At 44.5% G+C, this 142,962-nt stretch overlaps 8 protein-coding genes and 2 long non-coding RNA genes across 36 annotated transcripts; 5 read left to right on the forward strand and 5 right to left on the reverse strand.

The window, feature by feature from the left end:
- Positions 1-10,912: 10,912 nt before the first annotated feature.
- Positions 10,913-14,396, reverse strand: LOC123103864 (uncharacterized). Its single transcript, XR_006449998.1, has 5 exons — positions 14,026-14,396; positions 13,884-13,958; positions 13,608-13,717; positions 11,761-11,890; positions 10,913-11,286 (listed from the first exon to the last, which is right to left on the reverse strand). It is a non-coding gene; the product is annotated as an uncharacterized lncRNA (long non-coding RNA).
- A 1,028-nt stretch (positions 14,397-15,424) lies between these two features.
- On the reverse strand, positions 15,425-16,888 carry LOC123107097 (E3 ubiquitin-protein ligase RNF144A-like). Its single transcript, XM_044529096.1, has 2 exons — positions 15,837-16,888; positions 15,425-15,733 (listed from the first exon to the last, which is right to left on the reverse strand). The coding sequence occupies exons 1-2, from the start codon at positions 16,868-16,870 to the stop codon at positions 15,649-15,651; spliced, it is 1,119 nt and encodes a 372-aa protein (XP_044385031.1). The 5' UTR covers positions 16,871-16,888; the 3' UTR covers positions 15,425-15,648.
- Positions 16,889-17,167: 279 nt separating this feature from the next.
- Positions 17,168-19,555, forward strand: LOC123101366 (uncharacterized). The gene is made up of 7 exons (XM_044522852.1): positions 17,168-17,203; positions 17,334-17,765; positions 17,859-17,969; positions 18,242-18,365; positions 18,459-18,494; positions 18,857-18,924; positions 19,049-19,555. The coding sequence occupies exons 1-6, from the start codon at positions 17,168-17,170 to the stop codon at positions 18,898-18,900; spliced, it is 783 nt and encodes a 260-aa protein (XP_044378787.1). The 3' UTR covers positions 18,901-18,924; positions 19,049-19,555.
- Positions 19,556-49,836: 30,281 nt separating this feature from the next.
- LOC123103865 (uncharacterized) lies at positions 49,837-53,969 on the forward strand. The gene is made up of 4 exons (XM_044525547.1): positions 49,837-50,016; positions 50,082-50,205; positions 52,554-52,904; positions 53,099-53,969. Exons 3-4 carry the CDS (start codon positions 52,557-52,559, stop codon positions 53,729-53,731), a joined length of 981 nt encoding a protein of 326 aa, XP_044381482.1. The 5' UTR covers positions 49,837-50,016; positions 50,082-50,205; positions 52,554-52,556; the 3' UTR covers positions 53,732-53,969.
- Positions 50,216-52,525, forward strand: LOC123103866 (uncharacterized). The gene is made up of 3 exons (XM_044525548.1): positions 50,216-51,268; positions 51,357-51,582; positions 51,667-52,525. Exons 1-3 carry the CDS (start codon positions 50,744-50,746, stop codon positions 51,747-51,749), a joined length of 834 nt encoding a protein of 277 aa, XP_044381483.1. The 5' UTR covers positions 50,216-50,743; the 3' UTR covers positions 51,750-52,525.
- A 13,239-nt stretch (positions 53,970-67,208) lies between the features above and the next one.
- LOC123107098 (probable E3 ubiquitin-protein ligase RNF144A-B) lies at positions 67,209-69,489 on the reverse strand. The gene is made up of 2 exons (XM_044529097.1): positions 68,289-69,489; positions 67,209-68,179 (listed from the first exon to the last, which is right to left on the reverse strand). Exons 1-2 carry the CDS (start codon positions 69,371-69,373, stop codon positions 68,101-68,103), a joined length of 1,164 nt encoding a protein of 387 aa, XP_044385032.1. The 5' UTR covers positions 69,374-69,489; the 3' UTR covers positions 67,209-68,100.
- Positions 69,490-71,632: 2,143 nt separating this feature from the next.
- LOC123103869 (uncharacterized) lies at positions 71,633-78,352 on the reverse strand. 22 transcript variants are annotated; one of them, XR_006450002.1, is made up of 9 exons: positions 77,845-78,352; positions 77,363-77,621; positions 76,416-76,667; positions 74,688-75,170; positions 74,540-74,598; positions 74,348-74,464; positions 73,116-73,857; positions 72,362-72,708; positions 71,633-72,104 (listed from the first exon to the last, which is right to left on the reverse strand). XR_006450002.1 is itself a non-coding variant. In XM_044525552.1 (6 exons), the coding sequence occupies exons 1-4, from the start codon at positions 77,949-77,951 to the stop codon at positions 75,051-75,053; spliced, it is 609 nt and encodes a 202-aa protein (XP_044381487.1). In that variant the 5' UTR covers positions 77,952-78,352; the 3' UTR covers positions 73,803-74,464; positions 74,540-74,598; positions 74,688-75,050. The 22 variants fall into 22 exon arrangements, 8 of the variants coding, with proteins under 8 accessions (XP_044381487.1, XP_044381490.1, XP_044381489.1 ...); XR_006450007.1 differs by having other exon boundaries at positions 72,362-73,857; positions 77,363-77,461; XR_006450009.1 differs by having other exon boundaries at positions 72,362-73,857; positions 77,357-77,461.
- Positions 78,353-96,224: 17,872 nt separating this feature from the next.
- LOC123103872 (E3 ubiquitin-protein ligase RNF14) lies at positions 96,225-101,076 on the reverse strand. Of its 2 annotated transcripts, none has more exons than XM_044525563.1 (3): positions 100,811-101,076; positions 96,859-98,112; positions 96,225-96,761 (listed from the first exon to the last, which is right to left on the reverse strand). In XM_044525563.1, the coding sequence occupies exons 1-3, from the start codon at positions 100,894-100,896 to the stop codon at positions 96,677-96,679; spliced, it is 1,425 nt and encodes a 474-aa protein (XP_044381498.1). In that variant the 5' UTR covers positions 100,897-101,076; the 3' UTR covers positions 96,225-96,676. The 2 variants fall into 2 exon arrangements, with proteins under 2 accessions (XP_044381498.1, XP_044381499.1); XM_044525564.1 differs by lacking the exon at positions 100,811-101,076 and adding an exon at positions 99,406-99,841.
- Positions 101,077-101,152: 76 nt separating this feature from the next.
- LOC123103871 (transcription factor IIIB 90 kDa subunit) lies at positions 101,153-114,646 on the forward strand. 4 transcript variants are annotated; one of them, XM_044525561.1, is made up of 20 exons: positions 101,153-101,403; positions 102,551-102,661; positions 103,026-103,107; positions 104,023-104,098; positions 104,175-104,260; positions 104,353-104,425; positions 105,610-105,614; positions 105,768-105,852; positions 106,822-106,901; positions 106,977-107,063; positions 107,724-107,804; positions 111,643-111,774; positions 111,851-112,024; positions 113,137-113,218; positions 113,336-113,394; positions 113,490-113,570; positions 113,641-113,715; positions 113,815-113,895; positions 114,022-114,069; positions 114,225-114,646. In XM_044525561.1, the coding sequence occupies exons 2-20, from the start codon at positions 102,597-102,599 to the stop codon at positions 114,402-114,404; spliced, it is 1,632 nt and encodes a 543-aa protein (XP_044381496.1). In that variant the 5' UTR covers positions 101,153-101,403; positions 102,551-102,596; the 3' UTR covers positions 114,405-114,646. The 4 variants fall into 4 exon arrangements, with proteins under 4 accessions (XP_044381496.1, XP_044381493.1, XP_044381494.1 ...); XM_044525558.1 differs by having other exon boundaries at positions 101,155-101,403; positions 104,349-104,425; positions 105,610-105,666; positions 105,740-105,852; XM_044525559.1 differs by having other exon boundaries at positions 101,155-101,332; positions 104,349-104,425; positions 105,610-105,666; positions 105,740-105,852.
- Positions 114,647-118,623: 3,977 nt separating this feature from the next.
- LOC123103873 (uncharacterized) lies at positions 118,624-121,094 on the forward strand. Of its 2 annotated transcripts, none has more exons than XR_006450013.1 (3): positions 118,624-118,949; positions 120,127-120,371; positions 120,813-121,094. It is a non-coding gene; the product is annotated as an uncharacterized lncRNA (long non-coding RNA). The 2 variants fall into 2 exon arrangements; XR_006450014.1 differs by having other exon boundaries at positions 120,154-120,371.
- The last annotated feature ends 21,868 nt before the right edge of the window (positions 121,095-142,962 follow it).

A 142,962-nucleotide genomic window follows, 5' to 3' on the forward strand; every position in this document is an offset into this window, starting at 1 on the left:
CGAGGATAACAAGATGGGGTTTTCTTCATATTGCATGAGTCTATCCCTCTACATCATGTCATCTTGCTTAAGGCGTTACTCTGTTTTTAACTTAATACTCTAGATGCATGATGGATAGCGGTCGATGAGTGCAATAATAGTAGTAGATGCAGGCAGGAGTCGGTCTACTTGTCTCGGACGTGATGCCCATATACATGATCATACCTAGATATTGTCATAACTATGCTCAATTCTGTCAATTGCTCAACAGTAATTTGTTCACCCACCGTAGAATACTTATGCTCTCAAGGGAAGCCACTAGTGAAACCTATGGCCCACGGGTCTATCTTCATCATATTAATCTCCTACTACTTAGTTATTTCCTTTGATATTTACTTTGCCTTTATTTTACTTTGCATCTTTATCATAAAAATACCAAAAATATTATCTTATCATATCTATCAGATCTCACTCTCGTAAGTGGCCTTATAGGGATTGACAACCCCTATTTGCATTGGTTGCGAGGATTTATTTGTTTTGTACAGGTACAAGGGACTCACGCGTAGCCTCCTACTGGATTGATACCTTGGTTCTCAAAAACTGAGGGAAATACTTACGCTACTTTGCTGCATCATCCCTTCCTCTTCGGGGAAAACCAACGCAGTGCTCAAGAGGTAGCAAGAAGGATTTCTGGCGCCGTTGCCAGGGAGGTCTACGCAAAAGTCAACATACCAAGTACCCATCACATACCCTTATCTCCCACATTACATTATTTGCCATTTGCCTCTCATTTTCCTCTCCCCCACTTCACCCTTGCCGTTTTATTCGCCCTCTCTCTCTCTATCCTCCCTCTCTTTCTCTATTTGCCTCTTTTTGCCCGCTTGCTTTTTGTTTGCGTGTGTGTTAGTTTGCTTGCTTGTCACGATGGATCAAGATAATACTAAATTGTGTGACTTCACCAATACCAACAACAATGATTTTATTAGCACTCCGATCGCTCCTCTTACCAATGCTGAATCTTGTGAAATTAATACTGCTTTGCTGAATCTTGTCATGAAAAATCCGTTTTCTGGCCTTCCTAGTGAAGATGCCGCTACCCATCTAAATAGCTTCGTTGATTTGTGTGACATGCAAAAGAAGAAAGATGTGGATAATGATATTGTTAAATTGAAGCTATTTCCTTTTCCTCTTAGCGATCGTGCTAAAGCTTGGTTTTCGCCTTTGCCTAAAAATAGTATTGATTCATGGAATAAGTGCAAAGATGCTTTTATCTCTAAGTATTTTCCTCCCGCTAAGATCATCTCTCTTAGAAACGATATTATGAATTTTAAGCAACTTGATCATGAACATGTTGCACAAGCTTGGGAGAGAATGAAATTAATGATACATAATTGCCCTACTCATGGTTTAAATTTGTGGATGATTGTTCAAAAAATTTATGCCGGATTGATTTTGCTTCTAGAAATCTTTTAGATTCGGCCACGGGAGGCACTTTTATGGAAATCACTTTAGGAGAAGCTACTAAACTCCTAGATAATATTATGGTTAATTATTCTCAATGGCATACTGAAAGATCTACTAATAAAAAGGTGCATGCGATAGAAGAAATTAATGTTTTGAATGGAAAGATGGATGAACTTATGAAATTATTTGCTAATAAGAGTGTTCCTTCTGATCCTAATGATATGCCCTTGTCTACTTTGATTGAGAATAATAATGAATCTATGGATGTGAATTTTGTTGGTAGGAACAATTTTGGTAACAACGCGTATAGATGAAATTTGAACCCTAGGCCTTATCCTAGTAACTCCTCTAATAATTATGGTAATTCCTACAACAATTCTTATGGAAATTATAATAAGATGCCCTCTGATTTTGAATCTAATATTAAAGAATTTATTACTTTGCAAAAGAATTTTAATGCTATGATTGAAGAAAAATTGCTTAAGATTGATGATTTGGCTAGGAACGTTGATAGAATTTCTCTTGATGTTGATTCTTTGAAACTTAGATCTATTCCACCTAAGCATGATATCAATGAGTCTCTCAAAGCCATGAGAATTTCCATTGATGAGTGCAAAGAAAGAACCGCTAGGATGCGTGCTAAGAAAGATGCCTTTATAAGAGCGTGTTCTTCTAGTTCCTATGAAAATAAAGTGAAGATATAAAAGTTATTGATGTGTCCCCTATTAAATCTTTGTTTTTGCAATATGAATCTTGATAATGATGGGACTGAATATGATCCACCTTTACCTAGAAGGCGTTCCAAGAATTCAGAATTTGTTGATCTTGATGCTAAATTTGATAAAGGTGGGATTGAAGAAATTAAAACCCTAGATGTTGCTAAACCCACTATTATGGATTTCAAGGAATTTAACTACAAAAATTGCTCTTTGATTGATTGTATTTCCTTGTTGCAATCCGTGCTACATTCTCCTCACGCTTATAGTCAAAATAAAGCGTTTACTAAACATATCGTTGATGCCTTGATGCAATCTTATGAAGAAAAACTTGAATTGGAAGTTACTATCCCTAGAAAACTTTATGATGAGTGGGAACCAACTATTAAAATTAAAATTAAAAATCATGAATTCTATGCTTTATGTGATTTCGGTGCTAGTGTTTCCATGATTCCAAAGACTTTGTGTGATTTGTTAGGTTTCCGTGATTTTGATGATCGCTCTCTAAACTTGCACCTTGCGGATTCCACTATTAAGAAACCTATGGGAAGAATTAATGATGTTCTTATTGTTGCAAATAGGAATTATGTACCCGTAGATTTTATTGTTCTTGACATAGATTGCAATCCTTCATGTCCTATTATTCTTGGTAGACCTTTCCTTAGAACGATTGGTGCAATTATTGATATGAAGGAAGGAAATATTAGATTCCAATTTCCATTAAGGAAAGGCATGAAACACTTTCCTAGAAATAAAATTAAATTACATTATGAATCTATTATGAGATCCACTTATGGATTGCCTACCAAAGATGGCAATACCTAGATCTATTCTTGCTTGTTATGCATAGCTAGGGGCGTTAAACGATAGAGCTTGTTGGGAGGCAACCCAATTTTATTTTTATTCCTTGATTTTTGCTCCTATTTAGTAATAAATAATTTATCTAGCCTATATTTTGGTTGTGTTTTTTGTGTTTAATTAGTGTTTGTGCCAAGTAGAACCGTTGGGAAGACTTGGGGAAAGTCTTGTTGAACTTGTTGTAAAAAACAGAAACTTTAGCGCTCACGAGAACTGCTGCATTTTTATTTGTGCTATTTAGTTAATTATTTTTGAAGATGATTAATAGATAAATTCCTCACGTCCAGCAATTTATTTTAGAATTTTTGGGGTTCCAGATCTTGCGATAGATACAGATTACTACAGACTGTTCTGTTTTTGACAGATTCTGTTTTTCGTGTGTTGTTTGCTTATTTTGATGAATCTATGGCTAGTAAAATAGTTTATAAACCATAGAAAAGTTGTAATACAGTAGTTATAACACCAATATAAATAAATAATGAGTTCATTACAGTACCTTGAAGTGGTCTTTTATTTTCTTTCGCTAACGGAGCTCACGAGATTGTCTACTTTAAGTTTTGTGTTGTGAAGTTTTCAAGTTTTGGGTAAAAATTTGATGGATTATGGAACAAGGAGTGGCAAGAGCCTAAGCTTGGGGATTCCCATGGCATCCCCAAGATAATATAAGGACACCTAAAATCCAAAGCTTGGGTATGCCCCGGAAGGCATCCCCTCTTTCGTCTACTTCTATCGGTAACTTTACTTGGAGCTATATTTTTATTCGCCACATGATATGTGTTTTGCTTGGAGCGTCTTGTATTATTTGAGTCTTTGCTTTTTAGTTTACCACAATCATCCTTGTTGTACACACCTTTTGAGAGAGCCATACATGATTTGGAATTTGTTAGAATACTCTATGTGCTTCACTTATATCTTTTGAGTTATATAGTTTTGCTCTAATACTTCACTTATATCTTTTAGAGCACGGTCGTGGATTTGTTTTATAGAAACTATTGATCTCTCATGCTTCACTTAGATTATTTTGAGAGTCTTAAATAGCATGGTAATTTTCTTAAAGTCTTAATATGCTTGGTATACAAGATTAATAATAAAACTTTCTTATGAGTGTGTTGAATACTATGAGAAGTTTGATGCTTGATAATTGTTTTGAGATATGAAGATGGTGATATTAAAGTTATGCTAGTTGAGTAGTTGTGAATTTGAGAAATACTTGTGTTAAAGTTTGTGATTCCCGTAGCATGCACGTATGGTGAACCGTTATGTGATGAAGTCGGAGCATGATTTATTTTTTGATTGTCTTCCTTATGAGTGGTGGTCGGGGACGAGCGATGGTCTTTTCCTACCAATCTATCCCCCTAGGAGCATGCGCATAATACTTTGCTTTGATAACTTGTAAATTTTTGCAATAAGTGTATGAGTTCTTTATGACTAATGTTGAGTCCATGGATTATACGCACTCTCACCCTTTCACCTTTGCTAGCCTCTCTAATACCGCGCACCTTTCACCGGTATCATACACCCACCATATACCTTCCTCAAAACAGCCACCATACCTACCTATTATGGCATTCCCATAGCCATTCCGAGATATATTGTCATGCAACTTTCCACCGTTTCATTTTTCATGACACACTCCATCATTGTCATATTGATTAGCATGATCATGTAGTTGACATCGTATTTGTGTCAAAGCCACCATTCATAATTCTTTCATACGTGTCACTCATGCATCATTGCATATCCCGGTACACCACCGGAGGCATTCATATAGAGTCATCCTTTGTTCTAGTATCGAGTTGTAATTGTTGACTTGTAAGAAAAATAAAAGTGTGATGATCATCATTATTAGAGCATTGTCCCAGTGAGGAAAGGATGATGGAGACTATGATTCCCCCACATGTTGGGATGAGACTCCGGACGAAGAATAAAAAAAAGAGGCCATAAAAAAGAGAAAAGGCTCAAATAAAAAAAATGATAGAAAAAGAGAGAAGGGGCAATGCTACTATCCTTTTACCACACTTGTGCTTCAAAGTAGCACCATGATATTCATAGTAGAGAGTCTCTCATTTCGTCACTTCCATATACTAGTGGGAATTTTTCATTATAGAAATTGGCTTGTATATTCCAATGATGGGCTTCCTCAAAATGCCCTAGGGCTTCATGAGCAAGCAAGTTGGGTGCACACCCACTTAGTTTCTTTTTGAGCTTTCATATACTTATAGCTCTAGTGCATCTGTTGCATGGCAATCCCTACTCACTCACATTGATATCTATTGATGGGCATCTCCATAGCCCGTTGATACGCCTAGTTGATGTGAGACTATCTTCTCCCTTTTTTGTCTTCTCCACAACCACCATTCTATTCCACCTATAGTGCTATGTCCATGGCTCACGCTCATGTATTGTGTGAAAATTGAAAAAGTTTTGAGAATGTCAAAAGTATGAAACAATTGCTTGGTTTGTCATCGGGGTTGTGCATGATTTAAATATTTTGTGTGGTGAAGATGGAGTATAGCCAGACTATATGATTTTGTAGGGATAACTTTCTTTGGCCATGTTATTTTGAGAAGACATAATTTCTTTGTTAGTATGCTTGAAGTACTATTATTTTTATATCAATATTAAACTTTTGTCTTGAATCTTTCAGATCTGAATATTCATACCACAATTAAGAATAATTACATTAAAATTATGCCAAGTAGCACTCCACATCAAAAATTCTGTTTTTATCATTTACCTACTCGAGGACGAGCAAGAATTAAGCTTGGGGATGCTTGATACGTCTCCAACGTATCTATAATTTTTGATTGCTTCATGCTATATTATCTACTGTTTTGGACATTATTAGGCTTTATTATCCACTTTTATATTATTTTTGGGACTAACCTATTAACCGGAGGCCCAACCCAGAATTGCTGTTTTTTTGCTATTTTAGGGTTTCGAAGAAAAGGAATATCAAACGGAGTCCAAACAGAATGAAACCTTCGGGAACGTGATTTTCTCAACGAACAAGACCCGGGAGACTTGGACCCTACGTCAAGAAAGAAAAGAGGAGGCCACGAGGTAGGGGGCGCGCCTACCCCCCCCCCCAAGGCACGCCCTCCACCCTCGTAGGCCCCCTGTTGCTCCATCGACGTACTCCTTCCTCCTATATATACCTACGTACCCCCAAACGATCATATATGGAGCCAAAACCCTAATTCCACCGCCGTAACTTTTTGTATCCACGAGATCCCATCTTGGGGCCTGTTCCGGAGCTCCGCCGGAGGGGGCATCGATCACGAAGGGCTTCTACATCAACACCATAGCCTCTCGGATGAAGTGTGAGTAGTTTACCTCAGACCTACGGGTCCATAGTTATTAGCTAGATGGCTTCTTCTCTCTTTTTGGATCTCAATACAATGTTCTCCCCCTCTCTTGTGGAGAACTATTCGATGTAATCTTCTTTTTACGGTGTGTTTGTTGAGACCCATGAATTGTGGGTTTATGATCAAGTCTATCTATGAATAATATTTGAATCTTCTCTGAATTCTTTTATGTATGATTGTTTATCTTTGCAAGCCTCTTCGAATTATCAGTTTGGTTTGGCCTACTAGATTGATCTTTCTTGCAATGGGAGAAGTGCTTAGCTTTGGGTTCAATCTTGCGGTGTCCTTTCCCAGTGACAGTAGGGGCAGCAAGGTACGTATTGTATTGTTGCCATCGAGGATAACAAGATGGGGTTTTCTTCATATTGCATGAGTCTATCTTGCTTAAGGCGTTACTCTGTTTTTAACTTAATACTCTAGATGCATGCTGGATAGCGGTCGATGAGTGGAGTAATAGTAGTAGATGCAGGTAGGAGTCGGTCTACTTGTCTCGAACGTGATGCCTATATACATGATCATACCTAGATATTCTCATAACTATGCTCAATTCTGTCAATTGCTCAACAGTAATTTGTTCACCCACCGTAGAATACTTATGCTCTCGAGAGAAGCCACTAGTGAAACCTATGGCCCCGGGTCTATATTCATCATATTAATCTCCTACTACTTAGTTATTTCCTTCGCTATTTACTTTGCCTTTATTTTACTTTGCATATTTATCATAAAAATACCAAAAATATTATCTTATCATATCTATCAGATCTCAGTCTCGTAAGTGGCCTTATAGGGATTGACAACCCCTATTTGCGTTGGTTGTGAGGATTTATTTATTTTGTGCAGGTACGAGGGACTCGCGCGTAGCCTCCTGCTGGATTGATACCTTGGTTCTCAAAAACTAAGGGAAATACTTACGCTACTTTGCTGCATCATCCCTTCCTCTTCGGGGAAAACCAACGCAGTGCTCAAGAGGTAGCGCATGGCACACTGAACTATCAAGTAGTCCTCAGATTTAGCTTGCGAGACGTTCATAATGTCCGGTGTTGCTCCTGCAGCAGGCCTTGCACCCAGCGATGCTTCAAGGACGTAATTCTTCTGTGCAGCAATGAGGATAATCCTCAAGTTACGGGCCCAGTCCGTGTAGTTGCTACCATCATCTTTCAACTTAGCTTTCTCTAGGAACGCATTAAAATTCAAGGGAACGGTAGCACGGGCCATTGATCTACAACAACATAGATATGCAAAAACTATCAGGACTAAGTTCATGATAAATTAAAGTTCAATTAATCATATTACTAAAGAAATCCCACTTAGATAGACATCCCTCTAGTCATATAAATGATCATGTGATCCATATCAACTAAACCATGTCCGAGCATCACGTGAGATGGAGTAGTTTTCAATGGTGAACATCTCTATGTTGATAATATCTACTACTCCCTCCATTCCAAATTACTCGTCGTGGTTTTAGTTAAAATTTGAACTAAAACCACGACAAGTAATTTGGAACAGAGGGAGTATATGATTCATGTTCGACCTTTCGGTCTCAGTGTTCCGAGGCCATGTCTGTACATGCTAGACTCGTCAAGTTTAACCTGAGTATTCTGCACGTGCAAAACTGTCTTACACCCGTTGTATGTAATGTAGAGCTTATCACACCCGATCATCACGTGGTGTCTCAGCACGACGAACTGTAGCAACGGTGCATACTCAGGGAGAACACTTATACCTTGAAATTTAGTGAGGGATCATCTTATAATGCAACCGCCATACTAAGCAAAATAAGATGGATAAAAGATAAACATCACATGCAATCAAAATATGTGATATGATATGGCCATCATCATCTTGTGCCTTTGATCTCCATCTCCAAAGCACCGTCATGATCTCCATCATCACCGGCTTGACACCTTGATCTCCATCGTAGAGTCATTGTCGTCTCGCCAACTATTGCTTCTACGACTATCGCTAACGAGTAGTGATAAAGTAAAGAAATTACATGGCGAATGCATTTCATACAATAAAGCGACAACCATAAGGCTCCTGCCAGTTGCCGATAACTTTTACAAAACATGATCATCTCATCCAATAACTTATATCACATCATGTCTTGACAATATCACATCACAACAAGCCCTGCAAAAACAAGTTAGACGTCCTCTACTTTGTTGTTGCAAGTTTTACGTGGATGCTACGGGCTTCTAACAAGAACCGTTCTTACCTATGCATCTAAACCAGAACGATTTTTTGTCAAGTGTGCTCTTTTAACCTTCAACAAGGACCGGGCCTAGTCAAACTCGATTCAACTAAATTGGAGAAACAGACACCCGCCAGCCACCTTTATGCAAAACAAGTTGCATGTCTGTCGGTGGAACCGGTCTCATGAACGTGGTCATGTAAGGTTGGTCCGGGCCACTTCATCCAACAATGCCGCCGAATCAAAGTAAGACGTTGGTGGTAAGCAGTATGACTATGATCGCCCACAACTCTTTGTGTTCTACTCGTGCATATCATCTATGCATAGACCTGGCTCGGATGCCACTGTTGGGGAACGTAGCATGCAAATTTCAAAAAACTCCTATGATCATGCAAGATCTACCTAGGAGATGCATAGCAACGAGAGGGGGAGAGTGTGTCCATGTATCATCGTAGACCGAAAGCGGAAGTGTTAGGTTAACGCGGTTGATGTAGTCGAACGTCTTAACGATCCAACCGATCTAGTGCCGAACGTATGGCACCTCTGAGTTCAGCACACGTTCAGCTCGATGACGTCCCTCGAACTCTTGATCCGTCTGAGGGTCGAGGGAGAGTTTCGTCAGCACGACGGCGTGATGACGGTGATGGTGATGTGATCCGCGCAGGGCTTCACCTAAGCACTACGTGAATATGATCAGATCAGTAAACCGTGGAGGGAGACGCCGCACATGGCTTGGAACAATTGGTGTGAGTCCAAGGGGTGCCCTGCCCACGTATATAAAGAAGGAGGGGAGGAGGTCGGCCACCAGGGGCGCGCCAAGGAGAGAGGAGTCCTACTAGGACTCCAAGTCCTAGTAGGATTTGCCCCCCTCTTTTCCTTCTCATGGAGGGGGAAAGGGGGAAGGGAGATGGAAGAGGAGAAGGAAAGGGGAGCGCACCCCCTCCCCTAGTCCAATTCGGACTCCCTATTGGAGGGGGGCGCGGCTACCCCTTGTGGGCTGCCTCCCCTCTCCCCTATGACCCATGTAGGCCCAATACTTTCCCTGGGGGGTTTCGGTAATCCCTCGGTACTCCGAAAAATACTCGAACCACTCCGAAACCATTCCAATGTCCGAATATCATTGTCCAATATATCAATCTTTGCCTCTCGACTATTTCGAGACTCTTCGTCATGTTCGTGATCTCATCCAGGACTCCGAACAATCTTCGGTCACCAAAACACATAACTCATAATACAAATCGTCATCGAACATTAAGCGTGCGGACCCTACGGGTTCGAGAACTATGTAGACATGACCGAGACACATCTCTGGTCAATAACCAATAGCGGAACCTGGATGCTCATATTGGTTCCTACATATTCTACGAAGATCTTTATCGGTCAAACCGCAATGATAACATACGTAATTCCCTTTGTCATCGGTATGTTACTTGCCCGAGATTCGATCGTCGGTATCCTCATACCTAGTTCAATCTCATTACCCGCAAGTCTCTTTACTCGTTCCGTATTACATCATCCCACAACTAACTCATTAGTCACATTGCTTGCAAGGCTTATCATGATGTGCATTACCAAGAGGGCCCAGAGATACCTCTCCGATACTCGGAGTGACAAATCCTAATCTCGATCTATGCCAACCCAACAAACACCTTTGAAGACACCTGTAGAGCATCTTTATAATCACCTAGTTACGTTGTGATGTTTGATAGCACACAAGGTGTCCCTCCGGTACTCGAGAGTTACATAATTTCATAGTCAAAGGAATATGTATAAGTCATGAAGAAAGCAATAGCAATATAACTTAACGATCATCATGCTAAGCTAACGGATGAGTCTTGTCCATCACATCATTATCCTAATGATGTGACCCCATTCATCAAATGACAACACATGTCTATGGTCAGGAAACTTAACCATCTTTGATTAACGAGCTAGTCAAGTAGAGGCATACTAAAGACACTTTGTTTTGTCTATGTATTCACACATGCATCAAGTTTCCGGTTAATACAATTCTAGCATGAATAATAAACATTTATCATAATATAAGGAAATATAAACGCTACTAGGAAAAAGGCTAGTAGTAGAGCTAGAAAACTGCCTACTAGTAGCATTGGGCGTTGGTACCCACGCTACTACTATCACACTACAACTAAATGGTTAGTAGTAGCACAGGTGCACCCGCGCTACTACTAAAAAGTTAGTAGTAGCGCTGGTGCACCCGCGCTAACTACTAACCTAACTACTAGTAGCGCTCACTTATTTTCCACGCTACTACTAACCTAACTACTAGTAGCGCTCACTTATTTCCCACGCTACTACTAACAATTTAGGAATTAAAAAAATTTAGATGTCGTATTCATGGATGGCAATACGTCCAGTGAAAACCAAACCAACGTCACAAAACATTCTCAAGATTCTATTTAACATCAGACACACACAACCATCATCGAAACGTGGGTGCCTTCCCTAGTGTTCACCACCAACCTAAACAAACCACTTCTCTAGATGTATCTACCAAGGCTCGGAGTTCAGGCGCCAGTGGACCCGAATCCTCCCTCCCCCCGGACGGTGGCGTCGAGGTCCTCCACCTCGGCGACCTTCGGCGTCACGATCAACTGGACGATCGTCTGTGCGACGTGGCCGCCAAGCTTCACCGGGTTGAAGAGCACATCGCCCACCGGGCTGCGCTAGGTAGCGTCGATCACCCCTACGTCCACGCCGGGAAAATGAAAACTTGTTAGTATGCAAATATAATCAGTTCAACCAAATAGTATATTACAATTCACATGACCCACTAAGTTAAGTTTCCTTCTCATCTAGCAATTTAAAAGAGCTCATGCCAGAAATATATGCTTAATTCCTCATTGGCTATTCAAACTAAATGGTCCAAGAAAGCACATGGTTGCCATGGATACCAATCTAGATAAGTACTATCTATAAAGTTGCAATTCCTAAAGTTAGTCGTCTCTTAGTTTTGTGAGGAAAATATGTTCCTTTTTAGAAAGCATACAACTACAAATATCTTCTTACGATCTTAGCTAAGCGATGTAGTTAAAAGATAAACACACACCATCTTTTTTTTGAGAATATAAATACGCATAATAAATATGTGAAAACACCAACTCTTTACATAAAAACGAAGATGAAGAATTAGGATATTCAATCATTATGTGGCACTCACCCTCTTGAGAATGTTGACTCGATCTTGGAATCCATCCATAGCTCACTCATTCTCATGTGAAGAATAAGCTGGTACTCGTATTCCACCTTCTTTAATGCCATCAAAGAGAGCAGTTCTGGCGTTTCGGTAGCTGCGAAAAGTGCAGAGAATAGTTATATAAGAATGCATATAGATTTTACAAGTGCATAGAAAAACATGAAGTCCAAAAGAAACACATAAATGCATATGCGAACTAAATTACTTTGCATATGAAAAAGAATATTTTTTTCTTCTGTAAATCACAAGTCAATAAATTCTCAAAACATCATCACTGGCATTGCCATAAGTTTTTTGTGTTAGCAGATTTCTTGTTAGGGTATTCGCGATATATAGTACCACATCAGGCAGGGTACTGTGTTTACTTGGCGCCGCAATGTTTGGCACCAAGTTAAGTCTTCGCAGACAAATAGAATACATTACTGGGCGGGACAAGGCAAAGAAAAACACAAAAAATTGTAGTTACTAAATCATCAGCATTAATCAGTGTCTTCTGCTCTTGTTTGTTACAATATCAAGTTAGCCAATGTAAACAAAAGAAAGCAAGACCAAACTACTACAACTTCACCTTTAGATTATTTTTTATCCATTGCAAAAGTATGATATGAACATACCTACACGAGTACAATTGATTGAAACTCAAGGCAAAGAAACTGTGAATGAATCCAATTGGATACGGGCCTACAATCAATCAAATTGGATATGTTCTTGCAAGCTACAAAGATGCTCAGAATTACTTGCAATCTGGTTTTTGCAAGCTACAAAGATGTTCAGAATTACTAATTATCCAATTACCCTCTCTTGGTCGAGAGAGATGTCTCAATATAACGCCACATTTCTCGAACTCTCGGAGAACAAGCTTGGTATCTCTAAGCGAGAATCTGTAAGCGGGGAACATTAAACATCAATAAACCAATTCATCCTAGATAAGGAACCCAACAAAAATCTAAGTGACGGCTATTGCTTTCTCGGGCAGGGTGTACAAACTTAACAAAAATGAAAGTGCACTAGCACTATGGAGTCCAGTATATCCAGTTTCTAGGACAAGCACTAAGGTCTAAGAATGATATGCTACTAAACGATTGATTTTGCTGTTGCTCATGGACATAGACAGGAGCAAGCACATAGCAGGGCCATGAACCTACGCAAAGCAGCAATTTTTTCAGCTCCGTGGCTACATGTCCAGCGGAAATCAAGATACTACCTACTTGCAGAACTAATCTACCATGCACGTGCGGCAGGCTATAGCTTCCTCAAAAAACAAGTAAAAGAAGAGCAACATAGTTTCCTCTGTGTGATAGTACTCACCAGCGGCAAGTGGGTTGGGAGAGGAGAGCACGATGTTATGATGAAACTAAATTGGTGTTGTAGATGTTGAAATAGTTTTTATATACTTGGTCAAACTTGAAGAAGTTTGACTTAGCACAGCGTTAGAACTTCAATTGATTTTTTTGTACTGAACTTCAATTAGTTTGTAACGAAGGGATTTTACTGGATTGCTAGTCGCGGGATCAAATTAAAATTGACTAAGGTCAGCAATGACATCAGCTCATGAACATCTACAACTCTGAATTTCTATTTGGTGTACGTCACCTCCCCCCAAATCAAATCGATGTCTTCCCTGTTGAAAAACCGAAAGTAAAGCGTTGGAATGAATCATCAAGACAAGACAAAATTGGCATGGACTTGTGTGAACATCAGAGAATCAATCGTCGCTACAAGAGCTCATCTTGTGTTGTCAAATCTCACTCATAGTAGACGCACACGCACACGCGCACACAAATTGTTGCACTAGTGAAAAGAAGAAACACCTCAGGGTAATTGGTTTGATGGCCAGGACACGCAGGACACGAGACAGAGCAGAGTCTCCATGGGGCGTTGGCAGCGGAGTCGGAGCAGCGGCGGCGGCTTCCATGGATGCCTGAGGACAGGAACATTATCGAGTTAATTAGTATCAACAAGCTGGAGATGAATGTGCAGTTTCCCGAAGAAGGAACAAAAGCTTGAATTTGTGTCTGGTCTGAAGATGTAAGTTGCAGCAAGGCTTGGAATGTGGCATGGATGGCGTGGACAAGCATGGGTGATACCTTCCATGGTGGGAGAAGACCGGAGGGAGCTGCTGTTGGTGGCCCTTCATTCCCTTCCATGGCGTCGGACTAGTCCTGGTCATGGAGACGGTGGTGGGTCAGAGAGGGAGGCAGGGAGAAGTGAGAGAGGAGGGATTCGTACCCATGGATCCATCCATTCCATGGCTGCGAGCGCCTACGTATCCTGAGGGCTTGAGGTCGTGGAGGAGGACGGCGCCGTGGATATGGCCAACTCGAGCCGGCCGGCGAGGAAGAAGGCCCCGCCCGCAACCCAACCCTAGCCACGAGGCTGGGGTTGCGATCGAGCTAGCGAATCTGCCGGATGGGAGGAAGCGCCGGAGCGAGGGGGTCTCGGCGGTGTGCTGCGTGCCGCCGGAACTCGCCGGAATCGCGGCCGGAGCCGGAGACGGCGGCGGCGAGGGGAGTCGCGGGGGAGAGAAAGAGAGGGTGGAAGGGAGGCCGGGGGTGGAGGGCTCTGGATCTGGATCTTGGGTGGATATTTTTGTAGCGTGGTGATAGTAGCGCGTTTTGCAAACCAGGCGCTACAGCTACGTCTTTAGGTAGCGCTGGATTGATCACCCACGCTGTTATTATATCTTAATCTAGAAGTGTGGTGTGGCACACTTACTAATAGCGCTGCCAAAAAAAACCACGCTACTGCTAAGTAATAGCAGCAGCGCATTTTGTACCAAGCGCTACTGATATTTACCAGTAGCGTGGGTTCCCAAACAGATGCTACTGATAAAGTCTTGTGTATAAGCATTTTCTTAATAATGAAATAACGATTTTATTATTGCCTCTAGATATATTTCTTTCAGCACGACACAACCCGACGGTTGGTGTGTTGGACCAACACGACCCGAGATACCGTGCCATGTTGGGCCAGGGATTTTGGCAAATGGGCGGCACGGCCCGACACCGTGTAGCATGCCAACACGGGCACGTCACAACACCAAATAGGCCCGAACATAGAAAGAGTGCACAGTATGTATTGCAATGATTTTTTGCACTTTTTGAAGTGACACATATGTATTGTACACATGTTGTCCCATTGCTAGAATAGTGTACATTTAGTGTTAAGCTTAGAGACGTTTCGTTGTCTTTTCAATTTTATCATGTTTGTTACATATACATGAGTAGCAAACCTCCACTTCACATGGTTCTATGGATGCGTGACACGCATACATCTGTTTTTTAAAAGCTCTCCTTGCAAAGAATACAACTACTCAAACCACTGCGATTTGAACACTTGCTTAAAAGGAAGCTAGTTTTGCAATTTGGAATTCAAAAAGGTATTCACGTTTTGCACCTAGTCCATTGGGTTTATGCTACGCAGTTGAGCCGTTGGGTGGCACTAGGTAAATCAATTAGAAATTTATCACATGATTTTGAAGTCGACACAATATAGTGCACATTGAGAGCTCATAGATTTACACACACAAAACTAAATTGAGAGAAAACACATCTGCCAGAAGGTTGCGTGGAATTTCATTGACCCAAATGCAAGTGTTTCCCACGATATAGGACCACATGAGCTGCCTTCTAGTAGCTCCTTCGCACAAGTAACCATAACAAATTTACAGAAAATGACAAGCCCAAGCTAGTCTCAATCATGCCACGATAGAGGTGATCATGCGTACTTCTCAAAATGGCATCAGAGATGCAGGGGCATTGCTCACTAGGTCACCACTGATAGTAGTAATTTCCTTCCCCTCAAGTACCCGTTCGACTTGAGCATCGATCTTCAGATCATTCACCATGCAGATCAGTAAGCAGTACGCCTGCCTTTGCAACGATGTCCACCGCTCCTCGTGGAGCCGCCGCAAAGGTAGCAGAAGGAGTGCCCGCACCTGCAGATCACAAACAAGAAACTGGCCTAGTTTGTACTCCGTTGCACATGAACGTAATTTTCGTGTTCGCTGCAGATTCAGGCAGAGTTAGTTGGTAGTTTACCTGCAGCTCATGTGCTGGCAGCCGGCCACCCTTTCCACGTACATCTTGCACCGGGGGCACCTCTGCCACCTCCTCTCCTGCGCGACCTTCCTCAGCAGCAGGTCCTCCCGCCCGCGCTCGTCCTTCCCGAGCCGCTGGAACTCGGCGCAGTCCACGCCGTCGTGCCACGGCACCTTGCACTGCGCGCAGAACATGCGGTTGCAGTGTGGGCACTCCACGTTCGTGAGCGCCTCCGCGCCGCCGTCGCCGGGCCCGGGGTCGTCGTCGATCAGCAGCGCCGAGCAGTCCTTGAAGGGGCAGTAGAACTTGAGTTCCCCGAGCGCCAGCTCGCAGAGCGCGGCGCCCCAGCGCTGGAACAGCTGAGGCGGGACGATGTCCCGGCATTCCTCCGGGTGCAGCACGCCGCCATTGCAGCCCGGATCGGGGCAGCCCATGGACAGCAGGTTTTCCTCGACCCTCGCCGCGATGTACTGCCTCACGCAGCCCGCGCAGAAGGCGTGCGCGCACCCGGCGACGGGGAAGCGCTCGACGCCGGGGAGCGTCTCCATGCAGATTGTGCAGTAGAACTCTTTCATGATCGTGGCGCTGTGGGAACCTTCGCCGACCTCCAACAGGCCGCCGTTACGTGGTTTTCTCGACTTCCCGCTGCCCGTCTCTTTGATGAAGATCAGGCTGTCATCGTCGTCTACATCGATGACTTCTTGCCTATCATTATCATCTATATCTATGACTTCATGTGGCGACTCCGATCGTAGTTTACGCTTGCCTTTGCGCATGGCGACGTCGGTTCCGGAGAGGGAGGCCGAGGAGGAGGGGATGCCGGTCGTGTCAAGCGAGAGGCCGATGGAGAGGAGGATGGCCTGCTGGATCTGGATCTCCTCGGGGCTGCTGGAGGAGCCAAGGACTGCTACGTCCTCGTCCTCGTCGGATGAGATGTAGATGGGGAAGGGTGGACCGTCGGTGGTGGCGGAGGCCGCCATGACAGGCGACGAGTGGTGTTCAGCCAGCGGCGGCGGCGCTGCCTTGCTTCCCATCCGTATAGGGTCGTGGACTGCGGCCGTTCAGTTAGGCGGAGAATGTGGACGGACGGGTGCGGTCACTTTCTTTTTTGAGGGAACAGAATCGTCAGAAAATCCTAATTTTGCGGTCTCCTAGCGATGAATTAACTTGTTATTATCCTTTACTTTCTGGAACGAAAAGTATTGCTATCTTTTGATAGTTGTGAGATTTTATCTATATCTTTTTCTACAAGGATGCACACTTGTACATATGCACATACACTCATCCTATATACTTAAGAAGTTCACCCCCACTACTTGATTTATCTTGACATGCAGCCTATCCACCTCAGCAGCCTTGCCACATCAGCAACTCTATTTTTTTTTCTAGCTAATGCCATGTGTTGCATTTAGTTACACAAGTGGGATTTAATTTTCATTAGTACGCAACCAGCCTTGGTCACTGAAGCGACCTGCCGTTTCCTCTTCGTAACAAAAGCCCACTGGAACAGAACAGCCCACATCCATCCTATCCCACCTCCACGCAGATCTCATCCTCTCCCACAACCAACGTTGTTTCCCCTTTATCTTCTTCTCCTTTGTACGGCTCCACTCAGGAAACAAATCACCATATTCATCTCCGCATCAGCCGTTGCACAGCTACGGGAAGATCCTCGCCTTCAGAAGCGCCAGGGGTGCTGATGGCGTCGTACCACTGCCGGACAAGCCTTCGTTGGTCGTCGCCGGCAGAGCCGCACGCGGTTGCCGATCGGTCCACGTGATCACCGCCCTTAAATTGATTCTTGTTGCAGATGAATCGAGCCCCGCAAGCTACGCTGGACCAAGCCCCGTGCCCCGATGTCCACCAAAGCTCCCGATGAGTCACATGCGCCACCATCGGCGTCCTCCTCCAACATCGCCTGCACCAAAGGTGGATGGATCTCCTTCCTCTTATATGTCCTCCGATCTGAGCAATTATTTTGATTTATAGCTTTGTTTGGGTGCTCTAATTTGGGTGTTGTAGGAAAGCCTTTTTCTGAAGAACATCCCTCCTACTCCTTCCTTGGCCATGGTCTCATGGTTGTCACCGGAGAGACAGACGCTGCTGCCGGTGCGGTGGATTCCTGACTTCCAGGTGGGTACCATCGCCTCCATTGACTCCCCGCTCTCCTTGTAGTATATTTATGGTGATTTAACTATTGATTTTCATAGAATAATTTTGGTGTTTTTCAGTACTATGCATTCTCTTTTGATGTGCTAAAATGTTATGCAGCTACTAGATTTGACTGATTCTGATAATATTGTGAATATATTCATTTCATTGAATTTTTGTACTTCGATGTGCTCTCATATGGCACCCGTTGTAAGTATTTCAATCTATTTTTCCTCGAGATCTTATGCGTGCAGACAAAAAGGGGAACTGAAGTCACTGAAACCACTAGCAAGAAAAAAGAAGTTGCTGAAATTTTGCAACTATTTCCGTTTCTTCATGCTTCCGGTGGACAGATTATAAAACATCATGTGCTACCTGGTAAACGAAGTAAATCAATCAATTTTGAAGTGACATAATACTTAGTGGTGTCTAACTCTGAACCATTTTCTAATTTTCCTTTTCTTCCTGAAGATTACATCCCACACGTGCAACGGTTTGAAAGTATATGTAAGTTTATGTTTCTAAGGCAAGTCATATACATGTTTTACCAGTAATCATCATGGCTCGCTTCCTTTCTTCGCTGGAATTCCACAATAATTAGTTCTTCTATACAAGTGTTCCAGGTAGATTTAAGTAAAGAGAATATACCATGGATGCATAAAATTGATTATTCTGGAGTTTCATCATTTGCATGGCCGAGGGCAGATATCTGAAACTGAGAACGTTGTTCCAGAAATCATGTACTTATTTTGTGAGAACTGAAAATATGATAATTATGGCCTCTTAAGACAAAGATTCAAGTTTCTTGACACTCATGTGCTACTTTTGCTCATTTTATTTGCTTAGTCACACTCAAGAGTTCCCTGCAGGTGTCACAAGCTCACTTAAAGTTCACAAAATTTCGGTTGTCTGATTCACAAGATGACAAATAAAAAAGGTATGGGGTTATGATTCTTCTGCAAAGTATATTTCTCCCTATTGGTATTTCATTTGTTTAATTTGTATTTTGATTATGATTCTCATGGAGTACTCTCACCATCCGATGAACGCGTGTCTAGCAGTAGTAACAGCCGGTTGAAGCATCGGCTTGGTAAGGAGAAGGAGCACTATTATGGCAACGGGATTCACACATCTACAATGCAGTCAGCTATGGCAGAAAAGATACCGGTGTAATGACTATTTAGGTAACACCAGAGATCCCAAAACAATTAAGGCCTGCAAACATTCTATTGATGCTCTAATTTTCCCTGGTGCATTGTGTTTGCACAGAACATAAAATTTTATTAACCATGTTACCAGACCATTCATGAAGACAATGCTATCATCCTGTTGATGCAACTTCTATTCTTTCATTCCTTTTTTGGGTTCACATTTGCACATATCTTACTATCATGCATTGCTGAAGATGTCCGTTGAATTTACTTTGTAAACGTGCAGAAGTGTTCTTTGATGAATGATGTTGTATGTAAATAGTTACACATACTAAGAAATTTGACTTTTTAGAGAAAAATATCCACCGTTACTAAGTTACTATGCAATATTTTAATCATGTTCTCTCTTTTTCACTCTGGCTCAAGTGTCGACTACAAATTCTGCTGTTGAAAAGTTGTTGGGAAGTGCACTTCACTACGCATTTGATGTGGTATGTTTAGAAGGATAAACCTTACGATTCTGTCATGACTAGTAACATTTGTTTACCCCCTGTTGTTGGATGGATCAAAGTAAATGTACATGGAAGTTTTGATGGAGAGTTTGCACAATCAAGACTCGAGTTATAGCTAGATGGTGATGTTTTAGTTGAAGCTTGAAGGTTCGGTATGCGGGTAAATGACCATATACATCTAATTTGATTGTTCGTCTATTCTTCAAACTTTGAATGATAAATGGTACGAGGGTCGATCTTGCCTAAGTGCATATGGACCACTACAGGCATATCATTCTGAAGTATGGTTGTCAACAGAGAATCATTCATTCATTATCGTGATGGTCCTTTTAGCATAGTTGTTTTTGCGGAGTAAACTATCTATTTAGGCAATAGTTCCCGCAGCAACGCGCGGGGAATCATCTAGTTCATGTAAACGCACGCACGCACACCCTACCCTTATGAGCACTTCCGATAGACTGAGCCAACACAACATCTGAAGATTGATGAAGTCACCACAGGTTTTCATATAGTCGACGGGAATGTATCCCCTACTGAATGAACATTGTCAAAAAGACTAAAATAATAATCCGGGAAAATGTGAGCACCAGCGTCAAGTGTCGAAACCCTGATGGGCTGGTTCCACAAAGAACCTAATCATCTGATTTAGACTCAGTTCGCTATATTTTACCTTTATCTATATATTTATATCTATACATATACAAATATAAAAAGGCCCAAATGGATAAATCCGACTAATTTCAGCCATAAAACTAGGACGATCCAATGACCTATATTAATCAAATGGCGAGCGATCAACATGTTTAGCATGCAATTAATATTATATTAAATATCAAAGTCGATGATAATCATACAATTAACATGCGAAGAATATCCTACTACATAATATATGTTTGCAATTAATATATTTCCTAATATTAACGATTGCACGTTCGCATTACTAGTTACAGATGGGAAACCACACAGATATTAGGCGATTCCCTCGTCATTTAAGCAATCATGTTATCATTTTTTTAAACTACCTCGAGTTCATTACAAATTGAGCATGAGCCAACTACCACTTTTTGCCATTCATGGTAGAATCTTACAAATCAAATCATTCAAAATAGAGTATCATATATTCAAATTGCATCTTCTCTTGCACATAAATAATACGAAGCTAATAGTCCCCCCCCCCAAGGGGGACACAGGCGACAACCTCACCGCCCCGCCTAGCAATCCGCCAACACCTCCTCCCTCTCGATTTCATTGGTAGCCTCTGGCAGACATTACCCGCGTGGACCAGGCAGCAACCAGGTATGTTCTTTACTTCGTTGTGTGCTTGCTTTCCTCCACGGCGTGGTGTGGTTGTTTATCCTTCTACACCCGTCGACATGTTTCCCATTGATGAATATGAGCGAAGACGTGGCTTGGTTTCGCAAGTTTGCAGTGGTTAGGCTCCCTTCCAAGGGACTATGAAGGTGGTAACACTGGTAAGGCATTAGTCTCTGGGCAAAAAAATCGGTTTCGATGGGGATTGTTGACAATGATGCGGCCGCTCATGGGCACCCCTCTCCTCCTGGGAGGCATTACCGAAGAGTGTGTCTTTCATCATCGGGCCATGTCCGATCGAAGTGAGGACAATGGTAGTGGTCGTTGGTAGGGCTGGATTTTTTTGGAGGTTAGGTGGGGCAGTCATGTGCGGGTCTAAATGGAAGCTTTGTGGTCGACAGGGGTCGATTGCGGCGAAGACGACACCAATTCCCTTCTTGGTGGTGTTTCCGGAGATCTCACTCTCTTTCTCTCCCGATGGAGGTCAAGTTAAGTGGCAGTTGAATGCTTGGAATCCACGCCGGGGTTGTGTTGTGTTGTTTTGTAATCTTTTTTTTTCTTGTTTCAGTTGGTTTTCGACTGAGTTTCCCTTATAAATTGGGTCATTGTTTTTTTCCTTTTCCTATCTCAAAGAAATTGGCAAAGCACCTCCCTCACATCGTAAAAAAGAAAACAATCTCCATATGTGTTGATATTAAAAGCGTGAGTTGGGTTTCATCCATATAACATCGGTATGGTAGCATGCATCTCATGGTCCAAGGTTGTCTAGTGATGTACTTCTTTTGCATTTTTCATTTGGATATTAGGTTTGCCTTAAGTCAAACTATGTATAGTTTGACCAAATTTATATTGAAAAAGGTGAACACCTGTAATACCAAATAAATACAATATATAAGTATATCTCATGATGACTCCAATGATATTGTTTTTGTATTGTAGATGTTGATTTTTTTATATACTTGGTCAAACTTCAAAAGGTCTCACTTAATATGAACCTAATATACGAAGTAAAAAAGAAACTGAGAGAGTATTATCTTCAGTAATCTCACATAAATTAGGACACTTAATCCTATTATAATGAACAAAATCCCGTCAATAACGTAAAATCACCCAAAAAGTACATGACAACCCTTTTTTTAATTGTTTTCACAAATATTTCAAACATATATACACCAATTTCACATGTGATTAGATAAAAATGTATTTGAGAGTAGTTACAAGTACATTCCAGATCAATGACAATTGTGTTTCAATAGTTCATATGTTCAAAATTTCAACTTCCAGAGACATTTCGATTGAAACTTCAAACATAATTTCCATATACATTTTAGAACAACAGTAGACATATTTTATAATATTACAAAAATATTTTACTTAACTTTCTCACAAACACACAACCATTTCAGTTAAAATTCAAGACATTTCACACAATTTCCAGTTGCATAGGTTTCAGTAAGTTTTTAGCATAAATTTTCAATTGGTTTTTTAGAGGTTTTCCCATCGGTTTTAGGAAGTAGTCATGCTGCAATGCAGTTTAGTCAGAAAAATTCTACATGCATTTCACACAAATTAAGTCAAGTCCATCTGCTTAGGAAATGTTTCACGAAGTGAACCATACCTCTCATATGAAATCTGGATATAAACTGAGGTTAGGAAAATGCAACATAATACCAACTTCACGTATACTAATCTTCATAAGAAGTCTACGAAGGTTCTCTCTGCGGAGGCTACAACCCTGGCTGAAGGCCTAAAGCTTGCTAATACTGTGGGAAGTAATTCTATTTTTGTACAGTCTGGTAGCCTAATCTTGGTAGAGGCTCTCCAAAACAATTTTGGACACTCAACTATGGCAGCTCCAATTCTTGAAGAGTGTCGGTTACTGTTAATTAACTTCGGGAAGGTCGTGATAGAGCATTGTCATCGTGATTGTAATAAAGTAGCTCATGTCCTGGCGCAGAATGGTCGTGTTGTTCCACCGAATTTGTGGTTGCACGCACCTTCGGCTTTTATTTCTGAACTATTAGCGGAGAATGTAAGTGTTGTTTAAATTTAATAAAGCTAGCCATGATGGTCTTCTCCTAAAAAAGGTGTCGATAATATTTGTCTCTTGCGAGGTTAGGAACAAGTGAAATATACACAAGTTTATAAGAATATCATCACAATTTAAGGGTGAGGTCCAAACGTGTGTGATGTAGCTAGGTGCAAAATATTTGAGAGTATCCATTCTCCGAAAAAGTAGCCTTTTTCGCTTGGGTCAGAACGTCAAACAATTTCTTTCAACTTGTGACTTGAAGCTTGAATTTAATATGTGGTGTCCATAACGATATAACATGCAAGTCAACTAGATGTAGAATAAGAGTTCCTAATTTGAAATGGATGGCTGGATCGGAATTTCAATGCTATGTCGATAACTAAGGCATGCACATTTGATTCAATGGAGAGAAAACACATCTACCACTTACACAAATCATTTATTCCTAAATAATTACCACCATCTCCTTTTCAGTTTATTAGGCATACGTGTATCCCTAGATTAACAATTTAACTAATATAATAACGCAATATATCCAAAATTTATACCAGTAGAAAATATACCATTTTAAGTTTCTAATTTTTTTTTGCAATATATAAAATGTACTACGTTGTTCAAATTGTTAATCTAGGGATACATGTAGGTCTAATAAAATAGGAAGGAGGTAGTAATTTTTTCTATCCATGCAACCCTTCCACAAGTCATGCATGCTTAACGCCCATGCTAAACGCATAGTTTCTCATTGTTGTCATCTCCATAGGCCACATCAAAAAGCATCATGCACATGCTTAACGCCTAGTTTCTCATTGTTTGTCACTCAAACTGGAATGGTTAACCGTTGCTTGTGTTCTCTTTGGTAATTACTCTATTAGGGAACGGGAATATGTGCCAGCTTTAATGCCTACGGGGAAGCTGATGGGTTAAATACCTTACCCAACGCGCAAGACGGGGATGGGGATGGGATACCATTACTCGTGCCCATTTCCCACCTTACTCGTGAAGGCCTGACACGTGGGCTCTAAAATTAGTAGACCACATGTAATTTCCACTTGCCCACTCAAATTTCCACCCATCTGATAACCCACAAGTATAGGGGATCAATTGTAGTCTCTTTCAATAAGTAAGAGTGTCGAACCCAACGAGGAGCTAAAGGTAGAACAAATATTCCCTCAAGTTCTATCGACCATCGATACAACTCTACGCACGCTTAACATTCGCTTTATCTAGAACAAGTATGAAACTATAAGCACTTTGTAGGTGTTTTGGATAGGTTTGCAAGATAATAAAGAGCGCGTAAACAAAAAATAGGGGCTGTTTAGATAAAGACACAACTAAGTTAGTTTTAGTAGAGAGCTTGTTGTCACACAAGAAAGTTATTTGTCCCTAGGCAATCAATAACTAGACTAGTAATCATTGTTGCAATTTTATTTGAGGGAGAGGCATAAGCTAACATACTTTCTCTTCTTGGATCATATGCACTTATGATTGGAACTCTAGCAAGCATCCACAACTACTCAAGATCATTAAGGTAAAACCCAACCATAGCATTATAAGGCATCAAGTCCTCTTTATTCCCATACGCAAATAACCTACTTACTCGGGTCTGTGTTTCTATCACTCACGCCACCCACCATAAGCAAATCATGAACATATTGCAAAGCCTACAGCGGGGATCCCTCACGCTTGCGCGACACGGAGAGCACCATAGGAAAGCACCAATAATAAAATATGCAACTCAAACCAATCACGATCATCAATTAACCCATAGGACAAAACAGATCTACTCAAACATCATAGGATAGCCATACATCATTGGGAAACAATATATAGTGTTGAGCACCATGTTTAAGTAGAGATTACAGCGGGTAAAAGGGAGGTTACACCACTGCATGGAGGGGGGAGAGTTGGTGATGATGGCAGTGAAGTTGTTGGTGTAGATTGCGGTGATGATGATGGCCCCGGCGGTGTTTCGACGCCACCGGGAGAGAGGGGGAGAGAGCACCCCTTCTTCTTCTTGCTTGACCTTCTCCCTAGATGGGAGAAGGGTTTCCCCTCTGGCCATTGGTCTCCATGGCATGGGAGGGGCGAGAGCCCCTTCGAGATTGGATCTGTCTCTCTGTCTCTCTCTGTTTCTGCGTTCCTGATTCTGCCCTTTCACCGTTTCTTAAATTCCCGGAGATCCGTAACTCCGATTGGGCTGAATTTTGGACATGATTTTTGTCCGGATATTAGCTTTCTTGCGGTGAAAGAAGGGCACCAACCGCCTTACGGGGTGTCCATGAGGGCCCAGGGCGCGCCTAACCCACTAGGGCGCGCCCCCTGCCTCATGGGACCCTCGAGCACTGAGGGAGTCATGTATTAGGGGGTGTCCGGATAGCCGGACTATACCTTCGGCCGGACTCCTGGACTATGAAGATACAAGATTGAAGACTTCGCCCCGTGTCCGGAAGGGACTTTCCTTGGCGTGGAAGGCAAGCTTGGCGATACGGATATGTAGATCTCCTACCATTGTAACCGACTCTGTGTAAGCCTAGCCCTCTTCGGTGTCTATATAAACCGGAGGGTTTAGTCTGTAGGATGAAGAACAATCATACCATAGGCTAGCTTCTAGGGTTTAGCCTCTCTGATCTCGTGGTAGATCTACTCTTGTACTACCCATATCATCAATATTAATCAAGCAGGATGTAGGGTTTTACCTCCATCAAGAGGGCCCGAACCTGGGTAAAACATCGTGTCCCCTGCCTCCTGTTACCATCCGCCTAGACGCACAGTTCGGGACCCCCTACCCGAGATCCGCCGGTTTTGACACCGACATTGGTGCTTTCATTGAGAGTTCCTCTGTGTCGTCACTTTTAGGCCCGATGGCTTCTCCGATCATCAACGACGATGCGATCCAGGGTGAGACTTTTCTCCCCGGACAGATCTTCGTATTTGGCAGCTTTGCACTACGGGCCAATTCGCTTGGCCATCTGAAGCAGATCGAAAGCTACGCCCCTGGCCGTCAGGTCAGATTTGGAAGTTTAAACTACACAGCGGACCTCCGCGGAGACTTGATCTTCGACGGATTTGAGCCGCAGCCGAGCGCGCCGCACTGTCACGATGGGCATGATCTAGCTCTGTCGCCGAACAGTGCCTTGGAGGCCGCACCCGCATCAACTCCGACCCTTAATTCGGAGCCAACTGTGCCAATCGAGGATGGGTGGTTAGACACCGCCTCGGGGACTGCAATCTCTAGGGCGATCGAGCCGAACACCAGCCCTATTCTCTACGAAGCCCGTGACTCCAAGGAGCCGGACTCCTCTCCAGACTTCGAGCCCTCCGCGCCCCTACCGATCGAACCCGATTGGGCGCCGATCATGGAGTTTACCGCCGCGGACATCTTTCAGCACTCGCCCTTCGGCGATATTCTGAATTCATTAAAGTCTCTCTCTTTATTAGGAGAGCCCTGGCCGGACTATGGTCAACAAGGTTGGGATGCGGGTGATGAAGAAATTCAAAGCCCACCCACCACCCACTTCGTAGCCACTGTCGATAATTTAAACAACGTGCTTGACTTCGACTCTGAAGACATCGACGGTATGGACGACGATGTAGGAGATGAACATGAACCAACGCCTATAAGGCACTGGGCAGCCACCTCATCTCATGATGTATACATGGTGGACACACCCAAAGGAAGCGACGACGAGGAACACAGGGATGCAACAAGGGATCGTTCACTTGAAAAGCAATCAAAGCAGCGACGTAAGCGCCGCTCCAAGCCCCGCCTCGACAGAGACAACAGCCATACAGACCCAGCCATAGAGAAGGACGAGCCAGCGGACGACGAACATCCCTTCGAGCAACCGTCCGAACAGGGCAACTTGGATAAACAAAACGAACACCCCGTCCCCGGCGAAAACAACAGTCCGGACGACCTTACGCCGGATAGGCTCATGGAGCAGAAGAACCTCTACGAAGGGCTCATCGCTACTGCGCGTAGCCTGAAAAAGCAGAAGCGGAAGCTCAAAACTGCGGAAGATGCACTCAGAATCAGATGGAGCAAAGTACGCAACACCACAGACAAATATGGCGGCAGTCGCCGCACAAAAAGCTATTCAAAGCGAAAGCTACTGTCTGAATTTGACGAGGAGGCCTTAGAGCCCCTGCAGTCAAAAAATAGGAAAGCCACCCGGTCGGATAGACGACCGCATGGCCAGCATGGAGCGGCAAGCGGTGACTCACACAAGCCGGCATGCGATCCACCAAAGGATCCACATCAAAAAGATGGCCCAGCCAGATCTATCTACGGGCCAAGAAAGAAAGCTCTAGTAAGCAATGCAACACAACAAATATCTGAACATCACGACACACTCAAATACAGGGGTGCCGCGCACCCCCTATGTTTCACCGATGAGGTGCTGGACCATGAATTTCCAGCGGGATTCAAGCCCGTAAACATAGAGGCGTACGACGGAAAAACAAACCATGGGGTCTGGATCGAGGATTATATCCTCCACATACACATGGCCAGAGGAGATGACCTCCACGCCATAAAATACTTACCCCTCAAAGTTAAAGGGCCAGCCCGGCATTGGCTCAAAAGCCTTACCGAAAACACCATTGGAAGTTGGGAAGAGCTTGAGGATGCTTTCCGGGCAAATTTTCAAGGGACCTATGTCCGTCCTCCGGATGCAGACGATCTCAGTCACATAACTCAACAGCCCGGAGAGTCAGCCCGGAAATTCTGGAATATATTTCTTACTAAAAAGAATCAGATAGTCGACTATCCGGACGCCGAAGCCCTAGCAGCTTTTAAGCATAACGTTCGAGACGAATGGCTCTCCAGACACCTCGGCCAAGAAAAGCCAAGAACAATGGCGGCATTAACAAGCCTCATGACCCGCTTTTGCACAAGAGAGGACAGTTGGTTGGCAAGATGTAGCACCAGCGACCCAAGTACATCCGAAGTTAGGGATGGAAACGGAAAACCCCGACGCAACAAGGACCAGCGCCGGAATAAGATAAACAGCCCAAAGAGCACGGCGGTCAATGCCGGATTCAAAAGCTCGCGGCAGAATCAGAGAAATCCGCCCCTCAAGGATAACAGGGACGAGCTATCCAACTTAAACAAAATATTGGACAAGATATGTCAAATACACAGTACTCCCGGGAAGCCTGCGAACCATACCCACAGAGATTGTTGGGTTTTCAAGCAATCCGGCAAACTCAACACCGAACACAAGGGGCTCGACACACCAAGTGAGGACGACGACGAACCCCACAAGCAGAGCACCAGGAAACAAAAGGATTTCCCACAAGAAGTCAAAACAGTAAACTTACTTCACGTGACGAACAGAATGGCGCCAACAGAGATACGCGCCATACGGCCTATCCCAAAGGAGTCTCGCCCATGGTTGTTAAAACCGATCACCTTCGACCATTAGGATTACTCTAGAAGTATACGGAACGCAGGCTGGACTACCTTGGTATTAGATCCAATAATCGACGGACTCCACTTTACAAATGTCCTGATGGACGGCGGCAGTGGTCTAAACCTGTTATACCAGGACACAATCCGCAACATGGGGATACACCCAACAAAAATTCGCCATAGCAAAACCTCCTTTGAAGGGGTAACGCCAGGCCCGGATGCCCGTTGCATGGGTTCTCTCCGGCTAGAAGTTATGTTTGGCTCCCCCGATAACTTCCTCGCGAACAGCTAACTTTCCACATCGCACCATTCTCAAGTAGCTATCAAGCACTGCTGGGACGTAAAGCTTTCGCCCGCCTTAACGCAATACCGCATTATGCATCTCTCATGCTTAAGATGCACGGTCCACGAGGCATCATCTCATTAAAGGGAAAACATTGAGTGTCCCCCCCGCGCGAAAGACAGTGCGGCTGCCTTGACAGCCCCACAATAAAGCGGCTTCACCAGCCAAAGCACCTAAACAGGTCGTCAAAACCACGGACACGACTAGACGAGTCCGGCATAAACATACAATTGATAAAGGCTTAACAGCCGTATACCCCTGTACTAGGGGCTCCGCGCATATAAAACAAGAGACAATAAAGCTCAATTTTACCCATTTCGATTTATACTTCGTTTATTTAGTATAACTCATGTTCGGCACGATCTTTCCTAAACTAAGTTCCTCTCTTTTATAGATGAACACCGTGCTACGCCCGTCCAGGATATGGCACAATGGAGACACAGGCGCAGACGTGCAACAGGGACCCGTTCCAAGGATTCTTTTCAGATTAAGACCCTGCGTAAATCTTTTTTACTGTCTCTTATTGATACACATCCCCTAGTTTCTTCGTATAACCAAGGAGGAGGCTGGCGTTTTGGCATGTGGCCACGTCAGAGTTTTGTGCGTACCTGGACACTAGGGGCTTATTACTAAGGGCGTTATCCTGCCCGCCCTCATAAAGACCGAATACCTTAGGGAGTGTTCGGCGTCGCGAGTTTGGCCTTATATGCATCAGCTCCGAATCATGTCTTTGGTCAAATGTTGGGTTTGCCCGGTTCCTGTGTTTTGCTACCTTACGTTCCGCTCTATCGGCTAAGGCGGCACCAGGAGAACTACTGTGATTGTGCCCCGGTTCGGCCAGGCGAGCAACTCGGTAGAGAAAGCCGAAAACTGACTGTCATGATATAGCGTGAGACTGGTCAACCACTCGATGACTTACTGGAATCTTTAGGATTCCTCCGCATTAATGAAGGGTCGCTTCCCGGCCAGGCACATACGCGCCCCGAGTTCGGGCGAGCGCAGGCGCCACCAGGGGCTATATAAATAGCCTCACTGTCAAACTCCTATGGCTAAGTGAAAGTGATAAAGCATCATAGTCCGATTGCCTAGTTCGCTGCGCTATCACCTCCTTTGTAGGACCAAGACGTTGGATCAAGTGTGAAAATGTGCCTTCTGCGAGCACCCCCGCATTATGTGCGTGGGGGCTGAAGCCGACGACTGCCATCTTTCAGATTATATATACATATATGTTAAACGGCCGCACAGGAGGTATTATAATACTTGCAGGCACTGTTGGAAATATGCCCTAGAGGCAATAATAAATTGATTATTATTATATTTCCTTATTCATGATAATCGTTTATTATCCATGCTATAATTGTATTGATAGGAAACTCAGATACATGTGTGGATACATAGACAACACCATGTCCCTAGTAAGCCTCTAGTTGACTAGCTCGTTGATCAATAGATGGTTACGGTTTCCTGACCGTGGACATTGGATGTCGTTGATAACGGTATCACATCATTAGGAGAATGTTGTGATGGACAAGACCCAATCCAAGCTTAGCACAAAGATCGTGTAGTTCGTATGCTAAAGCTTTTCTAATGTCAAGTATCTTTTCCTTAGACCATGAGATTGTGCAACTCCCGGATACCGTAGGAGTGCTTTGGGTGTGCCAAACGTCACAACGTAACTGGGTGGCTATAAAGGTACACTACGGGTATCTCCCAAAGTGTCTGTTGGGTTGGCACGAATCGAGACTGGGATTTGTCACTCCGTGTAAGCGGAGAGGTATCTTTGGGCCCACTCGGTAGGACATCATCATAATGTGCACAATGTGATCAAGGAGTTGATCATGGGATGATGTGTTACGGAACGAGTAAAGAGACTTGCCGGTAACGAGATTGAACAAGGTATCGGTATACCGACGATCGAATCTCGGGCAAGTACAATACCGCTAGACAAAGGGAATTGTATACGGGATTGATTAAGTCCTTGACATCGTGGTTCATCCGATGAGATCATCGTGGAACATGTGGGAGCCAACATGGGTATCCAGATCCCGCTGTTGGTTATTGGCCGGAGAGTCATCTCGGTCATGTCTGCGTGTCTCCCGAACCCGTAGGGTCTACACACTTAAGGTTCGATGACGCTAGGGTTGTAAAGGAAGTTTGTATGTGGTTACCGAATGTTGTTCGGAGTCCCGGATGAGATCCTGGACGTCACGAGGAGTTCCGAAATGGTCCAGAGGTAAAGATTTATATATGGGAAGTCCTGTTTTGGTCACCGGAAGAGTTTCGGGGTTTATCGGTAATGTACCGGGACCACCGGGAGGGTCCCGGGGGTCCATCAAGTGGGGCCACCAACCCCGGAGGCTTGCATGGACCAAGAGTGGTGAGGGACCAGCCCCTGAGTGGGCTGGTGCGCCTCCCACAAGGCCCAAGGGGCAGCTAGGAGGAAAAAAGGAGGAAACCCTAGGCTTAGATGGGCCTAAGGCCCACCCTAGGGGGCGCCTCCCTCTCTCCCCTCTTGGCCGCCCCTTGTTTCCCATCTAGGGATGCCGCCCCCCAGGGGTGGGAACCCTAGAGGGGGCGCACCCTCCTCCCTCTCCCCTATATATAGTGAGGCCTAGGGCTGCCCATAAAGCGCGATTCGATCTCTCGTTGGTGCAGCCCTGCATCTCTTCTTCCTCCTCTTCTATGGTGCTTGGCGAAGCCCTGCAGGATAGCCACGCTCCTCCACCACCACCACGCCCTTGTGCTGCTGCTGGATGGAGTCTTCCACAACCTCTCCCTCTCTCCTTGCTGGATCAAGGCATGGGAGACGTCACCGGGCTGTACGTGTGTTGAACGCGGAGGTGCCGTCCGTTCGGCACTTGGTCATCGGTGATTTGGATCACGACGAGTACGACTCCATCAACCCCGTTCTCTTGAACGCTTCCGCTTAGCGATCTACAAGGGTATGTAGATGCACTCTCCTTCCCCTCGTCGCTGGTCTCTCCATAGATAGATCTTGGTGACACGTAGGTAAATTTTGAATTTCTGCTACGTTCCCCAACAGTGGCATCATGAGCTAGGTCTATGCGTAGATTCTATGCACGAGTAGAACACAAAGTAGTTGTGGGCGTTGATTTTGTTCAATATGCTTGCCGTTACTAGTCCAATCTTGTTTCGACGGTATTGTGGGATGAAGCGGCCCGGACCGACCTTACACGTACTCTTACGTGAGACTGGTTCCACCGACTGACATGCACTAGTTGCATAAGGTGGCTAGCGGGTGTCTGTCTCTCCCACTTTAGTCGGAACGGATTCGATGAAAAGGGTCCTTATGAAGGGTAAATAGCAATTGGCATATCACGTTGTGGTCTTTGCGTAGGTAAGAAACGTTCTTGCTAGAAACCCATAACATCCACGTAAAACATGCAAACAACAATTAGAGGACGTCTAACTTGTTTTTGCAGGGTATGCCATGTGATGTGATATGCCAAAAGGATGTGATGAATGATATATGTGATGTATGAGATTGATCATGTTCTTGTAATAGAAATCACGACTTGCATGTCGATGAGTATGACAACCGGCAGGAGCCATAGGAGTTGTCTTTATTTATTTATGACCTGCGTGTCAACATAAACATCATGTAATTACTTTACTTTATTGCTAACCGTTAGCCATAGTAGTAGAAGTAATAGTTTGCGAGACAACTTCATGAAGACACGATGATGGAGATCATGATGATGGAGATCATGATGATGGAGATCATGGTGTCATGCCGGTGACGATGATGATCATGGAGCCCCGAAGATGGAGATCAAAAGGAGCTATATGATATTGGCCATATCATGTCACTATTTGATTGCATGTGATGTTTATCATGTTTATACATCTTATTTGCTTAGAACGACGGTAGTAAATAAGATGATCCCTCATTAAAATTTCAAGAAGTGTTCTCCCCTAACTGTGCACCGTTGCTAAACTTCGTCGTTTCGAAGCACCACGTGATGATCGGGTGTGATAGATCCTTACGTTCACATACAACGGGTGTAAGACAGTTTTACACATGTAAAACACTTAGGGTTAACTTGACGAGCCTAGCATGTGTATAGACATGGCCTCGGAACACAGAAGACCGAAAGGTCGAGCATGAGTCGTATGGTAGATACGATCAACATGAAGATGTTCACCGACGTTTACTAGTCCGTCTCACGTGATGATCGGACACGGCCTAGTTGACTCGGATCATGTAATCACTTAGATGACTAGAGGGATGTCTATCTGAGTGGGAGTTCATAAGATGAACTTAATTATCCTGAACATAGTCAAAAGGTCTTCGCAAATTATGTCGTAGCTCGCGCTTCAGTTCTACTGTTTAGATATGTTCCTAGAGAAAAATTAGTTGAAAGTTGATAGTAGCAATTATGCGGACTAGGTCCGTAAACTGAGGATTGTCCTCATTGCTTCTTAGAAGGCTTATGTCCTTAATGCACCGCTCAGTGTGCTGAACCTCGAACGTCGTCTGTGGATGTTGCGAACATCTGACATACACGTTTGGATGACTACATGATAGTTCAGTGCGTAATGCTAAATGGTTTAGAATTGAGGCACCAAAGATGTTTTTGAAACATCACGAAACATATGAGATGTTTCGAGGGCTGAAATTGGGATTTCAGGCTCGTGCCCACGTCAAGAGGTATAAGACCTCCGACGATTTTCTTAGCCTACAAACTAAGGAGAAAAGTTCAATTGTTGAGCTTGTGCTCAGATTGTCTGAGTACAACAATCATTTGAATCAAGTGGGAGTTGATCTTCCAGATGGGATAGTGATGTTTCTCCGAAGTCATTACCACCAAGCTGCTAGAGCTTCATGATGAACTATAATATATCAGGGACATATATGATGATCCTTGAGATATTCGCGATGTTTGACACCACAAAAGTAGAAATCAAGAAGGAGCATCAATTGTTGATGGTTGAAAAAACCACCAGTTTCAAGAAGGGCAAGGGCAAGAAGGGATACTTCATGAAACGGCAATTCAGCTGCTGCTCTAGTGAAGAAACCCAAGGTTGAACCCAAACCCGAGACTAAGTGCTTCTATGATAAGGGGAACAGCCACTGGAGCAGAATTACCCTAAATACTTGGTAGATGAGAAGGCTGGCAAGGTCGATAGAAGTATATTGGATATACATTGTGTTGATGTGTACTTTACTAGTACTCCTAGTAGCACCAGGGTATTAGATACCGGTTCGGTTGCTAAGTGTTAGTAACATGAAATAAAAGCTACGGAATAAACGGAGACTAGCTAAAGGTGAGCTGACGATATGTGTTGGAAGTGTTTCCAATGTTGATATAATCAAGCATCGCACGCTCCCTCTACCAACGAGATTGGTGTTTGCGTTGAGCATAGACATGATTGGATTATGTCTATCGCAATACGATTATTCATTTAAGGAGAATAATGGTTACTCTGTTTATTTGAATAATACCTTCCAATGGTCTTGCACCTAAAATGAATGGTTCATTGAAATCTCGATCGTAGTGATACACATATTCATGATAGCACCACCTACTTATGGCACTGCCACGTAAGTCATATCGGTATAAAACGCATGAAGAAGCTCCATGTTGATGGATCTTTGGACTCACTCGTTTTTGAAAAGTTTGAGGCATGCGAACCATGTCCATTGGTGTATATGAATGAAGAAACTCCATGCAAATGGACCGTTTGAACTCACTTGATTTTGAATCACTTGAGACATGCAAATCATACCACATGGGCAAGATGACTGAAAGCCTCGGTTTCAGTAAAATGGAACTAGAAAGCAACTTGTTGGAAGTAATACATTTTGATGTGTGCAGTCCAATGAGTGCTGAGGCATGTAGTGGATATCATTATGTTCTTACTTCACAGATGATTTGAGTAGATGTTGAGTATATTCACTTGATGAATCACGAGTCTGAATTATTGAAAGGTTCAAGTAATTTCAGGGTGAAGTTGAAAGACCGTCGTGACAAGAGGATAAAAGATCTATGATATGATCATAGAGATGAATATCTGAATTACGAGTTTGGCACAGAATTAAGACATTGTGGAAATTGTTTCACAACTAATACAGCCTGGAACACCATAGTGTGATGGTGTGTCCGAACATCATAACTGCACCCTATTGGATATGATGCATACCATGATGTCTCTTATCGAATTACCACAATAGTTTATGGGTTAGGCATTAGAGACAACCACATTCACTTTAAATAGGGCACCACGTAATTCCGATGAGATGACACCGTATGAACTATGGTTTAGAGAAACCTAAGCTGTCATTTCTTAAAAGTTTGGGGCTGCGACGCTTATGTGAAAAAGTTTCAGGCTGATAAGCTCGAACCCAAAGCGGATAAATGCATCTTCATAGGACACCCAAAACAGTTGGGTATACCTCCTGTCTCAGATTCGAAAGCAATAAGGGATTGTTTCTAGAATCGGGTCCTTTCTCGAGGAAAAGTTTCTCTCGAAAGAATTGAGTGGGAGGATGGTGGAGACTTGATGAGGTTATTGAACCGTCTCTTCAACTAGTGTGTGGCAGGGCACAGGAAGTTGTTCCTGTGGCACCTACACCAATTGAAGTGGAAGCTTATGATAGTGATCATGAAACTTCAGATCAAGTCACTACCAAACCTCGTGGGATGACAAGGATGCGTACTACTTCAGAGTGGTACGTAATCCTGTCTTGGAAGTCATGTTGCTAGACAACAATGAACCTACGAGCTATGGAGAAGCGATGGTGGGCCCGGATTCCGATAAATGGCTCGAGGCCATAAAATCCGAGAGAGGATCCATGTATGAAAACAAAGTGTAGACTTTGGAAGAACTACTTGATGGTCGTAAGGCTGTTGAGTACAGATGGATTTTAAAAGGAAGACGGACAATGATGGTAAGTGTCACCATTAAGAAAGCTCGACTTGTCGTTAAGATGTTTTCCGACAAGTTCAAGGAGTTGACTACGATGAGACTTTCTCACTCGTAGCGATGCTAAGAGTCTGTTGGAATTATATTAGCGATTACTGCATTATTTATGAAATCTTGCAGATAGGATGTCAAAACATTGTTTCCTCGACGATTTTCTTGAGGAAAGGTTGTATGTGATACAACCGGAAGGTTTTGTCAATCCTGAAAGATGCTAATAAGTATGCAAAGCTCCAGCAATCCTTCTAAGGACTGGAGTAAGCATCTCGGAGTTGGAATGTATGCTTTGATGAGATGATCAAAGATTTTGGGTGTATACAAAGTTTATGAGAAACTTGTATTTCCAAAGAAGTGAGTGGGAGCACTATAGAATTTCTGATGAGTATATGTGTTGACATATTGTTGATCAGAAATGACGTAGAATTTCTGGAAAGCATATAGGGTTATTTGGAAAGTGTTTTTCAATGGAAAGCCTGGATTAAGCTACTTGAGCATTGAGCATCAAGATCTATAAGGATAGATCAAAACGCTTGATGGTACTTTCAAATGAGCACATACCTTGACATGATCTTGAAGGTGTTCAAGATGGATCAGTCAAAGAAGGAGTTCTTGCCTGAGTTGTAAGGTATGAAGTTAAGACTTAAAGCTCGACCACGGCAGAATAGAGAGAAAGGACGAAGGTCGTCCCCTATGCTTAAGACATAGGCTCTACAGTATGCTATGCTGTGTACCGCACCTGAAGTGTGCCTTGCCATGAGTCAGTCAAGGGGTACAAGAGTGATCCAAGAATGGATCACAGGACAGCGGTCAAAGTTATCCTTAGTAACTAGTGGACTAAGGAATTTTCTCGATTATGGAGGTGGTAAAAGAGTTCATCGTAAAGGGTTACGTCGATGCAAGCTTAACACCTATCCGGATAGCTCTGAGTAGAGATACCGGATACGTATAATGGAGCAACAATTTAGAATAGCTCCAAGTAGAACAGTTATTTGGAATAGCTCCAAATAGAACGTGGTAGCTGCATCTAGGAGATGACATAGAGATTTGTAAAGCACACACGGATCTGAAAGGTTCAGACCCGTTGACTATAACCTCTCTCACAAGCAAACATGATCAAACCCAGAACTCATTGAGTGTTAATCACATGGTAATGTGAACTAGATTATTGACTCTAGTAAACTCTTTGGGTGTTAGTCACATGGGGATGTGACCTTGAGTGTTAATCACATAGCGATGTGAACTAGATTATTGACTCTAGTGCAAGTGGGAGACTGTTGGAAATATGCCCTAGAGGCAATAATAAATTGATTATTATTATATTTCCTTGTTCATGATAATCGTTTATTATCCATGCTAGAATTGTATTGATAGGAAACTCAGATACATGTGTGGATACATAGACAACACCATGTCCCTAGTAAGCCTCTAGTTGACTAGCTCGTTGATCAATAGATGGTTACGGTTTCCTGACCATGGACATTGGATGTCGTTGATAACGGGATCACATCATTAGGAGAATGATGTGATGGACAAGACCCAATCCTAAGCCTAGCACAAGATCGTGTAGTTCGTATGCTAAAGCTTTTCTAATGTCAAGTATCATTTCCTTAGACCATGAGATTGTGCAACTCCCGGATACCGTAGGAGTGCTTTGGGTGTGCCAAACGTCACAACGTAACTGGGTGGCTATAAAGGTACACTACAGGTATCTCCGAAAGTGTCTGTTGGGTTGGCACGAATCGAGACTGGGATTTGTCACTCCGTGTAACGGAGAGGTATCTCTGGGCCCACTCGGTAGGACATCATCATAATGTGCACAATGTGATCAAGGAGTTGATCACGGGATGATGTGTTACGGAACGAGTAAAGAGACTTGCCGGTAACGAGATTGAACAAGGTATCGGGATACCGACGATCGAATCTCGGGCAAGTACAATACCGCTAGACAAAGGGAATTGTATACGGGATTGATTAAGTCCTTGACATCGTGGTTCATCCGATGAGATCATCGTGGAACATGTGGGAGCCAACATGGGTATCCAGATCCCGCTGTTGGTTATTGACCGGAGAACATCTCGGTCATGTCTGCATGTCTCCCGAACCCGTAGGGTCTACACACTTAAGGTTCGATGACGCTAGGGTTGTAAAGGAAGTTTGTATGTGGTTACCGAATGTTGTTCGGAGTCCCGGATGAGATCCCGGACGTCACGAGGAGTTCCGGAATGGTCCGGAGGTAAAGATTTATATATGGGAAGTCCTGTTTTGGTCACCGGAAGAGTTTCGGGATTTATCGGTAATGTACCGGGACCACCGGGAGGGTCCCGGGGGTCCACCAAGTGGGGCCACCAACCCCGGAGGCTTGCATGGACCAAGAGTGGTGAGGGACCAGCCCCTGAGTGGGCTGGTGCGCCTCCCACAAGGCCCAAGGGGCAGCTAGGAGGAAAAAAGGAGGAAACCCTAGGCTTAGATGGGCCTAAGGCCCACCCTAGGGGGCGCCTCCCTCTCTCCCCTCTTGGCCGCCCCTTGTTTCCCATCTAGGGCTGCCGCCCCCCCTAGGGGTGGGAACCCTAGAGGGGGCGCACCCTCCTCCCTCTCCCCTATATATAGTGAGGCCTAGGGCTGCCCATAAAGCGCGATTCGATCTCTCGTTGGTGCAGCCCTGCATCTCTTCTTCCTCCTCTTCTGTGGTGCTTGGCGAAGCCCTGCAGGATAGCCACGCTCCTCCTCCACCACCACGCCGTTGTGCTGCTGCTAGATGGAGTCTTCCACAACCTCTCCCTCTCTCCTTGCCGGATCAAGGCATGGGAGACGTCACCGGGCTGTACGTGTGTTGAACACGGAGGTGTCGTCCGTTCGGCACTTGGTCATCGGTGATTTGGATCACGACGAGTACGACTCCATCAACCCCGTTCTCTTGAACGCTTCCGCTTAGCGATCTACAAGGGTATGTAGATGCACTCTCCTTCCCCTCGTCGCTGGTCTCTCCATAGATAGATCTTGGTGACACGTAGGTAAATTTTGAATTTCTGCTACGTTCCCCAACAGTGGCATCATGAGCTAGGTCTATGCGTAGATTCTATGCACGAGTAGAACACAAAGTAGTTGTGGGCGTTGATTTTGTTCAATATGCTTGCCGTTACTAGTCTAATCTTGATTCGGCGGCATTGTGGGATGAAGCGGCCCGGACCGACCTTACACGTACTCTTACGTGAGACTGGTTCCACCGACTGACATGCACTAGTTGCATAAGGTGGCTAGCGGGTGTCTGTCTCTCCCACTTTAGTCGGATCGGATTCGATGAAAAGGGTCCTTATGAAGGGTAAATAGCAATTGGCATATCACGTTGTGGTCTTTGCGTAGGTAAGAAACGTTCTTGCTAGAAACCCATAGCAGCCACGTAAAACATGCAAACAACAATTAGAGGACGTCTAACTTGTTTTTGCAGGGTATGCTATGTGATGTGATATGGCCAAAAGGATGTGATGAATGATATATGTGATGTATGAGATTGATCATGTTCTTGTAATAGGAATCACGACTTGCATGTCGATGAGTATGACAACCGGCAGGAGCCATAGGAGTTGTCTTAATTTATTTATGACCTGCGTGTCAACATAAACGTCATGTAATTACTTTACTTTATTGCTAACCGTTAGCCATAGTAGTAGAAGTAATAGTTGGCGAGACAACTTCATGAAGACACGATGATGGAGATCATGATGATGATGGAGATCATGGTGTCATGCCGGTGACGATGATGATCATGGAGCCCCGAAGATGGAGATCAAAAGGAGCTATATGATATTGGCCATATCATGTCACTATTTTGATTGCATGTGATGTTTATCATGTTTATACATCTTATTTGCTTAGAACGACGGTAGTAAATAAGATGATCCCTCATTAAAATTTCAAGAAGTGTTCTCCCCTAACTGTGCACCGTTGCTAAAGTTCGTCGTTTCGAAGCACCACGTGATGATCGGGTGTGATAGATCCTTACGTTCACATACAACGGGTGTAAGACAGTTTTACACATGCAAAACACTTAGGGTTAACTTGACGAGCCTAGCATGTGTATAGACATGGCCTCGGAACACAGAAGACCGAAAGGTCGAGCATGAGTCGTATGGTAGATACGATCAACATGAAGATGTTCACCGACGTTGACTAGTCCGTCTCACGTGATGATCGGACACGGCCTAGTTGACTCGGATCATGTAATCACTTAGATGACTAGAGGAATGTCTGTCTGAGTGGGAGTTCATAAGATGAACTTAATTATCCTGAACATAGTCAAAAGGTCTTCGCAAATTATGTCGTAGCTCGCGCTTCAGTTCTACTGTTTAGATATGTTCCTAGAGAAAATTTAGTTGAAAGTTGATAGTAGCAATTATGCGGACTAGGTCCGTAAACTGAGGATTGTCCTCATTGCTTCATAGAAGGCTTATGTCCTTAATGCACCGCTCAGTGTGCTGAACCTCGAACGTCGTCTGTGGATGTTGCGAACATCTGACATACACATTTTGATGACTACATGATAGTTCAGTTAAATGGTTTAGAATTGAGGCACCGAAGACGTTTTGAAACGTCGCGAAACATATGAGATGTTTCGAGGGCTGAAATTGGGATTTCAGGCTCGTGCCCACGTCAAGAGGTATAAGACCTCCGACGATTTTCTTAGCCTACAAACTAAGGAGAAAAGCTCAATTGTTGAGCTTGTGCTCAGATTGTCTGAGTACAACAATCATTTGAATCAAGTGGGAGTTGATCTTCCAGATGAGATAGTGATGTTTCTCCGAAGTCATTACCACCAAGCTGCTAGAGCTTCGTGATGAACTATAATATATCAGGGACATATATGATGATCCTTGAGATATTCGCGATGTTTGACACCACAAAAGTAGAAATCAAGAAGGAGCATCAATTGTTGATGGTTGGTGAAACCACTAGTTTCAAGAAGGGCAAGGGCAAGAAGGGATACTTCATGAAACGGCAATTCAGCTGCTGCTCTAGTGAAGAAACCCAAGGTTGAACCCAAACCCGAGACTAAGTGCTTCTGTAATAAGGGGAACAGCCACTGGAGCAGAATTACCCTAGATACTTGGTAGATGAGAAGGCTGGCAAGGTCGATAGAAGTATATTGGATATACATTGTGTTGATGTGTACTTTACTAGTACTCCTAGTAGCACCAGGGTATTAGATACCGGTTCGGTTGCTAAGTGTTAGTAACTCGAAATAAAAGCTACGGAATAAACGGAGACTAGCTAAAGGTGAGCTGACGATATGTGTTGGAAGTGTTTCCAATGTTGATATGATCAAGCATCGCACGCTCCCTCTACCATCGAGATTGGTGTTTGCGTTGAGCATAGACATGATTGGATTATGTCTATCGCAATACGGTTATTCATTTAAGGAGAATAATGGTTACTCTGTTTATTTGAATAATACCTTCAATGGTCTTGCACCTAAAATGAATGGTTTATTGAATCTCGATCGTAGTGATACACATGTTCATGCCAAAAGATAGTAATGATAGTACCACCTACTTGTGGCACTGCCACGTAAGTCATATCGGTATAAAACGCATGAAGAAGCTCCATGTTGATGGATCTTTGGGCTCACTCGTTTTTGAAAAGTTTGAGACATGCGAACCATGTCTATTGGTGTATATGCATGAAGAAACTCCATGCAAATGGACCGTTTGGACTCACTTGATTTTGAATCACTTGAGACATGCAAATCATACCACATGGGCAAGATGACTGAAAGCCTCGTTTTCAGTAAAATGGAACTAGAAAGCAACTTGTTGGAAGTAATACATTTTGATGTGTGCAGTCCAATGAGTGCTGAGGCATGTAGTGGATATCATTATGTTCTTACTTCACAGATGATTTGAGTAGATGTTGAGTATATTTACTTGATGAATCACGAGTCTGAATTATTGAAAGGTTCAAGTAATTTCAGGGTGAAGTTGAAAGATCGTCGTGACAAGAGGATAAAAGATCTATGATATGATCATAGAGATGAATATCTGAATTACGAGTTTGGCACAGAATTAAGACATTGTGGAAATTGTTTCACAACTAATACAGCCTGGAACACCATAGTGTGATGGTGTGTCCGAACATCATAACTGCACCCTATTGGATATGATGCATACCATGATGTCTCTTATCGAATTACCACGATAGTTTATGGGTTAGGCATTAGAGACAACCACATTCACTTTAAATAGGGCACCACGTAATTCCGATGAGATGACACCGTATGAACTATGGTTTAGAGAAACCTAAGCTGTCATTTCTTAAAAGTTTGGGGCTGCGACGCTTATGTGAAAAAGTTTCAGGCTGATAAGCTCGAACCCAAAGCGGATAAATGCATCTTCATAGGACACCCAAAACAGTTGGGTATACCTCCTGTCTCAGATTCGAAAGCAATAAGGGATTGTTTCTAGAATCGGGTCCTTTCTCGAGGAAAAGTTTCTCTCGAAAGAATTGAGTGGGAGGATGGTGGAGACTTGATGAGGTTATTGAACCGTCTCTTCAACTAGTGTGTGGCAGGGCACAGGAAGTTGTTCCTGTGGCACCTACACCAATTGAAGTGGAAGCTTATGATAGTGATCATGAAACTTCAGATCAAGTCACTACCAAACCTCGTGGGATGACAAGGATGCGTACTACTTCAGAGTGGTACGTAATCCTGTCTTGGAAGTCATGTTGCTAGACAACAATGAACCTACGAGCTATGGAGAAGCGATGGTGGGCCCGGATTCCGATAAATGGCTCGAGGCCATAAAATCCGAGAGAGGATCCATGTATGAAAACAAAGTGTAGACTTTGGAAGAACTACTTGATGGTCGTAAGGCTGTTGAGTACAGATGGATTTTAAAAGGAAGACGGACAATGATGGTAAATGTCACCATTAAGAAAGCTCGACTTGTCGTTAAGATGTTTTCCGACAAGTTCAAGGAGTTGACTACGATGAGACTTTCTCACTCGTAGCGATGCTAAGAGTCTGTTGGAATTATATTAGCGATTACTGCATTATTTATGAAATCTTGCAGATAGGATGTCAAAACATTGTTTCCTCGACGATTTTCTTGAGGAAAGGTTGTATGTGATACAACCGGAAGGTTTTGTCAATCCTGAAAGATGCTAATAAGTATGCAAAGCTCCAGCAATCCTTCTAAGGACTGGAGTAAGCATCTCGGAGTTGGAATGTATGCTTTGATGAGATGATCAAAGATTTTGGGTGTATACAAAGTTTATGAGAAACTTGTATTTCCAAAGAAGTGAGTGGGAGCACTATAGAATTTCTGATGAGTATATGTTGTTGACATATTGTTGATCAGAAATGATGTAGAATTTCTGGAAAGCATATAGGGTTATTTGGAAAGTGTTTTTCAATGGAAAGCCTGGATTAAGCTACTTGAACATTGAGCATCAAGATCTATAAGGATAGATCAAAACGCTTAATGGTACTTTCAAATGAGCACATACCTTGACATGATCTTGAAGGTGTTCAAGATGGATCAGTCAAAGAAGGAGTTCTTGCCTGAGTTGTAAGGTATGAAGTTAAGACTTAAAGCTCGACCACGGCAGAATAGAGAGAAAGGACGAAGGTCGTCCCCTATGCTTAAGACATAGGCTCTACAGTATGCTATGCTGTGTACCGCACCTGAAGTGTGCCTTGCCATGAGTCAGTCAAGGGGTACAAGAGTGATCCAAGAATGGATCACAGGACAGCGGTCAAAGTTATCCTTAGTAACTAGTGGACTAAGGAATTTTCTCGATTATGGAGGTGGTAAAGAGTTCGATCGTAAAGGGTTACGTCGATGCAAGCTTAACACCTATCCGGATAGCTCTGAGTAGAGATACCGGATACGTATAATGGAGCAACAATTTAGAATAGCTCCAAGTAGAACAGTTATTTGGAATAGCTCCAAATAGAACGTGGTAGCTGCATCTAGGAGATGACATAGAGATTTGTAAAGCACACACGGATCTGAAAGGTTCAGACCCGTTGACTAAAACCTCTCTCACAAGCAACATGATCAAACCCAGAACTCATTGAGTGTTAATCACATAGTGATGTGAACTAGATTATTGACTCTAGTAAACTCTTTGGGTGTTAGTCACATGGGGATGTGACCTTGAGTGTTAATCACATAGCGATGTGAACTAGATTATTGACTCTAGTGCAAGTGGGAGACTGTTGGAAATATGCCCTAGAGGCAATAATAAATTGATTATTATTATATTTCCTTGTTCATGATAATCGTTTATTATCCATGCTAGAATTGTATTGATAGGAAACTCAGATACATGTGTGGATACATACACAACACCATGTCCCTAGTAAGCCTCTAGTTGACTAGCCCGTTGATCAATAGATGGTTACGGTTTCCTGACCATGGACATTGGATGTCGTTGATAACGGGATCACATCATTAGGAGAATGATGTGATGGACAAGACCCAATCCTAAGCCTAGCACAAAGATCGTGTAGTTCGTATGCTAAAGCTTTTCTAATGTCAAGTATCATTTCCTTAGACCATGAGATTGTGCAACTCCCGGATACCGTAGGAGTGCTTTGGGTGTGCCAAACGTCACAACGTAACTGGGTGGCTATAAAGGTACACTACAGGTATCTCCGAAAGTGTCTGTTGGGTTGGCACGAATCGAGACTGGGATTTGTCACTCCGTGTAACGGAGAGGTATCTCTGGGCCCACTCGGTAGGACATCATCATAATGTGCACAATGTGATCAAGGAGTTGATCACGGGATGATGTGTTACGGAACGAGTAAAGAGACTTGCCGGTAACGAGATTGAACAAGGTATCGGGATACCGACGATCGAATCTCGGGCAAGTACAATACCGCTAGACAAAGGGAATTGTATACGGGATTGATTAAGTCCTTGACATCGTGGTTCATCCGATGAGATCATCGTGGAACATGTGGGAGCCAACATGGGTATCCAGATCCCGCTGTTGGTTATTGACCGGAGAGTCATCTCGGTCATGTCTGCATGTCTCCCGAACCCGTAGGGTCTACACACTTAAGGTTCGATGACGCTAGGGTTGTAAAGGAAGTTTGTATGTGGTTACCGAATGTTGTTCGGAGTCCCGGATGAGATCCCGGACGTCACGAGGAGTTCCGGAATGGTCCGGAGGTAAAGATTTATATATGGGAAGTCCTGTTTTGGTCACCGGAAGAGTTTCGGGGTTTATCGGTAATGTACCGGGACCACCGGGAGGGTCCCGTGGGTCCACCAAGTGGGGCCACCAACCCCGGAGGCTTGGATGGACCAAGAGTGGTGAGGGACCAGCCCCTGAGTGGGCTGGTGCGCCTCCCACAAGGCCCAAGGGGCAGCTAGGAGGAAAAAAGGAGGAAACCCTAGGCTTAGATGGGCCTAAGGCCCACCCTAGGGGGCGCCTCCCTCTCTCCCCTCTTGGCCGCCCCCTTGTTCCCATCTAGGGCTGCCGCCCCCCTAGGGGTGGGAACCCTAGAGGGGGCGCACCCTCCTCCCTCTCCCCTATATATAGTGAGGCCTAGGGCTGCCCATAAAGCGCGATTCGATCTCTCGTTGGTGCAGCCCTGCATCTCTTCTTCCTCCTCTTCTGTGGTGCTTGGCGAAGCCCTGCAGGATAGCCACGCTCCTCCTCCACCACCACGCCGTTGTGCTGCTGCTAGATGGAGTCTTCCACAACCTCTCCCTCTCTCCTTGCCGGATCAAGGCATGGGAGACGTCACCGGGCTGTACGTGTGTTGAACGCGGAGGTGTCGTCCGTTCGGCACTTGGTCATCGGTGATTTGGATCACGACGAGTACGACTCCATCAACCCCGTTCTCTTGAACGCTTCCGCTTAGCGATCTACAAGGGTATGTAGATGCACTCTCCTTCCCCTCGTTGCTGGTCTCTCCATAGATAGATCTTGGTGACACATAGGTAAATTTTGAATTTCTGCTACGTTCCCCAACAGGCACAAGTATAAAAAGCTTCTACAATTTATCAAAATATTGTTTTACAATAATATATGCTATTCGAATATAGTATCCTTCGAGCACTGCGTCTCTATTAAACAAGCACCTTGCAGAACTTCCTGATAATAGTGCTCGGCAGATACTCGGCTTCCATCCGAGTCTGGGGATGCAACAGCGGTGGCCTCCATTTTCGCCCAGTATGTCTTCACACGGGCAAGAGCCATCCGCGCACCCTCTATGCACGCTGACCTCTTCATCGCATCGATACGCGGCGCCGCACCAAGGAACTGCTGCACTAAGTTGAAATAACTTTTCGGCTCTGGCCTCTCTGGCCACAGATGACTCATGACATACTTCATGGCGAGTCCAGACAACCTATTTAGCTCGGCCCATTCGGCCAAACGATCGGCTAATGACAGTGGATGCTCCGGATTGTGGAACTGCGACCAAAAGAGCTTTTCCACTTCACAATCTTCTTGATCTCGGAAGTGTTTGGCCGCATCTGCGGCACTCGCTGCCAAATCCAGATAGGTGTCCGCTGTACTCCACATCCGGTCTAACGGAGCATGTTTAGGATCACAGAACTTCCTCCACAGCATAAAGGGCTTTCCAGCCGCGATCTCTCCGGCCTGACGCAGCTCCTCCTTCATAGCTCTCATTGCAGAGCGAGCATCCTTGGCATCGGAAACAGCCTTCTCCAGGTCCGTCCGTTCCGCCCGATCTTCTTTTTCAAGAAGCTTGCAACGACCAGCAGCGTTCTTCAGCTTCACGGCCATCTCGGCCATTTCCTTCTTGCTTTGGCAGTGAGCAGCATGTTCGGCTTTCAGCTCTTCAATTGCCTTTCCAGTAGCCGCCATCACTTTTCCTGGCTTGCTCCTTGGCTCGGGCAAGTTCCGCCCGAAGATTCTCCATGGCAGCAGCACCATCTGCATCAAGCGCACACATTGTAAGATACTGGCATAAAGCTCCTCTTACCAGGTGCCGCCGGAGGAATTACATACCTTGGGCCTCGTCAAGCCGCTTGTTGACAAGTGCGATGTCGGCACCTGCCACGTCAAGTTGCCGCTTTAGCTCGGCAAATTCATCAGTCCGGCTTGACACCGGACACTTTGCCACCTACGTATGAAGGCAGCATATTAGACCTGAGATTATGATCCTCTGCGCGTCGTCACTTTTGACAACGCATAGAGTCTCAGGGGCTACTATCTACACAGGGTGCATCTTATTTATGCGCAACTGTCCAAAAAGGGTACATTATTTCGCGTACCTCAAAACCTGCCAGCAAACTCTTGACGACCTCATGCAATCCGCTCTCTGCGGATGAAATCCTCTCAATCACCGTACCCATCAATGCACGGTGCTCCTCTGAGATAGATGCTCTCCCTAGCAGATCCTTCAGCCCCTCCGACCGCGCACCAGATGGCGTCGGACTCGTCCGATGGCCCCTTTCGAAGGCCGGACGCGGAAGGCTTTGGGGGGCCATATGACTACCTTCCGGCCCTGCCGGATTCGAAGAAACCCTCCACGACGATACCTCAGGGTCGCCCGCCTCGCAAGGCGGTACGGCAGGGGGAGGCGTTCCGCTCTCCATCATCTCCAGAAGAAGATCCCCCGAAGACGAGCTCTGCTGAGAAGGGCTAAGGTCCGAGCTACAAGGTAAATTTTCAATTACTTTTCTCAGATATAAAGCAAGGATTCCTCTCGTTTCTTAAAAAGAAAACTCCTCTCTGCTTACGGCTCGGTGGAGGGCTGATCCCCTTGAGGGCATAATTCGGCCGAAGTATCCTCCAACACAGGACCCTCTGGCAAAGATTTCTTCCCTCACTTTGAGGCCATGGTCTCTGGGTCTTCAGAGGCGATCCTCTTCTTCCCCTGAGGAGAGGAATTTTCGATTCCTCCCTTCCGGACAACCTCCTTCGAGGAGGCTGTAGCTTCCTTGTCCCCTCCCTCGCTTTCCTTTGAAGGCACAACCTCCAACATCCTGACTAGCACGGGACCCGCGCATGGTCTCGGGGAGGGGGGCCGGACACCTGATTAGCTTTGCTTTCGCTATCCACTCCTGTTTAAAGGACAACTCTTTTAGGGGCAATTTTATGATAAATATACGGATAGCGAGTCCGGGCACAAAGCTACTTACTTGAGTATCCGGATAATTGCAGCTCAGACATGCGTCCTCCGTAGAATCCGGACACACTACTTGTGGTCCAAAGAACAATTTGTACAGCTCCACGGGCGTCATGCCAAGAAAATGTTGGAGAACTCGTGGTCCCTCCGGGTTGAACTCCCACAGGCGGAGGGGGCGACATTTGCAGGGCAGAACTCGGCGAATTAACATAACCTGCGTCACCACGACCAGACTGATGTCTCTTTCTAGGAGATCTCGGGTGCGGCCCTGCAACAGGGGCGCGTCCTTTGCCGGCCCCCAGTCCAACCCCTTATTGACCCATGACGCCAGTCGTGGCGGGGGACCCGAGCGGAAAGCAGGCAGCGCCACCCCACTTGGCGCTCCTGGGAGCTGTGATATAAAACCACTCTCGTTGCCATAAGCTGGACTCCCCTTGAAAAGAGCCCTCGGGCCATGGAGCACCCGCATTCTTGCTTATAAAAGCACCTCCGCACTCTGCGTGCCGTCCCTCGATCATCTTCGGCTCTACTTTGAAGGTCTTGAGCCATAGTCCGAAGTGAGGAGTAATACAGAGGAAGGCTTCACACACGATGATGAATGAGGAAATATGGAGGATGGACTCCGGAGCTAAGTCGTGAAATTCCAGCCCATAATAAAACATGAGCCCCCTCACGAAGGGATCCGTCGGGAAGCCTAGCCCCCGAAGGAAGTGAGACATGAACACCACACTCTCACCAGGCTTGGGAGTGGGAATGACCTACCCTTGAGCAGGCAGCCTATGCGAGATTTCGTCGGTCAAGAACCTGGCCTCTCTCAACTTTAGCACGTCCTCCTCCGTGACGGAGGAGGGCATCCATCGACCTCGAAGGTCGAAACCGGACATTGTCGAAGGTCCGAAGCGCCTGAAATCTGGAGCCTTGGGTGTTGGAACTCGAGGCGAAGGTTGAATACCAAGGGCCCTCCCCGTGACCGTTTGGGACTCGCCTTTGATCGAGAAAACATACCAACGGGAACGGTTGGGTTACCCACGCCCATATTGATGAGAATCCCGGAATAAGGGGACACGATCTCTGCTTTGACAAGACGTCCCAAGGAAACCACCTCGCTAAACGCGCTGAGGTGGGATAATAAAACAATTCGAATAAAGACTTGGCCGTGGTGTGATGTCACGCTACGGAATACGTCAGCAGATTAGATTTGTGTAAATATTATTCTCTCTATGGCAATATGTGGAAACTTATTTTGCAGAGCCGGACACTACCTTTGTGTTCAAAATCTTCTACGAAGTACTTGGAGGAGGAACCCGCCTTGCAATGCCGAGGACAATCTGCGCGCCGGACTCGTCGTCATTGAAGCCTGGTTCAGGGGCTACTGAGGGAGTCCTGGATTAGAGGGTGTCCGGATAGCTGGACTATACCTTCAGCCGGACTCCTGGACTATGAAGATACAAGATTGAAGACTTCGTCCGGTTTCCGGAAGGGTTTTTCCTTGGCGTGGAAGGCAAGCTTGGCGATACGGATATGTAGATCTCCTACCATTGTAACCGACTCTGTGTAACCCTAGCCCTCTCTGGTGTCTATATAAACCGGAGGGTTTAGTCCGTAGGACGAAGAACAATCATACCATAGGCTAGCTTCTAGGGTTTAGCCTCTCTGATCTCGTGGTAGATCTACTCTTGTACTACCCATATCATCAATATTAATAAAGCAGGACGTAGGGTTTTACCTCCATCAAGAGGGCCCGAACCTGGGTAAAACATCGTGTCCCCTGCCTCCTGTTACCATCCGCCTAGACGCATAGTTCTGGACCCCCTACCCGAGATCCGCCGGTTTTGACACTGACAAGCACCGTCTCGTGTTGATTTCACTTCCCAAAATTCACATATATTCCAAAAAAATATCCGTCGGTTTTTATCCTATTTGGACTCCGATTGATATGGATTTTCTGCGAAACAAAAAATATGCAACAAACAGGAACTGACATTGGGCACTGGATCAATATGTTAGGGGCTGTTTGGATGACTACCAATAGTTGCCTTACCAAAATATTGGTCACGCCCGACCCTTTTGGCCTCCACCTGGATCACGACCAATTTTGGCTCGCCCCAGCGCGCCCGCGCCCATTTTCACCAAATCGCGGGCGAAACGGCGGCGCGGAAATCGGCCGCCAAAAAATTGGCAGCGCGCGAACTGGGCACCGAGTATAAAAGGTAGGCAGCGGAATTTCCTCATCGGTTCCTTCACTTTCATCTTCTCATCCCAGGCAAACACACAGGAGCGAGTGGAGGGCAAGATCTGCAGCTATCGCCAAGGCCGCCGGATTCCTGCGACAATATGAGCTTCCCCGGCCGCCGCCGACATTGCTCTGTCTCTCGTTCTCATCTCTCAATCCACCCACGGTCAGCAGCTCAACTCCCCTTCAAACCCACCCCGATCCCCTTTTCTCTTGGCATGATTTGCTTCAATCCGACCTTTTTAATTGGTGATATGTTGCACGTACGTATATACTTGCCAGATCTAAGTACTTGCCTGCCAAATCCATGCCCTTTGCCCCTGCTCCCAGTCTTAGATCTCCATATGTAGCATCCGTGAAGTTATAAGGCAGCCAAGACACTAGAAATTAGGACATGAGAAGGATATTTGACATAGAGCTAGTTATGAGTCCATATGACCTTTGTTTTTAGAACATTGTTGTCCATAAATTTCTTAGGAGCCGACTGGACATACATGCTTAATTGTTGATTGTGACTTATTATCTTTGTCTCTTATTTCGGATTCACAAATAGTCAAGCACATATCTGTATTTTTTGTTAATGATTTAGGTGGATCTTTTTATAAGTTACTCATCACTATTATTAGTTATAAGCAGCTCTGATTTTGTACAATGTAAATATGATTTAGATCATTCATATTAATGTACTTGTTATATTGACCCAGATGGACTTGGATCAGCAAAGATATTATTATCTCACCATGTTGTGGCGGAGAACTCTGTCTGTCATTGTTCTTCTCTTGGCTCTTTGGTATAGAAACAAAGATGGTAGAAAATTTAGAAGTGGAGGAAGAAAGTATGGTCCACTAGTTGAGAGAGACATCTACAGAACTAATGTCCTGGTTAGGCTAATTGACACATCCGATGCAATATGTATCAAGCAACTGCGGATGTCTCGAGCTGTGTTTTACAAGCTATGCATTAGGCTCAGGCAGAAAAAGTTGTTAATTGATACACTACATGTTTCAGTAGAGGAACAAGTAGCAATGTTCCTATACATGATCGGTCAGCATCACACAAATTCATCCATTGGATTTTGGTTCTGGAGATCTAGTGAAACAGTGAGCAGATATTTCAATATTGTTCTTCGTGCAATGGGGGAGTTAGCTTGTGATCTCATTTACATTAGATCAACGGACACACACACAAAAATCACTAGCAGCCCGGACAGATTCTACCTGTATTTTGAGGTAACCCTTAGACCGTAGATTTATTACTGATTATACAAGATCGACCTAACCCAAGCTTGACGTGAACTCCCCTTTCTCATATTCATAGGGATGCATAGGGGCACTAGATGGCACTCATGTTAAGGCTTGTGTTCCTGCCCACATGGTCGACAAGTTTAGGGGCCGCAAGTCATACCCCTCCCAAAATGTGCTAGCAGTTGTTGACTTCGACCTTCGATTCACATATGTTCTAGCTGGTTGGGAGGGCTCTGCCCATGATTCTCTTGTGCTAAAAGATGCCCTCACACGTCCAGGGGGATTAAAAATACCCGAAGGTACATATACAACGTAACATACATGTTTGTCACTGTGTTGTGCCAACTTGACTTTAACTCATTGTTAATACAACATGGCTGTAGGGAAATATTTCTTGGCTGATGCTGTATGCTGCGAGGCCAGGGATATTACCTCCTTATCGTGGTGTGCGCTACCACCTAAATGAATTTGCTGGAGACCGTGACCCAACTACCCCAAAACAATTGTTCAACCACCGCCATTCATCACTTAGGACCACAGTTGAACGGGCATTTGGGACTCTTAAGAGTCGCTTCAAGATTCTTACTCAAAGGCCCTTCATACCTTTGAAATCTCAGATTAAAGTGGTAGTTGCTTGTTGTGCTTTGCACAATTGGATATTAGAAAATGGTCCAGATGATTATGTTGTGGATGAGGTGACATGGTATGCCAATCTCCCTAGGAGTACTGGGCGGGTTCGTGATCAAGAGGCTGACATATGTGAGTGGGCTGCCAAGCAAGATTTAATCGCTCAGCAAATGTGGACAGATAGAGAGAGTGCACGTGACAATGAGGCTGATGCTATCCCAGCTTAGTATCTTTGATGTATTTCCATGTGATGGAACATTTGAAGGATGTACTGTACACTGTACCTTTGATGTATTTCCATGTGAGGGAACATTTGAAGGATGTATTGTACCTTTGATGTATTTCCATGTGAGGGAACATTTGAAGGATGTGTTGTACCTTTGATGTATTTCCATGCGAGGGAAAAATTGAACGATGTAGTGTTTCTATTTTAATGACTTTGTGTAAATTATTGTATTCTTGTAATATTGTTTGACTTATTTCAATTTAATCTGGTCTCTCTGTCCTATTAAATAGGTTTAGTTTTGTCCTGCTGTAAGTTGGATCTGTGATGTTTCATGTTCGTATGCTGACATTTTTTTGAGGGTTTTTGCTTCTAACTCACTTTCTTAATAACTAGTTTGCAATGGTGACCTTTCTGTAGGTCATGGGGAAGCAAAAGCTCACTCTGAAGACCGAGGAGGACTCCAATCCTCGTGATAAGTACATAACCTGGACTGACGAGGCGACAAGGTTTATGCTTGAATGGTATATCGACCTTCATAAGGACAAACCTGCAACTTTCAAGTTCAAGAAACAACACCATTTGCAATGTGCTGATGCTCTAAATGGCAAGTTTTCGCTTGGTGTCACTCAAACCCAAGTGGATCGACACTATCGTCAATGCAAAGAGAAGTGGGGCTGGGTGCATCGTGCCATGGCCAATAGTGGAAATGGCCTTGACAGAACCACTTTCACATTCACACTTTCTGAGTCAGAAAAGCAAAGAATCAATGTAAGTTCTTAGTAGTTTTTTCTCTTATTTATATCATGGTCTGATTTTAAAATGAGTGGATAGCTGCTATTGTCTATATATATGTATGCTTCATATTCACTGTCTCTTTTTGTGTTTTTTATACCTGCAACTTCTCTCATGTTTTGTGTTCATTACATCATTATTTTACTCTGTTTACCTTACCTTGTGTGCAGAAAACTGCAGTCAATTATCTTACCAGACCCATTAGGTTCTTTCATCAATTGGAAGAGTTATTCTCGGATCAATCTCATGTTGATGGCTCACTCGCAGTTGACCAAACCACTGTCAATGTGGATGATGGTAGTGATGACAGCGAGGATGTGAGGGAACTTGAGGGAAATCTAATTCCAGCAGACAGTGATGAAGCTAACTCTGACACTATTGATCGCCGTAGTCCTAAAGTCGACTTGGATGGCAATCCATTAAACAAGAAGCGCAAGTGTGCATCATCATCACCTTCCAAGAAGCCAACCAAGGGCAAAGCAAACAAGAAGGGCAAGGTATCTAATGATGATATGGTAACCAGTATCAAGAAGCTAGCTGAATCCCTTGCATCCCCTATTGTGTCTGTGCAACCAATGCCACCTGCAGATCCTTATGCAAATCTTTGGAAGCGGATCAATGCCCTTACCATCCCAGCTAAGGATAAACTTGAGATTGTTGCCTATCTATCCAAGCCATACCAAGATATCTTTCGTAGCTATCTTAACTATGCCGATGAAACAATTCTTCGAGAGTGGGTCATTAGCTACTTTGAGCCTCAGTTTCATGAAGGTGGCAATGATGGATCTGCGGCTGCTCACTGAATTGCCACATGGTTAGATAGAGTTTGTGGCAACCTTTTGTTTATATGGCTAGGAACGCTTTAACACGTAGTGGGAGCATGGATAACATCATCATGCATATTTTGTCTATATACAGCAAACTTGGGTGCATCATGTACTGTTTGTATGGAGTGCATTTGGTGCATGGCTGGCTGTTTATGTCCTAGATGGTATGGTAAAGGATGTGAACCTTATTCCGTCTATCATGTATCAGACAATATATGAGCTACTTAATGTATGAGTTTATTATGTCATTCTGAAGTTCTGGAAATGCAGAGTTTGTGTGCGTATGTGTGTTGGTTAATTCAAATTTTATTTTTTTGTAGCATGTGATATGTGACTGCTTGTTTACACACAAGTGTTCTTTTATTGGCTGGCATGCAATTTTCAAATTTTGAAACCAAACCAAACACATGCCAGTCAAATGTGCCAAATATTTGGCTTCAAACCAAATGACATCCAATGGTTTTGCCAAAAAATTGGCAAGTACTAATGGCTACAATCCAAACAGCCATGACTTGCCAATTTTTTGGTCATGCCCTAGAATTGGTGATGCCAATTATTTGGTAGGGCAAGATTGGGCTCAATCCAAACAGCCCCTTAGTCCCAAAAATAGTATAAAAAGTTGCCAAAATATATGAAAGTTGTAGAATATTGGCATGGAACAATCAAAAAGTATAGATACGACGGAGACGTATCAGCATCCCCAAGCTTAATTCATGCTCGTCCTCGAGTAGGTAAATGATAAAAAGATAATTTTTGATGTGAAATGCTACCTAGCATAATCTTGATCATGTAATCTAATCATGGCATGAATATTAAGACATGAGTGATTCAAAGCAATAGTCTATCATTTCACATTAAGACAATAATACTTCAAGCATACTAATAAAGCAATCATGTCTTTTCAAAATAACATGGCCAAAGAAAGTTATCCCTACAAAATCATATGGTCTGGCTATGCTCCATCTTCACCACACAAAGTATTCACAACCCCGATGACAAGCCAAGCAATTGTTTCATACTTTTGACGTTCTCAAACCTTTTCAACTTTCACGCAATACATGAGCGTGAGCCATGGATATAGTACTGTAGGTGGAATAGAATATGATGGTGGAGGTTGTGTGGAGAAGACAAAGAGGAGAAAGTCTCACATTGACGCGGCTAATCAACAAACTATGGAGATGCCCATCAATTGATGTCAATGTGAGGAGTAGGGGTTGCCATGCAACGGATGCACTAAGAGCTATAAGTGTATGAAAGCTCAAACTGAAACTAAGTGGGTGTGCATCCAACTTGCTTGCTCATGAAGACCTAGGGCATTTGAGGAAGCCCATAGTTGGAATATACAAGCCAAGTTCTATAATGAAAATTCTCACTAGTATATGAAAGTGATAACTCAAGAGACTCTCTATATGAAGAACATGGTGCTACTCTAAAGCACAAGTGTGGTAAAAGGATAGTAACATTGTCCCTTCTCTCTTTTCTCTCATTTTTTTTATTTTTTCCTTTTTTGTAGGCTTCTTTGGCCTGTCTCTTTTTTTTGGGGGGAGGCTTCTTTGGCCACTTTTATTTTGATAACCTCACATGGGACAATGTTCTAATAATGATGATCATCACACTTTTATTTACTTACAACTCAATATTACAACTCGAGACTAGAACAAAGATATGACTCTATATGAATGCCTCCGACGGTGTACCCGGATGTGCAATGATCTAGCATAGCAATGACATTAAAAAACGAACAAGCCATGAAAACATCATGCAAAGCAATATGACAATAAATGCTCAAGTCATGTATATGATGATGATGGAAGTTGCATGGCAATATATCTCGGAATGGCTATGGAAATGCCATAATAGGTAGGTATGGTGGATGTTTTGAGGAAGATATAAGAAGGCTTATGTGTGATAGAGCATATCGTATCACGGGGTTTGGATGCACCGGCGAAGTTTGCACCAACTCTCGAGGTGAGAAAGGGCAATGCACGGTACCGAAGAGGCTAGCAACGATGGAAGGGTGAGAGTGCATATAATCCATGGACTCAACATTTGTCATAAAGAACTCACATACTTATTGCAAAAATCTATTAGTCATCAAAACAAAGTACTACGCGCATGCTCCAAGGGGGATAGTTTGGTAGGAAAAGACCATCGCTCATCCCCGACCGTCACTCATAAGGAAGACAATCAATAAATACCTCATGCTCCAACTTCGTTACAAAACGGTTCACCATACGTGCATGCTACGGGAATCACAAACTTTAACACAAGTATTTCTACAATCCACAACTACCCACTAGCATGACTCTAATATCACCATCTTTATATCGCAAAACTATTGCAAGAAATCAAACATATCATATTGTCACAACCCAAGAATTTGATTGCAATTAGTATCATAAGCATCCATGCATCATGTCTATATTTGTTTGAAATTTGAAATGGGGATGACAAGCCCTAGCACTAAATCAAATGCAATTAGGATCAAAATAAAAATATTTTCAATGAACCCAGAATACCCTTTAGAAAAGTTCATTATTTTTTATAAAGGTGAAAACCTCTGCCAAAAATGATGCACATATTTTTAGGCCATTCTAGATTTTTGAATAACCCATATTGTATTTGAATTGGGGCATTTAAATACTGTTAATATTTTTAAATGCTCCAATAATTCTGAAAATAGTTAAGGGCCTCTGTAATAATTCATTTAATGCCCACAATTATTTTCAAGATTTATTAAAATGATTTGGGTTATAAACTAAATCAAAACAAAATAACATAAATAGAAAACAGAAACAGAATTAGAAAGAGAGAAAGAGACTTACCTCAGCCTACCTGGCGGCCCAGCTGGCGGCCCAGCCCACCAGGCGCTCTCCTGTTGTCGTCCTCCTGGCGCCAGTGGACAGGGTGCGTGCCCGACGCGCGCTCGCTCCCTGCCCGCCACGCCACCTACCTGCCTGGCCGCCCGAGGCCAGCACAACGCCACGAAACACGTCGCCGCTGTCATCTGGATCGCGCCGACTGCTTGTCTCTTCCCCCCTGCCCCCTCCCTCGCCGTTCCCCACCTCACCGAACGCGCCCGCCGCCGCCGACTAGCACCACCGCGGCCATCGCCTCCCCCTCGTCCCCTTGAGCAGTCCAAAAGATCCGCCTCATCGCCCTAGTCCTCTCCGCCGAGCCACGCGGCGCCGGATGTTTCGAAGCACCGTCTCCGACCCCTTCATCCTCCTCGATTCGCCGGAGATCATGACCGCCGGCCCGTCGACTCCAGAGCCTCCCTCGAGCCGCCGAGCTTCTCTTCGACTTTGCAGTGAGCCCCTCCGCCGTTCCCCTCTACCCCTCGTGTCGATTTCTCCCTCTAGCTAGCTTCGCCGTTGCGGCCGAGAGCTTTGCTCCGCCGGCCACGTAACCGCCGCGGCCACAGTTGCTGCCGCCCGCGTTTGAGCGCGTGTCTATGGTCAATGTGGTCCCAGGATCCCAGAACAAGCATCCTTCGTCCTCCTGTCCACCGTAGCTTCGTTTCTGTCGAGGTCCGAACTCCGGTCGCCGCCGCGAGCTCCGTTTTGGCGAGCTCCGGCGCCCCCACGACCACCCACCTACCTCCTTGGATGCGGACAAGTCCGGGCTACGCTCCGATGCCCTTAGCCACCGCCCCCGTCGCTTTAGCGCAAGTCTGGCGTGTTGCCGCCGCGGGTTTGGTCGCCGTCGGCGAACTCCGGTGACAGCCGACGTGGCGGGGTCATTAGTGCTAATCCCCGCCAGCTGGACCGCACCTAGTCACTGACAGCGGGCCCCGCAGTGAGTCAAAGCCCAGTTAGCGCCGGGTTTGACCCGGGGTTGACCTCTGTTTGACCCTTGAGTCACTGACATGCGGGCCTCGCCCGGCTAACCAGTTAGTTAGAGCTAAACTTAATTTAGTTAGTTTAGTTAGTCACTCACCAGTGGGCCCAGTGTTGTTTAGTTAGTCTAGTTAACCCAAATAGTTAACTCTGAGACTGACTAGTGGAGCCCAGCCGTCAGGTTTGACCTGGACAGCCCTGTTGACCTGCTGACGCCAGCATGACGCAATGCTGACGCAGTTAATCATTTTCTGGGTTTAAAATAATTCAGAAATTCCAGAAAATGCCCAAAACTTCTAAAATTCATAGAAATTAAACCGTAACTCCAAATGAAATAATTTATATATGAAAAATTATCAGAAAAATTCAAGGAATCTGTTTATGGCATTTTCATGCATGTTTGAACAATGTTTGTCCTCTTTTTTGGACAAAACAAATAAATGTCATTTAACTAATCATATATGGAGTTTGAAATTGAATCTTGTATTCAAACCAACTTCATTTAATTCATAGCTAGGTGCATTAGCTCAAATCAACAACATATTGCCATGTCATTATCATGCATCATGATGTGCATTGCATTGATTGTGTTCCTTCTCTGTTGCCGGTGGTTGTCCCCTCTCGGTAGACGTTGTACCGACGCTGTGATCGTTGACACTGATGAAGACCCAATGATATCTTCAGAAGTGCCAGGCAAGCAAAACCCACTTGTTCATTCCGATACAATCCCACTCTCTCGCTCTTGCTCTCTTTTACTGCATTAGGACAACAATGATTCAACTGTTACATGTTGTGGTAGTTGAACCCCTTTCCTCTGCATGACCTGTCATTGCCACAGTAAATAGATGAAACCCACTAGCATGAGTAGGAGTTGTTTGAGCCCTGATGTGCCTACTCATTCATGTTTGTTTGTCATGCCTGCTACTGCTTAGAGTTGAGTCAGGTCTGATTCATCGGGGATGAATCGGAGGTGTGTAAACATGTCCTACTATTGAGAGCTAAGTGTGTGAACACGATTTGCTAAAGGTAGAGGTGAGAGGCCATGTAGGAGTACATGGTGGGTTGTCTCATTGAAGCCGTCCTCAGGAACTGAGTTCTGTGTTTGTGATCCATGAAACAGTTACTACCACGCATTGGGCCCGAAACCAATGGACCCTCTCGGCTTCTTGATCACCCTTGTCCTCTGTCCAGGAGTTGCAACTAGTTTCTGGTGTTTATAGGATATGTGTTGGCGGCCGCGCGTAGCGCTGACCCTAGGGGTGGGCTATGATGCGGTAGATACACCGTGGCACGGTGTACCGGGTGCCCGTTTGGTGTCTCGGGAACCCTGTTCACATTGTTCGGGGCCGTATGTGGAAACCTCGGCCGGACTCCCTGTGGATGGAACCTGGATAGGCGATAAACCTGGACTAGAGACTTGAGTGTTTAGGTAGGTCGTGGCCGACACCCTCGCCAGGCTTCCGCTTGAAGGTTGCCGAGATACATGATGTGTATATGGTGGTAAGTGGTGGGAGCGTGTGTGAAGAAGTACACCCCTGCAGGGTTATCATTATCTATTCGAATAGCCGGATTCCTCGGATATGGAAACTTGGACCCCTTGCATAGTTCATAGACAAGTGAAAGTGGATACTCTAAAACTCGCAATATAAGCGTGAGTGCTATGGATGGCCTTCTCGTAGGGATACGGGAGTGGATCCATAGTGGTGTATTGATATGTGAATATGTGGACTCGTGTGCGCCACCTCAAAGAGTTGCTTGCAGTCATAGTTCAGGTTAGCCACTGAGTCAACGCTGGCTTGCTGCGGTTAAACTCCACTACCCCTTTGTTGATACCGGTGCATATGTAGTTAGTTTTGATGTAAGTCTTGCTGGGTACATTTGTACTCACGTTTGCCTATTCTATGTTTTTGCAGAGAGACGTCAGTCTCGCTAGTAGTTCCGTGTGGACTTCGACGTTTAGCTTGATACCTCAGCTACGATCTTGTGCCCTCGGTAGGTTATGGTAGATAGTCAGGCTTCTTAGCCTTTTTCATTTGTAGATGTCTGTACTCAGACATGTTAAACTTCCGTTTGTGCCTTGAATTGTATGCTATGATTGTTGGGTCGTGAGACCCATGTTTGTAATATCTCGCTCCTCGGATCCTAATGAATAAATACTTGAGTCGTAGAGTTATGTTGTGATGTCATGTTGTATTTACACATATCGAGCATATTTTGTGTATGATTGGAATGCTTGGTTCGTGTGGGATCCGACAATCTAGTTGTTTATCCTTGACAGCCTCTCCTATGGGGAAATGTAGTCTAGTGCTTCCATGAGCCATAGTAGTCCGCTACAGCCCGGTTCACCAGAGTCCTGCTAGCCCAGCACTACTGCTCAGGGCACTTGACTGGTCGGCATGTGTTTCACTTCGTTTCTGTGTCTGTCCCTTCGGGGAAATGTCACGCGGTGACATCCGGAGACCTGCCTAGCCTGCTACAGCCCGGGTTCCCGGAGTCCTGTTAGCCCAGTGCTACAGCCCGGATTCACACGCTGCTGACCGACATGCTCGATGTGATTCATGTATGCTTGTCCCCATAGGTTGGTGCCGCTTTGGGTTCACGACTAGCCATGTCGGCCCGGGTTCTCTGTCATATGGATGCTAGCAACACTATCATATACGTGAGCCGAAAGGCGCAAACGGTCCCGGGCCATGGTAAGGCGACACCCGTGAGAATACCGTGCGTGAGGCCGCAAAGTGATATGAGGTGTTACCGGCTAGATCGATGTGACTTGGAATCGGGGTCCTGACACATATTTAGTGATCTACAAGTTTTATGTAGGATTTCATGACTAACAATGTGAATGACCAATTCCTGTCATCTCTCTAAATAGATATAAGTGAAGAAAGAGAGTTTAATTCTTTCTACAAAAGATATGCCCACGCTCTAACAAATATAAGTGAATCAAAAGAGCATTCTACAAATGGCGGTTTTCTATGTGAAGAGAAGCAGGCAATCCAAACTTCAAATGATATAAGTGAAGCACATGAAGCATTCTATAAAGCCATACTCAAAAGATATAAGTGAAGTGCAATGAGCATTCTATAAATCAACCAAGGACTATCTCATACCAGCATGGTGCATCAAAGAAAAGTGAAAACTGAATGCAAAAGACGCTCCAAGATTTACGCTTATCATGTGACGAATAAAAATATAGCTCCAACTAAAATTACAGATGATTGTTAGAAGAAAGAGGGGATGCCTTTCAGGGCATCCCCAAGCTTGGTTGCTTGGGAGTCCTTGAATATTTCCTTGGCGTGCCTCGGGCATCCCCAAGCTTAGGCTCTTGCCACTCCTTATTCCTTCATCCATCGTGATCTCTCCAAAACTTGAAAACTTCAATCACACAAAACTTAAGAGAAAGTTCGGTAAGATCCGTTAGTATAATAAAGAAAATCACTACTCTAAGTAATGTTGCAAACCAATTCATATTTTGTTTTTGCATGGCTTAATCCACTGATAGAAATTGATAGTTTCATCAAAACAAGCAAACTATGCATCAAAAACAGAATCTATCTTAAACAGGACAGTTTGTAGTAATCTGAACATTCACCATACTTATGGTGCTTCAAAAATTCTAAAAAATTAGGAAAAATAAACAATTTGTATAGAAAGACAATGCAAAAAGTTTCAGAACCGTTTGACGTTCCAGTAAAAAAATCGCGCACTACAGCCAAAGTTTTTGTCTTGCATCGCACAAACCAACAAGCAATGTAACACATCCTAAAGGCGAATCTTGGCACGTTATTTTTATTTTTAAACTTTATAAAAGCACACAACAGAAATAAATGACTCTCTAAAACTTCCAGGTTCTCTCCCTGACAGCGCTTTCTTTAAAGGCATTAAGCTAGGCATATAGTGCTCAAGTAATGGATCCACCCAGATCCCAAGGTATATCAAAGCCAATTTTAATTAACAATGATTTGTGATTTAGTAGTGAGCACAAAGCAACATATATCATGTAATGACGAAGTCTAACTCTCTTTCTATGCATCGGCATGTCATAAAAGAATAATTCATGCACACATAGTAAAGGCCAATGCATAGTATAAATAATTTCTTGCAATTTTATCATATTGGAAACATGGAGAGGCGGAGATGTAGTTCCTCTCTCATAATAATTGCAAGTAGGAGCAGCAAGCACATGCATATTATATCTATCAAAATCATCATGTGTAGTAGTGAAACGCAACCCATCAATATAATCCTTAATAAGGGCAAACTTCTCCGATATAGTGTAGTCAGGAGAATTCAAATAGATAATAGGACTATCATGCGTGGGTGCAATAGCAGCAATTTCATGTTTAACATAAGGAACTATAGCAAGTTCATCTCCATAAGCATAATTCATATTGGCATCTTGGCCACAAGCATAGCAAGCATCATCAAAAAGGGATATTTCAAAAGAATCAACGGGATCAAAACAATCATCATAGCAATCATCCTTCGGTAAGCACGAAGGGAAATTAAACAATGTATGAGTTAAAGAGTTACTCTCACTAGAAGGTGGGCACGGGTAGCTAATCCGCTCTTCCTCCTTTTCTTCTTCGCTCTCCTCATCATCTTTTTCATCCAATGAGCTCACAGTTTCATCAATTTCTTCTTCCATAGACTCCTGCAAAATATTAGTCTCTTCTCGGACAGCGGAGACTTTCTCAATAAATTCATCAATATCATAATTCTATTTATAATTCTCATAACAATATTTAAGGATAGCTAAATTTTCAGGTCTATAAACTGAATCATCAAAATCTTCAAACTCTTTAAACAAAGATTCAATTTCATAAGCACCCATAAAAGTAACGAATTCTTCTATTTATCTCACATCATAGTAATCATATATATCATTAGCATAAGAAGCTAAGGTTTCATTATCGTTAAATTCGCATGAAAAGGGAAGGTGTGGAGCCTTCATCCTAGAGCAACAAGTATAATCATATCTCAAGCATAGTTGCTGAGCATACCAATGCAACATATAAATTTGATCCCATAATAGTTTCCTTTTTTGAGTCAAGCGATAATCCCTAAAGTATTCACGTTGATCCAATGTTACTCCCATTATAAAGTTGAATGGGGTTTTCTCAGGATTATCAAAGTACTACATAATATCTTTCACATAATGAGCATCAAGGGTTTTAGGAGGTTCCCCATCTCCATGAATAGCAAGTAAACCTATTTTTTTGTTATTTCGTGCTCCATATCCATAACTAAAGATAGAGAACAACTTAGAACAGCAAATAAAAATTACTTAGTGATAAAGCAAACAAGCAAACACGAGAATATTCACCCCACGCTATAACTCCTCGGCAACGGCGACAGAAAAAGGTCTTGATAACCCACAAGTATAGGGTGTAGCCTCTTTCGATAAGTAAGAGTGTCGAACCCAACGAGGAGCTAAAGGTAGAACAAATATTCCCTCAAGTTCTATCGACCACCGATACAACTCTACGTATGCTTAACATTCTCTTTATCTAGAACAAGTATGAAACTAGAAGCACTTTGTATGCGTTTTGGATAGGTTTACAAGATAATAAAGAGCGCGTAAATAAAAAGTAGGGGTTGTTTAGATGAAGACACAACTAAGTTAGTTTTAGTAGAGAGCTTGTTGTCACACAAGAAAGTTATTTGTCCCTAGGCAATCGATAACTAGACCGGTAATCATCATTGCAATTTTATTTGAGGGAGAGGCATAAGCTAACATACTTTCTCTTCTTGGATCATATGCACTTATGATTGGAACTCTAGCAAGCATCCGCAACTACTAAAGGTCATTAAGGTAAAACCCAACCATAGCGTTATAAGGCATCAAGTCCTCTTTATTCCCATACGCAAACAACCTACTTACTCGGCTCTGTGTTTCTATCACTCACGCCACCCACCATAAGCAAATCATGAACATATTGCAAACCCTACAACAGGGATCCCTCATGCTTGCGCGACACGGAGAGCATCATAGGAAAGCACCAATAATAAAATATGCAACTCAAACCAATCACGATCATCAATTAACCCATAGGACAAAACGGATCTACTCAAACATCATAGGCTAGCCATACATCATTGGGAAACAATATATAGCGTTGAGCATCATGTTTAAGTAGAGATTACAGCGGGTAAAAGGAGGGTTACACCGCTGCATAGATGGGGGAAGAGTTGGTGATGATGGCAGTGAAGTTGTTGGTGTAGATTGTGGTGATGATGATGGCCCCGGTGGCGTTCCGGTGCCACCGGGAGAGAGGGGGAGAGAGCCCCCCTTCTTCTTCTTCTTCTTCTTCTTCCTTGACCTTCTCCCTAGATGGGAGAAGGGTTTCCCCTCTAGTCCTTGGTCTCCATGGCATGGGAGGGGAGAGAGCCCCTCCGAGATTGGATCTGTCTCTCTGTTTCTCTCTGTTTCTGCGTTCCTGATTCTGCCCTTTCACCGTTTCTTAAATTTCTGAAGATCCGTAACTCCGATTGGGCTGAATTTTGGACACGGTTTTTATCTGGATATTAGCTTTTTTGCGGCGAAAGAAGGGCACCAACCACCTTACGGGGTGGCCACGAGGGCCCAAGGAGCGCCTGACCCCCTAGGGCGCGCCCCTGCCTAATGGGCCCCTCGAGCACCGTCTCGCGTTGATTTCACTTCCCAAAATTCACATATATTCCAAAAAAAATCTCCGGCAGTTTTTATCCCGTTTGGACTCCGTTTGATATGGATTTTCTGTGGAAAAAAACATGCAACAAAGAGGAACTGGCACTGGGCACTGGATCAATATGTTAGTACAAAAAATAGTATAAAAAGTTGCCAAAAGTATATGAAAGTTGTAGAATATTGACATGGAACAACCAAAAATTATAGATACGACGGAGACGTATCACCATCCCCCACCCCTCTGGCCAAAAAGCCCTAAGAAAAGCCTAACCTGGCCACAACATATTATTCATTGTGCTGAAATGCTTTTTTTCTACTTAAATGCTATTGAACGTTAGTGTTGAATATGTGTATGGGTTTCCCCATGCCAATTAAAAACTAGACAAGGATGGTGATGGGAACATTTTTATCCTCGCAGATGGGTATGGGGACGAGCATGGGAAGGTTGTCGCGGGGACGGGGATGTGTGTCCAATACCCACCTAGGTAATCCCCATCGCTAGCCTGAGTTGTCGCACACATCCCTTAAAATAAGAGTTGTTATATATCTCCGGTTATCCTTTGGTCAAATGTAGGATCATCAAAATGTTCAAGCCTCTTTTATCTTAGATAGAGATCACATTTTCTATATTGTTTTTCTTTGACGAGGATGATCACTAAAAACCTCAAATTTAGTTTCTATTGGAAAAAATCCCAACATAGTCCACACACCATACTCAATATGAACTCAAATAGTATGCAATGATCTTCACAACAACTCTGGGACATCCTCTAGTTAATTTGAGAGATAGTACCATGAAATTTCCATAATCCATATATATGCGCCATCTCATCAGCTCATCTACTTGGCTTAAAAGCTACAACCTTAATGGTTTCTTCCTAGGAAGTTCATCTCCTTTCCTCATAAGAAATTACTATGATCCACACCGGAGTTGCAAAATGATAATTGCAAAAAATTAGGTCATTTCTCAATCCTAGCCCAATAATGAATCCTAACTGGCCAATGCCCTACGGCATACTTGGATTGCACTCAAGATCTGGTCAAAGTCTCTGTAACCGACCCACCAAAATTGTAAATAGTTTTTTAGCCCTTTATAGAGGAAATCGGCCTTCTAACTCCCCGGTGAGCAAATCATAGATCATACTTGGTCAGGAATCTCCAAATCATTAAAAAGACACTCCATGAACAAAAACTACACTTTGTTGTTATTCTTGCAATACAGTGAGTTGGTAGGAAAAAACCTTTCTTGGAAATAGAGGGTAAATGTTATAGTAGCTATTGATGGCGACCAAAAAATGTTATAGTAACAGGGGTTGAAATCTTTTAACCACGACCATGAATCTGCTATTCTCAAACCTGGAGCTACAAAAAAATACCTAAAACTTCTCGCTTTAGTCTATGTACCTTGACCCTATTTCTCAACTATTGTCTTTGTGATCCCTTCAACCAACAAATTATGACGCCTTCTTTCAGATAAACCCCATTACTAGCCCTAGGTCGTATGGCTTTGGCACTGGTTTCTAAGAAAATATACTCACACTCTATTAAACATGCCATTCTCCCCATTTTTTCCATTGACTGTCCACCAACTCACTGCCAATGTTATGTGTTTCAACTCAACCTTCATGGTCCTCCTACCAAACAAAGATGCAACCAGGTCAGCTGACACCTTTGACCCCACCCCTAAAGCCTTAGCCAAACTGCTTACCAACTGACTTAAATGCTTTATCCCTCTTTTCATCCACAAGGAACCAAACAAGTTGAAAAAACAACGGGATATCACTGAAAACTTCATTGACGTTGCTAACCTTTTGGGCTGTTATCACTCTAGGAAAGCACACATTAGGTTTGATAAACTTGACTTCAGCAAAGCTTTCAACTCCTATCATTGGGGCCTCCTTAAAAATTCTATGCACATGATTTTCCGATAGACCTTGTTCTCTTGGGTCCACCTAATCTTTCGTTCGAGTGAAACTGATGTCCTACTCAATGGTGTCTCCTGAAATTGGATCAACTATAAGAGTGTCCCCCTTTATCCAATAACTTTTCAACATAGTTGTTAACTTGCTCCAACGCATGGTCATCCATGCCCACAACAATGGCCTTCCGCGCCAGCCTATCTACCCTAACCTCCCTCCCACTATCCTCCAACTTACACTGGCATCCAACTTAAAATTATTCTTCATGACTTTGCCCTTCTACAAGCCTTGCCATAAACTTCCACAAAATAACTTATGTGTCACCTCACATTAGCCCCAGGTTATTATCAACATTGCCTCTTCCATTGGTTGTGATGTCTCCTTCTGTTAGACTCCCTCCATCATTCGCATCCATCTTCCTTCCAGCCCAACGTCCTTAACTTCCATAGTTACCTCTCTGGCTAGGCAGCCTGCCTATCATCTCCAGGAGCTAGTCTAACTTTGTCCTCAAATCTCCCTTGTCACTTACTTCATGTCTAACATGATTAGAGGGCTTTCTTCTGGGCCACCAAGGAAACTTAAATAGTGACTCGGTGTCTTGTTGCTTGGGAAACATTTGCAAACCAAAATAATTTGTTTTCAAGGCATTACAAAACTTGTTGCTTCAAAATAATGCTCACTTATGAAATTTCCCTTCAAGCTTTTACATATACCAGATCTCCATGGGTCCATTTGTTTCACCTGCGATACTCTAGCACCATTTCCAAAAACAAAATAGCCCATCCTTTCTTTGGAAACAATCAACAACCAACTTCTAAGCCTTCAACAACTATCCTTTGTCCTCACCAACAATGGCCTATCCACCTTCTTCTAGGCTAACAGTTGGATCCTGGACCAACCTTTATCCAATGCCTTCCCTAACCTATTCTCATTATACTAACACCACAATCCTAGTCCCAACAATCATGTTTGATGGTCTGTTATAAGGAACCACCTTATTGGTGTTGTCTCGATAGAATTGGGTGTTGTTTTGTCATTGTTGCGGGATTTTAGAACAAATGGATCCAATGATGAACGATTCCTCACTCATCAGACTTCATTTTTGTCAATGAAAGCATACAGTTTGCTCACCTCAAAAGACGACAAAGACTTCAATGCAACTCTTTTGGAATTCCAAAGTGCCAACAAAGCTCAAAATCTTTATAGACTCCTCTTCAAAGACCGGCTAAGCTCTAAAGACAATCTCTCCCACGAGGACATCACGGAGAACAGTTTTTGCCCCAAGGTACGATGTTGCTTCCAAAGATGCGCTACACAATTCATCCACCACCAAAGGCCGCCCCAAGTATGGCTTGGCTTGGGCCTTACGTACACCCTATCCATTGCTCAGATTTGGGACATGGACACCTCGCGCACCTCGGCTTCAACATCATGCCTTCGGTTGTGCACCCCGGTCTTTGGAAAATTTAGGATTCAAGGAATGGCGAGTCTAACTATTAGAAACATCATTTCCAACTTACTGTCTAGACTATTAGCTACAAGGAACCTGATTAGAGGTCGTCACTATGTCTTGGCGGCAATACCTCTCCTTGCCCGCTAGCACATCTACGTATCACTTGTCAACTTGTTGATACTTTCGGCAATATATTCAAGCGAGGATCCATCCATCCTCCTCCTCCATCCCCGGTGATTGTTCAAAAAAGACATGGTCACAAGACCCCAAGGAAACCAGCTCCTGTAAAGTCAAATTCTCATAGTGATGGCCAAGGTGGCATTAGAGTTGCACGAGCTAAATGATGCCAACTGAAGTTAATATCAACAATACCGCCCAACCGTTACACAGATATACGTAGTCAATATCTGCATAATTACTTCCTTCCCTGAAGTAGCTTTGTGCATTTTAAGACGATTCACCGATCACCGCTTGCACTTTGCGCAATAATGGTTGCTCCTCGCCATCGTAGAGCCGCACAGGTAGCAGAAGCAGTGCCCGCACCTGCAAATCAAATCAGAGGAAACAATAATTAGTTTGCACTTTGGCGCACATAAAAATTGACTGTTGGTGTGCAGGAGCGAAGGAGATTCAGTGATGAAGCTGCAGCTACCTGCAGGCGATGAAGGTGCAGCCGTCCACCCTCTCGACGTAGATCTTGCACTTGGGGCACCGCTGCCACTTGCTCTGCTGCGCCACCTTCCTCAGCAGCAGGTCCTCCCGCCCGCGCTCGTCGTCCCCGAGCCGCTGGAACTCGGCGCACTCCACCCCCTCGTGCCACGGCACCTTGCACTTCGCGCAGAACACCCGCTTGCAATAGGGGCACTCCACCTTGGCCGCCGCGTCGCCGTCGCCGTCCCCGGGGTCGTCGTCCACCAGCAGCGCCGAGCAGTCCTTGAAGGGGCAGTAGAACTTGAGCTCGCCGAGCGCCATGTCGCAGAGCGCGGCGCCCCACCTGTGGAACAGCGGCGCCGGGATCACGCGCCGGCACTCCTCCGGGTGCAGCACGCCGTTCTTGCAGCCCGGGTCAGGGCAGCCGATGGCCAGCAGGTTCTCCTCGACCCTCGCGGCGATGTACTGCCGCACGCAGCCGGCGCAGAACGCGTGCCGGCACCCGGGGATGCGGAACCGCTCGACGCCGGGGACCGTCTCCATGCAGATCGTGCAGTCGAATTTCTTGGCGCTGTTGGAGCATTCGCCTTTCTCGAACAGCTTCCTCTTGCCGCTGGCGATGTCTTTGAGGAAGATCAAGCTGCAGCCATCATCGTCGTCTAGATCGATCACTTGAGGGGGGCTGTCGTCGTCCAAGTCGATGACTTGGCGCGTCTCTGGTTTCGACGGAGATCTGCTGGGATCAACAGGAAACAGGGGCAGCTCCGACCGTAGTTTGCGCCTCCCCTTGCGGTCAGGAATGGACCCTTCGGGGGTCCCGGCGACGGCGGTTCCGGAGGAGGAGGGGGGGGTGGCCTGGTCGCGAGAGGGGTCGAGGGAGAGGAGGATGGCCTGCTGGATCTGCATCTCCTCGCGGCTGCTGGAGGAGCCAAGGACTGTCACTTCGTCGTCCTCGTCGGACGAGATGTCGATGGGGCAGAAGGGATTGTCGGCCTTCACGGCGGCGGAGGCGGAGGCGGAGGCGGAGGACGCCATGGCCGGCGACGGGTGGTGTCCAGCCAGAGGCGGCGCTGCTCTGCTTCCCATCCGTCGTTGGTTGTGGGCTGGGGCAGTTTCAAATTGGAGGAGATTGCGGGACGCGTGGACGGGTGCGATCTACTGATGCGAGAGAGAGAGGGGTGGGGGCTGGATTTTTGTTGGATGTGGTGAATCGGAATTAGGGCTCGCAAAAAACTCAAACGTCGCTCTCGCTTGCTCATCGGCTCGTAAAAGTAACGAGCCAAACACTCTCAGTTTCTCTTCTTGTATAACAAACTAAAAAAAAGTTATTCTTGTAACGATGCTCCTTTTTATTTATATTTATAGAAAAATAATAATGGTAAATGATTCTAACCGAGCACTGCCTAAGCCCCCTTGCTCATGCGCCACATGTCTAGTGAACCCCATGCAGCCTCTCCTCGTCTCGTTCTTATGGTTGCGTGACACCACCCGTCGTTCTCCCCTCTCATCCCCCCCCCCCCCCCCAACGTTCACCTTCGTAGTTTCATCACGCCGTCGTCCACTCTCCCCTGACTTGTGTCTCACCATGTGTGTGGGGTGTCGCTGCTATGAGCAGAGACCAACACTGTCATTATAGGGATGCATGAAGCATAGACGTTCCGTGCTACAAAGTAGGACCACCGCGGCTGCGAGTCTCGGAATCTGGAACTGCTTCTGGTGCAGGCCCCTTCACCATTGTTTAGGTACGCATTTTACATTCCGCGAAGTCTAAACTTTCTTATAATCAAAGTACAATGTGTCCTTCTCCAGCCGCTCATGATCCTTTCATCGTGTGGTTGCATGACACAAAAGGGCCGGGCATCAAGAGCCCAAGATGGTACAATGTTCACCATCGCGCTCTCCCCTTGCTTTGAGAGGGGTTGTAGACTACTGTGGACGGGCTCTAGGTCGATGCGGGCTAGCCATCCGCCCGATGATACTACAAGTTCGCCAACCAATGTTGCGGCCGGGTCAGACGGTGCTACAAGCCAGTGAAAGTGTCAATGGCGTGTTGTGACCGCCAATGGCGGGTGTTATGATTGTTTACCAAGGATGTTATGACTAGAGACAACAAATGTTGCGACCAGATAGTTTTTTTCATCCTTTTTCCTACTAATAAAGTTGCGAGATCTAATGGTTTTGCGGGTAGCAATCGAGCGGCTGGCAAGGCATGTCTAGTGCTCTCCAAAAACAATTACATTGTGAAAACATATTCTTGTACATTCTACCAGGAAAAAATATATTCTTGGTACATTCAATCAACTCCGTCGAGTTTATGGAATTGCTTCATGTACAAGGCACACCCCTCGCTTCTAGTGGACTGAACTGGACTGTTGATAGGTCTTAATTTTGCAAACCTCACATGCGGTAAGAGAGAAACACGACTGGTATCTTTTACTCCCTCCGATCGGAAAAAATGTCCCGGCTTTGAACTAAGCTTTGGAAAAAAGATGTCCCAGCTTTGAACTAAGGTTTGTTTTCCGATCAAAGAGGGAGTATCATTTAAATGGTAGAGTAATCATTTTTAGAGAATTTTAAACAGTAGCTATATAAGACGAAAGATACACACACACGGGACTTAAAAACCTGTCTCCGATAGGAAAAACTAGCATAGCCCGCGCGGCGGCACGCCGCACCCGTCAATACGTTGTATCCATATGAAGTGTATTTACTTTCTGAAACAAATGTTATTGGTTTAATATAAGAGAACCCTGTGCGTATGAAGATAAACTGGAAAGAGGCATATTCTTGGCATCATGCATGCTGCATGTTGCTAAACAAGGAAAATACATGTTGATACATCTCTAATAAGTTTCATAGGACAAAGGGTATGTTATGATGATAACTTCCTTCCGTTAGTTTATTTTTATTTTAGTATATGAAAGCACTCATTTTAAATACCAAGTATATGAAGGCACCATTAGCCGAGGGAGTGTCATATCAGTAGTTAACATGATAGAGTTCATAAAGGGGGCAAACAATGTGTACGAACCTATGCTTGAATCAGTAATTTATGACCATATAGACTTCAGCTATACATCAAGATAATGTTTGTGTATATTGGAAGTACCTATCTTTATGTATACGAAAAAATACCAATAGTTACGCCCATCTGTTGCAGTTCTTTTTTCTGACTGGTGACTAACTTGCATTCATGACATAGCAATTGAAAAACATTTTCTCAGTAGCCAGGCAAAAGTAGAAAAACCCATGATGACGAAAGCACTATTATTTGAAACAAAAAATGCAACCATATAGACCAGGATACCATCGACCAACAAATGAAGACTCGGCAAAGATGGCATGCAAAAGGTAGTGCTAACTCAGCTATGTGTAGCGTAGATCATGCGGTACATGTGGTTGTTTCATAGAATTTTAAGAACTTAGCTGTTAATATATGAAAAATATACATGGTTAATATAGTTAAGACCTTTTAGGTGCAAAAATTACAATAATCTGAACATTGAGTAAGCAAGATTGTAAGCCATATGTGATTTGAGTGGTAGCACAAAGCTTGCATCTTGGTCGTTCCTTCTCTCCCTTCCCTGTTTTTACTCTGTCACAAACATTTGGAAATTTTAACATTTGCATGTAGTTTCTGAACTGAACTTCTTGTAGGTAGACCATCTTGTTGTTGTCTATTCTAGATGTGTACAATAGCAAGAAAAAAAATCATAGTAATGTACTACATTACAATACAGTCAGATCTAAGAACCGGTATCCTGCATTGCACTATCATCAAAATAGCCGCTTCCTTCCTTGATCAAAATCATGTTGCCTACAAACAAATAGTTCAGGTAGTACAACAGCAAATGAGTTCCTACCTTCCTAGGCAACTATGACGCAAACTTGTTAGGACTGCTTTCATATGCAACTCTGATGTTCCATTCATCTTTGGAACTGCTAATCTAGTTCTAGTTTGCATCAAATTGCACCAAGCTCTCACGACAATTACACAGCCTAGGGAATTCTTCTAGGTTAGATCAACAATAACTTCATGCCATGCACCCTTTGAAGGGAAGAAAACTGACCAACCTGAAGTTGAAAAGCTACAATGTTTGCCAGTAACATGCAGTGAGAATCCATCCATCTCGTGCGACCCAGAGGGGCCCTTGTTTACAAATTTTCTCATCTTCACCCTACAATAAAGTTCTTCCACAGTTATTCCAAATTTTTATTTCCTAAAAAAGAAAGCAAATAGCTTCAAAGGCAAAGAAAAGCAGAAAATATCCAATCGGATTAGTCACTTGGCAATAAAAACATCTTGCCTGGTATGTGGTGGGTGAAGGGGTTTCCTGACCAAGTTAAATCGACAACATGGCACCAGCACCTCGAAAAATCGTTTGCATAGTTTTGAGACCCTTGCTCTGGAGCATTACCTCCTATGCTTGTACGACAATCATTCGATCAATGAATGAAACAATGGAGCATATATCTAGAAGTGTACAATATCAGGTGCATGTAAATGCAAACTAATGGAAAATAGAAATGGGATGATGAAGCAATGGGGTGCATATAAACAATTGCATCCTGGTTCCTGTGCACGGTTGCAATCTGTTAGGTATATCTCATAAAAAATCAAGTTCTTATACCAACTTCTCCGTAGCAGATTAGAGCACAATAGTGCATTGAGAAGAGAAAATAAGTGGAATAAATAAGTAAACCACTAATGCTTACCAGCCTTGTGATGTTACTCAGTCCTCTGTGTTGGTCGGGGATAGATCAAACAGACGCTAATTTTTCTGGGTTTTGAAATCCACTGAACTTACAACAATCAAAGAAGGCTCACCGTGGACTGAGAAGATTGCCTTCTATTTATCTGTAGCCTGGCCAGCTTGAGGAAAGTTTACATGAGGATAAATGGAGCATGACCTGTTCAGTATTTGGAGGAGTATATTCTACAAGGATACACATTCAAGATTTGTGAGGACAACACTTTAAGCCTACCGCAAAAGAAATCTTCAGCATTAAAACCATGCAAATTAATGGTGGATACACCAATTATTTTGGCCAACCGTATCTACTGTAGGGATTGGAATTATTTAAATTAAACCCAAAAACAGCGATAAGAAAAAATTAATCAAGATTATCATTTCAAGGCTATAGAACTACAACTAAAAACAACCGGTGTACAACTTGCGTTAGAATCATATATACCTAAGAGATTCATCCCCACTAACCTATTTATCTTAACTAGTACAAATGCCCGTGCGTTGCACCGGGCAAAAAATGAAATATAACCTGCTCCACGTGCCATTATGCAATATTTTTTAATCCAATTTTTGCAAACGTCAGAAATAAGGTTAAGTTTTTTAAAATCAATGTATTATTTTTTAATTTATACATGGCAGGTTGAAGGAGATAATGATGAACTCACCTGATGGCTTGGCAGGTTGAAGGAGATAATGATGAACTCACCTGATAGCTTGTTGTCTTTGCTCGGTGCTGATGCTAGCGGAGGAGACATTTTTTTTTGAGGGTCGCGGAGGAGACGTTCTGATGGCTGGTTGTGTTTGGTGTTGGCGGCAATGCTGGCAAAGCGAAGTGCAAAGCTGAGTTGCTAAGTAGTTTATTTGACCAAAGACTAATTAGTATACACTATAAGGGTGTTGTATATGTATATATTTATATATGTACAAATGCTTGTGCGTTGCAACGGAAAAAATGACTTGAATGCAACTGTAGTACAATACTTGAATAACATCATCATAAGTGTTTTGCATCATCGCAAGTGTACTACTATCATCATACATACACATTGCATGTGGTAATATTCAGAAATTCATTCATAGATGGATGCTTTATAAATGAGCATTGAAACGTCACCATGGGTGTACATATATTCGAAAATTCAGATAACAAATAGTTGTATCATATCAGTGATTCCCTACACACAAAAAAGGGTATCACTGAACATATTGAATCCCATCTTCACCAAGTGGTAGCTCAACTGCCCTGTACAAAGTTTGTAGCCAGTAATTGGAAGTCCTATAGAAGTAAAATGTACAAGAAATTGCATACCAGCACCCCAATCCAATAGCATTGGACTCTGCCTTGTATGCTGAAGCTTATTGTTTGTGAGTGACTGGAAAGTATTACCATCAGCAGTGGAGTGTATCCAGATTCAGGCATGTGTATCTATTACACTTCAAATATAAAATTAGCTTCCATGCAAAAAAAAACTTAGCTTAAACAAATTGTACTCTACAATACCTGATATTGTACTATTTTGAAGATCTCTGGAGAAGAGTTTTCATTCCTTGGTCGCATGTCTAAGTGTACAGATTAATTAGGTCATACCAGTCAATAATAATTAAACAAATTAGTGTAATCTGTGGGGTGGGAGGGAAGTACCACTCACTCAATCATAGGAACGGCTCGGGTAATGACGTCCTTGATATCTATTCAAAGCACACCCGGGATCACCGCATCTGCCTGCACAGTAATTGAAGTGTGCCCTTCGCTGCAGCATACAGTAGCCACCAGGACGCGGAGGGCTATCTCCCTTATCTATATATTGTCATAACATTCAGATATCGAAATCCTTGAATGGCAGAGACATGACCTCCAAGAGTCTTACTATCCTCCTTATTTCTGCATGTAAGCCAACAGAAACATGAACACCATGTCTAGTGATCCCTCTACCAGCTCAAAAGGCCATTCCCTGTTTCTGATCTCTATTGGAAGCCCGCCTCAGCTCGTCGATGCATCGGCTGAGACTGTGCTACTCGTCAGTGCTTGCTGATGGCGGCTCTATCTTTTTGGCGAATAGAAATCTTTGTCTCAGCTTCCGCCAAAAAGCGCACCGTCTATCAGCTAAGATTCTGTGATGATGGACATTCTGCTGCATAAAGGAAAAGTAAAATAGTTTGACAAACTTTTGGGTGCCAACAGAAGAAGATTGAACTTAATATCTTAAACATGTGATATGAAAAACAAAGTAAATATTCATATTCTATGAAAAATAAGTGCAATACCACTAATCTAGTAAAGTAATTGGAATGTCGGCTTAACTAATTCTTTACCATCAACTAAATTGTGAAGAACCCGTTTTTTCACCATAAACAGAGACCAAAAAACTTTCAATGTATTAGAAAGTAAACTGATTAGGTGGCCTAATCAAGATGTACATCTATATCTGTTTAGGATTCGTCAAAGAGCACACTTGATGTGGTTAGAAATGTTATGCAAAATAAGTTAGCAAACCGCCCTAAAAGAGATGGATAATTTGTTATATTATTCAGCAGAATATAATATCAATGGATGCAGTATTCAACTTTTACCAGGTGTAACTGATAAGGTTTACCGTGAGACAAACCTGAATCCTTAGAGCCACAATTAAATTTTGCATAGCTAAATTACAATACTGGTAAAACAACTATACCACCACAAGTATTCTACCTAAATGGTTTCAATGGAGAGAACCTATACACTCAAGGATTCCTGGGAGCAAGATGAAAAGAAAAGGACTAAAATACTGGGGGGGGGGGGTAATGAAAGTTCCAATGTAGAAAAACTTGCCCTTTTCATGTTCTTTGGTAAACACATATTTTACTCGAGCAATAAAATCGCTCCTACAAAATCAAAGGTATGAATCTTTTCCATTATTAGATGAACATAAAAAATTTGCTGGGAGTGTCATTTATATACAATGCAACCAAACAACTCCAAGGACCCATAAATAATTGTAAGTAAATAATTCCATATAACAACAGAAAAATTGTACAACAATCATTGTAAGTAAATGATTCCGTTTAACAATGGAAAATTTCTTCCCTCAGGCAAGAACCACTTGAGTGAACAGAGAACTTCAAATAGTCAGCCATGAAAACAACAGAGAAAGGAAATTAAGAAAATATAGAATTTTTTCTCAGGTAATTAAATTAGAAGGAAAAGGATTCCACCAAAAGACAGAAGCGCTGTCGTCCCACATACTTTAGCAAAATAATCATTGACACAAGTAGCAACACAACCAGCAATCGCACAGCAGCAGCCCAACACACATATCAGGCAGGACATGCACCAACATCAAACAAAAAAGTAGGTTTGATGTTCTGTAAAGGAAAGGGCATTTCTTGAGATTCATTACCGCATAAGGGAGAGTGTGGCTGGCGAACAACAGGGGCAGGGAGGCAGTGTTGAGCGACCAGGCAGGTCGGGTCATCTTCTCCGCCCAGATGCACATGAAGCAGAGTGAAGCGGTGGAGAACCCATAGGATAGGTCCGACTGGATCTGACCGAAACAGGCGATGAAGACCAGCAGTGCAGCCACTGGCGCCGGCAACCTCCACACACCCCTCCTCGAGCTCTTAAACTGTGACTTCCTTGGTCGGCTCCAAACCTGCATCGAGCAGATCATCTCAGAAAAATGCAATACTGTACTCCATTAACTCAAGCAAGGAGAGAAAAAGAATATGTTCCATCAATGTTATTCTAATTTGATACTAATAAGAAATAATGTCAGAAGTACACCGGTCCTTGATTTTGTTTTCTTAGCTAGGGTCACTTGTAGGTTGTAGTAGATGTATTAACGAACAGAAATAGATCAAGTCTGCATTTTTGTGCTGGCTGGAGACCTACTGCTTCTGTATCTTGTTGTATACAATTCAAATGATGCAGAAATTATGAACTTGAGACTGAGACACCATGTAGTAGATTGGATATTGTTTGACATCAAACACATATTGAGTATTTACAACAATCTCTTGTGAGAGGGCCACTAACAGCAATGGGAGAGTAATGCAACATAAGTTCTATGCAAGGAGATTAACATAAATTAATAGAGTTATAAAAATCAAGGCAACAAACCTCTTTAGAGAAGGCTAATATTTATTTCTTAACTGAGGTGCTAAAACCACACAAAAACTTACAAATACTAATTTTTAAGAGTGACAATATGAGATCGGTCTCCCTAGAATTAGTACATACTACACAATGCGTTGACAGTATATGGCAAACAAAGACATGTGCATAATCTAGAAGACAACCATGCTAGCATATTCATGAGGCAGCGAAGACAACATATGAAACCTGAACCTGCATCATTGTACTGTTTAGTCTTTCCTTTCCTTTTTATACCATGTCTTTTGTTCCACATGTTCCTCTGAATTTTCACTTGAACAACTTTCTGTTGAACTAAAAGACAATACCACCAATGTCAATTACCAAGATGACAATAAGAAAAAAATTGTTAGCAACCTGCGAGAGGTTAGCCAACATATTCCGTAGCTGATGGTCCATCTTCGCATGTAAAAATTCAGAATAGAGGTGTGTCTTTGTCAGCGGCTCGTCTAACCTGCAGAATCGTGCATCATTCTATCATTCCCTTGCTTATAGAAGCACTACTCACTGGACCACTCAGCAATCACACAATTAAACTGCCCATGTAAGATTTTCACACAATTTAATTAGCAAGATGAGTGTCCTCAACTGAAAGTGCATATATTGGTTCAAAAGGAAAGTGTGATAACTGAATTAATCAAGTAGATATTGAGGTTAATGTACGTATGTATTCTTACCTGAGCCTCTTGTAGGATTTGGGGAAGCTTCTTGGTGACCACTCGTTAAAGTCCTCCTGCAATGATGGCGGCTGGGTGGAGAGGATCTGGAGGATCTTGTCTAGCATGGGGCAGCTGCTCTACTCCTCGATGAGGCGCCGTATGGCAGCAGTAAGCCACATCATCGCCACAGGGGAGCGCAGCAGGCGCGATGCCTAAACCTCGCAGGGCAGCGCGCACGAGCAGGCGTAGGGTGGGGGTGTCCGTGCGCGCGAGACGCCTCGCCACCGCCGCCGTCCCCATGCGTCTCCTGGACTTGGAACGGGAGGAGGGATGCCGGCGAGGTCGAGGCTTGAGGGAGAGGAAGGCGTCGGAGGGATAGATACCTCTTCTCCCGGCGTGGATTTCGGCCGCGGACTCAGCGAGGAAGGCGGCGGCGGCGACGCCGGCGGCAACCGCCCGTGCGTGGGGAACAGGAAGGGGATCGTGGCGTGATGTATGTTTTGAGGGCTGCGGCTTGAATGTACTAAACTACAGGGAAGTTTCTGCAAACATGAAACGTTATCTCACGTAGTCACCCAAAAAAGGACTGCGGGTTGAATTCTAAATAACAGAGGGACTTTTCTGTAAAATTGCAGCGACGCTAAGTGACGGACGACCAAAAGCAATAGCTGGTTTATTAGTATATATATATATATATATATATATATATATATATATAAGGAGAGACATGCAGGCTATCCACATCAGCATCCAGCCACATCAGTGTTTCGTGACTGGCTTATAAGCAGGACCCACTACAGGGGCGTACAGACTTGACATATCAACTTTTTTTTGTTGCCACAAATATGAGCGTTCTAGAAGATAAACGAGCCATCTTCATATATACCTAAGAGATTCATCCTCACTAACCTATTTATCTTAACATGCAGGTTATCCACATCAGCATCTAGCCACATCAACGTTTCGTGACTGGCTTACAAGCAGGACCCACTACAGGGGCGCACAGACTTGACATATCAACTTTTTTTGTTGCCACAAATATGAGCGTTCTAGAGGATAAATGAGCCATCTCTCGAATCCTTTCCACTTCTTGAAACGTAAGCTACCTCCACGTCTTCTATATCCCCATCCTTTTCATTCCCTGAAAAACCAAACTCCCTTCCTATTCTCCCCGTCATATTTGATCTCCTTCGACAAAGGCTGCCGCCGTTGAGCATCGAGGCTGCAACCAACACCACGATGAAGGTTGGTCTCACCACTCTCCTCCCGCAAGATCAACGCCTCCTCGCAACGTAGCCCATATCGTCTACCTCATCTGAGCTGACTCCACATCTGTTGAGGAGTCGATCTATGATCCCTTCTGTTTGCATAATCGATGTTCTTGGTCTGCAGTCACCTCTCCCCTCTTATACAGATCGGTGGAGCGGATGCCTTCAAATCTTCGGTACCCCCGATGGCCATGACTGTGCATCTGGCCTCGCTGGTCCTTCCGAAATCTAGAATTGACGGAAAGGAGCTGCAGCGACCCTTGCCAGCATTAGATTCGAAAGTGAGGAGCTAAGCCAACCCCTTTTGCAACCGCCGCCAGCCTTGCCCCCTTCCCGATCTTCTTCAAAATTTCGCCTAGATGCAGGTGCCGCCCAATGGAAAGGTGAGTAAACATATGATATTTTTGTTTTATGTTAAGTCCATGGAAGATTTGACCCAATTTTTTGTCGAGTGTTGTGGAATCTTGATCATGTAGCAGATCCCGTAATTAATTTTTGTGAAGAGATTGTGTTCAAAATTTTAGCCAAGGGATTTTGGATACCGCCCCCATTGTTGCAACACAGTTGGAAACAAGCAAGTAATTGTGTTTGCTTAATTCTTGGTTCATCACGCCGATGAGCAATAAATTGATAATTGGATTAGCATGGTTGTATTGTTTTATCCCTTTGTCATTGCTGTTTTATAGGATGTTGAAAGTAAACAACAATGATGATTTTTTTCCTTATAAGCAAGGATTTGGTACAGTATCAGGTAATGATCTATTCTTGATACTGTTATGGCAAAAGCACTAATACAGATTAATTAATCTACACATCATGCCATCATAGTTTTATTCATGATGTGCATGGTTACATTTTAGTAAACGTATTTACTTTCATGATGCCATATAGTGATTTTACTACAGATTGTGATCAACAAGGTTCATGCTGTGTGTGTTTGTAAATTTTTCTTCCAGTTTTTATGGGATCATTACAGTGTTATGTACCACATAGTGTATTTGTCTATAAATTGTGTTAGGACAGTTGGCATCTGACATTTGAATACAATATTTAAAACAATATTTTCTTTCTGTTTCCTTCTTCCCATTAGGTGAAATAAGCATATTTTATATTGCCTTAGCTATCTTACCATGATTTGCTGAACCTTTTGTTTGTAGAAATCCATGACAGATGATTTATAGCACATCTGAACTTCCCTGTACTTTAGAAATTGGCGAATCATGTGTATCTTGAAGATGCTTCTATATTTCCCTTCCAGATTTTCAGCGTGGATGGTTAAACGTTGAGAAGTTTATAAGGATTTTCTCTACTTGGTTGCTTTTGAAATTCTAAGCATGTTTAATTAGCTTCAAGAGGTATAATATTCTAAACTCTGAAGCCTCTTACTATCTTGGTCCACCTTTTTCTCATAATGTGGCTTGCAAAGAATTAGAAATCTCGATTGTTTATAGTGGGATTCATAAGTGAGGATCATTGAGCTACTAAGATGATATGCTTTTACTCTTATGGTGTCTAAGTCACTACATGCAAATTTTTGTACGTTCTTTTGTGGTCAGCGTGTGTCACCATAACTTTTGCAATCTTCTACGGTGTCGCTTCATGTTGTAACCTAAAAGTGCACATAATTTATCACTTCAGGTTGTAGTCGTGTTACATCTTGTAGATTATGTTTGACCTTCTCAACTCATTTTTTCGTGAAAGTTCCACCAAATTGTTGCAGTTTTTCTTCCGCTCTTCATATTAGAAGACACGACTTATTTGAGTCCAAACAAAAAGAAGTTAATTGGCCATGTTGTACTGCGAAACAAGAAACCCCTTCCACTTAAGCATTATACACACAACCATCATTTTGAAGTTGGTGATCAACTAAATATATCAATTGTTTAGGAGCTATACTTAGTTTTGATTGCACAAGCTAGCAACCTACCCAAATGTGTCAAAACAGTCTCATTCAGACTTATGCAAACCTCTAAATTTTATCAATAAAACATCCGGCAACAACATCCCGCAGCAACGCGCGGGGAATCATCTAGTTAAATAAGAAGCATGGTTGATTAATTAGTGAGAATGGATTAAATATGAGTACCCACAACCTCAAGTGTGCACCCAGCCACCCAGGTCAATAGAAGCAAACACGGACACACGCACCCACCATGCAGCACGCACACAAACACACTCAGCGTACTGCGCACTGCACCAAGCCATGCATCACACACTGACACACGATACAGCGGCAGCACGCGAGCCGTGCATGCACGCTATGCAGCGGCAGCCCGCGCAAGCGGGAAGCATGCGACGCATCGCACAGGCTGGTAGAACGCACGGCCTAGAGAGCGGGGGTGAGGCAGCCGCCATGCGAGCTCTGTGCTGAAGTTCACATGGAGAGAGGGTGACAGGGAGCTGGAGCGCCTCCTTGCGTCATTTTCGACAGAGCGCTGGGTTGGATGGGCTCCAGGTGCCGACGGGTTGGGCGAGCTCAAGGTCAAAAACGCCGTCCTCGGCGTCGACACGGCAGAAGCTGTCCCTTCTTGGAGTCCAGAGAGCTCAGGTCGTGGGAGGCACCCGCCCGGTCCTCTGCAGTACGCAGCTCCTCGGCAAACGCGGCGTGTAGCCTGTCCTAGCAGTAGGCAGCGACCTGAGCGCCACCATGCCCGTGGTACATGGCGACGAAGTGTCGCGGGGAGGCGGAATGAGGTCGCTGATATGATAGAAGCGGGGGACGACGGCAATGGCGTCCTCTATCTCCGGGCAACGTCCGCAGAAGGACTCGAGAGCGGAGAGTCGAGACTGGAGAAGCTCCTGCATGCGCCACCGGGGACCGTCGCGGTGTCGGCGGCAACCGCAGACATGACGTGGAAAGGAGAGTGGGCGGTCTGGCATCGGCGAAGGCGAAGAAGAGGCCCTCGAATCGGCAGAGGTGACGTAGCAGGTGCTCCCTCACAGGGGCGGAGCCAGGGGAGACGAGCAGGGGCCTGCCCCCCCCCCCCCCCCCCCCCCCCCCCAACGATCAATAATTTTAGTAGAAGCAACTAGTAATCATCAACAAGATTCGATCAATGTATGTATTCGGCCCCCCCCTATACTCGAATCCCGACTCCGCCACTGCTCCCTCAGGCGGACCGCGGACCCCTCTTCGTCCGGCCAGCGTCCCAACGATGAGGACGCAGCAGGCTATCCGGGTGCACGGCCGTCACCGCGCGCGTCAATCTCCGTAGCCGGCCACCACTGACGCTCGGCTTGCTGCCGGTGACGCCCATCTCCAAAGCCGGCAACCAGAACGCCCACAGCCCCACCAATGGCCGACTCCAGGTCCTTGGCCCTGACGTCGCTCGCCACGTGCAGGCCGTTCTGCGTCGGAAATCTTCCCCAGCCGGCGATGAAGCGGTAGGCCTAGTTGCAGCCCAGCTTCTTGCAGCCGAGCACGGGCCCGTCGCGGCGGTCGTAGGCGGTAGGCCTGCACTCGCACGCACGGCTTCTCTTCCGCCGTCAGGGCCTTGTCCAGCGGGAACGGCTACCGCGGCGCTAGCTCTCTCTTGCACGGCATGAGCAACCGGTGCTGCTTCAGCACCCGGTCCGTCTTTCGCGCTTCGCGTAGACACACACCGTTGGGGACGCTCCCAGTCCCAGGTCCTGATGTCCCGTAGTGCAGCGTCCAACGGCGATCGCGTCGACCGACGGGTCGTCCTTCGTGGCTGACGCCGGCTTAGAACACGCGGTCGACCAAAAACGACACTTCTTGCTTGCAGAAGATTAGGCCTGGCGGAAGGCGACATGAGGCCGGGGAGCGATCTGCAGCAGGAACACGGCCACGGCCGTTGCGCACGCGATTGATGATGGCTGCCTGGATTCCAAGAGGATGACCCCGCCGGCCTCGACCAGAACACACAAGAGCATTACTAGTAGAGCCCTCAAACCCTTAAAAATAACTGTTTTTTTATAGTTTTTGTCGAAAAAAAACCGTAGACTAGAACCTTTTAACCTTTGAACCCTTAAATTTTTTTTAAATGTCCAACCCTCGAACTCTCTCTCAATCCTCAAAAGTAAGGGTTGGGGAGCAAAACCTACCCTAACCCTCATTTGGCGGTTATACTCGCGCGGGAAGGAAAAATCCTCCCAACTCCCGCGTCCACGCCCGTGACCGCCGCTGCTAGTCGCCCCCGTCGTCGGCGGCCGCCCCGTCGACCTTCCGCGCACAACCACAACGTCGTTCATGAGGAATATTCCGTTATAAGAGTTGGGTTTGAGAGTTTTAATCTTTGTTCCTGTTTTTCAACCCATAAAAATGCACAAAAGAATTATTTTTAGACCCTTAAAATGTTAGTGAGGATTTAAGCGTTCTACTAGTAATGTTCTAACGAGGAACCATCAACGCAAACCGTGATGGATGAAGTGAAACAGCAGGGAAGGCCCATATTTATAGGAGATCCGTTAGAGTAGAAAACCAAATCGAACACATCAGCCTGGCCGCGAAACGACCAGAACAGCCGATCTAAGCGGCAACCGCCTATATGTCAACAGCCCACGTGTACTGAATCGAAGCCCAACTGTAATCAGTTGTTGTCGTGGCAGCCTTCCAGTAGAACAGCGGAGCACACGGGAAAAAGGAGCCGATCTGCCGACGCAAACGCGCGGCACGCAGCCACACGCATGCATGCAGGAGAAAGAAATTGAGGAGGAAAAAAAATAAAAAAAGCGGCAGTCAACGGACGGACATGCACGGCCAACTGAATGACCACAAAACACTGGTATACACACATGCAGCCCAATAGGAACTGGAGGATCGGGCGGACATGCACATCAAACTGAAAACCTGCTAGAGACACCCAATAACGTACCTGCTCATATCCCCCAGTAAATAACGTGTCACTACCTCATTGGCCAGTTTTCACTGTGAGAAAAAGTCAAAAAATACAGGAAAAAAGAAACCTGGTCAGGTTTAGTATATTTACTAGCTGATACCCGCGCGGCGGCACGCCGCGCCTTACTTATTGGCGGTGATATATGTTGTTGTATAGTAAGTAAATATTCTTATGTTGATGATTTTTTTTTCGAAAAAGAGATTGGCACGTTTAGTTCGGCATTCATTTTTTATGGGATGGTGATCAAAGGAAGGAAGAAAATATTGGTTGGCTATTTTGATCGATGAGATAAATGGAATTTTCTATAGTTTTGGCTCTCTTCCCTTTAAACTTGGTCGGAGTGTATGCATGTTATATGAGACATATGTGGATCGGGTCCTTATACATGAGGTTTGATGTGTGGATCAAGCTCAAAACATGTGTTATCGATGCACACGTGTTACATATTCATGTGAAGGATGATGATATGATTTGGGTAGCTTGTGGTACAATGGGTTCTTTTTTATAGATATTGTTCGATCTCGAATGTTCTAGCCTAAGGGAGATGGTGCTAAAATAGGGATTCGTTGTGTGTGGGGCATTGCATTGTTTCTGTATATTGTTTTTTATGTAGACTAAAATAATAATAACCTTGGAGCTATACGGATGCTATGTGGACTTGAGGAAATAGAGTGCAATACATAAAGGAAAAAGGAAGATTTTATTTCTTATGGCGATAGAGTAGATGTTCTACTGTGTTCTGGTTTTCCCTCCGTGATAATGTAGTAAATAACTTGACCGAATTATTGAACTTGGTTGCGTGCTGGTGTTGGGCCAGTATATGGATTGTATGATCATTGGTAGCCGGGTGTTCCGAGCACATGTGATACAATCTAATATGTCGTTTGGGTACAGGTGATATAGTCAAATCTTTATTGGGTTACATTGCATCACCTTGGGCAGTATATAAGTCAGGAATTTGAGAACATGTCAAGTTTATTTATTGATGTCATTGCGCCCTTGTGTATTTAGTAGGAGGTCGATGAGTTTAAATATGGTTAGCTACACGCTGCTTGTGAAGTGTGCAGAACGGTATCTTTTGTGAAAACATGGATTGACAACAATCGTGGGAGTTCCACGTGATGAGGAATGAAGATGTGAAACTTGCATGATGAAAAATATTGCCCAGATCTAAATGACATACATGTACATGAGAGTAGAGGGATGTACAACATAACCGATAAGAATAACAGACTGAAAAACCTTAACAAGCTGACTGGCTAACAGTACGGTCAGTGTTACAACATGAAGGATCACTCCCATATTGTGCAGAAGTGTACACAAAAAGCATAGTATATGTTCCTAAGAATATGAACATTCATGAGAAAGTAAAAAATTTGCATACATTAGGAACTCGTTTCAGCATGAAATAGTTCATGTGTCGTCATATTTTCTCAGTAACAATTGCAGAGCATGATAAGAAGGATAGAACAATACTAATAGTTTCATTAGGCGGTTAACTACACAAATCATTGTCACCTTTTCTGCCTTATGATTCTCCGGAGAAATATCCTCCTCAAAGGGCTGTGAGGAAAAGGCATCCTAGGAAATATAGAATTTGGGAAATTCGTTACAAATCCTACGGCCACATCCAATAAAAACTGGAAATTCGAATATGCAAACACTGGAGATAATGGATCCTTTACTGGATAGGTTCGAAATTATTGCTGGACAAATATTTTCTAATGTACATTCAGGTCAAAAATTGAAGAAAATAATGACATGGAATGTGGGCCCACTTCTTTTGATAGCCTCATACATGAGCCTGGTGCAACATTTATGGAAACAAAGATGGTAGTGGCAAACCATACAATATTGCAAATCTGTTCAACAATTCCTCAAATGCACACATGCAAAGAAAACAACAGATGGCCATCAATGCCAAGTTAGGAAATGTGTGTCAAGCATCAATAATTAGGGTGAATGAGCAGAAGCTTGCCTTGTTTCAAAAGAGACACAAAATAATGATACAGAAGGGCGATGAACATCCATAAAGGTTTTAGGAGTGAGAATGACATCATTTACAAAATCTTACATCCAAATAAAACTATATTGATAATCATGCCTAAAAGGTTAGGCAAAATCTGGTTTTTTCTACTCTTAAGTTATTTGTTGGAAAAAAAGGAAAATAGCTGCAACCAAACGTCATTGAACTGATGGAGTGACATATGAGAACACCCCTCCCAACAGAACATTCTTACAAAGAGGATGTTCATTTTTCAGACTTTCTTGCAGAGCCCGTGTAAGCTCCCCATCTTCTAAATGATCATCAATACCTGGTTCATAAAAAAAATGAGATAACATTAAAATGGTGCTTTCTATCAACTCTTCATTTTTTACAGCCTCCTTAACCTACAACTACTATTCCAAGATAGGCAATTTAATGACTCATACAACCAGACAATGAAATATAAATTTGAGAGTATCAGAACTGGTTTAGATTGGATAATACAAACCTAATGTTTCCCTTCATTTGATCTTTATCTGTAAAGAATAGTACAATAGTGCGATCAACAGTGAAATAATTAAACAAAGCAACATCCGGTGACTTATATAAAAAAATACAATATGGCGCCTAATATTCAGGAACCATCATGAGTTTGCTTCTGATACGAAATAAAGAGCTATATATTCGAGTTACTAAGAAATACAGTAGTGTATCTACACCATCCGTATACGGATCCAGTATGAGACCATCACCTAGCTACTACACGCATGCATCAAGCCCACACATCACACATGCAGCAGCAGCTAGCTCGTAAGCCCTGCACGCACGCGACGCAATAGCCCGCGCATGCAAGAAGCACGCCGCACACAGCGAATGCGCGGCAGCAGGGCGCACGGCAAGAGAGCGAGGAGAAGACAGTCGTGCGCTCACCGTCGTGCAGTTCAAGTGGAGGCGAATCGACAGGAAGCTGAAGAACCCTTTGTGAGGGTTTCCGCGCTGATATACCGGAGGCAACTGATCCTCACAGCGACCTCACGGGCCGGAAACGGCGGGGTGCCGAAGATAGGCGCAAGGTCGAAACGACGGCTGCGAGCTCGAGATGCATGCAGGCTGGGTGAGCTCGCGGCCGGAGTTCTGCATCGCGGACAGACACGACCTCGGCTCTCCTGCATGCGCCATCGTCTCTATACTCTCCTCTCCACGCCATGTCTGCGGTTGCCGCCGACACCGCGACATGCAGGAGCTTCTCGAGTCTCGACTCTCCACTCGAGTCCTTCTGCGGACAACCAGAGCTCCTCCACCACGCAGGCCATGGCGGCGAGCCGCCCATCCACGGCATGTCCTCAGAAAGTACCTATCCAACCTCCCTCCCTCAAATCGCTGCCGTCGCCCTCTAGCCATCGCCTTCGTCACACAAACCACCGCCGTCCTGTGAGGCTGCGCGTCGTCCATTATCGCGTCCAATGCACGCCAGCAAGCAAGCCGGTTTCCTCCGCCGTGGATGTTCGCGCCTGAGAGTGAGAGGGCCTGCTGCTCCTCAAGGCGGCGGCACTGGAGACTGGACGCAACCTCGCATGTATCAGTGATGAGCTCGGTGGATGAACCGACCGAGGAGGCGAGGACAAAGGAGGACGACGTCCACGGCAAATTGTTCATGCGGTCCCGTGAGCTACGCACCTTGGTAGGCCGCATGTGCGTGCATCTCCTGTCGCCGGCTGAAGGTGGAGGTCATAGCTTGCATGACCACGAAGCCGGCCACCACCGTGGCCCGCGCTCGGAATCCACCCCGCCATCAAAGCCTAGGGCCGCTGCCGACCGGCTCCACGGGCTGAAGCTGCGACCGATCCTCACCAGGCCCGACCGGTGGCGCAAAGAAGGTTGACTGGGAGGAGGAGGCCAAGAGCAGCTGCAGGGCATCGCCGACGGACAGGACGTGACGGCGACAGCTACTACATGTGAACCCGAGCGGCTGGTTGAAGGGAAGAAGGCCAGCATAGGAGCAGCCTCCAATGGCGACCACCATGCTACAGAGGGGGACTTCCTGGAGAGCATGGCAGAGATAGTCACGGCCAGGACGACGTCTGAGCGTCGTAGCGGGGCCTCGAGGAGCTTCTCGCGTGTTACCTCGTCGTCAACGCCACTAAGCACCACCGCGCCATCGTCACCGACTTCCGGCGGGCCTGGCTCGACGGCACGACCAACATATGCTGCCACCGAACTCTGGCTGCTTGTCCTCCACCCTGCCCATCCTGCTGTCGCTCTCCACAAATCGGTGCTGATAGAAGTGGTGGAGAATAGACAAAGATAGAGATACTGTTAGGAATTAATTAATTAGATTAATTAATTATAAATCCATGCTATGTCGGTGGTCATGTTTTGGCAACCGCCTTCTTTGTAACTGCCTTGTAATGAGGGTATAAATACCCCAATCTTCAATCAATGAAACAACTGTTCCATCATTTGCTCCATCCTCTCTCGTTTTTACTTTCACACGTTATCAGCACGCTCCTAACCGAGAGTGATTTGGCCGCAGAGAAGAAAGCGAAGGGGAAACAGCGGCGAAGCGGCTCTCTCGCATCTGGAGGCAGAGACACGGCCGGCGCGTGGCTCTCCGGCAACAGAGTCCTCGGGCGCGTGTCTATGGCACACCATGGACGGCCCGGCGGGGCCACTCTCAAGCGCGGTGCTCGCGCCCGCAGTACCCATCGGCGTCGAGCGGCGACCGCTCTTCTGGTGCGGCGCCCTACAGCAGGCGGCGCTCGGCACAGCAACCACCGGCCGAGTATGCTCTCAGGCAACACAGCGACCGCGGCGGTCTCCGGCGCACCGGTTACTCCCAGCAGCGCGTTGGAGATGTCTCCCGGCCTGGACAGAATGGTAGCAAACGCGACGTGTTCCGGAGATGCGGCGGTGGCCATCAGCCGGCGCGCGGCAGCACGGTCCTCGGCCTGGGCGGAGGCAGCCCACGAGGCACAAGACGCGGCGGCGCAACCACCGGTCTGCCCGCAGCCTCGCATGAACAGCGGCAGTGGTTACCACAACGCACGCATGGGAAAGATATTGGGGAATCTTATCCCTTTGGCTGTTGTTCGATTTTGTCCTCAGACTTCATCCTAACTACTTATAAATCCCTGTAACTTGGAGACATGCCCTTTTGGCTAATTGTTTTATGCAGATTAGAGCCTAGTATTGTTCTGTATTTTAGGCCATCAGGTTTTAATGCTACTTGAACACGAGCCCTCCAGATCATTGCTATTACAGATTATGGTTGAGTCCCAAGGCATTGACTTATGTTATTGACTGCGTCGATCATTCCATCTGGAATGCACCACAATATATTAGAATTCTTTATTGTAAGTGTAACAACTATGCTTTGCAATTGATTTTTCTTGCAGATCTTGATGAAATCCAAAAAAAAAGGATTATAAAGTGTCATACTTAATATGACCACCTCAAATCGCGTTTGTGGATAACAAGGTATTGATGGCATCTACTGCGCAATTTGCAGATTATCCATCACTACTGTGAGGTCTACATCTTGTCATTTCAACAAGATGACTACCTTCAACGTGCTTTATCAAATATTAATTTTAATGTGACTACCTCAAATTTATTTTTGAATCACAAGGTGTTGTGGCATCTACTGCACAGTTTGCAGATTATCCACTATTACTCCAGGGTCTACATCATGTCACTCTGACAGATGATTCCTTCAAAGTGATTTCATACATTTTGCTTAACATAAGGTAATAAAATTATGAACATCTACTGATAAAAGTCAGGCTATGTTTCTATTACTGCGAGATCTACACCACATCGGGTGATTATCTTCAAAGTGTTATCCTATATAAATTGAGGTCTACACATATGAATGTATAACATCAGCTGTCATAAAATTTGCTCCTCTGAAGCATTTGTTGTTGTTCACTAGAATGATTTACTCTCATAGTAAATATTATTCATGCGCAATCACTATCTGCCGAAAATGGTATCTTGTACTAATTCAAGTCTCACTTTGCTTGAATATGTCATATAAAATTACACAAATTTTTGCATACCTTGATGATTACCTTCTACTACATTGGTAAAACACATGGCAGTGAAGCCTATGTCACTATTTCTAATTATAGTGTCGTCCATCCATCAAGATGGATACCATAATTTATAGCAAGTGTCTCAGACATCGTTGCAATGTCCACATCACATTGTGGTTATACTTTCATCGTGACTAATCAATGTCAGACATGCAAAGTCTATACGTTTTGGCAGTGACTCTAAAGTCACACACTTCCTCAAGAATGAAGTCCAAAATATTAACAATGATTTCATCACATGCGTTGTATTGAAGGATACGCCTAGGTTCACCAAGGATTACCTTGGCCATGATTGTTCTCAAACAAATCATTTTCATTGCTTACATTTTCAAATGCACTAAATTCATAATTAGGTGGGAGAATTTATTTTAAGATGATTCATGACATCAGTCATTGTATCCACCTGTCGCATTGTTGCCACTATAACTCCACCGCCAGGATAATATGTCATGGCTATTATCTTATAGCTAAGTATGTAGATATGCATTTTATATGTCACAAACTTCACTTAGTTCTCAAGCTAAGTACATTATGGCTGAATATTAATTCACTTCAAATATTTCCCTTAAGAGAATGAGCACATCGCGGATGACCACCATTCAGTTTTCAAGACCTCAAGTCTATCTGACAATTTTATCACTTAATCAACTTCAAGTTGAGATCTCGTGATCAAATATTTTCCTATATACAGATCCAGTTGAAAAACCCTTAATTCACCTTTACATCCTCTTAAGATGGTACTACCATTTTTATGATCAAGAAACATGGAATTTCTTCAAATCATCAGATTCACCCAACGGGTGCTATACCATAATTTAAAATTCTTGTTGGTACCGAGAATACTATGCAAGTTAGTGGTCACAAGATAGAACCATGAGGAATTCGAAGTAAAGTGGAGGCTAATAGACAACAAAGACAAAATTATCTCTTAATAGGAATCGATACTTTTCAAATGATCAAAAGGCACCTCTCAAGTTTGTCAGATGCGTGGTTATATAAATATTGCACCTATGATTACCAAACCCTCAAACATATGGTCGAACCATAATAATTTTTTATTATTAAAAGGCCAATAAGTTCAATGGGATAAATTTGAAAATTTGCAAATAACAACCAAATTCTGGTAAAGGATTATTCTCAGAATCTTCATCAGAAGGAGGACCAAAATCTAGTGTAGAAAATGGAGGATGAAAACATTTGCACTCAATAATATTGGAGACCTCAGGTAATCTCCTCATTATCCCAACATATTACTAGCCTATATACTTGTACTACTACATGTAGTAAATGTAGGGGAACGTTGCAGAAAAAAAATCCTACGGTTTCACCAAGATCCATCTATGAGTTCATGTAGCAACGAGTGATCGGATGCATCTACATACCTTTGTAGATCGCGAGCAGAAGCGTTCAAAGAACGGGGATGAGGTAGTTGTACACGACGTGATCCAAATCATCGGAGATCTTAGCACCGAACGGACGGCACCTCCGCGTTCAACACATGTACGGAACAGCCACGTCTCCTTCTTATTGATCCAGCAAGGGCAGAGGAGAGGTTGAGGGAGATGGCACCAGCAGCAGCACAACGGCGTGGTGATGATGGAGCTGCAGTACTCCGTCAGGGCTTCGCCAAGCGCTATGGAGGAGGAGGAGGTGTTGGAGAGAGAGAGGAGGCAACCAAAGGCGTGGATGAAAAGCCCTCCTTCCCCCACTATATATAGGAGGGCCAAGGGGGGGTGGGCGCCGGCCCTAGGAGATCCAATCTCCTAGGGGGTGCGGCCAAGGGGGAGGAATCCCTCCTCCCCAAGGCACCTAGGAGGTGCCTTCCCCTCCTAGGACTCTTCCTCCTTGAAACCCTAGGCGCATGGGCCTCTTGGGGCTGGTGCCCTTGGCCCATGTAGGCCAAGGCGCACCCCCTACAGCCCATGTGCCCCCCCGGGACAGGTGGCCCCACCCAGTGGGCCCCCGGACCCTTCCGATGGTCCCGGTACAATATCGATAACCCCGAAACTTGTCCCGATGGCCGAAATAGTACTTCATATATATAATTCTTTATCTCCGGACCATTCCGGAACTCCTCGTGACATCCGGGATCTCATCCGGGACTCCGAACAACATTCGGGTTACTGCATATACATATCCCTACAACCCTAGCGTCACCGAACCTTAAGTGTGTAGACCCTACGGGTTTGGGAGACATGTAGACATGACCGAGATGACTCTCCGGTCAATAACCAACAGTGGGATCTGGATACCCATGTTGGCTCCCACATACTCCACGATGATCTCATCGGATGAACAACGATGTCGAGGATTCAAGCAACCCCGTATACAATTCCCTTTGTCAATCGATATGTTACTTGCCCGAGATTCGATCGTCGGTATCCCAATACCTCGTTCAATCTCGTTACCGCAAGTCACTTTACTCGTACCGTAATGCATGATCCCATGACCAGACACTTGGTCACTTTGAGCTCATTATGATGATGCATTACCGAGTGGGCCCAGTGATACCTCTCCGTCATACTGAGTGACAAATCCCAGTCTCGATCCGTATCAACCCAACAGACACTTTCGGAGATACCTGTAGTGCACCTTTATAGTCACCCAGTTACGTTGTGACGTTTGGTACATCCAAAGCACTCCTACGGTATCCGGGAGTTACACGATCTCATGGTCAAAGGAAAAGACACTTGACATTGGAAAAGCTCTAGCAAACGAACTACACGATCTTGCGCTATGCTTAGGATTGGGTCTTGTCCATCACATCATTCTCCTAATGATGTGATCTTGTTATCAATGACATCCAATGTCAATAGTCAGGAAATCATGACTATCTGTTGATCAACGAGCTAGTCAACTAGAGGCTTACTAGGGACATGTTGGTGTCTATTATTCACACATGTATTACGATTTCCGGATAATACAATTATAGCATGAATAAAGACAATTATCATGAACAAGGAAATATAATAATAATGCTTTTATTATTGCCTCTAGGGCATATTTCGAACAGTCTCCCACTTGCACTAGAGTCAATAATCTAGTTACATTGTGATGAATCGAACACCCATGGAATTCTGGTGTTGATCATGTTTTGCCCTAGGGAGAGGTTTAGTCAATGGATCTGCTATATTCAGGTCCGTATGTACTTTACAAATCTCTATGTCTCCATCTTGAACATTTTCACGAATGGAGTTGAAGCGACGCTTGATGTGCCTTGTCTTCTTGTGAAACCTGGGCTCCTTGGCAAGTGCAATAGCTCCAGTGTTGTCACAGAAGAGCTTGATCGGCCCCGACGCATTGGGTATGACTCCTAGGTCGGTGATGAACTCCTTCACCCAAATTGCTTCATATGCTGCCTCCGAGGCTACCATGTACTCCGCTTCACATGTAGATCCCGCCACGACGCTCTGCTTGCAGCTGCACCAGCTTACTGCTCCACCATTCAACATATACACGTATCCGGTTTGTGACTTAGAGTCATCCAGATCTGTGTCGAAGCTAGCGTCGACGTAACCCTTTACGACGAGCTCTTCGTCACCTCCATAAACGAGAAACATGTCCTTTGTCCTTTTCAGGTACTTCAGGATATTCTTGACCGCTGTCCAGTGTTCCTTGCCGGGATTACTTTGGTACCTTCCTACCAAACTTACGGCAAGGTTTACATCAGGTCTGGTACATAGCATGGCATACATAATAGAACCTATGGCTGAGGCATAGGGGATGACACTCATCTCTTCTATATCTTCTGCCGTGGTCAGACATTGAGCTGAGCTCAATTTCACACCTTGCAAAACAGGCAAGAACCCTTTCTTGGACTGATCCATTTTGAACTTCTTCAAAATCTTATCAAGATATGTGCTTTGTGAAAGACCTATGAGGCGTCTCGATCTATCCCTATAGATCTTGATGCCTAATATATAAGCAGCTTCTCCAAGGTCCTTCATTGAAAAACTCTTATTCAAGTAGGCCTTAATGTTGTCCAAAAGTTCTATATCATTTCCCATCAAAAGTATGTCATCTACATATAATATGAGAAATGCTACAGAGCTCCCACTCACTTTCTTGTAAACACAGGCTTCTCCATAAGTCTGTGTAAACCCAAACACTTTGATCATCTCATCAAAGCGAATGTTCCAACTCCGAGATGCTTGCACCAGCCCATAAATCGAGCGTTGGAGCTTGCACACCTTGTCAGCATTCTTAGGATCGACAAAACCTTCCGGCTGCATCATATACAATTCTTCCTTAAGGAAACCATTAAGGAATGCTGTTTTGACGTCCATTTGCCATATTTCATAATCATAGAATGCGGCAATCGCTAACATGATTCGGACGGACTTCAGCTTCGCTACCGGTGAAAAAGTCTCATCGTAGTCAACCCCTTGAACTTGTCGATAACCCTTAGCGACAAGCCGAGCTTTATAGATGGTCACATTACCATCCGCGTCTGTCTTCTTCTTAAAAATCCATTTATTTTCTATGGCTCGCCGTTCAACGGGCAAGTCAGTCAAAGTCCATACTTCGTTTTCATACATGGATCCTATCTCGGATTTCATGGCTTCCAGCCATTTGTCGGAATCCGGGCCCGCCATCGCTTCTTCATAGTTCGAAGGTTCACCATTGTCTAACAACATGATTTCCAAGACAGGATTGCCGTACCACTCTGGTGCGGAACGTGTCCTTATGGACCTTCAAATTTCAGTAGGAGCTTGATCAGAAGTATCTTGATCATCATCATTAACTTCCTCTCTAGTCGGTGCAGGCACCTCAGGAACATTTTCTTGAGTTGCGTCATTTTTCGGTTTAAGAGGTAATACTTCATCAAGCTCTACTTTCCTCCCACTTACTTCTTTCGAGAGAAACTCTTCCTCTAGAAAGGACCCATTCTTGGCAACAAAGATCTTGCCTTCGGATCTGAGGTAGAAGATATACCCAATAGTTTCTTTAAGGTATCCTATGAAGATGCATTTTTCCGATTTAGGTTCGAGCTTTTCAGGTTGAAGTTTCCTGACATAAGCATCGTATCCCCAAACTTTTAGAAACGACAGCTTAGGTTTCTTCCCAAACCATAATTCAAACTGTGTCGTCTCAACGGATTTCGACGGTGCCCTATTTAAAGTGAATGCGGCAGTCTCTAAAGCATAGCCCCAAAAGGATAGTGGTAAATCGGTAAGAGACATCATAGATCGCACCATATCTAATAGAGTGCGATTACGACGTCCGGACACACCATTACGCTGAGGTGTTCCAGGCGGCGTGAGTTGTGAAACTATTCCACATTTTCTTAAGTGTGTGCCAAATTCGTGACTCAAGTATTCTCCTCCACGATCTGATCGTAGAAACTTGATTTTCCTGTCACGTTGATTCTCAACTTCACTCTGAAATTCCTTGAACTTTTCAAAGGTTTCAGACTTGTGTTTCATTAAGTAGACATACCCATATCTACTTAAGTCATCAGTGAGGGTGAGAACATAACGATAGCCACCGCGAGCCTCAACACTCATTGGACCGCACACATCAGTATGTATGATTTCCAATAAGTTGGTTGCTCGCTCTATTGTTCCTGAGAACGGAGTCTTGGTCATTTTACCCATGAGGCATGGTTCGCACGTGTCAAATGATTCATAATCAAGAGACTCTAAAAGTCCATCTGCATGGAGCTTCTTCATGCGTTTGACACCTATGTGACCAAGGCGGCAGTGCCACAAGTATGTGGGACTATCGTTATCAACTTTACATCTTTTGGTATTCACACTATGAATATGTGTAATATTACGTTCGAGATTCATTAAGAATAAACCATTGACCATCGGAGCATGACCATAAAACATATCTCTCATATAAATAGAACAACCATTATTCTCGGATTTAAATGAGTAGCCATCTCGTATTAAACGAGATCCTGATACAATGTTCATGCTCAAACTTGGCACTAAATAACAATTATTGAGGTTTATAACTAATTCCGTAGATAAATGTAGAGGTAGCGTGCCGACGGCGATCACATCGACCTTGGAACCATTCCCGACGCGCATCATCACCTTGTCCTTCGCCAGTCTCCGTTTATTCCGCAGCTCCTGCTGTGAGTTACAAATATGAGCAACGGCACCGGTATCAAATACCCAGGAGTTACTATGAGAACTAATAAGGTACACATCAATTACATGTATATAAAATATACCTTTGGCTTTGCCGGCCTTCTTGTCCGCTAAGTATTTGGGGCAGTTCCGCTTCCAGTGACCACTCTCCTTGCAATAAAAGCACTCAGTCTCGGGCTTGGGTCCATTCTTTGGCTTCTTCCCGGCAGCTTGCTTTTATTGCACAGTGTTTGCATGACATCCAGTAGGCCTCTAAGCTATAGAGCCTATTAGTTTCTTACTGAGAAACTGGCCAGCTCCTTCATCAGGAATAATCCCCAGAACAACACTCTAGTGATGATTACTAATGGAGCTCATATAGTTGCCACTTCTGATGTCAACTAAAATTAGTAATGGCATCAGAGCTGCACGAGCTAGCAATGCTAACTGAATCAGTAGTAATACCCTAGTAGAGTACTGTCCAGTTTTTAAGCCGATAGTACTGACATGACGAACTTGCTTCGCTGAAGTAGCGTCGCGGCATCTGCAGACCATTCACCGATCACCACGTACGCTTGCACTTGCTGCAACGATGGTTGCCCTTCGCCATCTCAGAGCCGCAGAGGTAGCAGAAGTGGTGGCCGCACCTGCAAATCCAAGGAAACAAGAACATCTCGTCATGGACGTGAAAATAATTGCTGGTGTGCAGCAGATCCAGCTAGTGAAAGCTAACACAGCGCTCACCTGCAGACAATGTACACGCAGCCTTCCACCCTCTCGACGTACATCTTGCACTTGCCGCACCTCCGCCACTTGCTCTCCTGCGCGACCTTCCTCAGCAGCAGGTCCTCCCGCCCGCGCTCGTCCTTGCCGAGCCGCTGGAACTCGGCGCAATCGACGCCGTCGTGCCACGGCACCTTGCACTGCGCGCAGAACATGCGGGAGCAGTGTGGGCACTCCACGTCCCTTATCGCCGCGTCCCCGTCCTGGTGGTCGTCGACCAGCAGCGTCGAGCAGTCGTTGAAGGGGCAGTAGAACTTGATCCCCTCGAGCGCCATGTCGCAGAGCGCCGCGCCCCACCGCTGGAACAGCGGCGTCGGGATCACGTCCCGGCACGCCTCCGGCTGCAGCGTGCCGTCCTTGCAGCCCGGGTCGGGGCACCTGACGGGCAGCACGTTCTCTTCCACCTTCGCCGCAATGTACTGCCTCACGCAGCTGACACAGAACGCGTGCGTGCACCCGTCGACCGGGAAGCATTCTATGGCAGGCACTTCCTCCATGCAGATGGTGCAGTAGAAGTCGTTGGCAATTGCTGTGCCGCTGGAACATTGGCCGAGCTCTTGCAGCACGTCGTTGCACGGTTGCTTGCCTTTGTCTATTATTGCTCTGATCGATGATGAGCTGCCCGTATCACCATCATCGTCGATATCGATCACTTGTGGCGTGTCTGGCTTCAACAAAGAATCACAAGAAGTAATCGGACACTTGGGCATCTCGGTGGCCATTGTCTCGGTTGTGTATCTGGCGAAGCAGGTGATGCAGATGATATGATCGCAGTTTTCAGGTTTCCACGATGCTTCCAGTGATACTGTCATCAGCCTGCAAACTGCACACATCATCGTGCCACTGCCGGAACATTGCCCGAATTCTTCCAGCCCATTATAGGGATGTTCCTTCCCTTTGCCATCATCGATCTCTTTGATTGCGATCAGGCTGCCATCATCGTCTACTTCCATAAGTTCATGTATCTCTGGATCGACATGATATTTGCAAGAAGCAACCGGGCACTTTGGCATCTCTGTGGCCACTGTCTCTGTTGTGTATTTGGCGAAGCAGTCAATACAGATGGCATGATCACAATTCTCAGGTTTCCATGATGCTTCCAGTGATACTGTCATCAGTCTGCAAACCGCACATGCCATCGTCGCGGACTGAGCTGAGAGTCGGAGGACCTCTTCAAGCTGCTCAGCTTCGGCTGCAGCAAAATCATCATCCATCCTGCAGGAGCTCATTGAGATTCGTAGTGACTTGGTGTTCAAATGAATAAGAAAAGCGGGCTAACAGCAAAATATCAAACATCCAACATTGTTGTTAAGCTTGTGATATGCAATGAAGATGAAAACACATCCATATTCTTATTACCACTACAGATTGAGGAGCATCAGTAGCAATCAAGTAACTCATATCATCAGCTATCCATCATGATATTATTAATCAAATGAATATGAAATACGTGAGATAGAACATTCAACAAGAGAGTAAACTCCATCATGGGCCGTGCATTCATTACGAATGATAAACATATATAAAAGCTTACTACAATACATTGCACAAGATTTTATAGCTAAATCTCGATTTCAATCTAGCCGAACCATATTGCCGTTGGATATTTCGGTTGCTGATTAGGTATTGTTAAATGTGATGATACCCATAACTTTGGGTTAACCATGACATTTTTAGAAAACAGAAGTGATTGGATTACCCAAACTTCCAAATATGCTCGCTCTAAGCAATGTAGACTAACACAACCGGGCATGCAGACTAACCCCTCGCAAGCATATCATCGGACTTTTGGTGTGCACACGATGGGCTCCTACGTTGAATATGCCTCTACACTTGATAAAGCCTATTATTATCTTGTAAATTTGGGTTGATGGTGGTTTTCAATCTCGCTCTTTCATCGAGGACCCACCAGACGATCTTCGGCTTTAAAACTCTACTACCTTACAGATTTGGGTTGGTGATGGTGGTGGTGAGTTCACTGCCCCACTCTATCCCAATCTCGCTCATTCATATACGACCCACAGATGCTCTTCGGTTTTTTTAATAAAAAAATCACAAGCAAAAGAATCACAGGTTGGAGGCACTACGATAGTACCTTTGGAGAGACTTGACCACATTGCGCGAGATTTTAGAAGAGATCCACACCTCAATTTTGGTTAAACCATATATCCTCCCATTTCTCGTCGCTAGACGGTGTGAAATTTGGCTACACGCTGGCATTTGTTATGAAATTACGGGTAAAGTCCACGGAAATACCCCTCGTTCAAATGTATAGGATCTACACCACTACTGGGAAATTACGTGTAAAGTCCTGCGACACAACTGGGTCTGCAATGCAGACTGACCCCTTGCAAGCATATCGCCGGACATGTGGCGTGCACGCACCGACCGCAAACGAAGAGCACGCCCTAAACGTGGCACAATGGCCAGCGCCGACCGCATTTCGACAATCTTGGGAGTGGAACCGCAGACAAATCCAGGAGTGCAGAGGGTAGGGATGGATGCTACCTGTGGCCGGCCGGCGACCGACCTTGCGCTTCAGGCGTGGGAGCCGTAAAGCGCCGGTGCGTGCTCCTGCCGAGTGGCCGCGACGGCGGGAAGACGAGCTAGTGGGCCGGCCAGCTGAGGTCCCTAAGGGGCGCGTCGGCCGCGATCGGTCGGAGAATGTAGGCACCAGCTAGAGCTAGGGCCGGCGGCGGGAGGAGGAAGGGGAGGAGAGGCGTCGGGCGCGCGGTGGGTGTCGTGTCGAGGAAGAAGCGTGGCGATTGTGACGAGGCGGCTTGAAGCGGACGCGTTGGTTCGCTCGCCTCGTCGGAACTCGAGCCGCCTCCTTGTGTTGGGTCTTGGGCGAGCCGCGACCCCGTGCTTGACCGGCCGAGTCAAAGACGCGTCTGACTCGTGTCGTTTCAAGTGTCCTTCGTCAGCAGCACTGAGGCTGGTCATAGTGGGTAACTTAGACCAGCGTCATATGACACTAGTCTAAGTTACTACCTTCATAATGCAAAGTAATATAAAAGTAGTATCATAGATGACTTTATTTATTAGCTTCTAGACTCATCTTGTCTTGCAAAAACGCTATGTTATAGTAATATATTATGTTACTACCTCTCATTAATTACTTGTCACATAAGCAGAATTTTCTCGAAGTGTGCTATGTTACTAGCTACTCCCTCCTTCCATCTATATAGGGCCTAATGCATTTTTCGAGGTTAACTTTGACCAAATGTTAAAACAATAATATATGACATGCAACTTACACAAAGCATATCGTCAAATTCATACGTGAAAGGAGCTTTCAATAATATAATTTTCACATTATGCACGTCATGTACTATTATTCTTGTCAATAGTCAAAGGCGTTCTTGAAAGTTACTCCCACTATGACTAGCCTGAGAAAGCAACCGGCCGAGAGCCTGCTGTCCTCTCTGCATTTGTCTCTGAACAGGCTTCGTAGAAAATCATAAATGTAAAATCTTACAAAATCTAAGTATTTTTTAAATCTGAGGATGTACCAATGGTTGATAGGATGATCTTATATTGTATATAGCGGAAATATTTTCTTTGATTTGGGTGAAGAAATTAATTACGGATGTGGAGTTTCTGCTCCCGGGCGCATATGGATCCGGATGAACAGTATAAAAAGGAAAGGAATAGTACTCTCTTCGATCCAGATTAATAGTCGCAGCTCTGTGAAGTTGCGCAAGTAAAATTTTCAGAATATTATGAACATTGGAGACGGGTGCACAGCCGCATAATGTAGTAGTAATCTGACATAAATTATGCCTCTAATAACGCGGCCAATAAATGGTTTGGTGTTATTTTTCAGTTGAATAATGATTTGGTGTTGATGCAAGCAAGTAATGTTGCAATCATCTTTGACGGGCACCGAAGTCACAGGGTCAGAATAACTGACCGATCTTCAGCGGAGCCCAGAGCACACGCGTCCTTGCCGCTGGATCCGGCCCGCTCAACCCCCGCCGCCGCCGTCGCGTCCGGCATGCCCGAGCTCGCAGCCGGCGATCCGCGCAACGGAGGAGCCGGCGGCGGCGGCTCCTTGTGCACGACGAGCTGGTGGTGCTGCTGCTGCAGAGCTGCGACGCGCTGACGCGGGTGGGACGTGCCCCCGAAGCAGCGCGAGAGGCGGCGGAGCGTGGCGGTTCGGTCGCGCAACAGGAGGCCCAGCTTTCCGTAACCCTTGGGATCTTCCCGTCTCGTATTAAACGTGGCAACGGTTCGTCCCTAGATCCCCGTAACCCCAAGCGGTACCCGGAGATTTGCGCCCTGATCCTGATCGATCAAAAGGACGACGGCTCGAACCCGGACTCGACGCCCCCGCCGCCGCACGCCGCCGCCCCGATCGATCGCGCCGCCGCCCGCGCCAGGGAGAGGTGCTCATCGCGCATTCCGCGCCCGCTCGCCTCGCCCCCTCTGTCTGGTTCGTCTGTGCTTCCTCGGCCCCTCCTTAGCCCCCCTGCAGCTCAGGCCTGCTTCCCTCGCGGACGAAAGGTATGGGACCCGAAATCTACACGTCGTGAACCCTAAACCCTAGAAGTTTGAGCTGTGTGGGATCGGTCGCGGTCGTTTACGGACGGATTTTGCTTGCATAGAATGCCTACCTTTGTTTGGGCATGTTGAATTGGGATGAAATTGGTTTGGGCACCCTATTTCCTTTGCCTTGAGTTTTTTTTTTTGGGGGGGGGGGGGTCAAATTTGCAGCCCTTGTTGGTTGTATTATGTATACCAGGAAGATTAGGAATCTGACCCCTTCAAGAGAAAAAAAAAAGATTAGAGGAATCTGAAGGTAGCACTGTTTTTCAGTGACCTCACAATTTCTGGAATAATTCTTCAAGATGCAAATCTCAGTCTGTGCCCTGTATTTGTCACCTATGCGTTTGTAGATGGGCATAGGATGATTAGAAAGGAAAAACATTATGCTGTTTTGGGCTACTGCATTGGATGCTTTGTATGTCTGGTGATCTAGTCTAGAATCAGAAAATGAGGGTACATGTACCTATCACCTAGGCCCCAGTTGTGGAGTGGGGTAGTAAGGGCATTGGCTATTTAAATGATGAATTTTAAGAGAATGATACAACTTGCCCTTTTCTCCAATATTTGAGAGAACCATCTTTGCTCTGCCTCCGGGACAACATAAAGGACACTAGTATTGAGGAGCTAGTTGTCATGTTCTTAACCGATAAGCATAATAATATCACTCTGAAAGTGAGTGTCCGTTTTGTTTTGCCTCTTTCGATGAGTTTACTGCCATGACTTGAAACTTTTTTTAAGTGCTCTTCTTGAATGGAAAATTGAGTGCTCATAATCCTGATTTTTTACTTGCACATTTTGATATTTATAATTGGACTAGAATAGAAAGGTTGTGTGCTATGTTCCCAAAAAGGGATTATACCCACATAATAGAGCCCATGACTCCCCTGTTTGGCAACCAGAGATAAGCACACACCACAGAGAAGTAGGCAACCCTTACATGCTAATTCTAAATGTTTAAATTGTAAATTGTGTTATTTGGATTCGAATTGGACAGAAACAATAGTGAAAATTTGGAGTGTGCTATCCGTGCTTGCATTTTTGCACCCACTCTGCAGAGTATCGTGTATGCTTGGAACTAACAGAATCATACGATGAACTTTCGCAGGCTGATCTGAGTTGGATCATCCTCGGCACTCAACTTCTCTTCAGCAATGGTGTTCTGTGCTCACTGTCAGGATGACTGCCCGTATATACAGGACCCTGACAACGGGATCACGTGAGACCTTCATTTCCTGCTCTTGCACTATTCTTCTAATAATTGCATGCAAAATGCCAAAACCAGTGGGTATTACTGTTATAACTTGGCTGTTTTTATCTACTCCTTCCGTTCCAAATCGTAAGGCATGTGACACAAAATCGATATCATTGAACTCATATTAAGAAATACTATCTCCGTCTCAAAATATAAGGCGTTTAGTTTAGCCTACAAAAACGTCTTATATTTTGAGACAGAGGTAGTTCATACATATGATTGCGATTCTGGCCGGAGGAAGTATTATTTTTTCTCAATTGATTCCTGTGAACACAGCTTAAACATTTTTTCATCTTCTTCTTATGCTCTTTGCCATGTTGGTTGTCAGATGTTGTGGAATGTGCGGGAAGGTTTTTGATGAGCACATTTTTGAGGTTGGGCCTACTTTTGTCAAGAACTCCTCGGGACAGGTTGGTCTTGGTGCCGCGCTTTATTTATACTAGAAAGAGCCCGTGTGTTGCAACGGTAGAAAAAAATACCACACATCCCTAACACAATAACCATGACTGAAGACCCCAATAGGACCATGTGCATCCCATTTGTGTTGTTCCTTACTCTCCTTCCCACCCTTCTAGGCGGTGGCCTCAGTGCTCACGCAATCATAACGCGTTTGAATTTGGCCAATTCTAAGGTCTCTCTCCCTCTTTGCATAAGATGAGAAATTTGTTTTTTTTTCACCTGGAGGTTTTGCCAAGGCGTGCATGCATGGTTATGGATGATTTTTTTCGTCTCCAAACTGATTTTGCTGAGTTGTTGATTTCCAATCCGGATCTATACCGAAAGAAAGACAGATCATGCGCTATTGATTAAGGTTGCACCCTCAATAGTATTTTTAAAATGTTTAACAGGTAAAACAATATCATATTCAGATTCTACACATTTTTCTAATCAATTTCCATATATAACATTTCAAAATTGGAGTTAGGGTTTAAAAGATATGGATATTTTTTTAAAAGCATTTGAATCTGCCCAAAAATAATAGATGGACTGTGGGTTGATTAACCAAAAGATCAGGGTTTTTTTTGAAAAAAGTGAACCATTTTTCTCCCTTAAAATAGGACCCTGGGTGAATTAACCAAAAGATCAGGGGTTTCTGAAAAAAAGGGCGAATCGTTTTTTCTCACTTAAAATAGGACTGTGCGTTGATTTCGAAGAAGAGGGGGTTTTCTGCAAAAATCATGATGGATGGCAGAAGCATTCCTCCCTTTATTAGTAGGTTATTATTATTATTATTATTATTATTATTATTATTATTATTATTATTATTATTTGGTTTCTTTATTTGGATTTGTAACTGTTGGTTGATTTGTTTTGAATGTGAATAGAGCGAAATAGCTGGAAAAATAATTGAAGGCGTTGGGAGTGGCTGTTCGATATCCCGTGAAAGAACTGAAGCAAAAGGCATCTCTTCATTGCATTTCTTATATCTTATCTCATTATGCACACTTAGGATTTATGATGTGCTTTATTTCACCAGGGAGAGACGAGATTTGGCAGATTGTCCATGGCTTGCATGTGAGCGGTGGAGATGATATCATTTGCACTGCTCATAACTTTTATAAAGTATGAATCTTTGTTATCACACAAAACATTGTCCTTCCAAAAATGGCAGGGTATTTTCCAATGCTGATATTTATTCATTTAAATGTAGCTAGCTCTTGATAATGACTTTACTAAGGGACGTCGAACAAGTCACGTTGCAGCCGCTTGTCTTTACATTGCCTGCCGGTAAGCTATCACCTAATTACTCCCTTGCTTTATTGAAAACATAGTTAAAAAACGCTAGGCGTTAATTGTGCATTTTGTCACCGCCTTGCGCTTTTCCGACCAAAGCGCACGATTATGCGCTAGGCGTGCCTTTTTTTAACTATGTTGAAACCGTTCCTATCCATTGGGCTTATTTCTTGTTCAAACATGACCTTCTCCCTTTGCACTTATGGGTGGGCCTTTTAGTATTCTGTGTTGTATTTGTTAGGATATGGCCTCTGCTGGGGTTCATTTATGTCTGCTTTGTTTGATGCCAGAATTTGGCTTGGCAATGCTTGGGTAAGCCCCAAAAAATTGCTCCCAAATTGCCTTGCCAACCTTGAAAAAGTTGCTCTTGCCAAATATTGGCTTTCAAACGAAGGATGCCTTTAAGTTCGTGGTGAAAACCTGCAGAAGTGTGCCTTTATAGTAGTTTTCAAAATGTAATAGAATGCCATATTGTGCCTTGGACTTGTGAGGTTCATCAAAGAGCGATAAATAAAACCAAAATGGCAAGACTTCAAGTGTGTAAACTACAAGACTTCTAAGCTTCTCCAGAAATATGCATGCAAAATTCTGCTAGGTTCACACACTATTTTCTTCTAAAGTTTAGGAATGACCAACTATTGTTTCTAGTTTGTTACGTTACAAACTGCAATTTCAAGGCAACTCTCATCCATACTGGTTAAGCCATTTTTGACTTTGACCATCATTATCTAAGATGGTAGGTATCTACCCTATCCACATGAAACTGTTTCGAATAGATTCATCAGGAAATGCACTTTTGTAGTACTCCCTCCGTCCCAAAATAAGTGCCTCAAGCTTAGTACAACTTTGTATTAGTGTTAGTACAAAGTTGAGACACTTATTTTGAGACGGAGGGAGTATATGCTTTATATGATTCTAATTAACATTTTTTGTGATAGAAATTAGCAGTCAAAGTGGTGCTTTGGACTTAGGTCAAGTCCAATAGAAGGCACACTACATGCTTATGTTTCAGTGTTTATTGCTGTCCTAAAAATAATCAATTTTTCTGCTTTCTTCTGTTTTTTCCTTTCTCTGAAATCTGTTGTCCTTTTATGCTTGTGTTGGTGTTTCCCTGTACATTGATTGTCCTTTTGGTATCATCAAGGAAGTGTGCATATTTTAAATACTTGTTTTTTCAGGCGAGGTGAAAAACCTTATCTTCTTATTGATTTCTCAGACCATTTGCAAATAAGTGTGTAAGTACTCGCACTCTCATGCCCTCTATCTTGCACCCCTCATTGAAAGGGCTCATCTTAATTTATGTTTCAGTTATGTCCTAGGTGGTGTTTTTCTGCAGCTTTGCCAGGTTTTGTTACTCGGAGAACACCCAATTGTTCAAAAGCTTGTAGATCCTAGCCTTTTCATTCATCGTTTTACTGAACGTAAGTTGACGTACATGTGCATTCTTATATAATATACGCAATGCTTCTAGCTACATACAAGATACTTATTTACATCAAGGATTGTCAGAGCATTCACAATTCTTCACGTTCCTTTTCTGTTTCTGTTGTGATAAGGTAGTTCTTTGTGGGTTATGCCAGGATGGTTGACCCTTACCTTTCGTTGTATGAGATTTCAGACATGTTTGGATATCGAGACTGGACTTTCAGCTCCCGGGTGCAGGGGCACCCTCATGAACAGTAAATTCAGAACAATATGAAAAAAAACTGAAACTTTGGGGGATCAAATATGATCAAACATTCAACATTCATACAAAGTTTTAGCATAAAGAAACATTCGTGGAGCCCTCACAAAAAAAATCAAAATCAGTGTTCAAAGTTATGTGTACTTTTGAGCAGTAATTTTTTTTTGTGAGAGTTCCTCGAGTGTTGTTTCTGGCTGAAAAATCGCAAGAACATCAAAAGTTTGATCATATTTGATCCCTCAAAATTTCACATTTTTACGATTTTCTTTTCATATCGTTTTGAAGTTACTGTTCATGAGGGTGCTCCTGCACCCAGGAGCTGTCACACATTTCCCTTGGATATCTTGAATCTTTATTGCGTCGGCACTCAGCAAGCATGGAAAAATTAGCCCATGGGAGAACTTAAGGGAGCAAGGTTATGAAGTGTAGATGTTTGCTTCTTTTGCATTGAATACTTGAACATATAAATGAGGGTGCCTTTTTCAGTATAAAAACTGTTTATCATCAATGCTATCAATTTTAAACTCTAACAACGTATTCAAAACAATGTTTACATAAATCATGGGACCTATTTTTGCGGTCAAGATTTCTAGTTCTGCCAAGCATAGCTTTCATATGGAAGGCTAGTAGGACAATTACATTGGTTAGCAAAGAGAATCAACATGCTATTTTTTTATGATTTTTCTCTATTATCGGTAACATGTAGGTTTACTGGGAAAAAGGGACAATGCTGTCTCGGACACAGCTTTACGCATTGTAGCTAGCATGAAGCGAGACTGGATGCAGGCTAGTATCTTTGTCATTCTAGTTTCTTATTTTCGTTCTTTTGTAAGCTGGTAATAGCTTGTCTTGTCTTAGCAGACTGGGAGGAAGCCAAGTGGTTTATGTGGTGCAGCATTATATATCGCGGCACTTTCTCACGGATATGATTACACCAAGGCAGATATTGTAAGCCCAGATGCTCCAGATGGATCTACTTTTTTTTTTTGCAGGGTCCAGATGGATCTACTTACACAAGAGTTGTATCCAGAACGTCTTTCCTTTGTAGTTTTGTACTACTCCCTCCGTCCGGAAATACTTGTCATCAAAATGGATAAAACGGGATGTATCTAGACGTATTTTAGTTCTAGATACATCCTTTTTTGTCCATTTTGATGACAAGTATTTTCGGACGGAGGGAGTAGCTATAAAGTAGTGGTGATCTAAAACGTCTTATATTAGTTTACAGAGGGAGTAGTATTTATTGTGCATATGCAGCACTATTGAGAGCCTATGGTGCGTCCTATCCATTTGCTACTTCATGTGCAACCAGCGAGCATGGGACCACAAATAGCGCAGAAATTTCTGAAACATATTTACAGCATTGACAATACATGTCATCTAAGGAACAAATTGTCTTTTTTTATTTCTCAAATGTTCCTTGAATTTTGTATCAGAAATTTTGAGATCTTGTTTACTTGGTAGGTGCATCTTTTGTTAATGTGTCAAAATGTATCCCAGTTTTTTGTGACGTTGTGGTGTTGGTAGCATTGAAAGGTAGGAAGCACCAGATGTGTGTAATGTAGGTTCAAATATGAAATGGCACTAATTATGTTTTATCTTTTTCAGGCTGCTGTTGTGCATGTCTGTGAGGCAACACTATTTAAGCGCTTGGTAGAGTTTGAAAATACAGATTCTGGTAGCTTAACGGTATGTATGTGCTCCCCATGAATAGCCAAATGTGGGTTGGCTATTATCAAATGACTCGCATTTTTCTGAAATATAATCATTCTCATCAGTAATTACTTACATCCTATATAAACTCACTGTTTAGAAAGTACTAAGACAAGAAGTTGTCTAACCTAGGCTACATTAAAGTAAACATAGGCTAATCCCTACAAATACAGAAACAAGCAGAACAAAAACTTAGATATCTCTTACACTACTTCAGATCGGCACCGCACTAATCGGCACTTAAATCCCTCTGCTGATGGGTAGGGGCGTAGGGCACCTGTCAGTGACCAAACTTCGGTTGTGTGTCCATCTAAGCACTCCACCCGTCAGTGGACTCAGTCACCAAACTTCGGTTGTGGTCCATCCAAGCACTCCTCCACCCGTCAGTAAAGTGTGAGTTCCATTGACGGGCACTCCAAGTTTGCCCATCGGTGGTGACTTCACCAGTGAACATGCCTGCCCGTCATGGTGTGTTTACCAAAAGTTTTTCAGGATTTTTTAAATTTATTATTACACATATTTCATATACAATTGTATTCCACATACACTACAACACACGTTCCATATAGATACATATACATTGCACAATTGATCACTACAACAAACATTGCATATTGATTCATCTTAAGAAACAATTCTTAAAAAGAAAAGGTGTACCCAGTGCTGAAAGCTCCCACACAAGATGGGGTTTGGGGAAATGAATTTCTAGACAGCCTTACATAGGTTCCATCAATACATTTCATATGTTCATCAGTACTGATCAGAACTGCCCTTCTAAGAAACAATTCTTACATATGTTCATCAATACATTTCATTCCTTACACTGTGATATTCCAAAAACATCCCTTCCAGGAGCGAAATAAATGAGTACAACCCCAGCAGCTTATAGGTGTGTGCTTAATCGTAGAACTTAGGAAAGAATGGAGCGGGACAATGAGATGTGCTCAAGCGCATCGATCTCGTCGACAAAGATATACTTGATTGCATCTCCCCTCCGTTGTTCTCTAAGTTCCGTAGCAAGGCAAGCACCCGTTTTACCATCCTGCAAGTCTTGAAAAATCATGCACTAATCTACCTTCATCTAGCTATCCTACAGATCATACTGATCTATCTAGCTAGGTTATCGTATTTTTGACTTGCTCATCATCACTTGGTGCCTACCAAAAGATATTTTTTACAAGTTATTAGTTACTATGAAACACTAGAAATGCCTCAACTCGATGGCAGCCAACCACATATGCCTTGGCTTGATGGCTCGGACCCACAATAGAGCTACGTCTTGATGACTGGCACAACAAAGCTGAAACAAGGACAAGGCTAGGTGAGCCAGCTCGATTATGAAGGCTTCGGTGGAGGCGCATTGGCACCTTCATTGCCTTGGCCTTATGGGTGCCGGCACCATGGCCACCCACGTGGCGAATTGAGAGGGATAGACCGGAGCACCGCCGGATCCTGCAGAGGAGGGTTGATGATGCCATGGCCACCCACGTGTTGCGGCTTGGAGAGGACGGGACCGTCGCACCGCCATATCCTGCGTAGTTGGCAAAGGCAAGGATGAAGGCTGTCGCCATGCCTCCGGATCCGGCGTAGCCGAGGATGAGGTGGAGGTGGGGGGGGGGGGGATGCGAGCGGAATCTGCCGGGGGGGGGGGGGGGGGGGGGAGGGGGGGATGAGGGACTTTGGGGTTTCCCGACAAATTTTTGTAGAGGCGAGGGGTGAGGTATGTAGGCTTTTTTGGCCATCAAAAAAAGGAACATGAGCTTTTTGGGCCTTTTCAGTGACGGGTGACACCCTAGCGACTTTCCTTTCAGTGGAAATTTGTCGCCTGCTGACGAGATGATATCACTGACAGGCACACATGCTTGTCCATCAGTGATGATGGGAGAATCACTGACAGGCAGGCATGTTGTACTCATCAGCGAAGACATGCTGCCAGTAGTGTTGTCGACCAGAGTTGCTGGTCCGCATACTACTGACAGGCACTTTCTGCGCTCGTCAATGGAGATTTCACAATGTTGCGGTGGGCAGTCAGTATGGACGCTGCACGACCATCAGCAATGCACCTCATCTGACAGGAACAGATCGCCTGCCAGTGACCCTTTTTCTATTAACGTTATTTTAGTTTGTTGTGTCATTATTGTGTAATGTTAGTTGATGACCGCGAGACATGAAAATTTCAGGTGACTGAAAATTAGTGAGTGTTATTTTATTTGTTGGCACACCATAATGGCCAGCGGTGCAATATTGTTTGATTGTTCTATTTGGGGAAAGTCACTCAGGCCTTCCATTCTCAAACATACTCAAATTGAGTAACTAAACTATCATCCAGCTGTCATTGAATCGAAGTCATGTGTTTACTTCCTTTCATCTTTTCAGATAGCCAGTTTATATTAGGTAATATTCCTATTTATCTTCTAGACCATTTGTCATTCCCTTTCATTTCTGCGTGCTTCTATCATATCTACTACAAACATATAATTACCTGTCATGACCTCTATGCAGATCATAGCATGCCAACATAAATGTGATGCTTTGTGAACATACCCTCTGTTCGACACCGATACCTGTCAAATCCCATAGCTGATGAATATCTTTCTGTCGCCTATATATCTTTCCCTGTCACAAAGGACACTTTTCTGGGACAAACCAAGTACTTATTTGTCCTGCTGATCGTGGGCGGATTGATGACACTGATCTCCAAGCAGGGGCGGAGCTTTGTTGGGGCTAAACCGGGCCATGGCCCGCCCAGGTTTCTGTGGTTTTTATACCTATATAATGCTATACTTTCTAGCCCATTCAGTTCAGTCCACCACATCCAGGAGTCCAGGCGTGACGATTGATCAAAGCGTCCAATGTCGCTCGAGTGTACAGCATGCGCAAGTAGGAGCAGCAACCGCCAGCCGGCATCTCACGCAAGCGTCTGACAGCCACGACGCACAACTAAAATAGCACAACTTCCTCGCTCCTAATCACACGCGGCACCACTGGTGACTTTGCCGTCCGCCGCCTCCGCCTATGCTGCGCCGCCAGGGCGCTGCTAAAGGCACGTGGCACGACCCACGCGGCACCTCTGCTGACTTTGCCATCCGCCGCCTCCGCCTATGCTGCACCGCCACGGCGCCGCCCTCCTCGGCCCTTCGTGCGACCTCATTGTGGCACCATCCCCTCTTCTTTCTGGGCTCCGGCCTCCGCACTAGCGAGTCCTGGCCTCGGCCATTAGGATCCCGCCAAGGTCTGCTGATGACGCTCAATATGTTCACCCCTCGATGACGGCATTTCTGTTATCCATTAGTTGAATTGAGCATAATTAATGCATTTTATTAGCAATTCATATGTGAAAATTTGGAAATAGAAGATAAATAGTTATTCTTCCTTTGTGAATCAGCGGGTGTTGGTACCTAAAGCTTAATGTTCTTTTGTTAAGCGCACTTGAGTTTATGAAGTTCATTGAAACAAGCTTGCCTGACAAGGTAAAAGATGATTATCTTGCCAGTAACTGTTTGTTAAAAATTCAGTGAAAATAAAAATGACTAAGTAGTGACTAATGCCTAATTTTTTTGCGTTGTTCTTTAGCCTGGCCCGCCCAACTTTTTCTTTGAAGCTCCGCCACTGTCTCCAAGGCCATTCTGTTTACGATAGACTGCGAATGCCATTGCCCATCAGGATTAGATATTGGAGGGGCTTCAACATTTAAATCATCAACTGCATTTATAGCTCATACACTAATTTTATGTACAACCTTTTTTTTTTTTGTAAGAACTTAATTTATAGTATACCATCACTTCTAATTTGTATCTTCATGCCCCCATGGTAGATTGAGGATTTTTTGGCAAAGGCAGATGAAGAGACGGTTCCAAATTGTCCAGCCAAGTATGGAGAAGTCCTTTGTGAGCACAAGGGTGCTGAGTATTTTTCTCATGGACTTTGCGAGGAATGCCACTACAATGTAACTCACATTTACTCTGTTTGTAATGCCTTGGTTTTTATGCTTCATTCACCACTGACATGACTTGATTGGTCAGTTCACTGAGCTGTCAGGTGGACTGGAGGGTGGTGCTGACCCTCCAGCTTTTCAGCGAGCTGAAAAAAAAAGACATGATGCTGCTAAAAGAGCTAAGGATTCTTCTGTAGTCGACGCAACATTATGTGAGTTACATAGTTCTGATGTTGAGCATAACATCATGAGCCCTGGGAAGGTAGTAGTTTCTGAACATACTTAAACCCATGCTTCTTACCCTATTAATCTGAGAAACTATCTTTTTCAACTGTAATTATCAACTAAGAAATCCCACTCTTATTATCGACTATTTTTAAATTATTGTCATCATTCACCCAAAGCTATTTGAAGATTCTTTTTCATCAGTTGACGGCACATACCCCTCACAAATACATTTTTATTACTTTTGATGTCTATTAATTACATTGATGACTTGTTTTCCTTTTTGTTACAAGAAACATTCAAGTTTCATCTTTACATCTAGATTATATTCCTGAACTGTAGCTTGGAGCTTGAGAGTGAGGTTTCTAAGTAATCTCAGAGTTTTCCTTGCTATCTCACAAAACTCTTTGCTGACAAGCATCTCAAATCATCTAGTGCTGAAACAGCTTAAAAAAATAAGGGCAGCCCGGTGCATGTAGCTCCTGCTTGCGCAGGGTCCGACCAACCCGTGACCGCATGGTCACAAGGCAGCAGCTTTACCACTGCACCAAGGCTCCCCTTGTAACTGCTTCTCTTTATTTATACATTTGTACTCTACCTTTTGTTGTGCTCAAAGGGTGTCGCAGGATGGGAAAAATATATAGCCATTACATCCAAACCTGGAATTTACCAGACTAGCGGTCTTGTTGGTGCAATCTTTTAATGGAATATTTGAACCGGCATAATCTATTTTTATTGCTCAACTTTGGCATTTGTTGTATTGCGCTAACATCATGTACTCCCTCCCTTCCATAATCTAGTGCGTATAGGTTTTTTCAAAAGTCAAACATTACAAACTTTGACCATGTTTTATAGACAAAAATATGAACATTTAAAATACCAAATGCATATCATTGAAACATCATCAGTTATATTTCCATGTTGTATATGTTTGGAATTGTATATATAAATTGTTTTCCTGTAAACTCGGTCAAAGTTTGCTAGTTTGACTTTTCAGAAAATCTATACGCACTACATTTTGGAACGGAGGGAGTATAAGATATCTCTTTAATACATCTGCACTAGGTCTAGTTGTTTCCCTTATAGTTGATTCAGTGTGCTTGATGTGCGTTTGTACGTCTAGTGACTCAGTTTGACTTCTTTGAACAGAACTGTGTAGGCAAATCTTCGACAGGTAGTTCCAGTCAAACTGCAAATGATTTTGAAGCTCCCATCAATCCTGAAGTGGAAGGTTTGTTGGTTCCTGTAATATGATAGTGCTCTGCAACAATAATGTCCTTTCCCCTTTTTGGTTTGTACTGCCAAGCTGATGGCTAATCAACTTGCTGATGTTATGTTGCACCCTTAGGTGAAAATGGTAAAGCTGATTCTGATCCTGGAAATCTTTCTGATATTGATGATGTGGAGGTATTTTTTATCCATGAGATGTTTCTGATATTGTTAGAGCCTGAGATATGACCGTTCATTCTGATTTCCTGTAATTATATTTGGCAAAATTGCAGGTTGACGGGTATCTTCACAATGAGGAAGAAACACAGAACAAAAAGATTATCTGGGAGGAAATGAACAAAGAATACCTAGACGTAGTTATCATAATGGGGCAGTTTCTTGTCCTGACAACAGGGTGTAAATATATGCTGACCTCTTTTACAGGAACAAGCTGCAAAGGAAGCTTTAGCGGCTGAATTGTCAGCGAGAGGTATATCTGTTGGAGAGGGACGACCGAAGGTATGAAATGTTTCTAGTGTAGCCCAAGCGTCCTGTGTACACATCTTTACTATTTTCGGTACAGTTCATGATTAGCCAGGGATGTCTTTTTAAATGTAGAAACGGAAACGTAAGGAGGACAAGAACTCCACACCTGCTGAAACACCAGCAGAAGCAACATGCAACATGTTGAAACGGAAGGTACTGGACCTTTTGTACAGCAATAGACATCCAAAATATATGTCATGTGACTATTATAGTTACACGTTAAACTTTGCGTGCAGACGAACTAGTAGCATTTAACGTGTGACATTGCTCCTTCTGCAGGGACTTGGGTCAAAAATCAATGTTGAAGCCATTAGTGGATTGTACAACGTATGTTTTTGCCTTTTATGTTCACTGGAGCTTGGATTTCTGTATCATAAAATTCATGCAATGTTCTTTTGTAAATGCTCCAACATCAAAATAAATATCTTGTTTAGTTGTTATATTTGCTGTCATTCAAATGCTTACTGAGATTCTGCGTGCAGACTGAAGATGAAGTTAGCAAAGCAAATGGCAAAGATGACGTACACTTTGACGAGGAATATGAACACAATGTCGGTTATGGTGAAACATTTGATGCTAGTTATGACTATGGTCACGATGCTGATTACATTGATGAGGGTGGTGGCGGAGGCTATGATGATTGTCATGACGCTGATTACTAGTAGCAGTTTTCTGCAGAGTGGCAACCTGACCAAGATCTGTTCCGACTACCAAGGCGAACTGAAAATCTTATTCTACCTATACCAAGGACTTAAGTTATAGTAGATGCATAAACTGACACCGAATCTAGATTTGTGGACCACAGTAAGACTGCTCTCTTAGAAAAAGTTTCCGGTGCAAAGTTCTAAAAAGATGAGTAATCCACAATAAGACTGAAGAGACCAATTCCTTTCCCCAGGACCAATTTCTTTGTATCTTTTAAAACATCATCTGAAATAACAGTTACATCATTTATGAGCATGAGTGCAATTTCATTGAAAGGCTCCTCAAACCAATCGAAAGTCAAAGAAAATCTAGCCAATCTAGCAAGCTCACGAGCAAACTTATTAGCTCATAGAGTATATTACAATGTTTGAACCTAGAGATAGGAAAATCACAAACAATATAATAGCAATTGTTGAAAACTGTCGCTGCCGCTCCTGCATGTTGACCTCCATTCCTAGTGGTGTCAATGACATCCAAATTGTCATAGTTAAGAAGTTGATTATAACCTGCCCTTTGGGAAGGGGTAATCCTAATTTGGGAGCCTCTCACCCCGTCAATTTTGCAATTCCCCATAGCAATGATTTTTTTCCGTTATCGACCGTTAGTACCGCCCCGTTGTGTTCAAAAGATGCATCAACATTAAGTTTTACAAAAACCAATGGATTGGTGGATCAACCCTTCCTTTTTCATTGTAGCCTATGGAGAGGAAGCAGTGAGAGCACGAATCTGTCTGAAAAGCATCTTGAACAATCTCCTCATGAACTAGTTTATGCCTTTCCCACCATAAATACCAAGTAGTAATGGTGATTATTTCGTGGGGATTTTGAATACCCATAACAGACAACTCCTGGTCTCACAAAAGCAAGAACTCTAGAACCACCATAAATACCAACTAGTTGCTAAGTGCTTTGTATCTTCTGGCCCAGAAGAACAAGGACATTGGGGCAAGACCTTCATATGTCTATTGGCAAGCGTGCAGATACGCAAACTAAAAAAATTAACCTTTGTCAGGCACGCTAGCTTCTAAATCTTACACCAAATAAGGTTAATTTCTCCAATGTTAATGATCCCATTCCATGATATAAGCTAATCAAACCGAAAACATCCCACTTTTCGTGTAGCTCCAAGAGGTAAAATCCGACATGTCATGCTAAGGAAGAGGGATAGCAAGAACTTGTTGTGCAAAATGGCCATAACTTATTTCTGAGTAAGAGCTATTAGTGGATTGTACAATGTATCTTTTTGTCGCAGGAGGGCCGAATCTGGCGAGCCGCCACCGCATTATCGCCGGAGATGCCTCTAGATGCCCGTCGATGTAGATTGCACGGGTGCGCCCGCCAAAAGCAGAACGTGGGGATGAGTAACCTCTGTGCAGGGGGGGGGGGACCCGCCCTGGATGCTGGAGAGAAGCCATCAGTTGAAGCTCGCGACGAGGCGGCAGACTCTAAGCCGCGCAACAGGGGGCCCTAGCCTCACGAACCGCGAGCGCCCACCATCGAGAAAGAAGATGGCCCCGTCGCCGCTACGTTTTGCCGCGTGTGCTTATCCCGGCGGCATCCTCAGGCGATGGCAAATGGGAGAGAGGCAAGAGAGGAGTGATGCAATACGTGGGTGGGATGGTCTCTCTGGACTGTTTTCATTCATTTCCATCATCATTATATCTCTATCTCATGGTGTACCTCTTCTGAACCAATCAATTCATCTACAACGCATAATGCATGATGATCAACACACCAACAATAAAGAAGGGAACATCAAAAGGAAACACACATATGCATTTGCAATAGTTGTCCTCACTCTCCATGGCCCATATGGGGCACAACTAATTCTTTGAATCGGCAACCAAAAATTGGGTAACTTGAAACAAAACCATGCGACCAGACAAAGCCATTGGTGCTTGCAGAAAAGTACCACATCATGAAATAACTGCCACGTCCCCGCAAAACAAGAAATAATTGCCACGATATTGTCATAAGAAAGAGTTGATTATTTTATGCAATGGAAAGTCAAAAGTCAAAACCATTGGGAAGAAATCATAAAAATAAAGAATGTCGTGTTTGTTGGTTTCGCATCCTCTGCCTTCTCCCATAGATATTTTTTTCCAAACCATGCGATAACCTTCATTAGTTTTTTCCAAGCCGCCCCCACATCCTCGTTTACGAAAAAAGGATCCCTTGCAAAACAACCAACACAAAATCAAATAAATCGCCAATAGCAAGAAATCCATTGCAAGCAAACAACAAAATCAACTCATATAGTTGTACATACACAATCTCAATCAAATCATATATTTCTTTAGGTGCCTATGGACTCTTCCCCCACAACGTATCTCAATCTTAACCCAATCAAGACAAAAAAAATTCTACGTTGAACCACTAGAATAAAGTTGCTCCGTTTCAATGCACGAGTATTTAGCTAGTACCTATAAACGTGCAGTAAAAGTCATTAATTCTCTGATCTCTAGCAACACACTGCAACAAACTACATGTAGATGTATGAAAAAAAAAACATCTTTCAAGCCCCCGACAAAAAAAAACATCTTTCAAGAAAATAAAGCTACGACTGCAATGCCAAACAAGAGAGGTTTTCAGGAATAAACATGCTATATTTCTTGACATTGTTTGTTTTCAGGTTGCTTACCACATGGGCCATGTGGTAAACATGCTATAAATAAGCAAAATTAAACTCTCAAGCTGTTCTAGGGAAATCCCTATTCGCCGCTCGCTGCGGCAAAATGTCGGGCTACCGCACAGGGCAGCGCAGCGATCGACAAACCTGGGCCGGCCCACTAATACATATTGCGTCCAACCGGTTTTGGGAACTTTCTAGAAGGTTCCCTGAACCGGGTTTTTGCCTGTATCGTTTCTTCTGGTTCTTTTTCGGCTTTCTATTGTTTTTTCATTTCTCCTTTTTTGTTCCTGTTTATTTTTCATATTTTTCGTTTTTGTTTTTTGTTTCATTTTCTTTTTCAAGTTTATTTTTCTTTCTCAGAACTTGTTCGCGGTTTTACAAAAAATTTATGATTTTATTTTTTATTTATTTTTCTTTTCTTATCATTTTTTTAAATCGAAAAATTTAAATTTTGTTCGTGTTTCCAAAAAATGTTCTAAAAATTCAAAATTTGTTCTCGTTACACAAAAAGGTACAAATCTTTCAAAATTCAGACCGGATTTCAATTTTTTGTTCACACATTCAAAAAATGTTCGCGCTTCCAAATTTGTTCGGAATTTTTCAAAATTGTTCTTCGTTTCAAAATATGTTCTCAAAATTCAAAAAATGTTCATACTTTAAAAAATTGTTTGCGCTTCCAAATTTGTTCAGGATTTTTCAAAAAATTTCTATGTTTCAAATTTGTTCTCAAGATTCAAAAAATGTTTGGCAATTGAAAAAAATGTTCCAGCTTTCCTAATTTGTTCACAAATTCAATAATAGTTCATGTTTTTCAATTTTGGTCACAAATTCAAAAAATGTTCTGGAAGTTTTAAAAAGTAAACATTTTTATTTTTTGTTCACAAATTCAAGAAATGTTCCCTTTTTTCAAATTTGTTCACATCATTAAAATGTTCCTGTTTTACAAAAATTGTACGAAAATTCGAAAAATGTTTTTATTTTGAAGAAAATATTCATAATTTCGAAAAATTCAGTTGTAGGAGGTCGTTGATTCGACCCAATAAATGGACTGTAGTTTTTTTTTGCGGATTAATGTTTAAGTTTAGTCTCTGTTGTCTACGTCTTTAACTGTCGCACTGCAATTGGACATGAGATGGTCTGTGTCGCAGTGGTTTGCACGGCAAGCGAATTTGTGCGAAGTCTCGTGTTTGAGCTACAGCGCTAGCGTGATTTTCGTTTTTTGCGATTTTTCATGTCGGAAACGTGCCGCCGCGTGCCACTGTAAATGGGCCGGCCCACGCTAGCCGCTCCTGTGCGAAGTGCCAGCACTTTGCCGCAGCGAGCGGCCTATAGGAGCTCCCCTGTTCTAGCTCCCATCTTTTTTTCTTTCTTTCTTTCAATTTAGACCGGTTCCCTGGAGCCCAGCCCAAGCGAGCGTAATTCTTTTTTTGAGGTGAAGCGAGCGTACATTTGCGTCCGGTAGAAGTAGTGGGCCGCAATTCTCCTCCTAGCCGAACCCACCAACAGCCCAAGCGAGTGTACCTGCCGTGAAACAAAAATCTTGAGCACCGCCGAGGAGTGGAAAGAAACCCCCAAATCGCATCGCCTCCTCCTCCCACGCCAGCCGGAATCCTCCTCCGCAGCCGCCTACGGTACCTCAGTCGAGCTCCTTCTTCCCCACTCCGGGCGAAATTTCTCTCTCCGTGAACTCGTAAGAGGTCGGCGTTTGCGGGCGCGGGGGATACGCCGGAGTCAGAGCATCCGCGGCGACCGGAGACCAAGGAGGAGGAAGGCGAGGAAGGTGCGGGCGCGTTGAAGGCGAATTCGCCATCCTTCCGGTGCCGTGAGGTGACCTGCGCGCGGCGGAGCTGGGCGTCCACTCAGCCACTCAGGTAACACGACGGGCCTTGTACTACGAGATCTTTTTAGTCTCACACATCGCCAAGCGACTAGGGATCCCACCAGTTTAGACTTTAGAGGCTTTGGGTTAGAGGGGCGCGGGCAGAGGGGGGAGCTATGCCTCACCAGGACGGTGAGGGGCGGCGGGGCATATCGCTCCCATGATTTTTTTTTACTTGCACACATTTCGTAGTTGTAGGCAGGCATTTAGATAGTAAACGTCTCCGAGCTGAAATTTCTTTATCCAATGAAGATCACTTGTGTACCTCACCATGCTAAAGATAGATAATACAGTAGAATACTGAATAGTTGGAGAGTAGTGGTGGTGGTGATTATAACGACCAATAAAACACAGAATTAACATTTTCTCGGAGGATCGTGTCTGTTGGGCAAACTAAATGTGAGAAAGTATTTTCTTCAAATTTGTAGCTTGCAATTACCCAAAGCAATGGAAAACAAATTATTAGGGATTATGATTGATGGTAATGTTTCTGAAGATGGCTCACAAGCATAGTAGCTAGAGTTTGTTCTAGACAAAGATCTCAATTGGATACACATGTACAGTTGCAAATAATTATTAACAGTAGTGTAGGTCATACCAATGCATATTAAGCTACTCGTACTTTCTAGAAAGCCTAACATAACTTCCTTTGTGCTTACATCTTTTGTAAGTGTGTAAATGTTAAAATCTACTGCCAGGCTCGTCTAATCTTTAACATCTTCCTGCATGAGATGAGGTAGAACTTAACATCAAGATTTTCATCAAATTTTAAGTGTCCTCAGTCTTTACTGATGTTAAGACACAATGGACTTTTAGAAGCTGGGAGTAAATGAGATTTCAACATAAAGAGTAGTACAAACTAGTGGATTAGCAGATAAAATGGCATATGTTGGTGTGGCAACCATCTATTTTCTGTGCTTATTTGTCAGATTCTTGATCATAGGGTCAGATATTAGTGCATCTTCATTCCTGATTGTTTGCTCCATCAGGTACCATAGTTTAAGGGCAGATGCACGTTGGTTACTGAAGAGACCTGAAACCTCTCTTAGAAAAGAAATAGGACAACTTCTTTGTTTCAAGAGGAGCAACTTGAATCTTAAGTATGCCAAAATTACATTCCACATTTACATAATTGTGTTTACCTTTTGATTATTACATGATGGGTACAGACTGTTCCTTTTGACCCGTGCTTCAAGGTTGAGTAGCGGCGGCTCTGGCAGCGATGGACAGAACAAGCAGTGGAGGTGTCAGAGGGGAAGGTGAGAAGAAGGCGGCTGCAGCATGCGACGTGGAGGCGCTGCGCAAGTGCCTGCAGGAGAACAAGGGTGATCGTGTCAAGTGCCAGGCTCACATCGATGCCTTCCGATCCTCATGTTCTGTCAGCCCCACCACTACCTCCGATGGCCATCCTGCTGTATGATCTTCCACTTCTTGCTCCCAAATCAGAATAATTTCTTTTCACTAACTTTTACCCATGTATTAATTAAGTAAATCCTTCCTACCCAGATTGACCCAGATTAACAGGTCTTATCTGATACACTATTTTAAACAAATGAAATTTTCTTCAAGTTAAAAGGCAAACATGGACTCATCTGAAACTTGATTTAGAGCATGACACCGTTGTTTTCAGTGTTAGATTAGTCATCACTCCGAGGTCTTCGAGACAAACGAAATAGCTGCTTTGGGAAGACATCAGTATCAATAAAGCCGATAAACATAGTATGCATGCAGATAGATCCTACATACAGGAAAACAAATCATGTTATCTTGTAACTTCTAAACACACTCTCTGAACCAGTTGGTAGAGTTTCAAGTGCAATTAGGACTGAAACATGATGCTATTTTTCTGGTGCAGGTAAAAAAGGGGATGTGAAACACAATGGTTCTGTTGCTGGTGTAGTTTTACAAGAAACTGCATGGAATACGTATGATGAATAAGGTGACGACTCAAATGCAACATATGTGGATGGTCATGTGAAAGAGGATAATTAGAACTTAGGGTATGTTTGATTTGTAGCCAACATGTACCTTATCAATTTTTTTGGCTGTGACCAAAACTTTGGTCATGGTTTGGATGGTTGTTAACTTTTTGGCATGCCAATGGCTTCATACCACGCTAGTTCATTTTTTCTGCTAATATTGCCCAGCTCATTGGCACACAAAACCTTGACCAAAATTTGGCTAGCCAAATATTTGGTGGGTCAACCCAGGGCTCAAACCAAACTTACCCTAAGACCTAATAATTATCCTATATATGGTATTTGTTGGTGCAGAAAGAACCATTGGCAAAACTCCGAAACTTGATGTCACTATTATCTTCAACGAGTCACTTTTTGCTACGGGCTGTGCTAGGCTATTTCAAAAGTTGGAGTCGGTCTAGTCTAGTGTTTTGCATAATAGGCACCTGATTCAATAAACCTTGTAAGGTATACAAGCTTATCTTTTTTCCTTCTTCCACTTTTCCTTAGGGATTTGGTTGAATAAAATGGTTAGTTGATCACTATCTACTCATACAATACTTGTAGCTAGTTGGTTTATGGTGTTGACATGTTAAAATTACAACACAGAGAGTTGGTTGTTCTTGTGTCACCCTGTTGAGTTTCCAGTCCAGATTCGGGAAGTAGGACCAAATATCTCTGTTTTGGTTCACTCCAAACAATAATAATCTCCTGCTTCAACAATGAAGATGTAAATTCAGTCAGTGAGTCTCCAGCGTTGTGGTTACTTCCTAGAGTTTACTGGTGTCCGGTTTCATCGACCAACGCCTAGGTAGCAATGAGTAGGCTGGTCAGAATTAACTTCACTGTTAAAAGGTGTCATGTGCCTTCTCATCTTAGAAGTGATGATTGGTTTATGTTGGAAGAGTTGTCTTGATTTCGTAGTGGGTTATGAGAGATTCCAGTAGCTTGGCTCCAGTCTCTCGGCTGCAGATTTTTTTTCTATGGTACTTGGCTATCTACCTATCTATCTATCTGTCTGTCTGTACCTGGGAAGTTTGCTTCGGCTGCTATGCTGACATGATTCGAGCTTGAGAATTTGGAATTTCAAGTGGCTACAGCGTAGCAACAATGTACATTTCTGTGGACAGGATTTCATTAGAGTAAATTTCAGTACCTGTAATGCGTGCCTTTGAACGAGTTCTCAGAGAAGCACACATTGATCTTCTCTAGATGCCCAATTCGCTTGTGTAGTTCTTTTTGTCTGGCAATTCATTTGATAAGTAGGGTATCTTGGAAACTCACTTTGTTGTCTTGCACAAACTAAGCACACACGGCTGAGTTAAAAGAATATGCAATTGGTCTTAAAATAATGTGTTAACAGTCTCTACGACATTGCATTTAGCAATTGCAGCACTGAACTATGGGGACATCACCATTTGTCCGGATAGCAATCAGGATCCTGGCCTAGATGTTTTCCTGTCCACGGAGATCACGACATTTTCCTTGGCTGCATTCAGTTTCTTGAGCCCGATGTGATCGTGACTTTGGCGTTCTTCCTACCTGTGAAACCCGGCCAAATTCAAACTCTGAGAGAAGTCCGTGCCCGACGCCACTCCCTGAGTATACGGATTTTGGAATTTTGTATGCGAGGTCCAATTGCATGATTTTGGACAGGAAACCAGAAATCTGTGTGGCCGAAGCATATGGATGCTTCTTTAAAATAAACAAAATTCATGTACCATGAAATCAAGATCCTTAGTAGTACTTGAAAACAATTGTAATTTGAGGAGTACATCTATTTACTCACACGCGAACCATATCAGTAGTGGCGGTATGATTAATTTTCCTTTTACAAGGGAAACATGTCATATGAGAAGGTGAAATACTACAAAATTATGGAGTTGGTAAGAAGCAAAATTTCAGGTTATAGTATTCAGAATTAAATCGCAATTAATGGAGATCTGTCATATGAAAACCAGACACACAATTTTGTTGGTTAATCGTACAACCAATTGCCATCTCATCTAACTAACGACAAGAAAGTAAACCCCGATGGAGTTGTTTCAGCTCATGAACCACGTGGAACCGGATATGCAAGCACGCATATTACTTATCTTCTCGCTTTGCGCGAATAATGGTAACAGGAAGGAAAGTATTGATGCTTGTGTGAGTTATCTGATCAACCTTCATCTATTGCTTTGGAGTATTCCGGAGAAAGTAGTGGATAATGGGAAGGGAAAAGAGCTTTTGCCCTGAAATATGCACCTCAAGCTGGTAGAAAAACGACACAAAGTATAGACAAACTGGTGCCTTCCATCAGAGGGGTGGGCCAAGCTAAATGCCTACGCAAGCTTTGCTTCACGTACGTACGTGATATCGTACGCCCGCTCCCCCGGCCCCCGCGTCGCCCGCTCGGGCGACTCGGGCGGCGAACAGGGTTTCGAGCGCCACCACCTACATCTCCTCTACTCCTCCTCGCCGCTACCCGAGGAGGGCGCCGGGCAAGCCCGTGCGGCCACCAGTGACGGTGGCGGCGAGGCCTTCGTTGTCCCTTTCGCGGAGATCCGGATCCACGGGGTGGCGGCCCCTGCTGGTGCGGCGCCGCCGTTCGCGCCCTGGACGGTGTGCGCGGGGACTCTGCCCGGCGTCCTCGACCGCTCGGGTGGTGGGGCGTCGGCGCTTGGTGGCGGCAGTTCGGGGGCCCTCGTCCTCGCCAGATCTGGAGGCCTGCTGCTCCCTCGTTCCCGCTTCTTCCTCTTTGCGCTGAATGCCGGCGGCTGCTGTTGGATCCGGTGCTTCTGGGGATGGTGGTGCAGATTGGGACCGGGGGAAACCCTAGGCCGGCTGGTTCGGCTCGACAGCGGTGTCGGCTTCGGGCGACGCATCCTTCCTGAAGGCGGTGTCGTGGTCCCTATTCTTGCCACCTCCGGTCCTCTCCCGGGTGAAAACCCAAAATCCGGCCTGGATTGGGCAGCGGTTGCGCCATGGGCGTCATTCCCTCCTTGGAGGCGTTGCCTGGGGAGTTACGATTCGGGTGTGGGTTGTTGAAGGTGGGGGCTTTGGCCATCGGCTGGCTCTCTGCTGCAGCTGCTCGCGGCGGCTTTCCTGCTGTGCAGAGTGCCCCTTGTATCTTTAGGGCGTTTCCTGTTTTTGGTGTTCGCGTCGGAGGAGCGGCGTGGCATCTGGCACGTCGACAACGGCGGGTCTCAGCGGCATGGAGCAGTGGGGGTCTCGCCGGTGGGCGTGTGATGATGGACGAGCGCGGGATGGTGGCACTGTCTGGCGTCGTGGTGGCGTCGATGGCAGAGAGACCTGGCACGGTTCATGCAACATTACAGCTCTGAAGATGGATTGATGACACGTGGCTGCGGCGACCTCATACCCGGCAGGTGTCCTGGTTGAGGAGTGCGCCGGACTGGTAGGTGCCCCATACCCGGCAGGCGTCCTGGTTGGGACCTCAGGTCTTAGATGTTTAGGTTTGGTTGCGATGTCTGTTTGGTATTAGGTCCAGACTATCTGCGCCCCTTCATCAATTGGATAGGTGTAGCGACAACTGTTGCTTAGACGGTGACTTTAGTCTTACTGTTGTATGGCTTTGTAAGGTCTTGTGAGAATAATAATAAAATGGCCGTATGCATCGCCCAGATACAGAGGCCGGGGGTCATCCTCCTTTTCTAAAAAAAACAAAGAATTCAACAATCGGGTTTGTGGTCAGAAATTGTAAGAGCAAGTACAATAGAGTGACGTAGATGGACTATAAGAGATGACACGTTAGATTTGTGTCTAGTTAAAAAAGATAGAAGAGGAGAAGGAAAAAAAGCGGACTATAAAGCTTACAACAAACTGTAGCACGAGACCCGACGATCTTTGTGAGAGAAAGATGTAGGTCATAAATTAATGATATTACTAGTATGACTAACTATTGTATGGGTGTGTTATTAGGTTGGCTATAAGTGACATGATAATTTCATATAACCGGCCGCTAGCTATATTATTAACCATGCTCTAAAGGATTAAGGAGAAGTCCTCATGACGGCAAATCCTGAAGGTAGAAGCCACGATCCAGAAGAGGCCGAGAGCTATGCACTTGCTGTAAGGGATCAAGCTGTACGCTGAGCGAGCGGCCATGGCTCTAGTTGTCGAGTCTGGTAATCTATGTGACATCGAAGTCTGCAAGAAAGAGGGGATGATCAGTCTCTATCTTGTTTCCACTACAAAGATGTGCGGAATATATCTGAGAGACTAGAAGATGTCAAGCTCTAGCATACTTCTCGAGGAGCCAGCAGAGTTGCTTACATGCTTGCACAGGTAGCTGCTAGGAGTGGCAACAGATCGCATCACCTGTTAGTTTCTAGCCTCTCTTTTTTTTGAAATATTATTTTAGCTTCTTTTAGATGGTTGCAAACATCTTGTTCCGTAATGTATGGAATGCCCTTTATTGGAGAAAAAAAGGTAACCCGGTGGATTCTCTAGGCTAGCTCGGCAGTCCGGTCTATGCATGCATGGTGGCATAGTGTGGTTCCCAAATCTTGTTGGTTTGGCTATGACCTATGAGCGGGGCAACAACAAGAGTCCTCGATTGACTCGCGTCATTGCGTGTACAGCGGGCATGAATGAGCTAGCTAGACCACTTTTCAGCTGCGACCTGGTAGACCGTGATCCGACAAGCCCTGATCGATGATGTGCCATCTACCTGCCGCCTCGTAGCCACATTCGTCGCGCCACCTTCTATACTTACTCTCGACGCATACTAGGTAGGAACCGCCGGTCGCCGGTGGCCGGTCTTTACCGGTTTGCACCGAGGACGTGCTGCGTGTGACGGGCGCGTGAGCAGCGCACGCGGGAGGAAGACGATCGATCGAGAGTGTTCGAGCGGGGGGTCGACCGGACGGGATCACGGGACAGGTGGATGGAGCGGATCGAATGGGCGGGACCGGGCGCGCACTCGTCCGCGATGGAATGAGGTGCGGCCGCACGCGCCCACCGCCCCACACGCACGCACACGGCGACGCGACGTCCAACAACCCCCGCGCACCCGGCGCCGGAGCGGGGGCGGCGCAGTGGCCTTTTTCGGGTCGGGCCACCGTTGCGCGGCCAACGCCGACCGGGCGTTCCACTTCCTTTTTCCCGGCGGGAGCCAACGGGCATGGCCTCGCGCGGCGGCGGGCCCCGAAGCTGCCTCCATTAGTCGGCTCCGAGATGGTGTGCACACGGCGCCATGCCCACTTGCCGTCGCCGAATCTTCGAGAGGAAGTGCTACTACGTGGTGATCGCTGAGCTTCATCGGCCGAAAACGATGCCATTTCTTGCCTTCCCTCGTGCATGCATGTGTTTCATATACTCCCTGTGTTTCTAAATACTTGTCTTCCTAGGCATTTCAACAAGTGACTACATACGAAGCAAAATGAGTGATCTACACTTTAAAATATGTCTACATACATCCGTATGTAGTAGTCATTTGAAATTTCTAGAAAGACAAATATTTAGAAATGGAGAGAGTACTATATATCTAACATCTTGTTTGACGCGGTTGTTGCGATTAAAATGCCTTGTGTTTTACTACTGTTTTCCTAACGCCTACGCTGCCATCTCCTGCCTTTCTTCCTGTCGCATCACAGTGCAAGTGAGGTTGCCGGGGAAAAGGATATGATACGAAGCTTTTGTTTTGGGCGGCGTAAATCAATGTGGTTGCCGGAGACCACTGGCCTGCATCGGCGTCCAACAACCCCCGCGCACCCGGAGGCCGCGGAGCCGGAAAAAGTGCTCAGGGCGCTTCTTTTCCCTCCCTGCGCCCGCACCGGCCACCGTCGCCACTCACCCACGCGCGCGGCACGTACGTTACTCGCGGGACCCCAAGCCGCGCAGCCACTACTACTCTAACCTACGTTCTGTTCCGTTTCTTTTCCAGGTGGATGGAAACCAACCAACGGGAACGGCCCCAGGCACTGCCACTGCCCCAGTAGCTATCTGTATATTAATAATGCTAAACACACAAAGAATTACACGCAATTACATGCTGACTAGAATTTTTTTTCATCCACTAACCAATCATAAATTTGTCCCCCCTGATTTTCAGGGGGTGGGCCGCCTCGCCACCTATTGACCAATCAAATTAACCCTTTTTGTAAAAGTTTGTAACTGTTTGTACGTGTAGCATTAGGTGTACAAGTCTTTTCTTCTTTTGCGGGTATCAAGTGTACAAGTCATTAGCATCAGTCATGTTGTTTCTGAAAAATATTATGTGGACTAAGATGATTATCCCAAAGCCCCACAATATTTCAGAATTACTGGAGTTATAAATTATTTATAGCAATTTATAACCCAATCCAAATAACTTAGTGACTTAATTCAAAGCCCAAGTACATCCTTGAAAAGTGCGCACCATTTTTTTATAGAGGTTTTCACCCTGTTTCATAAATCATGGACATATTTTAAGAGCATTTTGGGTTCATTGAAAAGATTTGAATTTGAATCTAGTTTAATTAATTATCTGCTAGGGTTTGATCATCCCCATTTCAAGGTTAATTGAAATTTAAACATGATACATGATTACATCTAAACGAAACTATTTACAAGCAAATATTCTAGAGTTGTGACGACTCACCCCAACCAAACAAGATTTTTTTTGAAAGATCCAGCTTGGCTGGCTTCGATTGATTTAGCAGAGGAGTGAAGAATACAATGTTTGATCAAAGGATGATCAAAAGGACATAACAAAAGGAAGTGAAGAAAATAAAAGACTAACATGGGGGTGTCTTTGCACCCGCACGGCCTGTTTGATTTTGATTCCTATCTCGCGCCTGGATCCCCGAACGGGGGCTCTATGGCTTTAGCTCTAGCAAGCCGCCATTGTTCTATGTTTTCTCTGATCGCCCCGGTGATTGTTGTTGCCTGCACATCCTTCGCTCTGAAAACGCTATTGTTTCTCGCGTTCCAGAGCTCCCAGGTTGTTGCCATGATTATGGTACGTACTCCTTTCCTTCCCTCCTTTCTCGTGCAGGAAATGATTTGCTTGATCGTCGAAGCTGTAGACGACTGTTCTCCTTGCTGCGGGGCTAGAGAAGCACACCCCTTCCATGTTGCCACTTCACTCCACACTGCCCTGGAGATATGGCAGTTCCAGAAGAGGTGGACATATGTCTCCAAGTTTCTTCTGCAGAGGTGGCAGAAATAAGAGTTTGGCCATCCACATCGCCGAAGCCTATCGTTGCACTAGAGTCGGTCCAAGTGTAGCAACCATGAGAATATCTTTATCTTTGCAGGGGCCCATGCTTTCCATATTGTGTTCTTCATGTCTGTGGAGGGGATGCCGTTGAACTGGGTCTTGTACGCTGCACTGGTGGAGTAGATGCCGTTGCTACTTTCTGTCCACCTGATCATGTCCTGCTATTGTTGTACCAAGGCTTGCCCTTGTTCTCTGATCATTCTTGCAAGAGAGACTACCTCGATGACTATGTGTTCCCAGTTTCCATGCTGTAGGTCCCTGATCCACTGATCGTTTCTGAGGGCCTCCACCACTGTCCGCATTTTTTTTCTCGAGTGCCTGAACAAAGCAGGGAAGGATGTGCAAAGAGGCCTGCCGCCCAACCAGTTACATGACCAAAAAGTGGTTGTTTTCCCATCGCCGATCGTAACCCTGGTGGTCAGAGCAAAAAGCTGCTTGTCTTCTTCGTTGCAGGGTGAGGGAAAATCCTTCCATGGCCTGTCTGGGTTTTTCCATGACATTCAAAGCCACCGAAGCCGTAGCGCTCTGCCAAAGTGCTGGAGGTCTTGAATCCCCAGCCCTCCTTTGTCAGTCGGCGCGCATACCGTTTTCCAGTTGACTTTACACTTCCCTCCCGATAGCTCTTCCTCCCGCGCCCAAAGAAATCTGCGCCTCGCCTTGTCTATTTCCTTGATGAGCTTCTTTGGCAGTCGAAGAACAGTCATGGCGAAGGTGGGCATTGCCGAAAGCACACTGCGCACCAGGACCCTCCTCCCGGCCATGTCATGAGCTTTCCCTTCCAGACGGCGAGCCGCGATCGTATCCTATCAAGAATGAATTGTAGCTGCACTATCCTAATTCTACCCATGGAGATTGGGAGACCTAAATAGTTATCGGGAAGCTGACTACAACTCTGTCAAAAACTTGGAGTATATCGTCGAGGTTTAGGTCGTCGCATCTAATTGGGGCTACTGAGGATTTTTCCTGGTTAAGTCGCAAGCTCGTTGCTTCTCCGAAGAGATGGAGAATGGACAGGAGCATTGTCACATCGACTTTGCTAGGGTTGGCGAAGATGACAGTGTCATCGTCGTATAAGCTAACTCTCATGCTCGTACCCCTACCTGGGAGAGGCGCTAAAATACCCTGTTCTGTCGCCGCTGCCAGCAGCCGGTGAAGAGGGTCGATTGCCAGAATAAAAAGCAGTGGAGACAGGGGGTCTCCCTGCCTAAAGCCTTGTCGATGCAGGATTGGGGGCCCGTTATCGCCGTTAAGCAGGCAGGAGGACGAGGCCGTGGATAGCAGAAGCGTGATCCAATCTCTCCAGCAGGCGCTAAAGCCCATGTGCTGCAGTAGTTCTAAGGCTCAGTTCTTTTCAAGCTTATGGGAGGCTTATGGCGGAAATTAAGCTCAAGCCAAAAAGGACTCGTTTAGGTGCCATTAGCTTAATTTCCAGCGACAGCCCCCTCCTTCACGTTTGAGATAAGCCAGCGATGGGAAGCTTCTCGAGCGCAGCCCTTTAAAAAGTGAAGCGGTATTTATCCTTGCCCTTTTCGCTGCTTGTATTTACAGAAAAACTGCCACCGCTCAGCCAACAGAACAAGGCAACAAGCCGTACCTGCCCCATGCGGCCATGCAAATAATAATCCACGCATGTACAGAACGATGGCTCCAAGATATATTGGAGTTTTCACTAGTTTATCAGAAAATAAGTTAAACAAACAGAAACAAAAAAGAACTGGATGGCTTATTCACAAGGGGCTTATTCTCACTGCAGCTTCTCACGGGCTTAATTTCACCGCAGCTTATGCACAAGCCGCAGCTCAAAAGAACTGGCCCTAAGAAGTACTCCCAGGAAACTGAATCGAATGCTTTCGTGATATGTAGCTTGAAGAGCAGTGCCGGTTTTCTGTTTCTATGGAGAGCCTTGATGCAGCTTTGAACGTATAGGAAGCTATCGTGGATGCATTTCCCTTCTGGAAAGCTGATTGCGCCGGTGATATGATCTCTGGGAATACTTTTGCTAGTCTCATAGAGAGAACCTTGGTGATGAGTTTGGAAACTGAATTGATCAAACTGATTGGCCTGAAGTGTGTCATTTCCATCGCAACCTCCTTCTTGGGTAGCAGAGTGATGAAAGCTTTGTTAACATCGTGGAAATTGTCTCCCACAAGGTGATAGAATTTTGTGAACACCTCCATTATGTCGTCTTTTATGGTGTGCCAGCTTGCTCTGAAGAATTTGTCGGTGAAACCGTACGGCCCAGGGGCTTTTTCAGCCGGCGACGCCACGATCGTGGCCCAAACCTCACCCTCAGTGAAAGGGTTATCCAAGCCTGGCGTCGTGATTCTTGGGATTTGCAGGTCGTCCCAGGTCAGGGTGTGCTGCCGTTGCTTTGCCGTGCCAAGAGCCTCTGTGAAATGCTTGTGTATCTCTGCAGTTTTTGCTGCATGTTTAGTTACGATCGTTCCCTCCCTTATTCTGATCATATGGATATGGTTCTTTCTTCTTCTGGCATTACATTTTGCATGAAATTTTTTTGTGCTTGCGTCCCCTTCCCTGAGCCATGTGACCCTAGAGGCTTGCCTTTTCCTTACCCTCTCAATCGCAGCAAGCCCTAGCACTTTTGCCTTCGGCATTTTTCTGAGCCCGAATTCTGCTGCAGTCAAAACTCTATTTTCCTGAGCAATATCTAGTTGCAGTATGACTTCCTTTGCTATGTGGAACTGCATCTTTGCCTTGCTGAAGAGATATGTACTCCAAATTTTGAGATCTCTAGCCATTCTCTGCATCTTGATTTTGAGTCTGACAAACGGGCAATCGTGGTTGACAGGCCTCTCCCAGGCGTGAATCTCATCCCGAGATTCAAGACGCAAGGTAAGAGGGAAGAGGGAATGCGGATCTGACACAATCTTCTTGATCCAATTGCACTTCTTGAAGATGATAATTCATTGCATCATCTTGACCTTGACGTCTTTGCTTTGAGAACTTCATCCAACACAATGACAAAAAGAAAGGGAAAGTCTACAGGAATCGACCTTCCTGAAGATCGAGAAACTCACGATCAACTCATGGAATGAGAACGTAGGAATATCTTTTGAGCTGAGACATAAAACACACATTAGGAGCGATGGAAAGAAACATATGACGAAGGTTCAATTGGTAGGTAACGAATGGGTTGCCCTTGATACATTAGCAAGGCACCTTAGGAGAGGTGACTCGTAGAAATATTTCCTAGCCAGGCAAGAAAATTACTTTTTGTACTAGACTGAGGCAAATTTACAAACGAACTTCAATGGAATTCAAAAGGTTGGCATACTTAGATTGGAAAGGAAACTATGGTTATAGAACAACCCGGGAATGGAAGGCACATTCCAATCGATACTGAACGTATAACCTAGTGTTTGAGCATGCTTTAAAGAACTTGAGCATTCCATATTCATTAGGTTTTGCCAACATCTATGCCAAAGATCTTGGTACAACTTCATACCACCATGACGAATAATGGAAGACCTAGATGCAAAGGAAGATAACACCTTCTCAAATTTTACCCTAGCTATGCCAAGGAAACAAAATATAGATTATCGACCGAGAGACATTAAGCACTCCACTTCTAATACTCTCCTTAATGTTCTAGATACCACAATCATGCTTTGGACTAGCATCAAAATGATCATCAAGTAAAGGTCAGACTTCGGAAACACAAATGATCCATAAGGAACAACTTCTAGAATAAGTCATACGAAAACCTCATGGGGAAGTGGCCCAATTGCTAAATCAATATACTAAAATAATAAGTATTTCGGCTAGGTGTGTTAGCCACAACATCACCTTTACCGGGTTTTAGTGAGGCCAATATTATAATTCTTGAGAAATGTTCCAACCATCATATATATCTGCCAAAGATTCAGACCTGGTTTGTGGCAGGGTACTTCAAACTCAGCATCACCGAAAATAAAGTTTGCAACACAAATCGATGAGATGATCTCGCGAGATTCTCAGGAACTGAACTATGGAAGCAAGCTCCAAAGCATGATCTAGATTGTAAGTCACACGGGAACACACTGTCCAAGACAAACATGGCCACATAGAATTCTTACAACAAGACAAAACCGAGTTCTGATCGGGAACCATCATTGAAGATATCAAAGTCTTTGCGCAAGTCTAAAGGATTAACACTTTAGAACATACTCCTTTTTCTTGAACAAATCAATCAGTGGCTTGGTGTGCTAGGGAATACATATGGAATGGAGGTGATCAATTTACCAAACCATAGAATACTTTGCACATGCATGACTGACTTGGGATAATCCCAGAGGAAACAAAAACAAACTTATCTCAAATTCACGGCCGCAACTTGTATCAAATGCACGTGAACTTAAAGGACTTAAAGGAAGTCACTTATTTCATCATAAACATATACTTCATGAACCGGACACAATAGGTTTATAAAAGTTTCCAACACTAGCTTTAGTGTTCATCATGAATCATGGAGAAGATAAAGATGTTACCGATGGGCTCAACAACAATTTGTCGAGAGTTCCGTGAAGATGGAATTCCACAACTATGTGAACAAGCTGGTAGCATTGGTCAGACCAAAGGATGTAGTGGCGTATGCTCGAGGAAACAACCACAAGTAGGACAATATTAGGAAAATCCTTGGTTCTGATTTTGATTTGACGATAACCCATAGTCAAATCAAAGCTTGGGTAAGACAATATATCCAACAGTTGATCATGAAGGTCAACCGATCAAGGTATCATCTTTCTTCAACACACACACACACACAATCACAAAGATATCCCTTTGGAATGAACTATGTTAGATCAAGCTTTTATCTTCTAGTTCTCCAAGTTGTAGTTTAGCTTAAACAACCAGTTCAGGGGTATCCAACACGAATTCCTGAAGAAGGGGTGGTTTAGAAGGGAAACCAATTAGGTCGTAACTCAACATAACGCAAGGTTGTCAGAATCGTGATTTTGAACCGGATCGGACCTCTGATGGTAGGATCGCAAATCATAGAATCTTAACTATCAGGATCGTAGAAACGTAGATTCTATGAACTAAACTCGTAGAATCAGAGGGTTTAGATTGGATCATATAGTGGTAGAATCGTACAACAGAATCGCGATTCTGACAACCTTGCATAATGGTCATTGTTGGGAATATAACTTTCAGGTATGACCCGCCCAGGAGGGGCCGGGTCAACCCTAATGGCAGATTGTTAAGAGAAGCCCAGTAATATTCAAGGTGATAGTTTATTAAGAATTGTAGAAGGCCTAAGCCAGAGGCGGCTTAAGGCCCAATATAGTAAACCGCCATATGTAAAGAAAGACTTGTAAAGAAAGGCATATAAAAGAATTCACCGAGCCGAACACGTTTTATGAGCCGGCCGGGACTCTGTAGGCCGCTAGGCGTCAACCCGTGTATATAAGGGGACGACCCGGCGGCGGTTTAGGGGAAGAAAACAATAGATCGATAGCCAAGATAGCGGATTCACTCCTTGGTCATTGAAACCTAGCAATACAACATCAACTGGATTAGGCCTTACCTTCACCGTAAGGGGCCGAACCAGTATAAACCTTTAGTGTCCTTTGTCCTGATTAACCCCTTTAAGCTTCCTAGTTGTGAAGGCCCTACGACTAAGTCCTTTCGCTAGGACATCTGCTGTGACAATTCAACAGTTGGCGCCCACCGTGGGGCCAGCGCATGGTGGATTTGAGTTCTTGAAGGGCAACTTCGAAGGGCTCAAGGGATACGTTGTGGGCCGGATGACCAAGAGTTGTCGCGGCAAGCTCTACATCGACGATGAAGGCTGGGGCCCCGACGCTGGCTCGATTTAGTATGGGTACCGGGTCCCCTTCGGGGGAATCCATGTCTTCATCGTCCGGATCAGTGAGTCAGGCCCTGAGCCGGACATCTGCACCAACCTCATCGAGACGACTCAGCGCGCGAGACCCGCCCGGGCTCAACCCGCCCTACAGCGGGCCTTTGTGGGTTGCATCCATGGAGGGGAATTTTCTGAAGGATCGATAGACGGTGGTGAGACGGCCTTCTGCTCTAACGATGCATTGTCCACAGGCGAGACATATTCTTTGTATCAGCTACAAGATGGCGTGCTTGGGAGCTGTTCCGATGGTAGCAGTATTCCGGACCCCTCTGAGCCGCCGAATCGAGTCGGAGTCTTCATGGCTGGCACTCAACCCGGGCAGATTCTACGGTTGCGGCAGCAATAACCACCGGGTCGGCAGCAACTGGGTCAGGAGACCCCGCGCGCCCCCTAGCTCAAGTACCAATGGACCTCATGGATAAGATGGCGGCTCTGTTGACTGTTGTGGTTGAGCCGGCGGATAAGGCTCAGCATGGCATTGAGGTGGCACGACTACGCGAAGAGGTGGCACAAGCCAAGGTAAATTTAGCAGCAGAAGATGTCAGGATGGCTGCGGAGCGGGCGGTTTTGGATGCTCGTGCTCGGCAGCTTCAAGCGGAGACTTTTCGGCTCTAGGTGGATCTGAACGCGTCAAACGAGGTCATAAGGAGAAGACACGAGAAAACTCAGTCATGTCTGCCTCTGACTTACGATCCTAGGAACCTTTTTCACACACCTGGGGCCGGTCCCAGCAACCCACCGGAGGCAAACCGGATCACAACACCCGGGACGGGGGCGCCGGTTCAGCCGAGGGCCATGGAACCACCCCGTGTGAATACTGCTCCGCCTCATTACACGCCAGTACCACCGGGTCACTTCTCTAACCCTTTGGAGAATTTAATTGCTGCGTCGGCTCATCTGGCGGCTCTCCCAATGGAAGGCGACTCTCCAACGGCGATCAAAACACGAAGGGTCAGACAACCCTGGCACAGTAGGATGCGTACTCTTATAGTCAAGACAGAATCCATTCAACCCCTCGCCCAAGCCGGAGCCCGAGCTATAGCAGGCATATGGACTCAGCGGCTATGTCAAGCAATGCCCAACGCCGTAACCAACCGCGCAGGCATGACCTGGTGCAGGATGGAGCCTTTAACTTGGTGGATCATGAGAGAATCCGTCAGGAGGCTGAGTGGGCGGTTCAACTGGCAGTTGAGCAGGCGGCCCATCAGGCTTTTCCGGTTTATCCAGCAACCTCTGTTGAGGCAGGAGTGGCCACAAGGACAGGAGGTGTCCCTTGCCTGGTGCCAGCTCTACGTAATGAGTGCTTGCCAAAAGATTTTAAGGGGCCTCGTAAGGTGCCTAATTACATGGCCGACTTGCAGCCTTGGGCATGGATTGAAAGTTACGAGATGGCGATGGTGCTATTGGAGGTCAGCGATGCAGCAATGGATAATCATTTCACTATGATGTTGGATGGAACAGCTCGCACTTGGTTGAAAGGGTTGCCACCCAACTCCATCGGGTCATGGGCGGAGTTAAAAGCCCGATTCATTCAGAACTTCAAGGACACATGTAAGCAACCTATGTTAATCGTGGACTTGACTAACTGTAAGCAAGAGGAAGGTGAGTCCACGACCCATTCGGTGCGCCGGGTCAAGGGGATAATACATTCATCTGATAAGATGGATGCCGGCTCTGCGGTCTTAATGTTGGAGAAAAATTGCCGTTTTGAACCTCTGAAGCAGAAGCTGGGGCGGCTCAAGCGTGATTGTCATGACATGGGCCAGCTGATGGTGTCTCTGGTCAAATATGCTGATTTAGATAGTACCAAGGATCCCGCGTCTGATGAAGAGAAGGCAGGAAAGGGAAAAAAGAACGTCAATGGCAAGGGTCACCAGCATAACCCGGCGAATCAAGGAGGTAATAAACGTAAGGCTGACGAGTTTGTGGCTAACGCTAGTACACAGGGCAACAACCAACGGCGCAAGGGGAGGCCACCTCCTCGGTCAGGCGGGTCAGGTCCCACCCTTGAGCAACTACTGAATGAACCCTGTCCGAGACACGGCACCCGGGAGAAGCCAGCTACCCATCTGTGGAAGGACTGTACGATCATGAAGGCGTTTAAAAATTCCAACATGTTCGATGGTAACCACGGACCTGACGGCGGTTCAGGCGGTGGCGGCTTTCATGGCCCGAGTGCCGGCTCAGGCGGAGGCGGTTTTCACGGCCAGGGCCATCCGGGTAACCAGGGTGGTTATAATCAGCAATCCGGCCAAAGTAATCAGCAGCAACAGCAGCAGCAGTCCGGGTATCAGAGTAACCCAAACAGCTGAATAGTGAGTAGTACCACATATTTACCACTAGTTTGTGCAAGAGGGACCAAAAACTTCACAAGAGGGCTATAAACGCTGTTGAGCCGACGGTTCCATGTTATTTGAGATGGTCAGAACAGCCTATTGTGTGGAGTAGGGAGGATCACCCTCCCCGGGTTGATAATCCGGGTCACTTGGCTTTGGTAGTGGCACCTCAGGTTGGTGGATATAAGTTTACTAAGGTGCTCATGGACGGAGGCAGTAGCATCAACATCCTCTATTATGAGACGTTTTGTCGCATGGGCTTGACTGACAAGAGTCTTAAAAAATCCAACAATGTTTTTCATGGTGTTCTACCTGGTAAGTTGGCATACCCAGTTGGTAAGATTGAGCTGGAAGTAGCCTTTGGGGATGAATATGATTCTAGGGCTGAGAAGTTAACTTTTGAAGTGGTTAAGATCAAAAGCCCATATTATGCCCTGTTTGGACGGCCGGCTTATGCCAAGTTCATGGCTCGGCCGTGTTATGTGTATCTGCAGCTCAAGATGCCGGGTTATAAAGGCACCATCACAGTACATGGAAGCTGGAAAATAGCCCTGAAATGTGAAGAAGGTGATGCTGCTTATGCTGAGTCTGTTTGTGCAACAGAGGAATTAAAGTTTTATAAAGATAATGTTGAACCGGCAGACATGACGTCTTTGAAGAAGCCAACTACGGAGCATGAACCTGTGTTGAAATTCAAATCAGCTGATGACACCAAGATGATTGATTTTGTTCCTGGCGACTCATCCAAACAGTTCATTATCAGTGCTAACTTGGATCCAAAATAGGAAAGCGCGCTCATCGAGTCCATCCGTGAGAACCGGGACATCTTTGCATGGAAGCCTTCTGACATGCCGGGTGTACCAAGAGAACTTGCCGAGCACACTCTCAATATTGATCCAAAGTTTAAGCCGGTTCGGCAATTTCTTTGGCGATTTAACGAGGAAAGGCGCAAGGCTATCGGAGAAGAGGTGGCCCGGCTCTTGGCAGCCGGGTTCATTGTTCAAGTTTTTCACCCAGAGTGGTTGGTTAACCCGGTGCTTGTGCTTAACAAGAACGACATCTGGCGCATGTGTGTGGATTACACAGATTTGAACAAAGCTTGTCCGGCTGACCCTTTTGCTCTTCCTCGTATTGATCAAATCATTGATGCTATGGCGGGTTGTGAGCGTTTGAGTTTTTTGGATGCTTACTCTGGTTATCATCAGATCAAGATGGCAGTTAAGGACCAGGAGAAGACAACTTTCATCACTCCATTTGGAGCCTTCTGCTATGTGTCTATGCCTTTTGGGCTTAAGAGTGCCCATGCGACTTATCAATGGTGTGTACAGAATTGCCTTCATAAACAGATTGGACATAATGTTCATGCTTATGTGGATGACGTAGTAGTGAAATCTAGAGAGAAGGAAACCTTGGTAGCTGATCTGAAGGAAACCTTTGATAACCTCCGGGTCTACCGGATGATGCTTAACCCGGCCAAGTGTGTTTTTGGAGTCCCAGATGGCAAGCTCTTAGGTTTTTTGGTGTCTAACATAGACATTGAGGCTAACCCGGAGAAAGTTAAGGCAATCACATCTTTGGCTAAACCGGCATGCATCAATGACGTTCAGCGGCTGGCGGGCCGTGTTGCAGCTTTAAGGCGGTTTATAAGCCGGTTGGGTGAGAAGGCTATGCCATTGTATCAAATGATGAAAAAAGCAGATGACTTTGTCTGGAGTGACGCTGCCAACTCTGCCTTTGAGGATCTGAAGAGATAGCTCGCTGAGCTGCCAGTTCTTGATGCTCCTGTTGAGAAGGAGTCATTGTTGTTATATGTGGCTGCTAACTCACGTGCTGTCAGTGTGGCTATTGTGGTGGAGCGCAAGGAAATTGGCAAGGAACATCCGGTTCAGCGGCCGGTTTACTATGTCAGTGAGGTGCTCATTGAATCTAAGCAAAGGTACCCACATTGGCAGAAGCTTGTTTATGGGGTATTCATGGCAAGCCGGAAGCTCAAGCATTACTTTCAGGGTCACCCTATCACTGTGGTTAGCTCCGCTCTGTTAGGAGATATTATTCAAAATAGAGAAGCCACAAGACGAGTCGCCAAGTGGGCCATTGAACTTGGGTCTCATGGTTTAAAGTATGTGCCACGTACTGCGATCAAATCTCAAGCGCTGGTCGATTTCATTATCGATTGAATAGAGTCACAGACACCTGAAGAAAAGCCAGACAACACATATTGGACGATTCATTTTGATGGGTCCAGACAGTTGGAAGGCTCGGGGGGTTGGAGTTGTTTTAACTTCTCCTTGAGGTGACAAGTTTTGTTATATGTTGCGATTGATGTTTCCTTGTACTAACAATGCAGCAGAATATGAAGCCTTGCTCCATGGTCTTCGAATGGCTAAAGAGATGAGTCTGAGCCGGGTACGGTGCCTTGGCGACTCAGATTTGGTGGCTCGGCAGGTGTCAGGCAAGTGGGATTCCAAGGACCCTCTCATGGCGGCTTATCATCGAGAGCTGGATGTTGTGGCTGGACACTTCAAGGGGTATCAGGTGGAACACATTGATCGCAGAAATAATGAAGCGGCGGATGCCTTAAGCCAGTTGGGATCTCAGCGTAAGCCGGTGCCACCTAACACCTTTTAGATGTTTTACATAACCCTTCTGTCAAGTTGCCTACAAAGGAAGACTTGGTCGTTCCTGACCCGGAGGCCCAGTTGGTGGCGGCTCTTCATGTCATTCCAGATTGGACAGTGCCATATTTGGCTTACATGACCCGGGGTGAGTTGCCAGAGGATGAGACCTTGGCAAGACAGATAACCAGTGGTCTAAGTCAATGACAATTTCTAATGGTGAATTATATCATCATAGTGTCATTGGGGCATTTCAGCGATGTGTCTCTCCTGAAGAAGGTCAAGAGATTCTTCATGAGATCCATGAGGGAGATTTTGGCCATCATGCCGGCTCAAAATCTCTAGTGGCCAAAGCTTTTCGTCATGGCTTTTACTGGTTAATGGCTCATGCTGATGCAGATGATCTGGTCAGTAGGTGCGATGGATGTCAAAAGTTTGCACGACGAGCACACGTACCGGCTCAAGAACTACGGATGATTCCAATCACTTGGCCATTTGCGGTTTGGGGGCTTGATATGGTTGGACCTTTCAAAAGATCTAGGGATAAAAAGACACATCATTTGGTGGCAGTTGACAAATTCACGAAATGGGTTGATGCAGAGCTAGTGAGCAAGTGTGATGCAGCCACGACGGTTCAGTTCATGAAAAAGGTGATTTTTCGATTTGGTTTTCCACACAACATTATAACTGACAATGGCACTAATCTGTCCAAAGGTGCTATGGAGGAGTTTTGTCAACATGAGCATATCCGGCTTGATGTTTCGTCAGTAGCTCACCCCCAGTCCAATGGTCAAGTTGAGAGAGCAAATCAGGAAATCCTAAAAGGTCTCAAGCCTCGGCTTATGGTTCCCTTACAACGGACGCCGGGTTGTTGGGTAGAGGAATTACCCTCGGTGCTGTGGATTATTAATACCACTCCTAACAGGTCTATAGGTTATACACCTTTCTTCATGGTTTATGGAGCAGAAGCAGTGCTGCCTACTGACATCCGTCATGACTCGCCTCACGTGGCAGCTTATGTTGAAGCTGATAATGAACAAGCCCGACAGGATGCACTTGACTTGTTAGATGACGAGAGAGATTTGGCAGTGGCTCGATCAACAATTTATCAACAGGACCTGCGCCGTTATCACAGCCACCAGTTTAAGTCCAGAACCTTTCAAGAAGGTGACATGGTGCTCCGGCTCATCCAAGATCTGTCTGATGCACACAAGCTATCCCCGCCTTGGGAAGGACCCTTTGTGGTCAGCAATAACTTAAACAATGGGTCATATTACCTCATTGACGTTCTAGAGCAAATAGACTCACGTAAGTCGGAGGAGGAGACCCACCGGCCATGGAACATTGCTCAGCTTTGGCCATACTATACTTAAGCCACCGGCTCTCGTCGTGTACATACTTTGACGTTGTATATATTATGATAAGCAATAAAGCAGGACCTCTGTCCTTTTCCCTTTCAATGATCATATATTTTTATTATTTTCATTATTTAAAATGACCAAAAGGGGGCTGATCGTATTCGAATCTAGCTTAAACCTTTTGGTCCGGCTCATGATCATATTCGAATCTAGCTATAAACCTCAAGGTCATTTGGGGGCTTCCTGTTCAAACATAGGTCGTATTCGAACCAAAGAGAACATAGCTGTCGTAACCCTCTTGATCGGCTCAAAGCCAAACTCACTAGGGGGCTTCTTGATTGTATCCGAATCATAGCTTAACCCCTTTTGGGTCCGACTTGGATCGTATTCGAATCAGGGTCGTTAAAAACCTCTCAAGGTCATTTGGGGGCTTCCTGTTCAAACATAGGTCGTATTCGAACCAAAGAGAACGCAGCTGTCGGTACCCTCTTGATCGGCGCAACGCCAAAGCCACTGGGGGCTATATGGTCGTATTCGAATCTTAGCTTAACCCCTTTGGTCCGGTTTACTGATCGTATTCGAATCAGAAGCCTCCAGTTTTTATTTAAATGTTTTGATTTACATTGTCTAAAGCCTAGTGTTTTGTCTTGCTGTTTTTTATCATTTCAAATCTAACTGTCAGTATGGTTTCAAATTAAACCAGCTCGGTTATTTGACAATGAGTTGCCAAGGCATAACAGTCATCAGACATATGGAAGTATTGACTTCTACAAAAGATTGGGTTATCAACCTCATCATCTGGGTCATGTAAAACGGAAGTCCAGATTCAAAGAACACATGTATGACAGCGTCATTCATGAACATGTTTCTTTGTGTTTTTCGTTAATCAAAGGTTTTTTCAGCCTTGTTTATCTTACATCTGGTTTTGTCTTTTCCACTACGATAATTTCATCAGTAATATACCGGGTGTTTTGACCTGTCCGGTGCTAAACCGCGCGGACAGCTTTTTCATTTTTTATAGGAACAGAGTTAAAACATTGCAGATGTAATCACGGACGTGCTGCATATATATATTGACATCATTGGCAAAGAGTCATATGCAACATTTTATGCACGATGGCATAGGCAAAACATGCAGTTTTCAAACTAATCTATTACAAGGCTTTGAGAGCCCAAAAGATGGTTATGACTCTTCCCTCGCCGGTTCACCTCCCTCTACAGGTTGGAAGCTGGGATTGGACCAGTCAAAGCTGTTCAGAGCAATGAACTCCGCTTCATCGTCAATCAGGCCGACTGGGTCGACTTCCGGGGCAAAAGTGTGTTGGCGAACCGGCGGGATAAGATCTGTCACCTTATAAGAGGGAGTCGCCATCTTCTTATTTTCCATATCAAAACCCGGCTGATATTTATCGATGTTGGTCTCCTCTCCAAGAATGGTAGCTTCAGGACGAACTCCCCTCACACAGGCAATAAAGTCGTCTTGCTCAAATGGAGTCCCGTCTTCCTTCACGGTAGGGTACCCCTTAGCCACATCCACCGGATCTAAATCCGGCAGCCAGGCTTTGGAGCGGCTTAGGGCAGTCAGGGCTCCGGCTCTGGCACAAGATCATTTGACCTCTTGAAACCTGGTGGGTAAGATCGATAACTTCTTCAAGACATCACTCAACGGTTGGGTCCTTGGTTGGCAGGGGAGATAGTAGCAAGTGCTCGTTGAGCGCCAGTATACAATTGCTCCACCAAGGTATAAACCGCCTTCAGTTTTGTCACACTGTCTTGGCTCAGATTTTTACTTCGTGGACCTGCGAGTGTTTTTTAACAAAGGTTCAGTAGGTGGCTTATATTCCTGGTCAAAATAAAGTATAAGTGATTAATACAAATGACTTACCGAAGATGGCCGAGACCGTTTGAGACACATGGTTTTTTAAGCCGGTGAGCTCCGTGGTAACCTCCTCAAGAACCGCCTTTGCTGTCTCGGTGTCGGGTGGTAGGTGCGACATATGCCAACGGGTGGCTTATCATTGTGGGAGCCAGTAAGACGTCGCCGGTGCCTGGAAGCGGGATGAGGCGAAGACATGCACGCCGGCGAATCTTACCCAACTTCGGGGCTCTCCGAGGAGATAACACCCCTACTGCTGCTCTGCGGGGTCTCCGCATGATCACTAGATGAATGAGTGGCTACAAGATGCTCCTTGAGCTGTTTTGCGAGAAGAAGAAGAAGGGCACGACTAGCTCTCCTCTCCTCTCTATGTGGTGTCTAATACTAGCTCAGATCAACCCTTTGCATGGGTGCCCCGGGGGGTTTATATAGGCTCACCCCCCGGGGGTACAATGGTAATCCGGCTAGGCGTGGGCCCCAGCCGTCTGTGTCTACGCTCGCCGGCTTCTGCGCCGGCTGCTGGGGCCCGCCGGCTGGTGGGTCCCGCCGGCTGCCGGCTCCTTGGTCGACAGGCAGGCCCCACTGTCCAGGACCTTGTCGGTGGTTGGTTACTGTTGCCTCAACCTGGTGACGAGGGCTTCGCCGAGGTGAGAATGGCTACAGTGCCGCCGCTTGGCAGGTGATCGCTGTAGCCTCACCGCGTCTTGTCTCCTTAATGGGGCGTCTCCTTCGAGGGAGGAGGCAAGCCGGCCGTGGGGAGCCGGCCCCATCTCGGGCCGACTGGGGGAG

The sequence above is a fragment of the Triticum aestivum genome, chromosome 5A (assembly GCF_018294505.1).
Source record: "Triticum aestivum cultivar Chinese Spring chromosome 5A, IWGSC CS RefSeq v2.1, whole genome shotgun sequence".
In the NCBI taxonomy this organism is placed as follows: domain Eukaryota; kingdom Viridiplantae; phylum Streptophyta; class Magnoliopsida; order Poales; family Poaceae; genus Triticum; species Triticum aestivum.

Excerpts from the sequence above, each read along its gene's own strand:
- LOC123101366 (XM_044522852.1), top strand. The coding sequence starts at position 17,168 with ATGCAGCCTATCCACCTCAGCAGCCTTGCCACATCA. Across the intron at positions 17,970-18,241 it reads GGTGGATTCCTGACTTCCAG|ACAAAAAGGGGAACTGAAGT; the intron begins GTGGGTACCATC and ends TTATGCGTGCAG. Across the intron at positions 18,366-18,458 it reads AAAACATCATGTGCTACCTG|ATTACATCCCACACGTGCAA; the intron begins GTAAACGAAGTA and ends TTCTTCCTGAAG.
- LOC123107098 (XM_044529097.1), bottom strand. The coding sequence starts at position 69,373 with ATGGGAAGCAGAGCAGCGCCGCCTCTGGCTGGACACCACCCGTCGCCG. Across the intron at positions 68,180-68,288 it reads TGCACCTTCATCGCCTGCAG|GTGCGGGCACTGCTTCTGCT; the intron begins GTAGCTGCAGCT and ends TTTGATTTGCAG.
- LOC123107097 (XM_044529096.1), bottom strand. The coding sequence starts at position 16,870 with ATGGGAAGCAAGGCAGCGCCGCCGCCGCTGGCTGAACACCACTCGTCG. Across the intron at positions 15,734-15,836 it reads TGCCAGCACATGAGCTGCAG|GTGCGGGCACTCCTTCTGCT; the intron begins GTAAACTACCAA and ends TGTGATCTGCAG.
- LOC123103865 (XM_044525547.1), top strand. The coding sequence starts at position 52,557 with ATGGGGAAGCAAAAGCTCACTCTGAAGACCGAGGAGGACTCCAATCCT. Across the intron at positions 52,905-53,098 it reads CAGAAAAGCAAAGAATCAAT|AAAACTGCAGTCAATTATCT; the intron begins GTAAGTTCTTAG and ends CCTTGTGTGCAG.
- LOC123103866 (XM_044525548.1), top strand. The coding sequence starts at position 50,744 with ATGGACTTGGATCAGCAAAGATATTATTATCTCACCATGTTGTGGCGG. Across the intron at positions 51,269-51,356 it reads GATTCTACCTGTATTTTGAG|GGATGCATAGGGGCACTAGA; the intron begins GTAACCCTTAGA and ends TCATATTCATAG. Across the intron at positions 51,583-51,666 it reads GGGATTAAAAATACCCGAAG|GGAAATATTTCTTGGCTGAT; the intron begins GTACATATACAA and ends ACATGGCTGTAG.
- LOC123103869 (XM_044525550.1), bottom strand. The coding sequence starts at position 77,951 with ATGCTAGACAAGATCCTCCAGATCCTCTCCACCCAGCCGCCATCATTG. Across the intron at positions 77,622-77,844 it reads AAATCCTACAAGAGGCTCAG|GTTAGACGAGCCGCTGACAA; the intron begins GTAAGAATACAT and ends ACGATTCTGCAG. Across the intron at positions 76,668-77,491 it reads TTTTTCTTATTGTCATCTTG|GTTTGGAGCCGACCAAGGAA; the intron begins GTAATTGACATT and ends TGCTCGATGCAG.
- LOC123103872 (XM_044525563.1), bottom strand. The coding sequence starts at position 100,896 with ATGCCGGACGCGACGGCGGCGGCGGGGGTTGAGCGGGCCGGATCCAGC. Across the intron at positions 98,113-100,810 it reads CTGGGCTCCGCTGAAGATCG|GATGGATGATGATTTTGCTG; the intron begins GTCAGTTATTCT and ends GAGCTCCTGCAG. Across the intron at positions 96,762-96,858 it reads TGCGTGTACATTGTCTGCAG|GTGCGGCCACCACTTCTGCT; the intron begins GTGAGCGCTGTG and ends TTGGATTTGCAG.
- LOC123103871 (XM_044525558.1), top strand. The coding sequence starts at position 102,597 with ATGGTGTTCTGTGCTCACTGTCAGGATGACTGCCCGTATATACAGGAC. Across the intron at positions 111,775-111,850 it reads GCGAGGAATGCCACTACAAT|TTCACTGAGCTGTCAGGTGG; the intron begins GTAACTCACATT and ends TTGATTGGTCAG. Across the intron at positions 113,219-113,335 it reads CATCAATCCTGAAGTGGAAG|GTGAAAATGGTAAAGCTGAT; the intron begins GTTTGTTGGTTC and ends TTGCACCCTTAG.